Source organism: Lathyrus oleraceus, chromosome 6 (assembly GCF_024323335.1).
Source record: "Lathyrus oleraceus cultivar Zhongwan6 chromosome 6, CAAS_Psat_ZW6_1.0, whole genome shotgun sequence".
Taxonomy (NCBI): Eukaryota; Viridiplantae; Streptophyta; class Magnoliopsida; order Fabales; family Fabaceae; genus Lathyrus; species Lathyrus oleraceus.
Genome location: NC_066584.1, coordinates 374364943 through 374509121, shown reverse-complemented (window position 1 = coordinate 374509121; position 144179 = coordinate 374364943). Strand labels below are relative to the sequence as shown.

General features: G+C 36.8%; 5 protein-coding genes and 1 long non-coding RNA gene across 10 annotated transcripts; 4 read left to right on the top strand and 2 right to left on the bottom strand.

The window, feature by feature from the left end:
- The first annotated feature begins 20954 nt into the window (after nt 1–20954).
- On the top strand, nt 20955–21392 carry LOC127095727 (uncharacterized). Its single transcript, XM_051034377.1, has one exon. The coding sequence runs from the start codon at nt 20955–20957 to the stop codon at nt 21390–21392; it is 438 nt and encodes a 145-aa protein (XP_050890334.1).
- A 41344-nt stretch (nt 21393–62736) lies between these two features.
- LOC127095726 (uncharacterized) lies at nt 62737–63174 on the top strand. Its single transcript, XM_051034376.1, has one exon. The coding sequence runs from the start codon at nt 62737–62739 to the stop codon at nt 63172–63174; it is 438 nt and encodes a 145-aa protein (XP_050890333.1).
- Nucleotides 63175–65133: 1959 nt separating this feature from the next.
- LOC127095725 (uncharacterized mitochondrial protein AtMg00810) lies at nt 65134–68523 on the top strand. The gene is made up of 4 exons (XM_051034375.1): nt 65134–65308; nt 65781–66384; nt 67105–67174; nt 68338–68523. Exons 1-4 carry the CDS (start codon nt 65134–65136, stop codon nt 68521–68523), a joined length of 1035 nt encoding a protein of 344 aa, XP_050890332.1.
- On the bottom strand, nt 68168–93760 carry LOC127098431 (polycomb group protein EMBRYONIC FLOWER 2). Of its 5 annotated transcripts, none has more exons than XM_051037025.1 (23): nt 93637–93760; nt 91509–91605; nt 91219–91372; nt 90845–90900; nt 88473–88578; nt 88177–88345; nt 88021–88089; nt 87479–87618; nt 87247–87309; nt 87022–87140; nt 86587–86619; nt 86335–86366; nt 82637–82689; nt 82476–82529; nt 82327–82386; nt 74574–74620; nt 73651–74468; nt 73063–73201; nt 71580–71628; nt 70943–71026; nt 69371–69447; nt 69092–69181; nt 68168–68809 (listed from the first exon to the last, which is right to left on the bottom strand). In XM_051037025.1, exons 2-23 carry the CDS (start codon nt 91550–91552, stop codon nt 68605–68607), a joined length of 2661 nt encoding a protein of 886 aa, XP_050892982.1. In that variant the 5' UTR covers nt 91553–91605; nt 93637–93760; the 3' UTR covers nt 68168–68604. The 5 variants fall into 5 exon arrangements, with proteins under 5 accessions (XP_050892982.1, XP_050892983.1, XP_050892980.1 ...); XM_051037026.1 differs by having other exon boundaries at nt 91509–91585; nt 93637–93716; XM_051037023.1 differs by lacking the exon at nt 93637–93760 and adding an exon at nt 92617–92876.
- Nucleotides 93761–114623: 20863 nt separating this feature from the next.
- Nucleotides 114624–115093, top strand: LOC127098430 (uncharacterized). Its single transcript, XR_007793360.1, has 2 exons — nt 114624–114762; nt 114852–115093. It is a non-coding gene; the product is annotated as an uncharacterized LOC127098430 (long non-coding RNA).
- LOC127098429 (protein MAINTENANCE OF MERISTEMS) lies at nt 115028–115914 on the bottom strand. Its single transcript, XM_051037021.1, has 2 exons — nt 115836–115914; nt 115028–115739 (listed from the first exon to the last, which is right to left on the bottom strand). Exons 1-2 carry the CDS (start codon nt 115878–115880, stop codon nt 115077–115079), a joined length of 708 nt encoding a protein of 235 aa, XP_050892978.1. The 5' UTR covers nt 115881–115914; the 3' UTR covers nt 115028–115076.
- Between the last annotated feature and the right edge of the window lie 28265 nt (nt 115915–144179).

Genomic DNA, 144179 nt, shown 5'->3' with positions numbered 1-144179 from the left:
CAGGACTGGATACTGATATAGTAGTACATCGTTTGCCGATGAAGGAAGATTGTCACCCTGTTAAGCAAAAAGTTCGTCGCATGCGTCCTGAAATGTCCGAGAAAATCAAAGCTGAAGTTATGAAACAGTTTAATGCCGGTTTTCTAGCTGTTACTTCTTATCCCCAATGGGTGGCTAATGTGGTACCAGTTCCAAAGAAGGATGGTAAGGTGCGAATGTGTGTAGATTACATAGATTTGAATAAAGCGAGTCCCAAAGATGACTTTCCACTCTCGCACATTGATGTTCTGGTAGATAACACCGCTCAACACAAGGTATTCTCATTCATGGATGGATTCTCAGGTTATAACCAGATTAAGATGGCGCCTGAAGACATGGAGAAAACTACGTTTGTGACGCAATGGGGCACTTTCTGTTACAAAGTAATGCCATTCGGTTTAAAGAATGCAGGGGCAACATATCAGCGTGCTATGGTGGTTTCGTTCCATGATATGATCCATCATGAAATAGAGGTATATGTGGATGACATGATAGCCAGATCTCATACTGAAGAAGAACATCTCGATCATTTATACAAACTGTTTGAGAGGTTGAAGAAATACAAGTTGAGATTGAACCCGAACAAATGCACCTTTGGAGTAAGATCCTGTAAACTCTTGGGTTTTATTGTCAGTAGTAAAGGAATTGAGGTTGACCCGGCTAAGGTGAGAGCTATTCAAGAAATGCCAGTTCCCAGTACAGATAAAGAAGTCAGAGGTTTCTTGGGACGTTTGAATTACATTGCCCGATTTATCTCCCATTTGACCGCTACTTGCAAACCCATCTTCAAATTACTGAGGAAAAATCAAGAGATGATATGGAATGATGAATGTCAAGAAGCTTTTGACAAAATCAAGAAGTATCTCCAAGAACCTCCAATTCTGATGCCACTAGTCGAAGGAAGACCTCTAATCATGTATTTGACCGTGTTAGAAAATTCAATGGGGTGTGTGTTGGGGCAACATGACGAGTCTGGTCGAAAAGAGCATGCCATATACTACCTTAGCAAAAAGTTTAACGACTGTGAAACAAGATACTCATTGCTCGAGAAAACTTGATGTGCTTTGGCTTGGGCTGCTCGCCGACTAAGGCAGTATATGTTGAATCGTACCACCTTATTGATTTCTAAGATGGATCCTATCAAATACATATTTGAGAAACCTGCCCTCTCCGGAAGAATAGCAAGATGGCAGATGATTTTAACAGAGTATGATATCCAATACACTACTCAGAAAGCAATCAAAGGAAGCGTGTTAGCCGATCATTTGGCTCATCAAGCAGTTGATGATTACCAATCTATGAATTTTGAGTTCCCAGATGAGGATGTCATGCTTGTTACTGATTATGAAGAACCTGGACCGGATGAAGGACCCGAACTGGGATCCTGATGGACTATGGTTTTTGATGGATCTTCTAATGCATTGGGCAATGGTGTTGGTGTTGTAATCATTTCCCCCGAGGGTTGCCATACACCTTTCACTGCTAGACTATGTTTTGATTGTACCAATAATATGGCTGAGTATGAAGCATGTATTTTGGGACTCAGAGCTACTATAGACCTAAGAATCAAGTTTTTGAGTGTGTACGGAGACTCAACCTTAGTAATCAGCCAGATCAAAGGAGAATGGGACACTAAACATCCGAATCTCATCCCTTATCGAGAGCGGGTGCTGACATTAATCCCATACTTTGAAGAGATTACATTCGAACATATTCCACGAGAAGAGAATCAGTTGGCGGACGCATTGGCTACCATGTCATCTATGTTCAGAGTCAGATGGGATGATGAAGCTCCCAAGATCACTATTGAACGATTAGATGAACCAGCCTATTGTTATGAACTTAATACTGATGGAGTAGAAGAGAAACCTTGGTTCCACGAAGTAAACAGATATTTAGAAACTCAGGAATACCCGGAAGGGAGTATTATACAAACGTAATCATGATTTGACTTTGCTTCGCTGTGTGGATAAAAAGGAAGCAGAAAAGATCATGGAAGACATGCATGACGGTATCTTTGGGACTCATTCTAGTGGACATACAATGGCCAAGAAGATTCTGAGATCAGGGTATTATTGGTCTACCATGGAAGCTGATTGCCTCCATCACTCCAGAACTTGTCACAAGTGCCAGATCTATGCGGATGAAGTACATATACCTCCTGCTCCATTGAACGTGTTGACATCCCCTTGGCCCTTTGCAATGTGGGGCATTGATATGATCGGAGAGATTAAACCTACTGCTTCTAATGGACATCGTTTCATTCTTGTTGCTATTGATTACTTTACAAAGTGGGTAGAGGAAGCCTCATTTGCTTCTGTCACTAAGAATGTGGTGGCACGGTTCATCAAGAATAGTCTTATTTGTCGATATGGCATCCCTGAAAGAGTTATCACGGACAATGGCACCAATTTGAACAACAAGATGATTACTGAGCTCTGCACGCAGTTCAAAATAAAACACCATAACTCTTCTCAGTACCGGCCGAAGATGAACGGCACCGTGGAAGCTGCTAATAAGAATATCAAGAAGATCATACAAAAGATGACAGTAACATACAAAGACTGGCATGAGATGTTACCCTTTGCTCTTCATGGTTATTGCACTTTAGTGCGCACTTCGACAGGGGCAACTCCTTTCTCTTTGGTCTACTGAATGGAAGCCGTGTTACCAGTAGAAGTTCAGATTCCCTCTCTAAGAATCGTGAAAGAGGCAGGCTTCGATGAGGATGAATGGATTCAGACTCGACTCGATCAGATAAATTTGATTGATGAAAAGAGACTTGCGGCTGTTTGTCATGGGCAGATATATCAGAAGCGCATGACCCAGGCATTTAACAAAAAGGTCAAGAGACAGGTGTATCAAATTGGCGACTTGGTGATCAAACGTATCATTCTACCGCAAAGTGATCCCAGGGGCAAATGGACTCCCACATACGAAGGGCCATTTGTAGTTAAGAAGGTATTCTCTGGTGGAGCCATGATACTTACTACAATGGATGGCGAAGACTTCCCACATCCCGTGAACGCAGACATAGTCAAAAAATACTACGCATAAAAGAGACCCGCTAGGTCGACGTACCTAGGCAAAAGTAAGGGAATCCCGGCGAACCAAAAGGGTTCGGGCAAAAATTAGGGATAAACATATAAAAATGTACACCCGGCAAGTCGAAAACCTGAAAAGGCGGCTTGGGCAAAAAAAGGGTATCCTGGTGGACTGAAAACCTGAAAAGGCGGTCCAGGCAAAAATTAGGGATTAAAAGCGCATGACTATGTCCCGTTTTCAGACAGCTTCATCCAAGTTCAAGGGACTGAACAAGCCAATCACTTCTATCCGACAGTAGGAGATGAGATGCTTGAAGACATAATGACAATGGCAGAATTAAAATCAATAGGACTTTTTCTTCATAGCTTTTCTTTGTTGTCTCGACGATTTCCTCTTACTAGGATTTATGTCTCCTTGTGCTCAAATTGCCTGTTTATAGGCCCTCTTTCAAAATCAATACAATTTCATTTCCAAAAAGATGTTTTGTTTTACTTTCTCTGTTTTGCTTGCATAAACGTCCATTGATTTAATCTGAATTGATATATGCATTTGAATATGATCGATGTTTATCAAAATACATGCATAAAACGGAAATAGCAATTACTAAAAGACTTCAGGATCGAGGAGAAGGTCTAACCATGCTTTCCAACGAATTCGGTTGCTAGTTATATTCCCCAGCATAAACCAGTTACTCCCCAGAAGGAATTGGCATCGCTAGACAGACGGATCATCTCCTCCATCCCCCAGCCAGACTCTGTTGCATATCTCTACCATCAGACAGAAATCAAGTATCCCCAGGTAAGAGAGGGTCATCGATACAAATGTTCCCAACCAGAATATTGGGATTTATTTTCCCCTGGAAGAACCTTCCTCATGCATAGTTCATTCATTACATCATTTCACAGCATACGCAAGCCTACAACATTCGCATTTATTTCCGAAAGCATAAAACATCTCATGCATCATGACACAGCATGAAGCTAACTTTATTTTTCAGGTTAATTATCCTCCTGATACAGTCAAAACAAAGGTCCATTCAGACGGATATCTTTATCGATTACGTTCAAGATTCAAATACATCCCTCAGATATAGTCTATATGAACATTCATTCTGACAAGCATTCTGATATCCTCCTAATGGTGGCATCTTTAAGCACATCCCAGACATTTACTGCAAATACAACAAATATTATCAGATACAACCTAACGTACGGTTCATTCTGATTCAGCTCAACATATGACTCCTTCAATTCAGATACGATCTAACGTACGATCCATTCTGACCTTCAAATCCTCAGATGCTGCCTAGCGTGCGGTACATTCCGGGGTGTAGTCTAGCGTACGACTACTTTCTTCTTCAGATACAGCCTAACGTACGGCTCATTCTGCAACTCCAATACGGTCTAGCGTACGACCTATTTGGACCTTCAAATCCTCAGATACTGCCTAGCGTACGGTACATTCTGGGGTGTAGTCTAGCGTACGACTACTTTCTTCTTCAGATACAGCCTAACGTACGGCTCATTCTGCAACTCAGATACGATCTAACGTACGATCCATTCTGACCTTCAAATCCTCAGATACTGCCTAACGTACGGTACATTCCGGGGTGTAGTCTAGCGTACGACTACTTTCTTTTTCAGATACAGCCTAACGTACGGATCATTCTGCAACTCCAATACGGTCTAACGTACGACCCATTTGGATCTTCAACTCAGATGCGATCTAACGTACGATCCATTCTGACCCCTTTTTTCAGATACAACCTAACGTACGGCTCATTCTGCAACTCAGATACGATCTAGCGTACGATCCATTCTGATCTTTCAAGACATTCTTCAAGGCACTCCAACTCATTGTTCAAGGCATTGATCTTAAAAGAACAAAGACCCAGCACACAGGTGGCCAAATCCAGAAAATGGCCCAAACTGGCAGGCTCGCTAGGCGAGCAACTCCTTCGCCTAGCGAACCCTTCGCTACGCTACTCGCCTAGCGAAGCTTGCGAATACCAGAAAATTCTGGGCTTCATTCTGAGCCCATCAGGTCACAAAAATTATTATAAATAGCAGAGCTTCATTCAGAAAAAGGGGACAGAGACAGACAGACAGAAACCCTAGCAAGGAAACCCTAACAGAAGCAACACAGCAAACCCTGGAGGCTAACCCAGAGAATTCAGAGCAACCCTCAAGGAAACCCTGAAGGAAACTCATATGCACCAAGGTTACCTCCGCCCAACTCAATCTGGCGTCAACCCTAAGAGCGACTTGCCAATTCAAGGTTGCAATTCGGTCGCAAACAGGTTTGCATTACTATTACCGCTTTATGTTCTTAACTTGCATGTGGCATTATGATTGAATCTATAAAAATATCTTAAGTTTTTGCATGTGAATTTAAGTATGTATGAATATCTTGAACGTTTAACCATGTAATCCGTAATGGATGCCATAGGGTTTGGAGCTTTCTGGAATTGTACTGTTACCAAAACCAGAACCCGCAGCCGCTCGCTAGCACATCGCTAAGCGAGCATGTAGCGAGTATTCGCTAAGCCTTCGCTAGGCGAGGTAGGGGCGAACGTGACAGTCGCTGATTTTTCTGTTCTGTTCTATGCTTATCTGATCTGTTTTATTCTAACCATGCGTTATTTTTCCTGACATTCCTACCGCTGTGTTTCTTTTGTGGTGTAATTCTCGATTGCACCCTGATTTGGTATTCTGACCTGTTTGCTGAATTTTGTAAGGGTTCACATACTCCCGGAGAAGGTAGCTTGCTAGGTATTCCACTTTATTTGTGGGATACCCTTGTGGAGATTCACCCTAATTACCTAATTGATTATAATGTGGACCTAATTACCTAATTGATTACAACTACCTAATTGATTGTAAAATATTGCCTTTGAATATGTGATCTTGGGCCTCTCTTTGTTGCCTTACGGTATTACGGTATTATGGTCATGTCCCGCGAACGTGGGGATACATTTAGCAAAGACCCTTCGATTAAATCATCATGTCCCTATAAAATAAATCATCGTCCCTCGGATGTTGCCTACGAATATATGATTTTATCCCTCGATGACCCGTCGTTGTAGCCTACGGTTAAATGATGATTGTTCCTTCGAATGCTAAAGTATCCTTACAAATGTTGCCTTCAATGACCAATCGATGACCCTCCGATGTCCCTTTTACATCCAGAGGATAAAACTACTTACTCCTCAATAGTAAGGACAGTTTTACCCTCATAAGGATAGGAAATACCCATAAAGACCTTGGGTAGGCATAACTCTTAATTGCCGACTCACAACCTAAAACATTTTTCATATTTCACACTTTGCAAATACTAGAAAATCACCACTTGGTATACATTCGTACTAGAATCATTGCCAAGTTATATTTTTCTAACCCGCTTTCAAAATTAAACGAGATAAATACTTTGTATACATTCGTACAAGAATCATTACAAAGTTAAACTCTCTTTTCAAAACATTTTTTAAGCAATTCACAAACACTTTTTCCGACAAACATAAGTGATCCAGCAATTAAGAGCCCATGGATAACCATGGATACAAAGGGTGCTAACACCTTCCCTTTGTATAATGTACCTCCCAAACCCAAAATCTAATTAAGTCTTTCCTGTTCTTTTCCACCTTTCCTTATGGGATAAAAGAAAAGTCGGTGGCGACTCTTGCTATCCGCGACATTTGCTTTCCAAAGCAAAAACACGCCAAAGTCAGTTCACCGTATGACAGAGGCATTGAATAAAACATGGTGTATTGTTGCTTATATGTCTAATTGAACTAAACTACTAATAGTGAATTTCCTTTCTTGGGTTATGAACTCAGCCCCTTAAACGTAAGTGTAGTTTCACCTAACTGGATAAACAATTTAATTGTGTTCTTTACCACTTTTCATCTCCATCATATATTATTAGTTATTATTTTGTTTTCTAGTATATCTTGTCGCAACCGTTGCTTGAGCGTTGTATTCGACTTATGTCCCTGGGGAATAGAATTACACATATTAGAAGGATATACCGATGAGAGTTGGATATCAAGTGTTACAGATCATAAATTTATAACTAATTGGATATTTACACTAGCTGAAGGTGCAATTTCTTGGAAGAGCAAGAAACAAATATTTATTACTCTTTCTAAAGGTGATAAAAATATACAAGAAGGGGAGAGGGTTGAAATGTGTATTCTTAAAAAAATCGTTTCACTTCTGAACTAGAAAGTTCATATTCTGAACAATTTTCAGATTATGATATCAGAACAAATCACAACAGCAGAAATATAATGTTCAGAAGTAAATGTTAGCAACACACAAAGATTATCCTGGTTCCTCCCCTCAACTGAGATTAGTCTAGTCCTCTTTCCTTAACAAGAAATTTTCATTATAACCAAACAAGTTACAAATTGCTCAAGCGCACCTGCAAGAGACTTCAATGCTCAATCAACTTAGAAAGAGACTTCTGCTCAAGCAACATTTGCAAGAGACTTCTTGCTCAATCAAACTAGAAAGAGACTTCCTTTCTCAAGTACACAGACAAGATACTTCCTTGCTCAAGCACGCAGGCAAGAGATTTCATTTACCTTAAACAAATAGTTTAGTAGAAAACTAACTACTATACTTTGATATACATCAGAAGTATAACAATTGTGCAACAATCACAAAGGTTTTCAACCTTTCTAAGATTTCTAAGATAATCAAAGATAAGAAATCTTATGATCTTAAGCAATAACAATTACAGAAATAACAACTCAGAGTTATCCCAAATTTCTTGTAATGCACTATGATATTGTAACCTTCCCATGAATCTCCAGCTTCCTTTTATAGAGGTAGAGAAAGAGGCGTTGGAGAGTTTGAACATAACGATCCAACTTTATGAAGAAGTATGTAAAGAGAGAAGTTGGAGGCTAGCATATGATCTGAAGCTTTGTCCACTAAATAATGGTATAGTTCATAGCACCTTTCGAAGTACTAGGTATCTACCAAAAGGTAGAACAAACTGAAGAAGTCACATCACCATTTCTTGAGTATTGCAAAAAGAAACCCTAGTTGACTCTATCCAGAAATATGGAGTTTTAATAAGACAAGTCTACTTTGGTACAGTGTACGAATTAACTACTCTCCACGCCTTCAGAATTTGAGTTGTCATCAGAAACTAGGTCATGAGACCAGAGTCTGATTCCTTCAGCGGCGATGAACAAATTCAGATTTTGACAAACAGAATTAGACTTAAAAATACTTATCCACATATGCTTTCAATCAGGATAGATTATATGTTTGTGATCCGGCACACATGAACAACTTATTAGCAAACCATATTGTTATTTAAATACATTCCTATCATCAAAATCTTTTAAGGACATAAACAAATCTTGTTCCAACATTTTCTACCATGGAATCTAAATTTGTTGCTCTTGTAACGCCCCTATTTATTTAAATAAATTTATTTTAATTATCCGAGTCAATATGTAGTTATATGAGTAATTATGTGAAATGTATGCTTCTGTGGGATTTTTAGTGGATGGGTAGAATTAGCATTTTAGTAATATTTTATTTTATTTAAATAAGGAGAAATTGAATTAAAATAAGAGAAATAGTGAATTATGGGGTGGAATTATAATTTTAGTGAAATTAGTGTGGTAAGGAGTAAGAGCCCATAAGTTGAGGGAAAGTTGAGATTTATGAAAAATAAAATTGGGTCATTTATATAGATAGTGCAAGGGATTAGAACTTTTATCTGATACCTAGAATTTGAGAAAAATGGAATAGGAGGAAAGTGGCTAGGAACCCTAAGGAGAGCTCTAGGAATATGAAGGCATAACCAAAGTTGGAAGCTTGCAACAGGAAATTAAGGTAAAGGGATTACTTGAATATAGGTTTCAATTGCATGAAGGGTAGAGGGGGATCATCATCCTCCTCTAGGTTTTTCATCCCTTTTCACCATTGATGATGTTTATGAGTTTTTAATGAAAAAGTATGAATGTCATATGATAATTGATGCAATTAATGTGTAATTTCGTGCTCTGTGTATTACTGGAAACTATGGATATTGTATTTATATGAATCTGAATATTATTGTTGCCATTGATGTGTTTTTGGTCTCATGAACATAACCTTAGATTCAAGATTAATTGATGAAATTTGATGTTAATCCATGCATGTGATGTTTTAATTACAGTATAACATGTATATGTCATTTTCTGGTCGATTTGGGTGAACGAGGGATTAAATCGAAGCTTGGAATAAGCTCATGTGGCAGAAATCACATTCTGGTTTTCTGTACAGTGATGACGGGCATCACCGTCGTGACGAGCTTCCCATCATGCATCTGGGCGAGTTGACGATCATTAGATGTGTGATATGGAGACCTTCATGGCCCCGAGACCCAAAATTCATGTCGGTCGTCACCCTGATGACGGGTTTGTGAGGGGAGAGATGACGTGTTGGGTGACAATCGTCACCCTAGTGGAGGGTCGACCGTAACGAGTGTCAGTGGCCGGCTCTGAGTTATCAAATCAATTTTCGATATTGCTTTCGTGTGAGGCTAATGTTTTGCTGCCGTTTTGATGTATTTGACGGGTTTAATTATTATGATAACATATTTTGAGGAATTGAATAATATTTGGAATATGGATATAATTATATGATTATGTATTGTTGAATATATTTCCATATTATGCTTGTAGTGTTGAGTTGATAGACTTATTGGAGATGTACACGGTCAAAAGTGGGACGGTTGTGAATGATCATATTTGCATGTTGTTGTTGAGTTCATGCATCATGGGTACGGACTTCGGTTTGGTGGTGGGCTCTGGTTCAGAAATGGGGACCAAAAGCGAGTAACTGATTTCGATAATGAGATCAATAAAGCGTTGTTGATTCAGTAGTGGGGATCAGTGACGATTATGACAGTCTCTAGTTCAGAAGAGGGGACCAGGAGCGAGTATGGACGAAAATTAATAACATATCTCTGATTTCCAAATCGGTAACATGTGCATGTAAAGTTGAGTAATGGGTACATTTGCATACATACCTGCATGTGTGATTGAGTGATAATTATGATTGTTTATTATTGTGAATAAGCGTGTGATTGATGATTGTAATAAATATGTTACCATTGCTATATTTTTCACCTTTAATATATTTGAGCAAATTCTCACCCCTATTTGTTTGTTGTGGTGTTTGTGCTTCTCTGGTGTACAAACAATCAGGTAGAGAAGTAGTTGCTTGAGCTAGATGATGGTGTTGAGATGTCTTTAGTTATTTATTGTTCGGGTCTTTAGTATAGTTGTTCTGATATGTAGTACTTGGTATGGGTTGTTCTATATTTCATTGTTACATGTCTTATTCGATTTGGAGTTGTTGAACCACTTTATTATTCATTTGTTATTGAGATGTTATATGTTAAAATTTATTGTCTTCGTTGCTTAATTCACAAGATTATATTTTGTTGGTTTTTATATTTGTTGAAACATTCGTGACCTTCTAAGTGTTAAGTTAAAATTGAATTATCTTACTAAATGGTGAGTCGGAGAATTAGGGTGTTACATAGAGGTATCAGAGCAGATCGGTCTATTTGGGGATTTATATAGACCTTATAGAGACCTTAGGGGATTTATCTCAAATCCTCTCTTAGGGTCTCAGAGCAAACACGTACAAAACATTCTCAAACTGATCGTAAGCAAAAGGGAAAATTTACGAGAAAACATATTACCCCAAGATGTTGATATAAGGGTAAGAAACTCTCACTATCCTGTATGTCTAATTCACCCGTAAGAAGATAATTTTCTCCCCTTACCTTGTTTTTCCAACAAAGATGATGATCCATCTTCTCAAGCCTAACTCTTCTTTCGAAATTCCCTTTATTCCTCTGCCCCTTTTTCACATACTGCTAGAATTTTCTAACCTAGCTTCTAGACTTTAGAATTTATATGGGCTATATTTCTCTATTTTACACTTTTTGCCCACTTACTCTCCACTTCTCTCATATCATCTCATACTCTCCTCTATTCACAAAAATGGTCCAAAATCCTATTTATTTATTTAAATTATTATTTAAATTAAATAAATATTTATATTAAATGAATATTCAATTTTAATAATTATTTAATTAGGATTATATACATTTTCTACTAATACGCCTTATTACCAAATAATTAACTATGTCTAATTATTTTCAATAATTTCAATAATAGTATTTTAATTATCTGCTCTCAAATCTCATAACCCCACGATAATTAATAAACTACCAAATTACTCATACACTCCGAAAAAATCAAAATTCAAATATAATGAATAAATCACACGAACAATTAAATAAAATACTCTAATTATAAGTTGGTGTGTTGCACAATTCATGACTATGTATACCACAAATCATGCTATATGTCTATATATTATTCTAACTATGGTGCCCGCACAACTTAAAACAACGTCCACATTTTTTTCTTCTGGTCAGTGGCGGAACTGAGGGGGACGTGGGAAGGCCACGACCACCCCTCAACTTTTTATTTTTTTAATTCATATATATTAAATTACTAAAACATCCTTATTTTAAATTAAAATTATTTTTTATTTTTATTTTTCATTCAAAGTTAGGTTAAAATACAGATAAGATAAAAAGCTCCTACATTTCCTTTCTTTCTCATATGGGTTTGCTACTGGCACCGGAATCGGAACAGATTAAAGTGATCAGCATCTAACAGGTAAAAAACTTTATTCGTTCTTCTTTTATAAAAAGTAACAAATTAAAGTGATTGCTTGATTTGTGTTTTTGAGATTTTTAGGGTTCTTCTTTCTTGATGTGTTAAAATAATCTATATGAGGTTTATTAAGCCAATTCATAACACTGTAATTTACAAATATAGTTATACACTGTAATAAGGTTTATTTAATCATTGTTGCTGCTAATTTCTAAAAGTGAAGTTACCGGTATTTGAAAACGGATTAAAGTTGATTAATTAAGTTTATTAATTTTTTTCTCTTTTAATTTTTATGTTCTCTAAATTGATTTTTGGATCTGATATGATATTATAGGAAGAGTAAAGATGAATAATAGGAAAATTGATTCTTTTTTCAAAAGGAAAGCATGTAAAATTGAAAGAGAAAAGAGAGATGGAGAAATTATAATCCCGACATCCAAATCTGAAACAGTTCTTGAGAATCCAACAATTGAAGAGCATCATGGTTTTGAAAATTCTTTGGAACGCGATCCTGGAAAGCGTCCTTCGATTTGGCAATATCCACCAAATCAAGTGGATGCAATACAAAGAGCTTATCTAAAATGGGCTCCATGTCAAATTCATTTAGAAAACTATCCTTTGTCCGGTAACGAGGATCATCCGAGAAGGTTTCAACATACTTGGTTTAGCATATTCCCATCATGATTAGAATATTCACCATCTGAAGATGCCGCATATTGCTTACCATGTTACCTTTTTAGCAAAAAACTAAGTGGACATCCCGGATCACTTGTCTTTATTTCTATGGGTTTTAGAAATTGGAAGAAAGTTAGGAATGGAAAACATTGTTCCTTTCTTAAACACATAGGGAAGGATCCTTGCTCACCACACAACAATGCAATGAAAGCTTGTCAAGACTTGTTGAATCAAGATGGTCATATTAGAAATGATATTCAAGTGCAAAGTTCAAGTCAAAGAATGAATAATCAGTTACGACTCAAGACTTCAATTGAAAATGTTCGTTGGTTAACACTGCAAGCTTGTGCTTTTAGGGGTCACGACGAAAGTAGCAAATCAAGAAATCAAGGTAACTTTCTTGAGTTATTGCAACTTTTAGCATTCTACAATGATGAAGTTGCAAAAGTTGTGTTGGAAAATGCTCCACAAAATTGCAATTATACTTCACATCAAATTCAAAAAGAGCTCTTGCAAATTCTTTCTAGTAGAGTGAAAAAGAGTATACGTGAGGAAATTGGTGATTCCAAATTTTGTATCGTTGTTGATGAAGCTCGTGATGAGTCAAAAAAGGAACAAATGGCTCTTGTATTAAGATTTGTTGATAAAGTTGGTTTAATACAAGAGAGATTTTTTGATGTGGCGCATGTTAAAGACACCACATCTTTAACTCTTAAGGAAGCAATATGTGATATACTTTCTCGACATAACCTTGATGTTTCTAACATTCATGGCCAAGGGTATGATGGTTCTAGCAATATGAGAGGAGAATGGAATGGCTTACAAGCCCTCTTTATGAAGGATTGTCCTTATGCATACTATGTTCATTGTTTTGCTCATCGATTGCAACTTGCATTAGTTACATCATCAAGAGAAGTCAAACATGTTCATAAACTTTTTGAGAAGCTGATCTTTGTTGTGAATGTTGTTTGTTCTTCTACAAAGCGTCATGATGAGTTACAAGCTGCCCAATTAGAAGAAATTGCTTATTTTTTTAGAGATTGATGAGATTGTAACTAGTAAATGTGCAAATCAAGTTGGTACATTGAAACGAACTGGAGATACTCGTTGGGGATCATATTACGATTCAATTTCTAGCTTGATAAACATGTATGAAGCAACTTGTTTAGTTTTTAAAAAAATTGCAAAAGATAGAGGGAGTTATGCTACACGTGGGGATGCAGATAGTTGTTACAATTACTTGAAGGCATTTGATTTTATATTTATTTTACACTTGATGAAAGAAATCACGGGAATAACATATATGCTTTGTCAATCCTTAAAAAAAAAAATCAAGATGTAGTTAATGCTATGAACTTGGTTCGTTCAACAAAACATCTTATTCAAGGTTTGAGAGAAAATGGTTGGGATATATTGTTTACTAAAGCGGTATCTTTTTGTGAAAAGCATGGTATTGAGATTCCTGATCTTAATGATGTTTATTCAACAACAAGATTTGGACGCTCCTGTCTTGAAGAGAATCAAGTCACAATTCAACATTACTTTAAAGTTGAAATCTTTTTCACTACCATTGACAAACAGTTACAAGAGTTGAATAGCAGATTCAGTGAGAAGGCAATGGATTTGTTAACTCTTTCTTGTTCTTTATCTCCTAAGGATGGATATAAGCTTTTAGCATTGATACTATTTGTTCTTTAGTAGAAAAATATTATCCTATGGATTTTAGTGATCAAGAGAAGAATAATTTGCAATTTCAACTCCAACATTTTCTATTTGTTGCTCGTCAAGCATCAAACTTGAATCATTTATCAACTATTCAAGAACTATGTTCATGTTTGGTTGCATCTGGACAGGCTGAAACTTACTTCTTGATTGATAGACTACTTCGTCTTATCATGACTCTTCCCGTTTCTACGGCCACAACTGAGAGGTCTTTTTCAGCAATGAAAATTATTAAGACTAAGTTGAGAAACAAGATGGATGATGGGTTTCTTGGAGATAGCATGACAGTATATATTGAAAGGGAGATTAGTGCAAGCATTAGTTCGGAGTCAATTATTGACGATTTCAAGTCACTCGGAACGCGTAAAGTATTAGTTTAAGGTAGTTTTAAGTCATGTGATTTAAATTTTTAGTAATTAACTTTGTATTTATTTTAAATTTAATGTTTTATTTAAAATACTATTTAAATTTTATTTATAATTTTTATTTACGTTAGCGGTCATCCCAAATTTTTTTTATTTGGCTCCGCCACTGCTTCTGGTGTCATCATGTTTCAACTTCCAGATATATTCTATATAATGACCACTTATTTCGCATCCCATCATAACAAATGTTTGTATTCTATCAAAACTAGAATCCTACATCTCGATAACAATTCTAAATCCTAATTTGGCAGCTTTTATGCGAAACCATTAAATTATATGTTCATGTAATGTAAACTCTTATTTATTAGTAAAAAATTTCCAATATCAACCTCTATAACACTTTGTTGGGGATTCTGTGTCACCATCCTTAGATGCAGTAGCTTTGTTGACAGCATCAGGATGCATCATAACTACAACCAATAAAAATAAGACAATTTTAATTTACATTCAAAGGATCCATAATTCAATCTTCGAACCAATCCTTCAAGAATCATATTACAATTTACGGAGTGCGTTCATGTCACAAAAGAAAAAAACACAGATTATTTCAATGATCATCAGAGATAGAATTGTACATTACCTATAATGTCAAACTATTTTACACCTTTTAATGTAAAAATACAACAGAATTGTGTTTGTAAGCGAAAATCTTGAATAAGCGAAAATACAACAGAATTGAGTTTGTAAGCGAAAAACTTTTTGAAGGGTTTAAGGAAACATGTGTTATAATCATTGTATGGGTTTAATATCAGACTATCCAGAAATCGTGACTATTTGAATTCTAAAAGGTGTGTTGGGATTTCAATTGCTGAAGGGTGCATCATGGAATCTGGAAAAATATTTATTTTCTTTGGGTGTGTTTCTAATTAAAAGATTTGTTGGATTTTGGATTTCAATTTTTGGACTATGCAAAAGGGTATTTTTAGATTTCCATAGAATTTGAGAGAATTAGTGCGAGTACAATGAGCAACCCCTATTTGAAATAGTGTCTCGATGATTTTACGTACACTCACTTTTTTTAATATATTCCACATCCTGTTTTGCAGTAGTATTTTTCAAACAATATTGTAAAACTGACTCTTCAAAGAAAAATGGTATGGATGATTTGAAGTTGGTTAGAAATGAAAAATTAAAAATAAATTCATGAATTGGTTTTAAGAACATGTTTCAAAAATGAGAGGGGACCAGTAGCTAGGGTAATAAAAATAAAATGTGACGACCTATGACAATGGTGTAAGAGGGTATCAAGTATAATAATTGAAGGGAAATTCTCTTTCCATTCTTAGTGGTACGTTCCACACTCTTGAAAATCCAAAAATGTCATTCATACGTTCGGAGTTGCATCTCCGGACGCACCCAAAATCACACAAACCCTCGCTTTTCAGATATACAGCCTATTTTGAACAAAATATGGTCCGAAGATGAATCTCTGTATATTGTTTGGGTGTATCCTGAGATGCATCTCCAAATAACCCTTGCACTCAATTATTGTGTTTGTATTCACTGAGTTGATTAAATTAACGACTCAGTGATATTTCTAGAGATGCATATCGGAAAATGTCCAGCAGGAAATTGGATAAAATACCACCTTGCATGATCTTATTCTCCATACTCAAACAACACTCCATTTTTAAAACTCTTAAAAAAGTTTCTTTTATTCTCAATCACCTCTTCAACACCAAAATATCATTTTTATACTTTATCATATCAAAGGGAGCAAAACAAGCTGGAATTGCAGGTAAAGTTCATTCATTGCATCCATCATTCCTCCCATTAATCTTTTCTTTTAGATGAAAAATGAATATTGAATATGGATATGCATCTCCGGACGAAGTTAGGTGTGGTTTGGATGTGCATCTTCGAAATGTCATGTTAGTTTGGTTTTTAACATTGTTTTTTTGTTATTGGTGGTATTATATAGGGTACACCCAGATATGTTTCTTAAAGTTATTGTGAGTGTGGATGTTAAATCTGTAAAAGTAAATTATGATATTAAACCGCATGAAGTGAATGATGATGTTAAACCAGATGAAACGAAGGATGATGTTAAACTGGGTGCTCGACTGGTTATTATCGAGGTAGATGCTCTTGCAAAATTTACAAATAAAGAAATGTTTATTGTTCGTGAGCATATACTACAATGGATCTGTAGGGAGGCCGGAAATTTGGGTTTTGGCGTTGTAATCGAAAGGTCCGACAATGGTTTGGATAGAAGACATGCATTTTTAACAATGATATGCGAAAGAAGTGGCACGTACCAACCAAGGATTAGGAAGTTGAAATGAGATGACACTGGATCGAGGAAATGTGAGTGTCCATTTAAATTGCTCGGATACCCTATGGCGGATGAGACATGAAAATTTAATGTAATTTTCGGTATAGATAATCATGGATTGACTGACAAGCTAGCCGATCATCCCATTGTATGTTGACTTGTTCCGGAGGAGAAGGAACTTGTTTCGAACATGACATTAAACATGGTGGTGCTAAAAAACATAGTCACATCTTTGAAACGGAAAAAACCTCTAAATGTTTCAAATATCAAGCAAATATACAACGTGCGTGCTCGAAATAATAAGGTCGTAAGAGGACCAAGATCTGAGATGCAACAACTGTTGAATCTTTTGGAAGATAACGCATATGTTAAATTTATGTAATGTTTATTTTGATGTTAATTTATGTTTTTTTTCATTCTGCCATTATTTCTACTTGTGTTTGGTTTGAAATAACATAGCATATTTCGGAGATGAATCTCTGAATATCCCACTGTATAATAAACTAGGATGGATTTCGGAGATGCATCTTCGAAGTAACCTTTTGTACATACAGAGATGCATCTCCGGACTAAACTTTAATAGAATAAGAGTTTCTCACCATTTGCGTCTCAGTTGTGTGTGAGAAAGGTGCGCCCAAAGACGCATCTCTGGATGTTGGGAACATTTGAGTCTTTTCACGATTGTGGGAGAGAGCCCATGAGGATGGAAAAAGCAACTCTCATAAGTAAAATATGTATTATATTTTCTCTATCAATTCACATGCCATTTAGATTACATACTAAGCCCAATGATACTAAGTGTGAAAGAATATCAAAATTGTTTATTACACACACGTCTTACTCACACACCCCTACGAAATTTCAAATATATCCTTAAAATTTGGATTTTAAATTCCGGAAGCACCAAATACATATTTAGAGTCTAAATTACGAGTCTCTAAAATACGCCAAAGAAAATATTTAAAAAAGTCTAAATTTTGGAATTTGAATTAATAAGTTACGGAGATTGAACTCCAGGCGCGGCTCAAAACACCATATTTATGTCCAATCTCAGAACAACACAAAAACACATTTTTAAGAATCTGGATTTCAATATTCTAAATTCTTAAGGGGATTGAAATTCATATTCTTCTTATTAATTATTCGGGCCCATACCTTTTCCTCCTTCGTCCCTTTTTCATTTTAGCAAAGTTAACAAAACATAGCAAACAGAACTCATGAGCATACTATTGTTCTAGCATTTTTCAAGCTTTCTCACAACTTCTACTCCAATGCATTCAAGCTTAGCATATCTCTTAAGTTCTACTCCACTACATTCAATCAAATATCATATATCTCTCATATTTAATAAGTGAGAGGAATAGACGTGAATGGGTCTCTTGGAATACCCTGTTGAAACCCGAGTTGGAGCATGACTCGCTCATGAAGATGTGGATGCATCAGGCATGAACCATAAGCCGGTCATTCGGAGTAGAAGGTTATATCATCCAAGGGAAGCGTTTGACAGTGATCTTTGTACAATTTGAGTCGTATATCATCTATTGTGGTGCAGTCATGAAACACTCTAAACGGCTCGGTCGCCTAATTCCCTCTGAGCAAGACAAATGCACAAGCATGTTTCAAATCTTATAGTAATCATCCAGAGATGATCATCCAGATATGTGTGGAATGTGTTTGAGGATTCATGCCTGAAAATGCTACATATGCAATATTAGTAATGACATAACACAAGTGTTATGAAATATGTCTATTAAAAAAGTGTTATAAAATACTAGTAACAGTAAGAGCGCAAATATATTACCATAAACAGCGTCCAACTTTCTATTATTTGTCTAGTCTTACAAAGAAAAGTTTCACCTTACTTCGAGTATCGGTAAATCAAATAAGCCCCCAGTTGTACTTATGAATTTTCTCAAAGTCATTGAAGTACCTAAGGCAAACCACATCGACATGGTGAGCATTTTTGCCCATAAATATGGACATGTCAACCAAATACATGAGGTATGACCTCAATGCACATGCTCTATGATGAAAAACATATGCATGACCACCGTCGTACTCCAATTTTGCAGCCAGGTGGTTTCTGTACAACTCCTCCACAAATGAAAATCTAGCCTGACACCCTTGATGTCATTCATCTCCTTTTGGACCTCACATGGGTCAACTCTCAAATAGGTCAACATCATGTCTAATGCATCAAGCCTGGTGATTTTGGACTGGTCTAATAATCTTCCTCTGATAGGAAGATGTGGCAGGGATGACAATCATCAAGTGTGATGGATATCTCACCATTCAGAAGATGAAAAAATGATGTCTTTGAGTGTCATCTCTCTACAAAAGCTTAGAACGTACCATGGTTAATAAAAGTATAACCAGTGATGCATAAATTTTGCAGCCCAAATAGTTACATGACATCATGAAACCATTTCTCCTCATGTTGATGCAGCTTTGCAATTTCCTACTGTGGTCAATGCATTTTAAAGCATCATGGTACTATAAAAGAAATACATCATCGTCAAAAAGTTAAAATACTTTAATACATGTTTCAAAGAATAAATACATATTTATTTTACCTAATTTCCCCACACATGCCTAGCAACATAATTTTCATATAGAGGCAGTAGTGAAGTTTCATATGGGTCTCCTCCAAAAACCTCAAGAACGACATCATGAACAATAACATCAGCAGTAGGCTGATGAAAATGGACTTCGGGGCTACAAATGGTGACACATGCCTCCAGAAAAACGAAGTCGGGGACACCTGGACTCTAGAAATGGACGCTTCTGCGTCAAATGAACTGGCATCAACCGGTGGTCATGAGGGTCTAGCTCTCTCCCTACAATTAAATGCATGTTAAGACACTCTATTATGTCTCAATCGATCTTAGTTGTCAATAATTTTACATATTAATAAACCAGATGAAAGACATGTAAAATCAAGCATTGCAAACAAAGCAGACAAAAACAAACTCATACGATAGACATGCAAAATCAAGTAGTGTACAAAAAAAAAACGAAAGTGCACTTCCATAACTCAAAAAAATCAAATTTAGACAAAATACGATAGTGCACTTCCGTATTTTCTTCAAACACAACAATGGTAGAAAATGATAGAATGGAATATTTTGTTATAATTAGTCATAATTAGTTTCCTATAATTATGTTGTATCATAATTAGATAGTTGACCAAATGTTACACACTGATGTATATATATTCTATTCAGATCAATGAGAAGGACATGATTTCCATTATCTTACATGGTATCAATCCTAACAGATCCCTCTCTCTAAAAAAAAGCAAACACATAAACGTGTTTCTTCTTCTCCCTCATTACAGTCCGTCGCCGCATGCTTCTTCTCCCTCCTTGAAGTCTGTTGCCATAACAAGACTACCGTCCTCTATACCACCGCCGTCGAACACGAGAACCACCATATTCTCTTGCCTTCCACCTCTGTTCGCACTTTCACCGTCGCACACCACCGCACACAAGGACCCACGTGATTTTTGATCCCTGCTCTACACCTCCGTCTCACACCATAACCACACTTTCTCTCCTCCACAAATCAGTCGTTGTTGTTTGCGTGTTTGCATTTTGTACGTGTTTTCACAAGTGGTTCTGTTCTGTACGTGTTTTCACCTATCTCTATTGTTTGTGTGTTTTCACTATTCCACCTGCAGCCATGTCTGATTCAGACCGTTCAGAATACAGTGACGCCGATACCCAAAAATCCGTCGATACTGGTGATTCCGGCCAACCCAAGAACAACATGTTTCTAGGTTCCAAATCGGAGTTTCATCCCGCTCTTGCCATATATTAGGAACGACATTCCTGTTATTCTTGAGATGTAAAAAGATCAATATGGTACCTGGGTCGAGCTTTTCCGCATCCATGCTCGCTCGCATCGAGTCCTGCATCACATCGTTTCATCTATCGGAAAAGAGCCACTAGCCGTTATCGACGCCAACCATGAACAATGGTCCACTCTTGATGCCACTGTTCTTCAGTGGATTTATTCCACTATTTTTACCAATTTGCTGACCACTATTCTGGCACCCAACTCCACTGCAATGGAAGCATGGAATCGCTTGGAAGATATTTTTCAGGACAACCAAAATGCTCGAGTTGTCACTCTTGAGCAAGAGTTTTCTAACATTCGTATGGAGGATTTTCCCGATGTCTCTGCTTACTGTCAGCGTCTTAAGATGTTTTCTGATCAGTTGAAAAATGTTGGCTCCCTTGTCAACAATCATCGTTTGGTCCTTCAGTTGATCTCTAGTCTCCCAGAAGCTTACAGTAGTGTTGCTACTTTGATTCGCCAGAGCAACCCTCTTCCGGCATTCTATCAGGATCGTTCCATGCTCACTTTGGAAGAATCGGGTATGGCTAAGATGGAAAACACATGCTCTCATGCTGCTATTCACACCACTCAGTCGAAACATACTGAAGACACCTCTCAGTGTGGCAACCGCCGCCCCGACAACCGTTCTCGCTCCCATGGCAACTAGGGTCGTAGAGGGGGACGTGGTAACCGCAATTCACCTTAGTCTGTAGCTCCATGGGCTCCCTCACCTTGGTCTGCTCCTCCTTGGCAACAGAAACAACAATACCCAACCTGGAAACCATGGGGTTGGACTCCACCACCATGGACTATGCCATTGTGTCTGTATCCCACCTCTCAGTGGACATGCCCTGTCGGTCCTCCTAAGAAGCCATACATTCTAGGACAACGTCCTCAGGTGTATGCAACCTCTACCTCATCTCAGATACCGATAGACATTGAAACCGCAATGCACACCATGTCACTCCACACTCCTGACAATCGGTGGTACATGGACACGGGCGTAGCATCTCACACAGTCGTATCACAAGATAATCTCTCGTATTATTTTCCAATACGTAATTCAAATCAGAAAGTCATTATTGGTAGTGGACATGGAATTCCAATTCACGGCACCGGACACACACAAATAACCACATCTCACCAACCACTTCACCTTAATCATGTCCTGCATGCCCCGAAAATTATTAAAAATTTAATTTTTGTGAGACGACTCACCACTGAAAATAATGTTTATGTTTCCTTTGACCTTTTTGGTTTTATTGTCTCTGATTTTAAGACGAGGATCACCCTTCTCAGATGTGACAGTCGTGGAGATCTTTATCCAGTTACCACTCCTCCACTACGCCAAACAAGACCTTAGACAGCGCTTTTTTTAGCCTTAGACAGCGCTTTAAAGCGCTGTCTAAGCCTCCGCTGCTAAAGGTTTAGACAGCGCTTGTTTAAATCTTAAAAGCGCTGTCTAAGCCCCCCCCCCCCCCCCCCCCCTTAGACAGCGCTTTGGCCAAAAGCGCTTTCTAAGACCCTCCTATTTTAATTTTTTTAGGTATACCTTAGACAGCGCTTTTGGCAAAAGCGCTGTCTAAAGGGGGGGGGGCTTAGACAGCGCTTTTCAAAAAGCGCTGTCTAAGTCCCCCCTATTTTAATTTTTTTAGGTATACCTTAGACAGCGCTTTTGTAAAAAGCGTTGTCTAAGGGGGGGATTAGAAAGCGCTTTAGGCAAAAGCGCTGTCTAAGCCCCCCCCTTAGACAGCGCTTTTGCCTAAAGCGCTTTCTAATCCCCCCTTAGACAGCGCTTTTTACAAAAGCGCTGTCTAATGTATACGAAAATTTTTGAAGCTTTTGTTTTAAACCACATTTTTTCCAGGTTTATAAACCAGAATTTCTACCTGTTTTCAACCAGATTTTGACAGACAGTTATCACATTTTATACATGCCATTTTGGCCTTTTTTCTACCAATTTTTGGCTAACAATATATATATATATATATACCAATTCAAACCAATTTTGCCTTAAATGTATCAAAATATATACAAATTTATGTACACATTTACAAGTCATTACATATACTACAAATGTACACATTAATTACACAAATTTATGAAAAAACTTTGAGCTCTATCATGAATTGACACCACTCCTCTTTGATTTCGTCCACTTGATCCTTTGTATAAAATGCACACTTGAATTCCTCAAAGTACTACATAATAATATAACATATTTTGAATTAATTCCAACTATTTAATTATATGAGATATGTGTAAATATAAAAATAACTCATAAGTTAGAAATACATACATCGGTGGGAATCACTAATCGGCCCAAAGCAAGAGTATCCCGCATAAACCTCAACACGAAATACCCGCAATCTATTTGATTACGTTGTTGAGGACACTACATGAAAAAAAATATGGATTATAAATCCTAAGTTTTATCAAGTGTCATCACTAATATAATAAAAAATGTGGTAATTAAAAATATACCGCCACTTTAATCCATGTAATGCGGTTGGCGCTCCTCCTTGAGGTTTGGATATCTCGTTGGGCCCGAAAAGCTTGTAGGACGCTAATAAAATAAAAATGAAGCAGTTAGAACAATTCACATAAACTAAGAAAAATTTGAACATTCTCACTTACGTGTCAATTAGGTCCTTCATATCCGGGTATGTTGTCCAATCATTTCCTAACGAGTCAAGATAATACACAATTTCTCGGATAGGATTGATTGCGAGCAACAACCAATGTCCACTGTAATGATTAGGCAAATGTTAGATGGTAACTTGGAAAATAATTATAATAGATGAATTTAGAATGAAATGCTAACCCGGTATTAAACGGTATAAAAAACAACTTCTCCGCATCTTTATTCTCCATGAGGATCCGAAGAACATACTCCGTCACGGTATGCGGTCTACTTAAGATTAAACCTAAGTTGACGGTCGCGGGTGCTAAGAATCCGAATGACTCGTCCAAATCATTGGGGCGCATCAATTTGTCATACAAAAACCTAATATAAAAACATCATTAACACCTCTTTTGAAACATAAAGTAAACCGGATTAACATAAAGTAAACATCATTAACATAAGTTGTTTAATTAATAAAACAAAGTAGACCGGATTTACCTAATATATGTATTGACAACGTTGACGCCGATTTCTTCATGACCAAAAACTTGCATGAAGTCTTCATTACCAATCATTTGGTCGTGATCAAAGCCGAAAATCCCTTCCTCCATATGTATAGTCCGAACACCTCCGGTCGGTATATCGGTCATCTCTATAAATGTCCTGAGGCACGACCTATACTTGGTGGTAGGTTTTTTCCTAGCTACGGTCTTCTTAGCACCAGAACTTTTTACCCGTGCGGAGGCGTTCCTAACCTCCTTTATTTGTTGTGCGGAGGCATTGCTAACCTCATTTTCTTGAACCTACATGTCATATAAATAGTTAGATCAAATTAAGAATGTAACAACTTCCATGAATATATGTCATATAATTGTATATTACCTCTTTTCTTGATTTGGATTTTGTGGGAGTCTATTTAACATAATCAAGGAAAATATGTAAGTAAAATTTTAAGCATAAATTTTAAACTTTGAATATACACATTAAAGTTAACATAAGTTTTAAGCATACCTCATATCCTACGCATATGAGGTTTGTCGGCCATGCAACAAACGAACCTACTGCTTCGTGCACAGTTGTTGCATCCGAATCATCGCTAGGATATGGTAATGCTGCATTCGGGTCAACTGCAATATCAACTGATACCTTCAAACATCCAGCAGGGAGCTCTCTAGTGTGGAGTAATACTCCGCTAACGTTATGCACTTTTCCCTTGCCAACCATCCGATAGTATGGTGACGACAAATACAGCTGACAATGGGAAATGCCCTAAAACCAATAATAACAAGAAATCGTTAATGTGTATATATGTCAAATACATAATTTAAGCAAATAGTTCAATTTAAGACAATTATATGTAATTACCTCTGGAATGTTCGGTTGAAAGGTACAGTTGATACTGTTTTTGTCCGAAGCATCTCTGTATACCGTTGAGGCGCTAGCATCTCTTTCTCTCCTCAATGCATCAAGCTCAGCTTGCATGGCTTCCAATCTTGCATGAAGCTCCCGATTACTAGGAGCCTTTCCTTTTTTAACACTGAGGGAGGTCGGAGTGACTCCAAATCCCTTACCCCTCACCCGACCAGAATACTCAGGGACATCTAATGCCCGACTAAGTATGGTCTTAGTATCATCGGGAGATAGAGACTGAGATAGCTCCTCCTGAAAAATCAGATGAATACCGTATACTTGTCAAATATTTGTGTATAAAAATGTTATTCAATTAATGAAAAAATGTTATACTTACACATTTCTGGTATACGTTTAAAACGTCTTCTTGAGGAACTCCAGATTTGCCCACACGGGCTTCCTTCCACAAAACATGTGCAGGAAGAGATGTTTCTGAACTTTCCTCCTTCTGCAGCTACACATTAAGTCATACAATTTGATCAGATAAAACTAATATATGATGAACAAATTTGTTTTCGCAATTTATAAATACTTACCATGGATTGTTCTAAGCGTCCATATCCGACACGTCCTTTTCGGTACGGATATGCGGGACTTGATGCTCTTTCCCGATTTGTTGCACTTATTCTTTGAAAAGTCGGGTCTTGTCTTTTGGATTTGAAAGCTTCCCATTCTTCAGCCGATATCAAACTTTCATATTTTCTAGGAAGCTCCGCATCCACAAAATTACCATCCGCATCCTTAAGGAACTTGGATGATAAAAATGTCCGAAACCCTCTAAGAAGCTTTCCGGCCAATTTCATACAAAACCCTCTTCTTTCTTCTTCGATGTTAAAACATCGCTAAGAAAAACATACAGATTGATAGTTAGTATCGGTAATTGAAAAAACATAATTGATACCGTATAATTAAGGGCCAAATGATTGTACCTTTATCTCACTCCAAATTTTTTCTTTGGACTCTTTCAACTCTTTATTTCTCCAATCATCACATGTAATGGGAATTTCATTCCTTACTAGTGCACCGATGAAACTAGTTAAGGTATGCCCATTAGGTTCTATAAGTTGTCCCTGGTTGTTCCAAGAGACATCTAGTATGATGCCTCGAGATCTTCCTTGGACCACCCTTCGCATTACTGTGATGCCTCTTCGAATTTCTTCTTCCGCGGATACTTTACTAACTTCCTCATGTTGGTCATCAGCCATGTCTAACCTGTAATAAACCAAGGAAACCATCAAATATCAAATATAACTTATAATCAAAACAATTGAAAACAAAAAAATAAAGAAATCATGCATTATCAGATATAACTTATAATCAAAGCAATTGAATACAAAAATATAATGAAATCATGCATTACCACATATAACTTATAATCAAAACAAATGAAAACAAAAAATAAAGAAACCATGGATAATTTACCTACTAAGTCACTAACATCTCTTTCTTTTCTTTGTTGGAATATTAATCACTTGTTTCTTAGCAATGCGTACGGATGAATTGATCCAAATTCCCTCATTATGATCGTTTCTTATATATGACTCATCCAGTATAAGATCCTCAACTTCATCATTTCTATTCAACTCATTCCGTCTAATGCGTGACTCATTCTCAACATCAATATCACATTGATCGACACCGCTATCATCAGTCACTTTGTTAGAGAAAAGCACTATAGACCATTTTGTACTCTTCGGGTCATTCACATAGAACACTTGTTTAGCTTGAGATGCTAGAATAAAAGGTTCATCTTTGTACCCCACCCTAGTAAGATCAACTTGCAAAAATCCAGACTTATCCATTCGTATGCCACTACTATTCACCCACTTGCAACCAAAGATGGGAATCTGAAACTTCTCGTAATCAAACACCCAAATGTGCTCAATAACTCCAAAATATGACAAATTTGCATATTTGGGATTTAAGTCCTTCATACTTGATATATGCATTGCTTCAGCTAGCACGGTGACACCACTATTTTGCATAGTACTCTTATCATCTTGTTCTTTGGTATAAAATGTGTATCCATTAATTGAATATGCGCTATGAGAAAACACATGCAAACTTGGACCATATGCCAAACATCTCAACCTTTTTGTTACCGAAGAAGGATCTGGAGAGCGCTTCAAATAAATATGATCCTTCAACCATTGTATGAAACTTTGATTGTGCTCTATAACTATCCAATTTTCATTTCTGTTCGGATTTAACCTTCGGAGTACATCCTTGTGCATTTCAACATATGGCTCAACCTCATTATTATTGTGCAGAACATACAAATGAACTTGATCCCGTTCATCCCTTGATATTGTCACAATTTTATTCCCAATTAATTTTTTACCTTCCATTTTGTCGAAAATCTGAGCTCTGGGGAGTCCAATCGATTGAACGTTAGACAAATATTCAGTACAAAACTCAACAGCTTCTTCAACAATGTATCGTTCAACAATACAACCCTCTGGTCGACTTCGGGATTTCACGTACCCTTTTAATATTTTCATATACCGTTCAGCAGGGTACATCCATCTCATATAAGCTGGTCCACACAACTGTGTCTCTTTCACAAGATGAACAACTAAATGAACCATTATGTCAAAAAAAGACGGAGGAAAATACATTTCAAGCTCACACAAGGTAATTACAATCTCTTTTTGTAGTGTTGGTAAGATCTCGGGATCGATCACCTTACTACAAATTGACCTAAAGAAAAAACACAACTTAGTTATGGCACTTCTTACTTTTTCTGGCAAAATAGAACGTATACATATCGGTAGAAAATGTTCCATTATAACATGGCAATCATGTGTCTTCAAATTCTTCAACTTGAGGTCTTTCATAGAAACAAGTCTTCTGATATCAGATGAGTATCCTTCTGGAACCTTAACTTCACTCAGAGACTTACACAAAAAATTTTTCTCCTTTCTAGATAAAGTAAAAGCAGCAGGTGGTAGATATGTTCGTCTTCCTTTCTTCACGGGTGCTAATTCAGTTCTCATTCCCATTTTTAACATGTCCTCCCTTGCTTTAAGGCCATCCTTAGACTTGCCTTTTATATTGAGTAATGTACCGATAACACTTTCAAATACGTTTTTTTCAATATGCATAACATCGAGAAAATGTCTCACGTACAAAGACTTCCAATATGGCAATTCAAAAAATATCGACCTTTTCTTCCACCCACCTTTCACAATCTTATGTGCAAAAGGCTTGCCAAACTCAGTACGCACATCTTTCACCTTTTCAAAAACTTGTTCACCTGACAATGCGGGTGGAGCTCTACGATGTTCGGTGTCTCCATTGAATGCTTTTCTCCACCCACGGTAGTGATGTTTAGAATGTAAGAATCTACGATGACCGAGAAACACATTCTTCTGGCAAAGTTCCAATCGAATCGTATCGGTTCCGTCTTCACAAACAGGACACGCACGTTGACCTTTAATGCTATACCCAGATAGATTCCCGTATGCTGGAAAATCATTAATTGTGCCAAACAACATCGCCCTCAAATTGAAACTTTCTTTCCTATATCCATCATAAACCTCCACACCGTTCTCCCACAAAATCTTTAAATCTTCGATCAGAGGTGTCAAGTATACGTCTATGTCATTCCCTGGTTGTTTAGGCCCAGAGATTAACATAGATAACATCATGTACTTACGCTTCATACATAGCCACGGAGGTAGGTTATAAATCATAAGAATCACAGGCCATGTGGTATGTGAGATACTTTGAAGACCATGTGGGTTCATTCCATCAGTAGATAATGCCAATCGAAGGTTTCTTGCTTCTGATCCAAACTCAGGATAATCATTATCAATCTTCGACCACTGTGGTGAATCAGCCGGATGCCGATACATTCCATCAATAATTCTTTCATCTGCATGCCAAGTAAGATGTCTTGCATCGGTTTCACTACGAAACATGCGCCTAAATCTCGGAATTATCGGAAAATACCATAAGACTTTTGCGGGAGATAATCTTTTCTTATATCGAGACAAACCGCATTTAGGGAACTCAGTTAACATTGCATATTCGTTACGAAACAAAATGCAATCGTTAGGACAAGCATGTATCTTATCATAGCTCATGCCAATAGAGCACAACATTTTTTTTGCCTCATAGGTTCGATTAGGAAGAACATTATCATCCGGTAGCATTTCTCTCATAAGGGCCAACAACTCTGTGAAACTTTTATCCGACCATCCATTGCCCGCCTTTAAGTTGTACAACTTTAATACCGCAGAAAGTCTTGAGAATTTAGTGCAACCTTTGTACAACGGTTTCTCAGCATCGCTTACCATCCTCTCAAACATTTCAGGACAATCATGAAGATCTTCTTCCAGTGCTTCTACAATCTCTTCAACTCGATCACAATCGTTTGTTTCCGTGTCTTTGTCGTATGAAGCATAGGTCGTACTACTTTTTCCACTCGATTCAACATTCTCGTTAATTTTCTCACCATGAAATATCCAACACTGATAACTTTGATCAATTCCATGCCTCAGCAAATGCGATTTCAATCCATGTGCGTCAACCTTACCAATATAACAACAACGCAAGCAAGGACAATGCATTCGTCTGGGGTTTTCAGCGTGTTGAACAGCATACTTAACGAATTCCAAAACCCACTCTCGTACTCTTTGGTCATTCGATCGGCACAGATCCATGTTTTATCCATGGTTTTCCTACTTATTTAAGTAAACAATTAATCCAGACGAAAATACATAACTAAGGTAGTATCTTTGAACATTCAACTGGTCAAAACTATTATTCCATAGTAGTTTCAATGAACATTCAAATTGATTTCAAAATACATTCACCAAAATCCATTTAACATCCTAACTAGTATTCACCTGTCACCAAACTTTGTAGCTTGTTCTTTTCAGACTAGCATGAGTTACTAAATTGATACACTAACTACTACTTTAACTCCTATTAGCATTTCAATAACTGATTTCAAAATACACTAATAAACCTTGTCCATTCAATATTAACTAACTTACTAACTTTATTTGCCAATTCAAACATGACTAACCAACTTTCCTAAATAACTAACTGAATCACATTTCAAATTTCATAACAATCCTACTAACAAAACTGTTCTAATTAATCTCTAACAGTCTCTGACACATAATTAACAGTTTCATAGCTAACTATCGAATCAACTCAACTAACAATCATATTATCAATAACCAACTAACTACTTTTCACTAACTTACTAACTTAACTAACATTTCAAACTAACACTTTAATTCCCTAAACACTAACTGATTCAACTTCAAAACCAACATTCAACCCTAAGGCAACAGAATAAACTTCAAAATCTCAAAATTTGGGTCATTTTATATGATTGAGTTTTCACACATAATACAGAACCAACATTGGTGATACAGAAAAATATGACTGAGTTTTCAACAGAACCAACATTGGTGATACAGAAAAATACAGAAAAATATAAAATGGGGCAAGAGTTTTCACACATAATGTTCAACATGCATGTGGTACCAAAGTTATTTAGGGTTTGAGAAAGAGACTTACCAAGGTGTGGTTATGGTGAGAAGTACGTGAGCACCGCCGGTACAGTGAGAAGGAAGGGTTTGTTTCGCTGCCGGTATAGTGAGAAGAAATACGCGCCGCCGGTACCAAAGAAATACGCGCCGCCGGTTTGTTTCCAGAGAGAAATACGTGAGCACGGCCGCCGAGAGTGAGAAGGTAGGGCTTTTGTGGAAATGGCGTAAGTTTTGAGGTGAGTGAAGAAGAGGGAAAACAAAAGAACAGAACACGAAAGCGCTTTTGTGGTCTGAAATTTTATTTTAATAAGACCTTAGACAGCGCTTTTGTGTAAAGCGCTTTCTAAGGTATGCCTTAGACAGCGCTTTCCAAAAGCGCTTTCTAAACCCCCCTTAGACAGCGCTTTTGGTTTTAATTTTTTTTTAATTTAAAGACTTTAGACAGCGCTTTATCAAAAGCGCTGTCTAAGGTCTATATTTAAAAGCGCTTCCTAAAAGCGCTGTCTAAGGGGGGGTCTTAGACAGCGCTTTTAAAAAGCGCTGTCTAAGGCCCCCCCTTAGACAGCGCTTTTAGTATTTTCTTGGAACATTTTCAGCGTTTTATTTTAATTTTAACCTTAGACAGCGCTTTCTGTTAAAAGCGTTGTCTAAGATGCGCTGTTAAAAGCGCTTTTTGGCGTAGTGCTCCCAGTTTTTCCGGTCTCACATCCAGTCTTTGACATAGTCTTCTTGGTCATCCTGGCGTGTCTGTTTTGAATTCCCTTCGTAAAAATAAGTTCATATATTGTGAACCTTTTAATTCTTCTGTCGTTTGTGACTATTGTGTTTTAGGCAAAAAGGTTAAATTTCCATTTTTTTATTCTCAAACTATAACTTTGATGCCTTTTGATATTTTACATAGTGATTTATGGACGTCTCTAATTTTAAGTTCTGCTGGTCATAAATATTATGTCTTATTCTTAGATGATTTTACAAACTTCTTGTGGATTTTTCCTATTAGTAGAAAATCTCATGTGTTTGAAACGTTCAAGTCACTTACTCAACTCATTCAAACTCATTTTTTGTAAAAAGTCAAAACATTTCAATGTGACAATGACGGTGAATATAATAATGAGCTTTTTCAAAAATATTGCATTGATCATGGTCTAGTTTTTCGTTTCTCTTGTCCCCACACATCCTCATAAAATGGGAAAGCGGAATGCAAAATAAGAACCATTAATAATATGATACGCACTATGCTAGCTCATTCTTCTGTTTCCCCCTCGCTTTGGCATCATGCTCTCCACATGGCAACTTACATGTTAAATAATATTCCCTGTAAAACACTTCATAATCAGTCACCAACACAACTCATGTATCATTGTGATCCCACCTACACACATCTCAGAGTCTTTGGTTGTCTATGATATCCATTATTCTCGTCATTTACCATTCATAAGTTACAACTCCGCTCTACTCCGCGTGTCTTCTTGGGTTATCCGCCGAATCATAGAGGTTACAAGTGTTTTGATTTGTCTAATAGAAAATTAATAATTTCCATTCATGTTATCTTTGATGAAACTCAATTTCCCTTCACCAAGATACATTCCCCTTCACCTCACTCTTATCAATTCCTAGATGATGACCTTCACCCCTACCTTATACATCAGTGGAAAAATCAAATTTTACCACTTGTTGCACATAACCAACCAACACCGACAATCCCAATTGACCAACCACTACCCTCAATAAACCAACAATCATCATCTCCTACCTCTTCGATCAACACACTCATTACAATAAACTCTCCATCACCACCACCAATTCAACCGCATCCACCTCCACCTACACGAACCATCACCATCCGAAGCATGAAAGACATTGTCAAACCCCACACGATATTTAACTTATCAATCTCTCACTCTGACCACACCATTTCTCCCATACCTAAAAACCTCAAACTAGCCTTATCAGACCCGAATTGGAAATCCGCAATGCAATCTGAATTTGATGCTCTTATTCGAAATAAGACGTGGGATTTAGTTCATTGTCCTTGTGATTCTAATCTTATTCGATGTATGTGGATTTTTAGGCATAAGAAAAATTCTGATGGCTCCTTTGAGCGTTATAAGGCTCGTCTTGTAGGTGATGGCAGGTCACAGGTTGCAGGTGTGGATTGTGATGAGACTTTTAGCCCCATGGTGAAACCCGCTACCATTCAAACAGTGCTTACCATTGTTCTCTCCAAATCCTGGCCCATTCATCAATTGGATGTCCATAATGCCTTTTTACATGGTGATCTTCATGAGACTGTTTACATGCATCAGCCATTGGGTTTCCGCGACCTCCTTCATCTAGATTATGTGTGTCGGTTGAAGAAGTCATTGTATGGTCTCAAGATGGCGAATTCTTCGAGACTCCTTCTCAGTCATTTGAAGTGGTTCCGCCGCCCAGTCCTGTCCTTAAGCCAACTCCCCTTGTGCCCAAGGTTATTCGTGCTCCTCCTGCTATGATTTCTCTGAAAGATGCTCAAGCCGTGGTTGAAAATGGTGGTCGTACTGGTTGGGGTCAACTGATCAACGTACCGTATAAGTCTGACAAGTCTGGTCTGGGGTTTAACTCTGAAAAGATGGTCAAAGATCAAATTAATGTTGTAGAAGATGCAGATAGCGATTGCGACTTGGATAGCTGGATTTTCCCAACAATGGGTGACGGACTCAATAATTGGAAGGCTGAAGACACTATCCCGATTTCCTTTAGTCAGGAGTAATTGTTATTGCCTATTTTAGTGTTGCAATTTTTAATTTTACAATTGAACTTCTCAAAGCATTGTGTCTATGCCCGGGGCACAATAGCTAATTTGTTAAGGGTTGTGTCATTTTCATAAGCATATTCATATTCAATAAATCAATGGACCTTTTTGCATTCAAATATTGCGCTCTTTATCTTTCCTGCCATCTTTTAAACAAGCTATGCTCTCTTACACACACTCACGTAACAAACTGCAGATCCATATCCACTCTGGATCCTGTTGATAATAATTCTGCTACTGTTCATTATGACTTTGAAAATCCGATCTACCAAGCCGAGGATGGAAGTGAGGAAGATTGTGAGGTACCTGGAGAGCTTGCCAGACTGTTACTGCAAGAAGAAAGGACTATACAGCCGCATGGGGAATCAATTGAAACTATAAATCTGGGTACTGAAGTAGACAAGAAAGAAGTCAAAATAGGAGCAGGCTTGGAAAACAGTGCCAAGAAAGATTGATTCAGATGTTACATGACTATATAGAGATTTTTGCTTGGTCTTATGAAGACATGCCAGGACTGGATACTGATATAGTAGTACATCGTTTACCGATGAAGGAAGATTGTCACCCTGTTAAGCAAAAAGTTCGTCGCATGCGTCCTGAAATGTCCGAGAAAATCAAAGCTGAAGTTATGAAACAGTTTAATGCCGGTTTTCTAGCTGTTACTTCTTATCCCCAATGGGTGGCTAATGTGGTACGAGTTCCAAAGAAGGATGGTAAGGTGCGAATGTGTGTAGATTACAGAGATTTGAATAAAGCGAGTCCCAAAGATGACTTTCCACTCCCGCACATTGATGTTCTGGTAGATAACACCGCTCAACACAAGGTATTCTCATTCATGGATGGATTCTCAGGTTATAACCAGATTAAGATGGCGCCTGAAGACATGGAGAAAACTACGTTTGTGACGCAATGGGGCACTTTCTATTACAAAGTAATGCCATTCGGTTTAAAGAATGCAGGGGCAACATATCAGCGTGCTATGGTGGTTTCGTTCCATGATATGATCCATCATGAAATAGAGGTATATGTGGATGACATGATAGCCAGATCTCATACTGAAGAAGAACATCTCGATCATTTATACAAACTGTTTGAGAGGTTGAAGAAATACAAGTTGAGATTGAACCCGAACAAATGCACCTTTGGAGTAAGATCCGGTAAACTCTTGGGTTTTATTGTCAGTAGTAAAGGAATTGAGGTTGACCCGGCTAAGGTGAGAGCTATTCAAGAAATGCCAGTTCCCAGTACAGATAAAGAAGTCAGAGGTTTCTTGGGACGTTTGAATTACATTGCCCGATTTATCTCCCATTTGACCGCTACTTGCAAACCCATCTTCAAATTACTGAGGAAAAATCAAGAGATGATATGGAATGATGAATGTCAAGAAGCTTTTGACAAAATCAAGAAGTATCTCCAAGAACCTCCAATTCTGATGCCACCAGTCGAAGGAAGACCTCTAATCATGTATTTGACCGTGTTAGAAAATTCAATGGGGTGTGTGTTGGGGCAACATGACGAGTCTGGTCGAAAAGAGCATGCCATATACTACCTTAGCAAAAAGTTTACCGACTGTGAAACAAGATACTCATTGCTCGAGAAAACTTGCTGTGCTTTGGCTTGGGCTGCTCGCCGACTAAGGCAGTATATGTTGAATCGTACCACCTTATTGATTTCTAAGATGGATCCTATCAAATACATATTTGAGAAACCTGCCCTCTCCGGAAGAATAGCAAGATGGCAGATGATTTTAACAGAGTATGATATCCAATACACTACTTAGAAAGCAATCAAAGGAAGCGTGTTAGCCGATCATTTGGCTCATCAAGCAGTTGATGATTACCAATCTATGAATTTTGAGTTCCCAGATGAGGATGTCATGCTTGTTACTGATTATGAAGAACCTGGACCGGATGAAGGACCCGAACTGGGATCCCGATGGACTATGGTTTTTGATGGATCTTCTAATGCATTGGGCAATGGTGTTGGTGTTGTAATCATTTCCCCCGAGGGTTGCCATACACCTTTCACTGCTAGACTATGTTTTGATTGTACCAATAATATGGCTGAGTATGAAGCATGTATTTGGGGACTCAGAGCTACTATAGACCTAAGAATCAAGTTTTTGAGTGTGTACGGAGACTCAACCTTAGTAATCAGCCAGATCAAAGGAGAATGGGACACTAAACATCCGAATCTCATCCCTTATCGAGAGCGGGTGCTGACATTAATCCCATACTTTGAAGAGATTACATTTGAACATATTCCACGAGAAGAGAATCAGTTGGCGGACGCATTGGCTACCATGTCATCTATGTTCAGAGTCAGATGGGATGATGAAGCTCCCAAGATCACTATTGAACGATTAGATGAACCAGCCTATTGTTATGAACTTAATACTGATGGAGTAGAAGAGAAACCTTGGTTCCACGAAGTAAACAGATATTTAGAAACTCAGGAATACCCGGAAGGGAGTATTATACAAACGTAATCATGATTTGACTTTGCTTCGCTGTGTGGATAAAAAGGAAGCAGAAAAGATCATGGAAGACATGCATGACGGTATCTTTGGGACTCATTCTAGTGGACATACAATGGCCAAGAAGATTCTGAGATCAGGGTATTATTGGTCTACCATGGAAGCTGATTGCCTCCATCACTCCAGAACTTGTCACAAGTGCCAGATCTATGCGGATGAAGTACATATACCTCCTGCTCCATTGAACGTGTTGACATCCCCTTGGCCCTTTGCAATGTGGGGCATTGATATGATCGGAGAGATTAAACCTACTGCTTCTAATGGACATCGTTTCATTCTTGTTGCTATTGATTACTTTACAAAGTGGGTAGAGGCAGCCTCATTTGCTTCTGTCACTAAGAATGTGGTGGCACGGTTCATCAAGAATAGTCTTATTTGTCGATATGGCATCCCTGAAAGAGTTATCACGGACAATGGCACCAATTTGAACAACAAGATGATTACTGAGCTCTGCACGCAGTTCAAAATAAAACACCATAACTCTTCTCCGTACCGGCCGAAGATGAACGGCGCCGTGGAAGCTGCTAATAAGAATATCAAGAAGATCATACAAAAGATGACAGTAACATACAAAGACTGGCATGAGATGTTACCCTTTGCTCTTCATGGTTATCGCACTTCAGTGCGCACTTCGACAGGGGCAACTCCTTTCTCTTTGGTCTACTGAATGGAAGCCGTGTTACCAGTAGAAGTTCAGATTCCCTCTCTAAGAATCGTGAAAGAGGCAGGCTTAGATGAGGATGAATGGATTCATACTCGACTCGATCAGATAAATTTGATTGATGAAAAGAGACTTGCGGCTGTTTGTCATGGGCAGATATATCAGAAGCGCATGACCCAGGCATTTAACAAAAAGGTCAAGAGACAGGTGTATCAAATTGGCGACTTGGTGATCAAACGTATCATTCTACCGCAAAGTGATCCCAGGGGCAAATGGACTCCCACATACGAAGGGCCATTTGTAGTTAAGAAGGTATTCTCTGGTGGAGCCATGATACTTGCTACAATGGATGGCGAAGACTTCCCACATCCCGTGAACGCAGACATAGTCAAAAAATACTACGCATAAAAGAGACCCGCTAGGTCAACGTACCTAGGCAAAAGTAAGGGAATCCCGGCGAACCAAAAGGGTTCGGGCAAAAATTAGGGATAAACATATAAAAATGTACACCCGGCAAGTCGAAAACCTGAAAAGGCGGCTTGGGCAAAAAAAGGGTATCCTGGTGGACTGAAAACCTGAAAAGGCGGTCCAGGCAAAAATTAGGGATTAAAAGCGCATGACTATGTCCCGTTTTCAGACAGCTTCATCCAAGTTCAAGGGACTGAACAAGCCAATCACTTCTATCCGACAGTAGGAGATGAGATGCTTGAAGACATAATGACAGTGGCAGAATTAAAATCAATAGGACTTTTTCTTCATAGCTTTTCTTTGTTGTCTCGACGATTTCCTCTTACTAGGATTTCTGTCTCCTTGTGCTCAAATTGCCTGTTTATAGGCCCTCTTTCAAAATCAATACAATTTCATTTCCAAAAAGATGTTTTGTTTTACTTTCTCTGTTTTGCTTGCATAAACGTCCATTGATTTAATCTGAATTGATATATGCATTTGAATATGATCGATGTTTATCAAAATACATGCATAAAACGGAAATAGCAATTACTAAAAGACTTCAGGATCGAGGAGAAGGTCTAACCATGCTTTCCAACGAATTCGGTTGCTAGTTCTATTCCCCAGCATAAACCAATTACTCCCCAGAAGGAATTGGCATCGCTAGACAGACGGATCATCTCCTCCATCCCCCAGCCAGACTCTGTTGCATATCTCTACCATCAGACAGAAATCAAGTATCCCCAGCTAAGAGAGGGTCATCGATACAAATGTTCCCAACCAGAATATTGGGATTTATTTTCCCCTGGAAGAACCTTCCTCATGCATAGTTCATTCATTACATCATTTCACAGCATACGCAAGCCTACAACATTCGCATTTATTTCCGAAAGAAAAACATCTCATGCATCATGACACATCATGAAGCTAACTTTATTTTTCAGGTTAATTATCCTCCTGATACAGTCAAAACAAAGGTCCATTCAGACGGATATCTTTATCGATTACGTTCAAGATTCAAATACATCCCTCAGATATAGTCTATATGAACATTCATTCTGACAAGCATTCTGATATCCTCCTAATGGTGGCATCTTTAAGCCCATCCCATACATTTACTGCAAATACAACAAATATTATCAGATACAGCCTAACGTACGGTTCATTCTGATTCAGCTCAACATATGACTCCTTCAACTCAGATACGATCTAACGTACGATCCATTCTGACCTTCAAATCCTCAGATGTTGCCTAGCGTACGGTACATTCCGAGGTGTAGTCTAGCGTACGACTACTTTCTTCTTCAGATACAGCCTAACGTACGGCTCATTCTGCAACTCCAATACGGTCTAGCGTACGACCTAGTTGGACCTTCAAATCCTCAGATATTGCCTAGCGTACGGTACATTCCGGGGTGTAGTCTAGCGTACGACTACTTTCTTCTTCAGATACAGCCTAACGTACGGCTCATTCTGCAACTCAGATACGACCTAACGTACGATCCATTCTGACCTTCAAATCCTCAGATACTGCCTAGCGTACGGTACATTCCGGGGTGTAGTCTAGCGTACGACTACTTTCTTTTTCAGATACAGCCTAACGTACGGATCATTCTGCAACTCCAATACGGTCTAACGTACGACCCATTTGGATCTTCAACTCAGATGCGATCTAACGTACGATCCATTCTGACCCCTTTTTTCAGATACAACCTAACGTACGGCTCATTCTGCAACTCAGATACGATCTAGCGTACGATCCATTCTGATCTTTCAAGACATTCTTCAAGGCACTCCAACTCATTGTTCAAGGCATTGATCTTAAAAGAACAAAGACCCAGCACACAGGTGGCCAAATCCAGAAAATGGCCCAAACTGGCAGGCTCGCTAGGCGAGCAACTCCTTCGCCTAGCGAACCCTTCGCTACGCTACTCGCCTAGCGAAGCTTGCGAATACCAGAAAATTCTGGGCTTCATTCTGAGCCCATCAGGTCACAAAAATTATTATAAATAGCAGAGCTTCATTCAGAAAAAGGGGACAGAGACAGACAGACAGAAACCCTAGCAAGGAAACCCTAACAGAAGCAACACAGCAAACCCTGGAGGCTAACCCAGAGAATTCAGAGCAACCCTCAAGGAAACCCTGAAGGAAACTCATCTGCACCAAGGTTACCTCCGCCCAACTCAATCTGGCGTCAACCCTAAGAACGACTTGCCAATTCAAGGTTGCAATTCAGTCGCAAACAGGTTTGCATTACTATTACCGCTTTATGTTCTTAACTTGCATGTGGCATTATGATTGAATCTATAAAAATATCTTAAGTTTTTGCATGTGAGTTTAAGTATGTATGAATATCTTGAACGTTTAACCATGTAATTTCCGTAATGGATGCCATAGGGTTTGGAGCTTTCTGGAATTGTACTGTTACCAAAACCAGAACCCGCAGTCGCTCGCTAGCATATCGCTAAGCGAGCATGTAGCGAGTATTCGCTAAGCCTTCGCTAGGCGAGGCAGGGGTGAACGTGACAGTCGCTGATTTTTCTGTTCTGTTCTATGCTTATCTGATCTGTTTTATTCTAACCATGCGTTATTTTTCCTGACATTCCTACCGCTGTGTTTCTTTTGTGGTGTAATTCTCGATTGCACCCTGATTTGGTATTCTGACCTGTTTGCTGAATTTTGTAAGGGTTCACATACTCCCGGAGAAGGTAGCTTGCTAGGTATTCCACTTTATTTGTGGGATACCCTTGTGGAGATTCACCCTAATTACCTAATTGATTATAATGTGGACCTAATTACCTAATTGATTACAACTACCTAATTGATTGTAAAATATTGCCTTTGAATATGTGATCTTGGGCCTCTCTTTGTTGCCTTACGGTATTACGGTATTATGGTCATGTCCCGCGAACGTGGGGATACATTTAGCAAAGACCCTTCGATTAAATCATCATGTCCCTATAAAATAAATCATCGTCCCTCGGATGTTGCCTACGAATATATGATTTTATCCCTCGATGACCCGTCGTTGTAGCTTACGGTTAAATGATGATTGTCCCTTCGAATGCTAAAGTATCCTTACAAATGTTGCCTTCAATGACCAATCGATGACCCTACGATGTCCCTTTTACATCCAGAGGATAAAACTACTTACTCCTTAATAGTAAGGACAGTTTTACCCTCATAAGGATAGGAAATACCCATAAAGACCTTGGGTAGGCATAACTCTTAATTGCCGACTCACAACCTAAAACATTTTTCATACTTCACACTTTGCAAATACTAGAAAATCACCACTTGGTATACATTCGTACTAGAATCATTGCCAAGTTATATTTTTCTAACCCGCTTTCAAAATTAAACGAGATAAATACTTTGTATACATTCGTACAAGAATCATTATAAAGTTAAACTCTCTTTTCAAAACATTTTTTAAGCAATTCACAAACACTTTTTCCGACAAACATAAGTGATCCAGCAATTAAGAGCCCATGGATAACCATGGATACAAAGGGTGCTAACACCTTCCCTTTGTATAATGTACCTCCCAAACCCAAAATCTAATTAAGGTCTTTCCTGTTCTTTTCCACCTTTCCTTATGGGATAAAAGAAAAGTCGGTGGCGACTCTTGCTATCCGCGACATTTGCTTTCCAAAGCAAAAACACGCCAAAGTCAGTTCACCGTATGACAGAGGCATTGAATAAAACATGGTGTATTGTTGCTTATATGTCTAATTGAACTAAACTACTAATAGTGAATTTCCTTTCTTGGGTTATGAACTCAGCCCCTTAAACGTAAGTGTAGTTTCACCTAACTGGATAAACAATTTAATTGTGTTCTTTACCACTTTTCATCGCCATCATATATTATTAGTTATTATTTTGTTTTCTAGTATATCTTGTCGCAACCGTTGCTTGAGCGTTGTATTCGACTTATGTCCCTGGGGAATAGAATTACACATATTAGAAGGATATACCGATGAGAGTTGGATATCAAGTGTTACAGATCATAAATTTATAACTAATTGGATATTTACACTAGCTGAAGGTGCAATTTCTTGGAAGAGCAAGAAACAAATATTTATTACTCTTTCTAAAGGTGATAAAAATATACAAGAAGGGGAGAGGGTTGAAATGTGTATTCTTAAAAAATCGTTTCACTTCTGAACTAGAAAGTTCATATTCTGAACAATTTTCAGATTATGATATCAGAACAAATCACAACAGCAGAAATATAATGTTCAGAAGTAAATGTTAGCAACACACAAAGATTATCCTGGTTCCTCCCCTCAACTGAGATTAGTCTAGTCCTCTTTCCTTAACAAGAAATTTTCATTATAACCAAACAAGTTACAAAATGCTCAAGCGCACCTGCAAGAGACTTCAATGCTCAATCAACTTAGAAAGAGACTTCTGCTCAAGCAACATTTGCAAGAGACTTCTTGCTCAATCAAACTAGAAAGAGACTTCCTTGCTCAAGTACACAGACAAGATACTTCCTTGCTCAAGCACGCAGGCAAGAGATTTCATTTACCTTAAACAAATAGTTTAGTAGAAAACTAACTACTATACTTTGATATACATCAGAAGTATAACAATTATGCAACAATCACAAAGGTTTTCAACCTTTCTAAGATTTCTAAGATAATCAAAGATAAGAAATCTTATGATCTTAAGCAATAACAATTACAGAAATAACAACTCAGAGTTATCCCAAATTTCTTGTAATGCACTATGATATTGTAACCTTCCCATGAATCTCCAGCTTCCTTTTATAGAGGTAGAGAAAGAGGCGTTGGAGAGTTTGAACATAACGAGCCAACTTTATGAAGAAGTATGTAAAGAGAGAAGTTGGAGGCTAGCATATGATCTGAAGCTTTGTCCACTAAATAATGGTATAGTTCATAGCACCTTTCGAAGTACTAGGTATCTACCAAAAGGTAGAACAAACTGAAGAAGTCACATCACCATTTCTTGAGTATTGCAAAAAGAAACCCTAGTTGACTCTGTCCAGAAATATGGAGTTTTAATAAGACAAGTCTACTTTGGTACAGTGTACGAATTAACTACTCTCCACGCCTTCAGAATTTGAGTTGTCATCAGAAACTAGGTCATGAGACCAGAGTCTGATGCCTTCAGCGGCGATGAACAAATTCAGATTTTGACAAACAGAATTAGACTTAAAAATACTTATCCACATATGCTTTCAATCAGGATAGATTATATGTTTGTGATCCGGCACACATGAACAACTTATTAGCAAACCATATTGTTATTTAAATACATTCCTATCATCAAAATCTTTTAAGGACATAAACAAATCTTGTTCCAACATTTTCTACCATGGAATCTAAATTTGTTGCTCTTGTAACGCCCCTATTTATTTAAATAAATTTATTTTAATTATCCGAGTCAATATGTAGTTATATGAGTAATTATGTGAAATGTATGCTTCTGTGGGATTTTTAGTGGATGGGTAGAATTAGCATTTTAGTAATATTTTATTTTATTTAAATAAGGAGAAATTGAATTAAAATAAGAGAAATAGTGAATTATGGGGTGGAATTATAATTTTAGTGAAATTAGTGTGGTAAGGAGTAAGAGCCCATAAGTTGAGGGAAAGTTGAGATTTATGAAAAATAAAATTGGGTCATTTATATAGATAGTGCAAGGGATTAGAACTTTTATCTGATACCTAGAATTTGAGAAAAATGGAATAGGAGGAAAGTGGCTAGGAACCCTAAGGAGAGCTCTAGGAATATGAAGGCATAACCAAAGTTGGAAGCTTGCAACAGGAAATTAAGGTAAAGGGATTACTTGAATATAGGTTTCAATTGCATGAAGGGTAGAGGGGGATCATCATCCTCCTCTAGGTTTTTCATCCCTTTTCACCATTGATGATGTTTATGAGTTTTTAATGAAAAAGTATGAATGTCATATGATAATTGATGCAATTAATGTGTAATTTCGTGCTCTGTGTATTACTGGAAACTATGGATATTGTATTTATATGAATCTGAATATTATTGTTGCCATTGATGTGTTTTTGGTCTCATGAACATAACCTTAGATTCAAGATTAATTGATGAAATTTGATGTTAATCCATGCATGTGATGTTTTAATTACAGTATAACATGTATATGTCATTTTCTGGTCGATTTGGGTGAACGAGGGATTAAACCGAAGCTTGGAATAAGCTCATGTGGCAGAAATCACATTCTGGTTTTCTGTACAGTGATGACGGGCATCACCGTCGTGACGAGCTTCCCATCATGCATCTGGGCGAGTTGGCGATCATTAGATGTGTGATATGGAGACCTTCATGGCCCCGAGACCCAAAATTCATGTCGGTCGTCACCCTGATGACGGGTTTGTGAGGGGAGAGATGACGTGTTGGGTGACAATCGTCACCCTAGTGGAGGGTCGACCGTAACGAGTGTCAGTGGCCGGCTCTGAGTTATCAAATCAATTTTCGATATTGCTTTCGTGTGAGGCTAATGTTTTGCTGCCGTTTTGATGTATTTGACGGGTTTAATTATTATGATAACATATTTTGAGGAATTGAATAATATTTGGAATATGGATATAATTATATGATTATGTATTGTTGAATATATTTCCATATTATGCTTGTTGTGTTGAGTTGATAGACTTATTGGAGATGTACACGGTCAAAAGTGGGACGGTTGTGAATGATCATATTTGCATGTTGTTGTTGAGTTCATGCATCATGGGTACGGACTTCGGTTTGGTGGTGGGCTCTGGTTCAGAAGTGGGGACCAAAAGCGAGTAACTGATTTCGATAATGAGATCAATAAAGCGTTGTTGATTCAGTAGTGGGGATCAGTGACGATTATGACAGTCTCTAGTTCAGAAGAGGGGACCAGGAGCGAGTATGGACGAAAATTAATAACATATCTCTGATTTCCAAATCGGTAACATGTGCATGTAAAGTTGAGTAATGGGTACATTTGCATACATACCTGCATGTGTGATTGAGTGATAATTATGATTGTTTATTATTATGAATAAGCGTGTGATTGATGATTGTAATAAATATGTTACCATTGCTATATTTTTCACCTTTAATATATTTGAGCAAATTCTCACCCCTATTTGTTTGTTGTGGTGTTTGTGCTTCTCTGGTGTACAAACAATCAGGTAGAGAAGTAGTTGCTTGAGCTAGATGATGGTGTTGAGATGTCTTTAGTTATTTATTGTTCGGGTCTTTAGTATAGTTGTTCTGATATGTAGTACTTGGTATGGGTTGTTCTATATTTCATTGTTACATGTCTTATTCAATTTGGAGTTGTTGAACCACTTTATTATTCATTTGTTATTGAGATGTTATATGTTAAAATTTATTGTCTTCGTTGCTTAATTCACAAGATTATATTTTGTTGGTTTTATATTTGTTGAAACATTCGTGACCTTCTAAGTGTTAAGTTAAAATTGAATTATCTTACTAAATGGTGAGTCGGAGAATTAGGGTGTTACATAGAGGTATCAGAGCAGATCGGTCTATTTGGGGATTTATATAGACCTTATAGAGACCTTAGGGGATTTATCTCAAATCCTCTCTTAGGGTCTCAGAGCAAACACGTACAAAACATTCTCAAACTGATCGTAAGCAAAAGGGAAAATTTACGAGAAAACATATTACCCCAAGATGTTGATATAAGGGTAAGAAACTCTCACTATCCTGTATGTCTAATTCACCCGTAAGAAGATAATTTTCTCCCCTTACCTTGTTTTTCCAACAAAGATGATGATCCATCTTCTCAAGCCTAACTCTTCTTTCGAAATTCCCTTTATTCCTCTGCCCTTTTTCACATACTGCTAGAATTTTCTAACCTAGCTTCTAGACTTTAGAATTTATATGGGCTATATTTCTCTATTTTACACTTTTTGCCCACTTACTCTCCACTTCTCTCATATCATCTCATACTCTCCTCTATTCACAAAAATGGTCCAAAATCCTATTTATTTATTTAAATTATTATTTAAATTAAATAAATATTTATATTAAATTAATATTCAATTTTAATAATTATTTAATTAGGATTATATACATTTTCTACTAATACGCCTTATTACCAAATAATTAACTATGTCTAATTATTTTCAATAATTTCAATAATAGTATTTTAATTATCTGCTCTCAAATCTCATAACCCCACGATAATTAATAAACTACCAAATTACTCATACACTCCGAAAAAATCAAAATTCAAATATAATGAATAAATCACACGAACAATTAAATAAAATACTCTAATTATAAGTTGGTGTGTTGCACAATTCATGACTATGTATACCACAAATCATGCTATATGTCTATATATTATTCTAACTATGGTGCCCGCACAACTTAAAACAACGTCCACATTTTTTTCTTCTGGTCAGTGGCGGAACTGAGGGGGACGTGGGAAGGCCACGACCACCCCTCAACTTTTTATTTTTTTTAATTCATATATATTAAATTACTAAAACATCCTTATTTTAAATTAAAATTATTTTTTATTTTTTATTTTTCATTCAAAGTTAGGTTAAAATACAGATAAGATAAAAAGCTCCTACATTTCCTTTCTTTCTCATATGGGTTTGCTACTGGCACCGGAATCGGAACAGATTAAAGTGATCAGCATCTAACAGGTAAAAAACTTTATTCGTTCTTCTTTTATAAAAAGTAACAAATTAAAGTGATTGCTTGATTTGTGTTTTTGAGATTTTTAGGGTTCTTCTTTCTTGATGTGTTAAAATAATCTATATGAGGTTTATTAAGCCAATTCATAACACTGTAATTTACAAATATAGTTATACACTGTAATAAGGTTTATTTAATCATTGTTGCTGCTAATTTCTAAAAGTGAAGTTACCGGTATTTGAAAACGGATTAAAGTTGATTAATTAAGTTTATTAATTTTTTTCTCTTTTAATTTTTATGTTCTCTAAATTGATTTTTGGATCTGATATGATATTATAGGAAGAGTAAAGATGAATAATAGGAAAATTGATTCTTTTTTCAAAAGGAAAGCATGTAAAATTGAAAGAGAAAAGAGAGATGGAGAAATTATAATCCCGACATCCAAATCTGAAACAGTTCTTGAGAATCCAACAATTGAAGAGCATCATGGTTTTGAAAATTCTTTGGAACGCGATCCTGGAAAGCGTCCTTCGATTTGGCAATATCCACCAAATCAAGTGGATGCAATACAAAGAGCTTATCTAAAATGGGCTCCATGTCAAATTCATTTAGAAAACTATCCTTTGTCCGGTAACGAGGATCATCCGAGAAGGTTTCAACATACTTGGTTTAGCATATTCCCATCATGATTAGAATATTCACCATCTGAAGATACCGCATATTGCTTACCATGTTACCTTTTTAGCAAAAAACTAAGTGGACATCCCGGATCACTTGTCTTTATTTCTATGGGTTTTAGAAATTGGAAGAAAGTTAGGAATGGAAAACATTGTTCCTTTCTTAAACACATAGGGAAGGATCCTTGCTCACCACACAACAATGCAATGAAAGCTTGTCAAGACTTGTTGAATCAAGATGGTCATATTAGAAATGATATTCAAGTGCAAAGTTCAAGTCAAAGAATGAATAATCAGTTACGACTCAAGACTTCAATTGAAAATGTTCGTTGGTTAACACTGCAAGCTTGTGCTTTTAGGGGTCACGACGAAAGTAGCAAATCAAGAAATCAAGGTAACTTTCTTGAGTTATTGCAACTTTTAGCATTCTACAATGATGAAGTTGCAAAAGTTGTGTTGGAAAATGCTCCACAAAATTGCAATTATACTTCACATCAAATTCAAAAAGAGCTCTTGCAAATTCTTTCTAGTAGAGTGAAAAAGAGTATACGTGAGGAAATTGGTGATTCCAAATTTTGTATCGTTGTTGATGAAGCTCGTGATGAGTCAAAAAAGGAACAAATGGCTCTTGTATTAAGATTTGTTGATAAAGTTGGTTTAATACAAGAGAGATTTTTTGATGTGGCGCATGTTAAAGACACCACATCTTTAACTCTTAAGGAAGCAATATGTGATATACTTTCTCGACATAACCTTGATGTTTCTAACATTCATTGCCAAGGGTATGATGGTTCTAGCAATATGAGAGGAGAATGGAATGGTTTACAAGCCCTCTTTATGAAGGATTGTCCTTATGCATACTATGTTCATTGTTTTGCTCATCGATTGCAACTTGCATTAGTTACATCATCAAGAGAAGTCAAACATGTTCATAAACTTTTTGAGAAGCTGATCTTTGTTGTGAATGTTGTTTGTTCTTCTACAAAGCGTCATGATGAGTTACAAGCTGCCCAATTAGAAGAAATTGCTTATTTTTTTAGAGATTGATGAGATTGTAACTAGTAAATGTGCAAATCAAGTTGGTACATTGAAACGAACTGGAGATACTCGTTGGGGATCATATTACGATTCAATTTCTAGCTTGATAAACATGTATGAAGCAACTTGTTTAGTTTTTAAAAAAATTGCAAAAGATAGAGGGAGTTATGCTACACGTGGGGATGCAGATAGTTGTTACAATTACTTGAAGGCATTTGATTTTATATTTATTTTACACTTGATGAAAGAAATCACGGGAATAACATATATGCTTTGTCAATCCTTACAAAAAAAAAATCAAGATGTAGTTAATGCTATGAACTTGGTTCGTTCAACAAAACATCTTATTCAAGGTTTGAGAGAAAATGGTTGGGATATATTGTTTACTAAAGTGGTATCTTTTTGTGAAAAGCATGGTATTGAGATTCCTGATCTTAATGATGTTTATTCAACAACAAGATTTGGACGCTCCTGTCTTGAAGAGAATCAAGTCACAATTCAACATTACTTTAAAGTTGAAATCTTTTTCACTACCATTGACAAACAGTTACAAGAGTTGAATAGCAGATTCAGTGAGAAGGCAATGGATTTGTTAACTCTTTCTTGTTCTTTATCTCCTAAGGATGGATATAAGCTTTTAGCATTGATACTATTTGTTCTTTAGTAGAAAAATATTATCCTATGGATTTTAGTGATCAAGAGAAGAATAATTTGCAATTTCAACTCCAACATTTTCTATTTGTTGCTCGTCAAGCATCAAACTTGAATCATTTATCAACTATTCAAGAACTATGTTCATGTTTGGTTGCATCTGGACAGGCTGAAACTTACTTCTTGATTGATAGACTACTTCGTCTTATCATGACTCTTCCCGTTTCTACGGCCACAACTGAGAGGTCTTTTTCAGCAATGAAAATTATTAAGACTAAGTTGAGAAACAAGATGGATGATGGGTTTCTTGGAGATAGCATGACAGTATATATTGAAAGGGAGATTAGTGCAAGCATTAGTTCGGAGTCAATTATTGACGATTTCAAGTCACTCGGAACGCGTAAAGTATTAGTTTAAGGTAGTTTTAAGTCATGTGATTTAAATTTTTAGTAATTAACTTTGTATTTATTTTAAATTTAATGTTTTATTTAAAATACTATTTAAATTTTATTTATAATTTTTATTTACGTTAGCGGTCATCCCAAATTTTTTTTATTTGGCTCCGCCACTGCTTCTGGTGTCATCATGTTTCAACTTCCAGATATATTTTATATAATGACCACTTATTTCGCATCCCATCATAACAAATGTTTGTATTCTATCAAAACTAGAATCCTACATCTCGATAACAATTCTAAATCCTAATTTGGCAGCTTTTGTGCGAAACCATTAAATTATATGTTCATGTAATGTAAACTCTTATTTATTAGTAAAAAATTTCCAATATCAACCTCTATAACACTTTGTTGGGGATTCTGTGTCACCATCCTTAGATGCAGTAGCTTTGTTGACAGCATCAGGATGCATCATAACTACAACCAATAAAAATAAGACAATTTTAATTTACATTCAAAGGATCCATAATTCAATCTTCGAACCAATCCTTCAAGAATCATATTACAATTTACGGAGTGCGTTCATGTCACAAAAGAAAAAAACACAGATTATTTCAATGATCATCAGAGATAGAATTGTACATTACCTATAATGTCAAACTATTTTACACCTTTTAATGTAAAAATACAACAGAATTGTGTTTGTAAGCGAAAATCTTGAATAAGCGAAAATACAACAGAATTGAGTTTGTAAGCGAAAAACTTTTTGAAGGGTTTAAGGAAACATGTGTTATAATCATTGTATGGGTTTAATATCAGACTATCCAGAAATCGTGACTATTTGAATTCTAAAAGGTGTGTTGGGATTTCAATTGCTGAAGGGTGCATCATGGAATCTGGAAAAATATTTATTTTCTTTGGGTGTGTTTCTAATTAAAAGATTTGCTGGATTTTGGATTTCAATTTTTGGACTATGCAAAAGGGTATTTTTAGATTTCCATAGAATTTGAGAGAATTAGTGCGAGTACAATGAGCAACCCCTATTTGAAATAGTGTCTCGATGATTTTACGTACACTCACTTTTTTTAATATATTCCACATCCTGTTTTGCAGTAGTATTTTTCAAACAATATTGTAAAACTGACTCTTCAAAGAAAAATGGTATGGATGATTTGAAGTTGGTTAGAAATGAAAAATTAAAAATAAATTCATGAATTGGTTTTAAGAACATGTTTCAAAAATGAGAGGGGACCAGTAGCTAGGGTAATAAAAATAAAATGTGACGACCTATGACAATGGTGTAAGAGGGTATCAAGTATAATAATTGAAGGGAAATTCTCTTTCCATTCTTAGTGGTACGTTCCACACTCTTGAAAATCCAAAAATGTCATTCATACGTTCGGAGTTGCATCTCCGGACGCACCCAAAATCACACAAACCCTCGCTTTTCAGATATACAGCCTATTTTGAACAAAATATGGTCCGAAGATGAATCTCTGTATATTGTTTGGGTGTATCCTGAGATGCATCTCCAAATAACCCTTGCACTCAATTATTGTGTTTGTATTCACTGAGTTGATTAAATTAACGACTCAGTGATATTTCTAGAGATGCATATCGGAAAATGTCCAGCAGGAAATTGGATAAAATACCACCTTGCATGATCTTATTCTCCATACTCAAACAACACTCCATTTTTAAAACTCTTAAAAAAGTTTCTTTTATTCTCAATCACCTCTTCAACACCAAAATATCATTTTTATACTTTATCATATCAAAGGGAGCAAAACAAGCTGGAATTGCAGGTAAAGTTCATTCATTGCATCCATCATTCCTCCCATTAATCTTTTCTTTTAGATGAAAAATGAATATTGAATATGGATATGCATCTCCGGACGAAGTTAGGTGTGGTTTGGATGTGCATCTTCGAAATGTCATGTTAGTTTGGTTTTTAACATTGTTTTTTTGTTATTGGTGGTATTATATAGGGTACACCCAGATATGTTTCTTAAAGTTATTGTGAGTGTGGATGTTAAATCTGTAAAAGTAAATTATGATATTAAACCGCATGAAGTGAATGATGATGTTAAACCAGATGAAACGAAGGATGATGTTAAACTGGGTGCTCGACTGGTTATTATCGAGGTAAATGCTCTTGCAAAATTTACAAATAAAGAAATGTTTATTGTTCGTGAGCATATACTACAATGGATCTGTAGGGAGGCCGGAAATTTGGGTTTTGGCGTTGTAATCGAAAGGTCCGACAATGGTTTGGATAGAAGACATGCATTTTTAACAATGATATGCGAAAGAAGTGGCACGTACCAACCAAGGATTAGGAAGTTGAAATGAGATGACACTGGATCGAGGAAATGTGAGTGTCCATTTAAATTGCTCGGATACCCTATGGCGGATGAGACATGAAAATTTAATGTAATTTTCGGTATAGATAATCATGGATTGACTGACAAGCTAGCCGATCATCCCATTGTATGTTGACTTGTTCCGGAGGAGAAGGAACTTGTTTCAAACATGACATTAAACATGGTGGTGCTAAAAAACATAGTCACATCTTTGAAACGGAAAAAACCTCCAAATGTTTCAAATATCAAGCAAATATACAACGTGCGTGCTCGAAATAATAAGGTCGTAAGAGGACCAAGATATGAGATGCAACAACTGTTGAATCTTTTGGAAGATAACGCATATGTTAAATTTATGTAATGTTTATTTTGATGTTAATTTATGTTTTTTTTCATTCTGCCATTATTTCTACTTGTGTTTGGTTTGAAATAACATAGCATATTTCGGAGATGAATCTCTGAATATCCCACTGTATAATAAACTAGGATGGATTTCGGAGATGCATCTTCGAAGTAACCTTTTGTACATACAGAGATGCATCTCCGGACTAAACTTTAATAGAATAAGAGTTTCTCACCATTTGCGTCTCAGTTGTGTGTGAGAAAGGTGCGCCCAAAGACGCATCTCTGGATGTTGGGGACATTTGAGTCTTTTCACGATTGTGGGAGAGAGCCCATGAGGATGGAAAAAGCAACTCTCATAAGTAAAATATGTATTATATTTTCTCTATCAATTCACATGCCATTTAGATTACATACTAAGCCCAATGATACTAAGTGTGAAAGAATATCAAAATTGTTTATTACACACACGTCTTACTCACACACCCCTACGAAATTTCAAATATATCCTTAAAATTTGGATTTTAAATTCCGGAAGCACCAAATACATATTTAGAGTTTAAATTACGAGTCTCTAAAATACGCCAAAGAAAATATTTAAAAAAGTCTAAATTTTGGAATTTGAATTAATAAGTTACGGAGATTGAACTCCAGGCGCGGCTCAAAACACCATATTTATGTCCAATCTCAGAACAACACAAAAACACATTTTTAAGAATCTGGATTTCAATATTCTAAATTCTTAAGGGGATTGAAATTCATATTCTTCTTATTAATTATTCGGGCCCGTACCTTTTCCTCCTTCGTCCCTTTTTCATTTTAGCAAAGTTAACAAAACATAGCAAACAGAACTCATGAGCATACTACTGTTCTAGCATTTTTCAAGCTTTCTCACAACTTCTACTCCAATGCATTCAAGCTTAGCATATCTCTTAAGTTCTACTCCACTACATTCAATCAAATATCATATATCTCTCATATTTAATAAGTGAGAGGAATAGACGTGAATGGGTCTCTTGGAATACCCTGTTGAAACCCGAGTTGGAGCATGACTCGCTCATGAAGATGTGGATGCATCAGGCATGAACCATAAGCCAGTCATTCGGAGTAGAAGGTTATATCATCCAAGGGAAGCGTTTGACAGTGATCTTTGTACAATTTGAGTCGTATATCATCTATTGTGGTGCAGTCACGAAACACTCTAAATGGCTCGGTCGCCTAATTCCCTCTGAGCAAGACAAATGCACAAGCATGTTTCAAATCTTATAGTAATCATCCAGAGATGATCATCCAGATATGTGTGGAATGTGTTTGAGGATTCATGCCTGAAAATGCTACATATGCAATATTAGTAATGACATAACACAAGTGTTATGAAATATGTCTATTAAAAAAGTGTTATAAAATACTAGTAACAGTAAGAGCGCAAATATATTACCATAAACAGCGTCCAACTTTCTATTATTTGTCTAGTCTTACAAAGAAAAGTTTCACCTTACTTCGAGTATCGGTAAATCAAATAAGCCCCCAGTTGTACTTATGAATTTTCTCAAAGTCATTGAAGTACCTAAGGCAAACCACATCGACATGGTGAGCATTTTTGTCCATAAATATGGACATGTCAACCAAATACATGAGGTATGACCTCAATGCACATGCTCTATGATGAAAAACATATGCATGACCACCGTCGTACTCCAATTTTGCAGCCAGGTGGTTTCTGTACAACTCCTCCACAAATGAAAATCTAGCCTGACACCCTTGATGTCATTCATCTCCTTTTGGACCTCACATGGGTCAACTCTCAAATAGGTCAACATCATGTCTAATGCATCAAGCCTGGTGATTTTGGACTGGTCTAATAATCTTCCTCTGATAGGAAGATGTGGCAGGGATGACAATCATCAAGTGTGATGGATATCTCACCATTCAGAAGATGAAAAAATGATGTCTTTGAGTGTCATCTCTCTACAAAAGCTTAGAACGTACCATGGTTAATAAAAGTATAACCAGTGATGCATAAATTTTGCAGCCCAAATAGTTACATGACATCATGAAACCATTTCTCCTCATGTTGATGCAGCTTTGCAATTTCCTACTGTGGTCAATGCATTTTAAAGCATCATGGTACTATAAAAGAAATACATCATCGTCAAAAAGTTAAAATACTTTAATACATGTTTCAAAGAATAAATACATATTTATTTTACCTAATTTCCCCACACATGCCTAGCAACATAATTTTCATATAGAGGCAGTAGTGAAGTTTCATATGGGTCTCCTCCAAAAACCTCAAGAACGACATCATGAACAATAACATCAGCAGTAGGCTGATGAAAATGGACTTCGGGGCTACAAATGGTGACACATGCCTCCAGAAAAACGAAGTCGGGGACACCTGGACTCTAGAAATGGACGCTTCTGCGTCAAATGAACTGGCATCAACCGGTGGTCATGAGGGTCTAGCTCTCTCCCTACAATTAAATGCATGTTAAGACACTCTATTATGTCTCAATCGATCTTAGTTGTCAATAATTTTACATATTAATAAACCAGATGAAAGACATGTAAAATCAAGCATTGCAAACAAAGCAGACAAAAACAAACTCATACGATAGACATGCAAAATCAAGTAGTGTACAAAAAAAAACGAAAGTCCACTTCCATAACTCAAAAAAATCAAATTTAGACAAAATACGATAGTGCACTTCCGTATTTTCTTCAAACACAACAATGGTAGAAAATGATAGAATGGAATATTTTGTTATAATTAGTCATAATTAGTTTCCTATAATTATGTTGTATCATAATTAGATAGTTGACCAAATGTTACACACTGATGTATATATATTCTATTCAGATCAATGAGAAGGACATGATTTCCATTATCTTACATGGTATCAATCCTAACAGATCCCTCTCTCTAAAAAAAAGCAAACACATAAACGTGTTTGAAATTCTAGTTATCAGACTTTGGATGTCACACTGGTTGTTATGACATCCAATTCTGCACAGACAGGGATTATGCAGAACTTAACAGTAAGTGCAGTAAATAACACAAGTAATTGTTCACCCAGTTCAGTCCAACATGACCTACATCTAGGGGCTACCAAGCCAGGGAGGAAATCCACTATTAGTAGTATCAATTCAAAGCTAAACTCACCCGTTTACAACTTATCACTTAATCCCTACCCAATGCAATTTCAATCTTAACCTAAGATCAGAGTTCCTACTCACTCCCCCTCAATCACCTCAGTGATATTAAAGACACTTTGAAGTCACACTTCAAAAACAACTCTTGATTATGCTTCACAGCTTAAATCAAGATACACAGCACTCACGCTTAAAAGCTTTGAGTGACACAACACTTACAACTCAATGAACACCCTATGCCAAAGCAATCATCTACTTGATAATGGCTTGGCTTACAAGATACGTCTAATACTAGACTCACAAAAATACAGCAGTGAAGTATGATGGACACACAAAATCTTCACGCCTCAAAATCCCCGAAACTGAATGAAGGAACGCCTTCCTTTTTATATTGCAGCACCTGGGCTTTTGCACCTGTATTCTCCTGAATTTAAGGTCACTCAAGTTCCCATAAATTCAACATTTAGGTTACTAACAAATAGGCTATTTGTTAGGTTCATTGAATGTAGATTGGTTGTTGATTTCCTGGTTTTTCTCTAAGCTGTTGACTTCCTGAAGAATAGCCTGAGAAAAAGCTGAAACAGAAAACTGAACAACCTACAATTTAGCATATGCTGTCAGGAATGAATGTCACGACATTCAGCTTGACATCAAGGTCCATATGCTGAGTCTGTTTTTCCAGAAAACAGACTGTACAATTTTGCTGACCTGTACATGATCAAAATGACCATACTACAGTAACAGCTTACATTAATAAATGTCAAAGTGTCCAACTTAACATTTACACATTTGGCCTTAAGTTAGTTTTGTTATTCTCTTGAAGAACAAACTAAGTTACATACTGAAGTATAACAGAACACCACTCTGTCTAATCTTCAGCAGCTGCTTTCAATGAGGAATGTCATAACATCCAGTTTGACATTCAATCAGTAGGCCTTATGCCAGGTCTGGTTCTTCCTTGATAACCAGACTGCACTTAAATACTAAGTTCTAACAGAACTCCTGCTGTTCTATTCCTTAGTATCTGTTAACAGGTATGAGTGTCACAACATCCAGTTTGACATTCAATAAATCCTGTGTTAGCTAGTCCTGCAGTGACTACAATGTAGTCACACATACATGTTATGACATCAGTCAAGACATTAGTGTTTTACCATATAATGCAGCCAATTAAACACCTACAAACTCCCCCTTTGGCAAATTTTTGGCTAAAACACTTTGATCCCCATCACAGAGTTTATAGCAGCGGAATCACACACTTAGCAGGAAAAAAATACTAGCTAATACACTCAGAGTGGCAGCACACTCACACACATGGAAGTTAAATAACAACTTCACACAGCAGCACACACACAGTTGCTGCAGGGGAGGGAATCTTCAGATCTGTCATGAGAGTCTGTTGTAGAGACCCACTTTGTTTGTCAGGGGTAGTGGTGGTGGTTATTACTCCCCCTTTTTGTCAAAAATGTTGCCAAAGCCAACAACATAGCCAGAGCACAATGACAGAGTTCCAGACTTGGTTTTACTTCACAGTTTCAACCAAGTTAACATCCCATTGATCTTGCTTCACAGCTTCGATCAAGTAATCACCCACTTTTGCTTTACAGTAGGTACCACCATATCAGATGCCCTGATTTTGTTTCTGACATCCAGAACCACTCCTGCATGAACAGCATCCTTGAACTCCTGCAGGTACATTGACCTTCTCACAGTAGGGTGTCTCCTTACCCTCTTGTATCCACCCTTGTTACAAGTAGCATAGCTATGATCTGGTGCCCAATCATAACTTAGTACAAATTGTTTAATAGACAGAGATATTAAACAATTTATTCCCAACATCAGTGGTTGCTATAAGGTCTCAGAGAGACATATTCCCAGTTTGCTCCTTAAGTTTTCAAACTGAGTAGCATCCAGAGCCTTTGTAAATATGTCAGCCAGTTGAAGATCCGTGGCTACATGTTCCAAAGTGATCACTTTGTCTTCCACCAGATCTCTGATGAAGTGGTGCCTAATGTCAATATGCTTGGTCCTGTTGTGTTGGATGGGATTCTTGGAGATATTGATGGCACTGAGATTATCACAGAACAATGTCATGACATTTTGAGAGACATTGTACTCAGTGAGCATCTGTTTCATCCAAACCAGTTGGGAGCAACTGCTTCCAGCAGCTATGTATTCAGCCTCTGCAGTGGACAGAGAGACACAATTTTGCTTCTTGCTGAACCACGATATGAGGTTTTCTCCTAAGAAGAAACATTCACCTGATGTGCTTTTTCTGTCATCAGCACTTCCAGCCTAATCAGCATCACAGTACCCAGATAGGACAGGCTCAGACCCATGTGAATACAGCATCCCATAGTCACACGTCCCATTGATGTACTTGAGAATCCTTTTGACTTGATTCAAATGGCTCACCTTGGGCTCTGCTTGGTATCTGGCACACACTCCAACTGCATAAGAAATGCCAGGTCTACTTGCAGTTAGATACAGCAGACTACCTATCATGCTTCTGTACAGGCATTGATCAACACTAGGCCCTCCATCATCTTTGGTTAACTTCAGATGAGTAGGAGCAGGAGTCCTCTTGTGCCTGGCATTATCCATACCAAACTTCTTAACTATGTTCTTGGCATACTTGCTTTGGGAGAGAAACATAGAGTCCTCCATTTGGTTTACTTGCATTCCAAGGAAATAGGTCAGTTCTCCCACTAGACTCATTTCAAACTCAGACTGCATCTGGTGAACAAATTTTTTAACCATTTGTTCTGACATTCCACCAAAGACTATATCATCAACATAGATTTGAGCTATCATGATTTTGCCTTCTTCATCCTTCACAAACAAGGTTTTATCTATGCCACCCTTTCTGTATCCATTTGAGGTCAGAAATTCGGTTAACCTTTCATACCAAGCTCTGGGTGCTTGCTTCAACCCATACAAGGCTTTCTTCAACTTGTATACATGCTCAGGTTGGTTAGGATCACAGAACCCTTTGGGTTGTTCCACATAGACTTCTTCATTCAGGTAGCCATTCAAGAATGCACTTTTCACATCCATTTGGAATAGCTTAAACTTCAGGATGCAAGCTACCCCCAACAGCAATCTGATGGACTCAAGTCTAGCCACAGGAGCAAAAGTCTCATCAAAGTCTACCCCTTCAACTTGAGTGTATCCTTGAGCTACTAGTCTTGCTTTATTTCTAGTAATTACTCCTTTCTCATCAGATTTGTTTTTGTAGATCCACTTGGTACCAATGATGTTGGACCCTTCAGGTCTTGGAACTAGCTCCCATACTTCATGCCTTGTGAACTGCTCGAGTTCCTCTTGCATGGCAATGATCCAGTATTCATCAGTCAGGGCTTCTTTCACATTCTTTGGTTCAACCTTGGAAACAAAGCAGGAATTTGAAGTTATTCCTCTTGACCTAGTAGTTACACCACTGGTGGGATCCCCTATGATAAGATCCTTAGGGTGGTCTTTCTGAATTCTGATAGATGGCACTTTGGTGGTTGCATCTACTTCACATTCAGGAGGAGGTTCCTGTACTTCTTCAGACTTGACTGGAGTGTCAGTTGAACTGTCAAGGAATGTTTCAACATCCTCCATGACATCAGTTCCTTCCTCTTTGTCATCCACAATAACATTTATGGATTCCATCAGGACATTGGTCCTATAGTTGAACACTCTGTAGGCTCTACTGTTAGTGGAGTATCCCAGGAATATACCTTCATCACTTTTGGGATCTAGCTTCCTTCTCTGTTCACGATCTGTGAGAATGTAGCATTTACTTCCAAAGATATGAAAGTACTTCACAGTGGGTTTTCTGCCCTTCCATATTTCATACAGAGTGGAGGAGGTTCCTTTTCTCAAGGTGACTCTGTTGTGAACATAGCACGCGGTATTCATTGCTTCAGCCCAAAAGTGCATGGGGAGCTTCTTTGCATGAATCATTGCTCTGGCAGATTCTTGAATAGTTCTATTTTTTCTTTCAACTATTCCATTCTACTGAGGAGTTATAGGAGAGGAGAACTCATGGCTTATTCCTTCAGACGAGCAAAACTCATCAAACTTGGAATTCTTGAACTCAGTACCATGATCACTTCTAATCCGGACCACACAACTGTCCTTTTCCCTTTGAAGTCTTATGCGCAGATCTTTGAAGACATCAAATGTATCTGACTTCTCTCTGATGAAGCTTATCCACGTGTATCTGGAATGGTCATCAACCACCACGTAAGCATACTTCTTCTCACCAAGACTTTCAACCTGCATAGGTCCCATTAGGTCCATGTGCAACAGTTCCAGAACTTTGGAGGTTGTGGAATGTCCCAGCTTCGGGTGTGACATCTTGGTTTGCTTGCCCACCTGGCATTCTCCACAGACTCTTCCTTCATCAATCAGAAGCTTTGGAATTCCTCTGACTGCTTCCTTGGATATGATCTTCTTCATTCCCCGTAAGTGGAGATGTCCAAGTCTTCTATGCCACAGCTTCACCTCCTGTTCTTCCTTGGCTGATGAGCATGTTGTGGAAAAGTTAGAGAGTTCAGGTTCCCACAGGTAGCAGTTGTCTTTGGACCTGGTTCCTCTCATAACTTCCTGATTGTCACCATTTGTCACAATGCACAGCTCCTTAGTAAACTGAACATGAAAACCTTGATCACACAGCTGACTTATGCTGATGAGGTTTGCAGTTAGTCCTCTTACTAACAGCACATTGTTCAGTTTTGGCACTCCAGAATAGTCCAGTTTGCCCACACCTCTTATTTTTCCTTTGGCACCATCACCAAAGGTCACAAAGCTGGTAGTGTGAGGTTGAATATCTACCAGTAGATTTTCCATACCAGTCATATGTCTTGAGCATCCACTGTCAAAGTACCAGTCTTCTCTGGAAGAAGCCCTTAGAGCAGTGTGTGCTATCCTAGCATACCATTGTTGCTTCTTAATGGGAACACATCGCTTATGTGTTTTGTGCTTAGGTCTGACATGCGAGGCTCTGTTAGGGAAACCATGAATCTAGTAGCAGAAGGCTTTTATATGTCCAAGCCTACTACAGTGGTGACACCTCCAATTCTGGTATTTCCTCTTCTGATGATCATTCATCCTAGATCCTCGATGTTGAGACATTGGCTTTGACTTCTGCTTGTACTTATGAACTTTAGCCTTTGGGCGTTTGTGTTCGGTTGAGGATCTTTTCCCAAATCCTAGGCCAGATTTGGTTCCAGATTGTTGTCCCACCTTGAGAATCTCTTCCAAGGTGTCAGTTCCCTTATTCATCATTCTGATGGATTTAGTCATCTGGTTCAGCTTGGAGGTCAGCAGGGCTATTTCACCATTTTGACCCTCTATGACAAACAGTTGCTTTTGTCTCTCATCTTCTAGTTCCTTGATGAGTTTCTTCTGCTTTTCTCCTTGTGCACGCACCTCTGCACTGGTGGAACACAGCTTCTTATAGGCTGCAGCAAGTTCATCAAAAGACAGTTCATCTGCACTTGAGTCATCATCAGAGGCACAAACACTGGTTAGTGCGGTGACATGTTTGGCAGATTCTCCTTCAGATTCACTTTCAGAATCTCCTTCAGACCATGTGATAGCTAGCCCCTTATTTTGCAATTTGAGGTAAGTAGGGCATTCAGCTCTGACGTGTCCATACCCTTCACAACCATGACACTGGATCCCCTTGCCATGGTTGAACCTCTCATCAGAAGTTGATCTATTCTTAATGTCAGACGGGATGTTCTTGACATTAGATCTACCTCTTTGATCAGTCTTCTTCACGAACTTGTTGAACTGCCTCCCAAGCATGGCTAAGGCTTCTGATATACTTTCATCACCTCCAGTATATCCTGCTTCTGGCTCCTCTTCAGCATTAGATACAAAAGCTATGCTTTTGTTCTTCTTCTCAGCATACTCACCCAAGCCCATTTCAAAGGTTTGGAGGGAACCAATGAGCTCATCCACCTTCATGTTGCATATGTCCTGCGCCTCCTCTATGGCTGTGACCTTCATAGCAAATCTCTTAGGCAAGGACCTGAGAATCTTTCTTACAAGTTTCTCTTCAGCCATTTTCTCACCTAGTCCACCAGAGGTGTTTGCAATTTCAAGAATATTCATGTGAAAGTCATGAATAGTCTCATCCTCTTTCATCCTCAGATTTTCAAACTTGGTGGTCAGCATCTGAAGTTTGGACATCTTCACCTTGGAAGTACCTTCATGAGTTACCTTGAGGGTATCCCAAACTTCCTTAGCTAGTTCACAGTGGTGTACCAGCCTGAAGATGTTCTTGCTGATTCCATTGAACAATGCATTCAAGGCCTTGGAATTTCCAAGAGCTAACGCCTCTTGCTCCTTGTCCCACTCTTCTTCAGGAATCTGCACACTGACTCCATCTTCACCTGTCCTCATTGGATGTTCCCATCCTTTGTTGACAACTCTCCAGACTTTGCTGTCTAGAGACCTTAAGAAGGCTATCATCTGAGGCTTCCAGTCATCATAATTAGATCCATCCAACATGGGTGGTCTGTTTGAGTGTCCTAAATCCTTGTCCATGGTACTAGAAAGTAACTTCCCTAGATCTCACCCAGAAATTCACAGGCAGGGTGCCTGCTCTGATGCCAATTGAAATTCTAGTTATCAGACTTTGGATGTCACACTGGTTGTTATGACATCCAATTCTGCACAGACAGGGATTATGCAGAACTTAACAGTAAGTGCAGTAAATAACACAAGTAATTGTTCACCCAGTTCAGTCCAACATGACCTACATCTGGGGGCTACCAAGCCAGGGAGGAAATCCACTATTAGTAGTATCAATTCAAAGCTAAACTCACCCGTTTACAACTTATCACTTAATCCCTACCCAATGCAATTTCAATCTTAACCTAAGATCATAGTTCCTACTCACTCCCCCTCAATCACCTCAGTGATATTAAAGACACTTTGAAGTCACACTTCAAAAACAACTCTTGATTATGCTTCACAGCTTAAATCAAGATACACAGCACTCACGCTTAAAAGCTTTGAGTGACACAACACTTACAACTCAATGAACACCCTATGCCAAAGCAATCATCTACTTGATAATGGCTTGGCTTACAAGATACGTCTAATACTAGACTCACAAAAATACAGCAGTGAAGTATGATGGACACACAAAATCTTCACGCCTCAAAATCCCCGAAACTGAATGAAGGAACGCCTTCCTTTTTATATTGCAGCACCTGGGCTTTTGCACCTGTATTCTCCTGAATTTAAGGTCACTCAAGTTCCCATAAATTCAACATTTAGGTTACTAACAAATAGGCTATTTGTTAGGTTCATTGAATGTAGATTGGTTGTTGATTTCCTGGTTTTTCTCTAAGCTGTTGACTTCCTGAAGAATAGCCTGAGAAAAAGCTGAAACAGAAAACTGAACAACCTACAATTTAGCATATGCTGTCAGGAATGAATGTCACGACATTCAGCTTGACATCAAGGTCCATATGCTGAGTCTGTTTTTCCAGAAAACAGACTGTACAATTTTGTTGACCTGTACATGATCAAAATGACCATACTACAGTAACAGCTTACATTAATAAATGTCAAAGTGTCCAACTTAACATTTACACATTTGGCCTTAAGTTAGTTTTGTTATTCTCTTGAAGAACAAACTAAGTTACATACTGAAGTATAACAGAACACCACTCTGTCTAATCTTCAGCAGCTGCTTTCAATGAGGAATGTCATAACATCCAGTTTGACATTCAATCAGTAGGCCTTATGCCAGGTCTGGTTCTTCCTTGATAACCAGACTGCACTTAAATACTAAGTTCTAACAGAACTCTTGCTATTCTATTCCTTAGTATCTGTTAACAGGTATGAGTGTCACAACATCCAGTTTGACATTCAATAAATCCTGTGTTAGCTAGTCCTGTAGTGACTACAATGTAGTCACACATACATGTTATGACATCAGTCAAGACATTAGTGTTTTACCATATAATGCAGCCAATTAAACACCTACAGTGTTTCTTCTTCTCCCTCATTACAGTCCGTCGCCGCATGCTTCTTCTCCCTCCTTGAAGTCTGTCGCCATAACAAGACTACCGTCCTCTATACCACCGCCGTCGAACACGAGAACCACCATATTCTCTTGCCTTCCACCTCTGTTCGCACTTTCACCGTCGCACACCACCGCACACAAGGACCCACGTGATTTTTGATCCCTGCTTTACACCTCCGTCTCACACCATAACCACACTTTCTCTCCTCCACAAATCAGTCGTTGTTGTTTGCGTGTTTGCATTTTGTACGTGTTTTCACAAGTGGTTCTGTTCTGTACGTGTTTTCACCTATCTCTATTGTTTGTGTGTTTTCACTATTCCACCTGCAGCCATGTCTGATTCAGACCGTTCAGAACACAGTGACGCCGATACCCACAAATCCGTCGATACTGGTGATTCCGGCCAACCCAAGAACAATATGTTTCTAGGTTCCAAATCGGAGTTTCATCCCGCTCTTGCCATCTCTGATATTAGGAACGACATTCCTGTTATTCTTGAGATGTAAAAAGATCAATATGGTACCTGGGTCGAGCTTTTCCGCATCCATGCTCGCTCGCATCGAGTCCTGCATCACATCGTTTCATCTATCGGAAAAGAGCCACTAGCCGTTATCGACGCCAACCATGAACAATGGTCCACTCTTGATGCCACCGTTCTTCAGTGGATTTATTCCACTATTTTTACCAATTTGTTGACCACTATTCTGGAACCCAACTCCACTGCAATGGAAGCATGGAATCGCTTGGAAGATATTTTTCAGGACAACCAAAATGCTCGAGTTGTCACTCTTGAGCAAGAGTTTTCTAACACTCGTATGGAGGATTTTCCCGATGTCTCTGCTTACTGTCAGCGTCTTAAGATGTTTTCTGATCAGTTGAAAAATGTTGGCTCCCTTGTCAACAATCATCGTCTGGTCCTTCAGTTGATCTCTAGTCTCCCAGAAGCTTACAGTAGTGTTGCTACTTTGATTCGCCAGAGCAACCCTCTTCCGGCATTCTATCAGGATCGTTCCATGCTCACTTTGGAAGAATCAGGTATGGCTAAGATGGAAAACACATGCTCTCATGCTGCTATTCACACCACTCAGTCGAAACATACTGAAGACACCTCTCAGTGTGGCAACCGCCGCCCCGACAACCGTTCTCGCTCCCATGGCAACTAGGGTCGTAGAGGGGGACGTGGTAACCGCAATTCACCTTAGTCTGGAGCTCCATGGGCTCCCTCACCTTGGTCTGCTCCTCCTTGGCAACAGAAACAACAATACCCAACCTGGCAACCATGGGGTTGGACTCCACCGCCATGGACTATGCCATTGTGTCTGTATCCCACCTCTCAGTGGACATGCCCTGTCGGTCCTCCTAAGAAGCCATACATTCTAGGACAACGTCCTCAGGTGTATGCAACCTCTACCTCATCTCAGATACCGATAGACATTGAAACCGCAATGCACACCATGTCACTCCACACTCCTGACAATCGGTGGTACATGGACACGGGCGTAGCATCTCACACAATCGTATCACAAGATAATCTCTCGTATTATTTTCCAATACGTAATTAAAATCAGAAAGTCATTGTTGGTAGTGGACATGGAATTCCAATTCACGGCACCGGACACACACAAATAACCACATCTCACCAACCACTTCACCTTAATCATGTCCTGCATGCCCCGAAAATTATTAAAAATTTAATTTTTGTGAGACGACTCACCACTGAAAATAATGTTTATGTTTCCTTTGACCTTTTTGGTTTTATTGTCTCTGATTTTAAGACGAGGATCACCCTTCTCAGATGTGACAGTCGTGGAGATCTTTATCCAGTTACCACTCCTCCCAGTTTTTCCGGTCTCACATCCAGTCTTTGACATAGTCTTCTTGGTCATCCTGGCGTGTCTGTTTTGAATTCCCTTCGTAAAAATAAGTTCATATATTGTGAACCTTTTAATTCTTCTGTCGTTTGTGACTATTGTGTTTTAGGCAAAAAGGTTAAATTTCCATTTTTTTATTCTCAAACTATAACTTTGATGCCTTTTGATATTTTACATAGTGATTTATGGACGTCTCTAATTTTAAGTTCTGCTGGTCATAAATATTATGTCTTATTCTTAGATGATTTTACAAACTTCTTGTGGATTTTTCCTATTAGTAGAAAATCTCATGTGTTTGAAACGTTCAAGTCACTTACTCAACTCATTCAAACTCATTTTTTGCAAAAAGTCAAAACATTTCAATGTGACAATGACGGTGAATATAATAATGAGCTTTTTCAAAAATATTGCATTGATCATGGTCTAGTTTTTCGTTTCTCTTGTCCCCACACATCCTCATAAAATGGGAAAGCGGAATGCAAAATAAGAACCATTAATAATATGATACGCACTATGCTAGCTCATTCTTCTGTTTCCCCCTCGCTTTGGCATCATGCTCTCCACATGGCAACTTACATGTTAAATAATATTCCCTGTAAAACACTTCATAATCAGTCATCAACATAACTCATGTATCATTGTGATCCCACCTACACACATCTCAGAGTCTTTGGTTGTCTATGATATCCATTATTCTCGTCATCTACCATTCATAGGTTACAACTCCGCTCTACTCCGCGTGTCTTCTTGGGTTATCCGTCGAATCATAGAGGTTACAAGTGTTTTGATTTGTCTAATAGAAAATTAATAATTTCGATTCATGTTATCTTTGATGAAACTCAATTTCCCTTCACCAAGATACATTCCCATTCACCTCACTCTTATCAATTCCTAGATGATGACCTTCACCCCTACCTTATACATCAGTGGAAAAATCAAATTTTACCACTTGTTGCACATAACCAACCAACACCGACAATCCCAATTGACCAACCACTACCCTCAATAAACCAACAATCATCATCTCCTACCTCTTCGATCAACACACTCATTACAATAAACTCTCCATCACCACCACCAATTCAACCGCATCCACCTCCACCTACACGAACCATCACCATCCGAAGCATGAAAGACATTGTCAAACCCCACACGATATTTAACTTATCAATCTCTCACTCTGACCACACCATTTCTCCCATACCTAAAAACCTCAAACTAGCCTTATCATACCCGAATTGGAAATCCGCAATGCAATCTGAATTTGATGCTCTTATTCGAAATAAGACGTGGGATTTAGTTCATTGTCCTTGTGATTCTAATCTTATTCGATGTATGTGGATTTTTAGGCATAAGAAAAATTCTGATGGCTCCTTTGAGCGTTATAAGGCTCGTCTTGTAGGTGATGGCAGGTCACAGGTTGCAGGTGTGGATTGTGATGAGACTTTTAGCCCCATGGTGAAACCCGCTACCATTCAAACAGTGCTTACCATTGCTCTCTCCAAATCCTGGCCCATTCATCAATTGGATGTCCATAATGCCTTTTTACATGGTGATCTTCATGAGACTGTTTACTTGCATCAGCCATTGGGTTTCCGAGACCTCCTTCATCTAGATTATGTGTGTCGGTTGAAGAAGTCATTGTATGGTCTCAAGCAAGCGCCTAGGGCATGGTACCGATGTTTTGCTGACTATGTCGCCACCATTCCATAGCACATCAGACCACACTCTTTTCATATATCGACAAGGTTTAGACATGGAATACATTCTACTGTATGTAGACCACATCATCCTCATCACCTCCACTCAGGTCCTCCACCAATCAATTATGTCACTCTTAGCATCTGGGTTTGCAATGAAGGATTTGGGCCCTATGAGTTACTTTTTGGGTATTGCAGTATCTCGTCATCCTGATGGCATATTTTTCAATCAAAGCACTTATGCTTCAGAGATCATTAAACGTGTTGGCATGGCGTCCTGTAAACCATCAGCCACTCCTGTTGACACCAATCAGAAACTCAACACCTCCTCCGGCACTTCTTATGAGGATCCCTCCTTGTATCAGAGTCTTGCAGGGGCCTTACAATATCTCACCCTCACTCGACCTAATATATCATATGTTGTTCAACAAGTTTGTCTTCACATGCATGCCCCTCGCACTGAACACATGCCTGCTCTTAAGCGCATTTTGCGCTATGTTCAGGGCACCTTACATTTTGGACTACACTTATCCCCATCTCCCAATACAACACTTATCTCTTACACTGACACTGATTGGGGTGGATGTCCTGACACCAGACATTCTACATTTGGTTACTGTGTTTTTCTAGGTGACAACCTTATTTCTTGGTCTTCCAAAAGGCAGTCAACTATCTCCCGTTCCAATGCTGAAGTCGAATATAAGGGGTTGCCAATGTTGTCTCCGAATCGTGTTGGATTCGCAATCTTCTCCTGGAACTCCATTTTCCTATTCCTCAAGCCACTTTGGTGTATTGTGATAATGTTAGTGTCATCTACATATATGGTAATCCTATGCAGCATCAACGCACTAAGCATATTGAGATGGACATTCATTTTGTTCGGGAAAAGGTAGCTCGTGGTCAGGCTCACGTCCTTCATGTTCCCTCGAGACATCAGATCGCAGGCATCTTCACCAAAGGACTTCCTCGCATTCTCTTTGATGATTTTCAGATTAGTCTAAGCGTTAGTGAACCTACCGCTTCGACTGCGGGGGTGTGATAAAATATAATATTTTGTTATAATTAGTCATAATTAGTTTCCTATAATTATGTTGTATCATAATTAGATAGTTGACCAAATGTTACACATTTATGTATATATATATTATATTCATATCAATGGGAAGGATACGATTTCCATTATCTTACCGAAAATGCATAAACCCAACATGTCTTATGCTCTAAGCATAAAAAAATGTCAGTGCATACCTCAATAAACTATGTATTATGGGTTTAACTACAATCTAATATACCTTAAACAACTTATTTAGTAATGCATCGTCACAAATCAAAAAAAGGAGGAAAATGAAGGAAAAAAACTTACCAAATATGATAAGTGGAAGCTTTTGGATTGAATGGACTTGAGTAGTGATTGATAAAGCTCTTGAATTAGGCGAAATGCACTATAAAGTTTAAGAAAGTTTGAGAAAGGTTGAAAAATGGTGGATTTGAGGTTTCTTACGCACACATTTTATTTTTTTAGAATGAGCTTTGTTAAAAATGAGGAAGGAGGAAGGTTTGGCGGACTAATAACACTTAAAACCGATATAGAGGTATACTTCTATATTTTTATAGAAATACATCTTTGTACTAATTTATGGCAAAATAAATGTGATTCACCTGCGAAGTGATATAATGTGGAATGTTGGGGCATCAGAAAGTGCATCTCTTTTTTTAAAGGCATTTTGAGATTTTCACTAGAATGAACACCACTAATGCCCGTAACATATTGAAAACTCTTTACTTCAAATGAAATAAGATGTAAAATACATTTATATGTAGGTTTATCTTCACTTGACAATCTATTATTAAATTGAGATAGAGTCGCTCATAACTCAGAAATATGCCAAAATGATTTGAAAAATAAGTATGAGATTAAAATGAATAAAAGAAGAAAAAAAACTACAAATTCTTGTTTTAAATTAAAATCAATTTTATATATAAAATTAATGTCTATTTGTTTCAACTTTAAAAAATAAAATTTTCTTTATATTTTCAAAAATAATTTTTATAAAATGTATTATAAAATATTAAAAGTTTTGTTCTATTATTCAAACAAATTTTTCATTTGAAACTTTTTTTTTTAACAAAAATATGTAAAACTATAAAATCATTTTTTTTTTAAAACTGAAACAATGGGACCTAAATTATACCTTAAAAAAATCCAAACATATCAAAATTAAGTATACATCTCTTTATTCAACTTTGCTTTCTCAAAAAATGAAACCAACTATTCACTACAAATAGCATCAACGATGGTGCTGAAAGATGTAAGGCGGCCAAGGGTTTATTTTATGTCACAATAATGGTGAAGTGACACTGACATGTTACAGTAACAATACTTGAAGGAGTTAAAATCATCTCTTTTTCAAAAGAAAACTATTCATTTCTCAAAAATATTGAAATATTCATATAAAAAGATGGACACAAAAAAGGTAGGGTTGCTGAGAGTAGCAGAGAGTAACCATAAAAGGTTTTAAGTGGAAAAAATAGGTGATGGCAACAAAAGAGGGTACAAAGACAATGATAGATGATAAGCATACAAGTGAAATAAACAAAATTCATAAAGAAAATTAATATAAATCATCTATTTAAACAATCCAAATGAGTATGTCTACAATTTTATTAAATGAGTATACCGCAATCAATGTGTCTTATTCTATAACCCAAAAAAAAATGTGTAAACATAATTCATTAAATATGAGCTTTTGTATAGAGACTTGCACTTCATGCAGATCCCTTTTGGACTACTGGCAACCCAGTTCCATATAACTCTGCTGTCAACAAAAAGTATGGAACATTGAAGTTTCAAACTTCAACAGAAATGGATCAAGAACATAATACTCTGGTTGCTTCCGAGTTTCTTTCAGCTCCATGCCGCAGAAAAAGATATGTAGAATGAATTTAAATCCAATAATAGTACAACAAATGTATAAATTTAAATCCAAGGAGGTTCCACAAGAATGTGAGGGCAATTTGCACCTTATAAAGAGATCATTTTCTGTGTTATCTTCTTATTTCTTTTATTTTTAAGAGGGGACAAATGAATGGAGTTTATATTAGCTGCTGGGATCTCAGGATTTGAATTATGCTTCTCGTGTTGTTCGAGAATATTACTGCAATCATTGATGATTTTTCCATCTATAAGACCCAAATTATATAATTTGATCCTGAACATTGTCCAATACCTGCCAAAAAGTTGCAGCAATTTATATATTAAAAAATACAAGTCTGTAATAATGTGTGGCATTTTGACCAGGTAAAGCCACAAAAAAGTACTACAATAGCATAAAATATTGAATTTTGACAAGTAAATCATCTTCATAAAATTGCTTTTGAAGATTGTACGTGTTGTCATATGATTATGTTCCAAGACTGATAAATAAAAAAAGCCATTACAGAATAAGGAAAACAAGTTAGGTATAAATTTCTAAAAGGGGGCACTCTAACACAAGAGAGATAGTAGTTACCAAGTTAATTTGCGGGATTTAACAATCTCAGAGCCATGCAATACTGAGAAAGCCTTGCATGCCCAACGAAGGTGAGAATCTACCCGCACACTGCCACAAGAAGAAAATAATTAGAAATAGAAAGTAAAATTCAGAAAGGACAAGCATATCACATTTCTAAAGCTAAGATGCATTCAGTATAAAATACATGCGCTGTTACTTGTTAGTGACACCAAGAAACAAATATGAAACATGCAACAAGAAGTGAAAGTCTTTTGAACCAAAATGAAAAGAACTTACCGTTGCTTACGAATAAATGAGTTCCACATGAACATGAATCGCTTCTCTTCTTTGCTCAAAGGATGAAGATCAAGCTTCTGCAAGGTATCAGGGTGTATCAATGTTCTTCAAGAAATAAGTATGAATAACTGTAAAAAGTATGACAGCTTCAGCAACAGCCTGCAGGGAGTTGTTTGGGTGCTCATAAAACAACACCATGTGCCTTTCTTACTCTATATACTCTCTTAATTCAGTACTAGTTAGTTTCTGAGTGGCGTATTTTAAGTTTTCACTTCACAGTCTTATGCTTGTCGAATTTTAAGATCTTGTGCCAGTTTAAATGGTTTTTACATGACCTGCGGTTGTAGTTTGATATGTTGAGTATTCTCTTTTGTATGATTTGGATTTCACGACGGGTTTCTATCATGTAATTAGTTTAGTTGATAGTTGCGGTGATTTGGTAGTTTAATAAATAACTGAAGCCAAGACTGTTTTCATTGTTATTCTGACATGGTTCATTCTTGAAAGCAACACAATGAGTGGTGATGACGAAACTGAGTGGCCTGGGGAATAACCAGTTCGGACTGTTGGTGGCGTTGCTGAGAGAGCTGGTGATGAAAGATTCCTAAAAGGAGAAGCTATGGTGTAAACATGGGAACTCTGAGCTGGATTAAAATTGACCAACAGAGATGCAATCGTAAGTCTGGTCATGGCAGTTCACAAGGATAAACCAAATTGAACCAAACTGAACTCAAAAACCAGTCCTAATGAACTTGAACGGACAAATTTTCATTACACATGTTATTTCTATATTACTTCCTCCATGCAGGTTTAAGCTCACCACTTCACCATATCATGACATTTGAAACCATAAATAAATAGTGCAAAAGAAATATAAAAAGTCCAGTTCGTTAGGGGTCAGTTTCGGGATTTAGAAGGAGAGGGGAAGGTTTTGGGTAAAAACGAGGAAAGGAACATACATGGAAGCAAAGATAGTCCCCAACTTGAGTTGAGGAGTTTATTTTTCTTCATAATACAAAATTCCCCAAAATCGGATGACTCAAAAATTGTAGTTGATAGGATTTTAAAGTGCTAAGATAAATTTTTCGAGTTGAATCTATATTATTAAAAGTACTCAAAATTAAAAGTATATTAATGATAAACGTTTATTTATCATTCTCTAAAAAAATACTCTCTCAAATAAGGCGTAAATTTTTTTTCTATTTTCCTCTTTTCCCCTCCTCAAAGTCATCCCCAACCCTCCAAACTCCCAAATATAACCTTAAGGAATTTGTTTTGCTGGAGACTGTTCAGAGTCACAAAAAAGTTTAGAGAACTCGTTTAAAAACTAGTTGTTTTGTTTCTCTTCGGTTTTCTTTTTCTTTCCCCCTCTCTAATCTCTCTGTATCTCAATAATTTATACTAAGAATGGTTAAAAAAATTCCAATTGTTGAGCCTCAGGGTTAACCATAAAAATTCAATAAGGAAAACAAATATAAAGCTCCTTAAGAGTTTTGTTGCTTAATAAAAGATACAGCAAGAGAAAATAGACATATAAAATCAAAATAGAAGATCACATGTATTTGAACATACCCTCCGCTCTTCAATATCGGCAACTTCATCATCAACTTCATCCTCACTATCATAATTTGATAGAACTTCTTCAAGTGACATTGGCTTTAAGAAAAAGGTAGAGAAAAAGGAGCAGAGGATATCAGAAATATGATTATTGCAAAGGTAAGTATTCAAAATTCTCAACAAAATGAAACTAGACTTTTATTTAAAAAATAAAGAACTAATATTCGGGCGGCATAAAAGAATGTTGTTCCGATTTTGAGCAACCACATCAGAATCACAAAAACAACCACCAACTATTACTCGCAACGTGGTGTTGCCTCCATCAATCGGGCGGCACCATAATACTTCATTACTATTATTTGTTGTATTGAAACTGCACTCTTTTTTCTTTCATCAAAGTTTTAACTCACTACTTATTTCCTAGCCAACAAAGTTAAAATATTGTATTTTAGAAATTTAAAAATTGCAATTAAGACCGAAATAACAACCACTCAATTAATGTTAAATGAATGGGAAAAAATCACTCAGTTTTATGGGAAGGATTGAGTTTAGGCCTCTCAATAGAGCTTAGTTCATGGTTTTTTAAAGAAAATTTCCATTAACATTCAAAGAAAATAAAGGTGCAGGAAAACAAATGGTGGTGACTCATCACCTGAGCTTTGTGAGAATGATAAAACTGCCGCTTCTTCAACCGGGCTATGCTGAAATGGTTTGGAAAGAATTAAGTCAACTTTGTGTCCACAAAATCGTTGTACTTTTATAGCAAAAGTTATAAATTTAAATCGGAAGTAGAAAAGTATAAGTGACAGTTTATTTAAATACAGCCTATAAACAATAATCATACTAATCTAGGTATCACATGAAAAAATATTTTATAGCACAGTATGAATATATCAATAGTTGTTTCTATTAAATCTGAATATTACATATTGAGATATTGAATATACTAACACTAATCTTTTTATATTGAGTATTCTAACCTAATGGGTTTTACTAAAAGTCCAAACATGAATTACTACTGATAATACTAAAAATAACAATAGTAAAATAAACTATTTACAACAGTTTCCTTATTTAATTAGGATTAAGAGCCTAGGATCAATATAAATAAGGATTAGTGATTTTCATTTGTAAGAACAACAACCATATCATTCAATGATATATCTATATAATTTTAATACTCTGAGCATTCTTTTCCTCCCTCTACATCTAAAAGACTAAATTCTATAAATGTCAATTTTTTGTAATTTGTAATGACATAAACCATATTTACAACAGTTTCCTTATTTAATTAGGATTAAGAGCCTAGGATCAATATAAATAAGGATTAGTGATTTTCATTTGTAAGAACAACAACCATATCATTCAATGATATATCTATATAATTTTAATACTCTGAGCATTCTTTTCCTCCCTCTACATCTAAAAGACTAAATTCTATAAATGTCAATTTTTTGTAATTTGTAATGACATAAACCATATTTGACCTAGAAATATATTTGCACAACCTTTGTGAGAGACACACCACATATTCACCCAAAACCTTCAAGTGATAAGTGGGTGGGTTCTCTCACTTATAAATGCTCAAGTCTCCACATTTTCAACCAATGTGGGACTATTATCCACATAACTTTCACTTGCTACATTCTCAACAATATCAATACTGGATTTATGAATAGAATGAAAAAAGAGTAAAGCTCATCCGTGCATTGTTAAACAGACCTTTTGGTTGACATACACTTGCATTTAAAAGTTAACAAAGCCCAAATCAACACCCTATTAGCCACAAAATAATTTCCCAAATGCACATTTTGACAATCAGCTATATTCAACGGCTTTGTAAATTATTATGTCATTCCAAGATTATGCTAGGGCTGCTCAAACTGAAGATATATTTATTTTACAATCAAGGCGTCATTGATCAATCAAGTGAACAGTTTTATACTATAATAATATGCCAGTGATTTATTACATCAAACAAAGTATTGTGAGATGGAACTAATTTTGTTTGAGACTATATTTCATTTCAGCAACATTTTAGTATTGTAATTACCATTCTAGTCATGCATCTAACTTACAAGAATCTAAGAAGCTGTTTTAGTTTTCAAAGTATAGAAAAAAGATCAAGGACATACTTTTGTGGATCAAAATGCTCAACTGGTAACTTCCCTGTATTGCCAATCCGTAGCACTGCAGGAGTCCCGTGATCATGCTTAGATATTAGTGGGACACTGTCTGGATCGGGATTGGGCACAATACTTGCATTAGCATCCCCTGCAATGTCATAGAAAAATGTGACACATTCCTTACACTGCATCAATAATGCTCAAACTCTACAACTATTCCATCTGGCGTATGATCAACACATATCAACAATTAGGTGATAAGAAAAAAAGGAATTAACAAACTTTTATGAAGGGGAAGTATATTCCAACTTTCAGTTGGTGTCAGCATAGACATGTCATGATTAATTGCAGAAGTGAGTGCTGGATATTCAAGAATCAACAGAGGAAAACCATTCAAAGCCATTATTTTGTTTTGGAAAACATTCAATAGCCTTATTTTTCTTCCATATGTAGTTGACACGGTTATTAACTTTTAAATGGAGAAGAGGTCCCCAAAATGTGACATATCCCACAACTGCACTGAATTCTGTTAAATTTCGCTGGCTATATAGCACTATTCATAAAGCTTTTAAGCACATAACTCAACAACTAAAGTACCTGATATAGTTGCTGAATTTCCATCAATCTTCTTTAAAAACCCATTATCTCCTAAAGGAGTTTCAGACTCTAAGAATTGTGGGTTTGCATCCATAGCTAAGACCGATGGGTCTGCATCCATAGCTAGGAAAGGTGGGTCTGCATCCACACCTAGGACAGGCGGGTCCGCATCCACAGCTAAGACAGGAGGGTCCGCATCCACTGCTAAGACAGGCAGGTCTGCATCCCCGGCTAAGACCGGCGGGTCTGCATCCACAGCTAAGACAAGTGGGTCTGCATCCACGGCTAAGACTGACGGGTCTGCACCTGTAGCTAAGACTGGCGGATCCGGATCCGCATCCATAGCTAATACCGGGGGGTCCGCATCCATAGCTAATACCGGCGGGTCCGCATCCATAGCTAGTACCGGCGAGTCCGCATCCATAGCTAATACCTGCGGGTCCACATCCATAGCTAATACCAGCGAGTTCGCATCCATAGCTAATACCGGCGGGTTCACATCCATAGCTAATACCGGCGGGTTCGCATCCATAGCTAAGACTGGTGAGTCCGCATCCATAGCTAAGACCGGTGAGTCTGCAACCACCGGCGGGTCTGCATCCATTGCTAAAAACGGCGGGTCAGCATCATTAGCTAGGACCGGCGGGTCTGCATCCATAGCTAAGACCAGTGGGTCTGCATCCATAGCTAAGACCCGTGGGTCTTCATTATTAGCTATGGCCGGTGGGTCTGCATTATTAGCTAAGGCCGGCGAGTCTACATCCTGGACCACTTCAAAACATGCATTTTCTGGACTTATGTGTGTCATTCGCTTGCCACTGCATATAAACATTATCAATTGACCATTTTACTTCATCAACAGTTGTATTGAAATTTATGAGGACCAAAAAATTTCAGAATGGTGTAGGAAATAAATAGCTTACTGAAGGAAAAAAGTTTGCAATTTTGGATCAACACCATCTCCAACAAGCTGTAGGGAAATCAATCAATAAGTTTTTGGAGAAAACATAAATATCCAAATGCATTCATGCAAAAACTTTACAGTTTTGTCAAGCTTTTAGATGTTTCTAGGCAGATGCACAGTGCAAGATTAATATAGTGCAAATGAAATCCACTATCCTACATGATTGAGCTACTGTGTACCAAAGCAATAGTGTTGTCGCTATTGGACATCATCTCATATACAGACTACAGAACAACACCACTTTCAAGTTCAGTGGAATAGAGACCTGAAACATCAAACTGCTAACCAAGAACACAACTCAAGAATGACTTCTACAATGCACATTCCCAGACGAGAAAAGCCCACTAAACATGGACAAAGAGCATGCTTACATTAAAACTAACTACCTTACTATGTTTGTTATTTTAATCCCTATTTAAATTTTATTTTAAGAACTTAATGAATAGAATTTAAGTAAAGACTGCTACCAAAATTCCTTCATATTTTAATTGACCAAAAACATTTATAAACCAAAGAAATCTTATTAGAAATGGATTGAAATAGGAATATTAAAAGAGGAAGTTAAGAAATAACAAAGGTAACAAATAAAAAGATTAAAAACAAACATGTCTGAAACAACAATGCTCTCTCCAATGACTACTTCACATTTCAGCACGGGGAACCCCTATAAGAAACCATATTCCAAGATCCAAAGAAGGACCAATAAGATTTCCCAAATCAAAATTGGGTAGCTGAGAGGAATTCTCAATATGGAACAATTAAAACTTTTTTTTTCGAGTTGCACTTAAGATGCACCACTTCAAATGCAGTGCACCGGAGCACAACTATCTTCTTACAATTAGATATACTGCATTATAAATAAATGATTCGGGTCAACTGAAACTTGTTAATGGGATTATGCTCCACAATTTTTACAGGGTTGTGTTATTTTGACATCAATCTTTAACAACAAATTAAGTGGTTAATGCAATTTAGATATGCAACTTACTAACCATCAACTGAACACAACTAACCACAATGAAACTTGATGGGTCAGGTACCTCAGAGCTTAGAATCTGAAGGCTCGGTTCTGGCCACTAGGAACTTCAACGAAGGTAAGAAGTCGGACAAATCTTAGTACGACCACTGAAAACACACATAGCGTACGCATGAAACATGTGGGAAATTCAATGGCAAGCCTCTTAATTGAAAGAAGAAAGCTGGTAACAAAGCTCATGCATTCCAGACCAGTAACTCTGATCAAGAGCATCAATCTTCTTCAACTCAGGTTTCACTCACACCAGTAATTCTAATCAAGAGTATCAATCTTCTTCAACTCAGGTTTCACTCAGCGTGCAACAACTAGACAAACTCTTTAAACTTCTCGAAACCCGTTCCCCTTCTTGCTCTCATTCTCCTTCTCGCTCTATAGCGCAAAAAGGTAATTATGCCCTTCTTATTCTCAGTCTCCACCATACTTGGATAGTGGATTTAAGTGCAACACATGACAAATGAATCCATTGCGTTTTCTTCGTATAGTCCTTGTGTAGGCAACCAAAAAATAAAATTCGCAAATCACTCTTTTACAGTCATTGCATGTAGAAGCTGAATGTTGACACTTAAAGATGTTCAACATGTTCCAAACCTATCATGTAATCTAGTTTCTGTCAGTAAACTAACCCAGGATAGAAACTGTCTAACAAAGTGTTTTGTTCTCACTGTCTTCCAGGTTTTGAACAACGGAAAAATGATTGGCAGTACTAAGGATATAGGACTCTATTGCTTAGACAATAGACCTGAATCACAACAATCTTCCAAACTAAGAAATTCCTGCTTTGAATCTTTTTATGTTTTGAATAATATGGCGGCGTTATGGTATGCCTTTTACGATTAGGTCATCCTAATATTTGTTATTTAAAACACTTGTTTCCTAATGTATTTCTATGATAAAGATTTGTCTTTGTTTGAATGTTAAGCATGTGAATTTGCAAAACATTATCGTCGTTCCCACTTTCCAATACAACTTTATACAACAACAACAACCAAGTCTTACCCCACTAGGTGGAGTCGGCTACATGAATCAACTTTCACCATAATGTGCTATCCAATACCATACTTCTATCCAAATCGTTAATCTCGAGGTCTTTCTTATTAACTTCTCTTATAGTTTTACTAGATCTTCCTCTACATCTAGTTGTTTGACTTCTCTCCATCTGATCTACTCTCCATCTGACTTCTCTCTACATGCCCAAACCACCTGAGTCCATTTTCAACCATCTTTTAGGTGTTACCCCAATACTCTCTAATATTGTCATTTCTAATCATATCACAATATTCTTTGTTATTCACTGTGATCTTTAGGACCCTAACCAAACGAGTGCACTTTTTCACGAAAGTATGTTAGGTATTTGTTAAAGGGAAAAAATTTGTTTGATGGAACACCTTGGATCGGCGAAACACCTTAAGGTAAACTTTTGGGAGGATTTAGAAGGCTTACTTCAAGATATACCTCAGGGAGAGAAGCTCTTTCCAGGAGGGGATCTAAATTGACATGTAGGGAGTGTAGCAAGAGGTTTTGAGAGCGTGCATAGGGGTATGGCCTCGGAGAGGTAAATGCAGAGGGTAAATCCATCTTGGAGTTTCCGTCGGCATTTGATCTTACTATAGCTAATACTTGGTTTAGAAAAACAAAGGAACATATTATCACATATAAGAGTGGGTGACATGTTCTCAGATAGATTTCTTCCTTATTAGGAAGTAGGACAGAAAGATTTGCTTGGACCGTCAAGTTATTCCGGGAGAGAGTTTGACTACCCAACATAAAGTATTGGTTATGGATGTAAGAATCAAGAGGGGAGCTAAAAGAAGGAGTCACATAGGAGCGCCACGAATTATGTGGTGGCATTTGAAGGGCGAAAAACAAGCAAGTTTCCAACATGAGATCTTGGAGGGAGGATTTGAGCAACCACAAGGAAATGCAAATGATATGTGGAACAAGATGGCGCAAGAGATTACAAAACTAGCTAAAGAGACGTTGGGAGAATCAAGAGGTTTTGGACCTAGGGGTAAAGAATCGCGGTGGTGGAGTGAAAGTATTCAGAGTAAAGTTAGAGTTAAAAATGATTGTTTTAAAGAATGCTCTAGGTGTAAAAATGCCAAAACTTGAGAAAAGTATAAGAAAGTTAAGAATGAGACCAAAAAGCCAGTGAGTGAAACAAAAATCCAAGCTTTTGACGGATTATACCAATCTTTGGGAATCAAGGAGGGAGAAAAGTTGATACGTAAGCTTGCTAGGGGAAGAGAAAGAAAGACAAAAGATTTGGATCAAGTGAAGTGTGTTAAAGATAAAGAAGGCAAAGTTTTGGTTCAGGAAAAGGAAATAAAGGATAGATGGAAGGCGTATTTTTACAATTTATTTAATAAAGTATATGATATCTCTCCAGACTCTAGTAGACTCAACATTAGAGAAGAGGATTAAAACTATAATTATTACCGTCAGATTCAGAAATAAAAGGTAAAAGAAGCGTTGAAAAAGATAAGTAACAGTAAGGCGGTTGGGCCAGACAACATACCTATTGAAGTGTGGAAAGTTCTTGGAGATAGACGTAATGAATAGCTCACCAAAACTCTTTAACGAAATTATGAGGTCAAAGCAAATGCCGCATGAATGGAGAAGAAGCACTTTAGTTTCAATCTATAAGAATAAGGGTCTCATATACAAAATTATGCAAATTATAGGGGGATTAAACTTATGAGTCATACCATGAAGTTACGGGAAAGAGTGATTGAACGAAGACTAAGAAAAAAGACTCAAGTCACTGAGAATCAATTTGGTTTTATGCCTGGGAGGTCGACAATGGAAGCGATCTATCTACTATGACAGGTGATGGAGCAGTATCTAATGGACTAACAAGACTTGCACTTAATTCTTATTGACTTGGAGAAGGCGTATGATAGAGTGCCTAGAGAGATTTTATGGAAAGCCTCAGAGAATAAAGGGGTTAGGATTGCATATATTCGAGTTATCCAAGATATATAGGGGTATCGACTAGTGTGCGGACACAAGGTGGAGAAACAAATGATTTCCCCATTACAATAGGTTTGCACCAAGGTTCAACCCTAAACCTCTACCTTTTTACTTTAATTTTGGATGTACTCACAGAACACATCCAAGAGCTAGCACCGAGATGCATGTTTTTCATATATGATATAGTCATATTGGGAGAGTCGAAGGAGAATTTAAACGAGAGGTTTGAGACTTTGAGAAGAGCTTTAGAAACGCATGGCTTTCGCCTAAGCAGAAGTAAGACGGAATATATAGAAGGGGGTGTAAATCATTGAATTCACGCAGTTTAAATATTTTTGGTCCTTAATACAAAATGATAGAGAAATAGAAGGGGGTGTAAATCATTGAATTCAAGCTACGTGGTTGAAATCAAGGATGGCTTCAGGGATTTTAAGTGACAGAAAGGTACCGCTCATGTTGAAGGAAAGTTTTATTGAACTTCGGTAAGACCTGAGTTATCAATCTCAGATAGCGGAGCAGAGCGGCGGACCCTAGAAATGGGATAGCAGAATAACCGTTATTTGACTATTTTTTAGACTAATTATATGAATAATATATAAAACATATATTTAATATAAAACCAAACAAATAAGAGTGGAAGAAGAGGAATAGAGTTATTAAATTACTATTACTAAAAAAACAGAGGATAATATGAATAAAGAAGAGAAAAGAAAGAAGAAGAGAAAAGAAAGAAAGAAGAAAAGAAAACTTAAAAAAACAGAGTATCATAGAATAGAAATAATAAGAAAGAAGAGAAAAGAAAAAAAACAGAGAGAAAAGAAAGAAAGAAGAGAAAAGGAGAAAAAAGAAAATAAGAATAGAGAAGTAAATACCAACTTGAGAAGAGGGGATTGCAGGCGACGACACTAAGAAAAGAAGTAGACGGAGGCGGCAATGGGAAGAAAATCGTGAGAAGAAAACCCTGAAAACTGAAGTGAAAGCGTCAGAGAAGATGAATCATCTATTTTGTGTTGAATTAGAGAAAATTGGAAAAATTCTAGAAAACTCCTCCAAGGTTTATTTATTTTAAGGGTAAATCTGGGTTTTTACATTCAAAACAGTTCAAACCTGCTCGGACCGGGAAGCACTCTGCTCCCACTACACGCTAAAAATCAAATAGTGGTCGCTATCTAAAACTGAGACGCGAACCGCCCATCCACAGCTCTGGGCTGCTATCCCGAGATATCGCCGTTATCGGCCGCTATTGATAACTCTGGTAAGACCTGCAATGTTGTATGGGACAGAATGTTGGGTGCTTAAGAATCAACACAAGAATAAAGTAAGTGTAGCAGAGATGAGGATGTTACGTTGGATGTGTGGTAACACTAGACATGATAAGATTAGAAATGACAATATTATAGAGAGTGTTGGGGAAGCATCTCTAATAGAAAAAATGATGGAGAATAGACTTCGATGGTTTGAGCATGTAGAGAGAAGACCTTAGGATTTTGTGGTAAGGAGAGTAGATCAGATACAGAGAGGTCAAATAGTAAGAGGTAGAGGAAGACTTAGGAAAACTATAAGAGAAGTTATTAAAAAAGATCTCGAGCTTAACAATTTAGATAAAAGCATGGTCCTAAATATAACATGCAGAAGTTGATCCATGTAGCCGACCCCCACTTAGTGGGATAAGGCTTGGTTGTTGGTTGTGGAAAATCAACTTCAGACAAATATTCAAGTCTTAAAAAGTGATAAAGGAAAGAAATATTTTATCGCAATGTCGAGTTTTTTAATAGAATTGTGCATAAAAGTCCATGTCCTAATATTCTAGTAAAAAAATTGGTTGAAAAGAAGAAAATGCATGTCACTATGGTTGGAAAATATTTTATTTTCGGTTTTATTATTTCCTTTAATACTACTTTTATTTTTTTTTATTTTCCTTTATTCTCCATTAAGTGTAATAATTGTATCTTCACCATATAAACCAGCCTAAGGCTGAGGAATAATACACAACAGCTTTTACCTATTTTTTCCAATATGGTATCAGAGCACTGGGTTATGGACTACTGTAAAGCTTTCCACAACTAGTGGGGTTCGGGGCGTAGCCCTAAAAAAAAAAATTGTTCGACCCGCGTTCTTATCCCAACCGCTTCACATACCAGTTTAGCTTCCTATGTCGAATAACAACAATAGATGGTCTTCCCTAGCACAGGCCTACACCATATCCAACCATGGCGAACAACCACAACCTGAGTCGGACGGTGAGCGGAAACGGCGATGACCACGGAAACGGATGTGGTCGCGAAAGCAGCGGTGGTCGCAGAGATGGCACACGAGAGGAATCGCCGGTGGTCACAAACAATGGCAGTAATGACGGCAACAATGAAAACAGGAGCAGCATTGTTTTTGGTGATAGTTATTCCAACATAGACAGTAATGATCAAAAATGTTCCTCATACTCCCTCAAGGTCAATATCCCTAAAATGAATGGGAATAACTATAATGAATAAGCTCAAACCGTTCGGTTGGTATTTGATAGCAAAGGGAAACTTGGTTTCTTAACAGGAGCAGTAGCTGAACCGATAACAGGAAACTCTCGTTACAAACAATGGAAGTCTGAAAACTCCTTGATTATTGAGTGGCTGGTAAGCTCTATGGAAACTGGAATAGGCAAGTCTTACATGTTTTTACCTTCTGCAAAGGATGTGTGGGAAGCTGTTAAGGAAACATACTCTGATATTCAAAACTCCTCCCAAATTTTTGATTTAAAATCAAAGTTACAGCATGCGAAATAAGGTGACAGGAATGTAACTGTTTATTACAATGAGATGTTGGCATTGTGGCAAAAGTTGGATCTCTATTATGATGACAATTTGTTTGAACCTGAGGACAAATTTTTATAATAATTTTCCTACATCACAAATTTCTAAGACTTGTTTTCCTACACCAGCCAAGAATGGTCATGATTTATTATTTGAACCTACTTCTGCTATGAATAAGGACTCTTGCCATGAGTAATGAACTTAGTGAATTCATGTCTACATTTTATCATAAAGAAAATAAAGAAAACAATGAGAACCTCGAAAATGATAATAATGATGAATTAACTTAAATGCCACAAAATGATGAGTGGTGTAAAGAAAAAAGATTTGAAGTAAGAAATGGAATTTGGAAATGATAGGCTTTTATGAGGAAGAACCATAAAGAAGGTGATGATCTCAACGTTGCCATGATTTTGAACAAGAGGACAATCAACCTAGGCTTTGATACCATAATGGATCTAGAATAGGCTTTGATACCATCTCAGAATTTGGGTTGGGCCTAACTCATCCGTACAAAACCGGCTTGTAAGGTGAGGATTACCCCCACTTATAAACACAACACAAGCCATATCTCTAAGCAATGTGAGACTAAATTCACCCCTTCAAAGCTAACACAACGAAGGTGTTAGGGGCTGCAATGAGGCAAATCAAAGAGCCGCAATTAAGGCGACTAGGGACGGACCGCAATTAAGGCGGAAAGCCCAACAAGTTTAAACAGGGTGAATGGAGAAATAAAACAAGGTTGATAATCCCATAATTTAACAAGTCAAAAAACATAAACCCCTAATGAAAGAGTAAGATTAACATTTTCGAGAATAAAGCACCGGTAAACAATAAAATTGTAACCAATACAATACTGAACAATAATAGATTTACAGAAATTAAATAGGAAAAACTGTTCTGACCTCAAATTTCCATGTGTCAAAATTCAGAGACACATTAACAGCCAGACAATCTTCCGATGCCTGCAAAGTTATTTATAATTGAAACCTTTGCCATGACTTAACGCAGCTCAGTGATTAAAAAGATTGCAAGAGTTCTGAAGACTACTGACCGAAAATTCAAATTTGAAAAGATCATGTGATGCGAGCAAGTGACATCTTAGACCCTAAAAAACGTCGTGTCAGAAGCATTGAAAACTGGTATATACTTATCATAATTTAAAAAAAATTAAAATATTATAGCTCTAAATTAGCGGTCAAAAGTAGTGTTCACCTTATAGCTTCCCCATTTAATCAAACAGAATGGACAGGAGAAATTTTCAGAAACTGTTGACAAAGCTTTCAGTTAATATGTGGGCTGATTGCCAGTAAGCATTTATATATAATACATAAAGAAAGTAAAAGAACATAAAGAGCTGACTGTTTATAACAGACCCAGCAAACTAAGTACTAATCTCTAGCCTAATAATCAGTAATTGATTATTCTCATCAACAACAAAAAAACATAATTGGCTGTATATTCTGAGATTAAAGCTAATATTCTTAATATAAATGTAAAAACTCCTCATTAATTTGAAAGATGACAATTAGACTAATACTCGATGCGTCTGCAAAATTTACTCGCAGTAGGTAAGATTTTATCCGTCAAAGAGATCTGAGTCTGAGCATTGGTGAACTAGCTCCTGAACTTTCAGTTGATAAGGCTCTGTAACATCTCAAGAATTAACTGTCCCCAAAAAGCTTGAGTTATCAGGAAAAGAGACTAGAAAATAAAGATGAAATAGACAATGGTTAATTACGTCTCTTAACACTGGATAACAGACTAGGAAAATCACTAGAAAACTCGCTTAACCGCCAGAAAATAGAGCATGGTAAACAAAGGGAGCAATAATAGAGATTCCGTGTTTTGGGAACCGGGAAGCAGAATAGATTGGGTTATGGAAAGTGGTACAAGTCTGCTACAATGTTGAAAGAGGCATTAGTTGAGAGAAATTATGTGCTAGAGAAAATACATGTAGGAGCATTTATTGATTGACTTCACAATCAATTACCGGGCAATGTCACTTCCCTAGCTTATTGAACTTTGAGGTCAGGATATTAGACACATCACCTCTTTTAAATTTCTGAAAATGTAAAGTTTCTATCCTGACAGTGCTAATGTGGTCAAGAATGTTTGGCAGGAGAGACATAGGATGATTGATGGTGGTTTTATGCACCAACTTGAAAAACCTTAAGTTAGAAAACTGAAATAAAACTGTTTTTGGCAACATACATATTGGTGTGCAAAAGGCTACTGAGGTTCAGGGTCGGATTCAATATGATGGCTATTCCGATAATCTTAGAGATCAAAAAAATGTTGCTCAGGTTACCTTAGAGTATGCTTTAAAGAAGGAGGGGGAGTATTGGCATGAGAAAGCCAAGGTGAAGTGGCATGTGCAAGGAGACAGAACCACTTCCTACTTCCACAAGATTGCAAAGATTAAGACATGTTATGCACTCTATTATGCATGATGACAATTTGTGGACTGGTCCTGAGGATATTGCTAACCACTTGGCTTCTCATTTTGAGAAGATTTCCAATACCAATAATAATTGGTTGAATAATGGTCTGGTTGAGGAAACCATTCCTAGTTTTGTTGATGAGTGCAACAAGCATTCCTAGTAAAGAGTAGGTGAGGAATGTCATATTTTCCATAAACGCTGATGGAGCTCTAGGATAGGATGGGTTTGGTGCTTACTTTTTCCATTATGTCTGGGACATTGCCAAGGCAATGACATGTTTGAGGTTTGTATTTAATTTTTTCAAACTAATTGGATGTCTCCTAATTATAACAGTATCATGGTCCTTGTTCCTAAAATTGACATAAAGTGGATCATTATAAACCTAGAGCCATGACCAATTTAAAGGTTAAGGCTATCACCAAAGTGCTAGCTGACACACTGGTCACTATTTTGTTGAGAGGAATTTTACTGTTAAGAGACCCACATTGGACAATATATGGCTTGAATATATATTAGTGGGGGCAATTCTCACATTACAAGTCGGTTTTGTGAGGTTGAGTTAGGCTCAACCACAGTTCTAAGATGGTATGTTGGGCCACCGGCTATCAGGTTTTCGCTATCAGACCACCCACCATTTATTTTCGTGCATGGTGTTAGGCGTGAAGGGGGGTGCTGAGAGGCCCACATCGGACAATATATGGCCTTAATATATATTTATAAGGGGCAATCATTGCCTTACAAGCCGGTTTTTAAGGTTGACTTAGGCCCAACCACAATTCTAAGAAATACTAATTGCATTTGTGTTGTTTCTGAGGCTGCTAATATGCTTCATCATAGATCTTTTTGAGGAAATGTTGCCATGAAAATTGACTTTGCGTTTGAGACTATTGATTAGAGATTCTTGATTAAAGTTTTGCAATCTTTTAGTTTTGCCCCAAATTTTGCAATTGGATTGATGTGAGGGATGGAACCAATGGTGATGGGAATTTGGATTGGATGAAGTTGGTTGATCCGAGACAAAAACAGTTCATCGTAAGGGAATCTATACTCGTTAAAGAGAACATCTTTAGAGATGTAAAGTCTTCCCGAAGGGGAAAGACATTTATATCCTTTGTGAGATGTGGAGTACCCAAGGAAAAGGCATTCATGGGAACAAAAAAGACAACTTATGAGTATTGTAAGGGTGCAACAGTGGAAAACAGGTGCAGCCAAATGCTTTCAAGAATTTATAGTCAATTAGTTTGTTAAAAAGGGAGGTAAAAGGGATGGAGTTATTGATAGACACAACTTTAGGGGAAGATTAGCATGACTAAGTAGGGTAAGACCAAAATCCACTATATGTATATGTTTTCTTTCAATAACATCATTTTGGTGATGTGTGCGATGGAAAGCTAGCCTATGAACAATACCAGTTTCATTTGGAAAGGTAGCTAGCCTATGAACAATACCAGTTTCATTTGGAAAGGTAGCTAGCCTATGAAAACTAATTCAAGACGGGTGGTGTATGAAGTTTGAAAGGGTGGGGTATGCAATCTATAGCAACCTTGAATAAGAATATCCTTAGTATCCTAAGATTTAACAACACCATAATCAGGATGAAATTCAAAGAACACGGAGTTTTCTTTAGCAAAACGACTAACATTTATGAAATTCTTTGTAATGGAGGGCACATGCAGTAGATTATGCAAAACAAGGCTAGTGTTAGGTGCTAAAGAAGTAGTAAGAAAATTGCAAGTCCTGCATTGGTTAGAGGTAGAGCTTGGAAAGAGTTTATATAGATTGGTAACCTACACCGTATAAGCCGGTTTTGTAGGGATGAGTTAAGCCAAACTATGGATCACCCACCATTCATATCCACGCACCAAGCCCATTATATAAAGTTGGGTGTGAGGGGTGTATTAAAACGATGATTACTGCAACTGTATTCTATTTTCATTGATTATTGCAAACAGTTACAAGAGTTTGATTATATAAGATTTACTATCCTATACACCCAACAAAGGGTACACCCTTGTGACTAACTCTTAACGTTAAAATAGCAAGCTAATTAATACTCTTACACTGATAATGCTTTTTAAGTTTGCAATTGTAATAGACTTGGTTTTCCAGATTTTAGATTTAAGCAATCCCCAAACTTTTTCTTTTTTATTCTATTAGAGTTGAGCAGTTTGAGTGTGGGTGCAGGAGTGCCTACTTAGTTAGGATGTTTGTGTCATCATCGTTTGCTTCACTTTAACTTTTTTTCTTTAAAAAAAAAGGCTGACAAAAAACTTATCTCCAGCCTAATAATTCTTAGTAATTCATTACTCTGATATAATTAACATGAATATAGTTGATTATATAATCTAATATCGATGCTAAAATTCAAACAAATGCAAACTTCTATCGGTGTCTAATTTGGAAGGAAAAAATTAAAATTTGTTACTCCAAGAAAATAAACATCAAAGCAGTAAGCAACATTTAGATTACCTTCTGTTCTCTGTAATTTGTTATTGTAATACCTGAAATATTTTTTATAAAACAAGAATCATTAAAACTGTAGAATAATCCAGAGCAAAAATATCAGCATTTCATCTAACAGCAAAAGGCATAAAAGGGGGCAAGAGAGAAGTTGGAAAATATGTTTAAAAAATAGCACTCGAATCCATCTTCTATTTCATATTTCCAGTCCACAAAGAAGACATAAAAATACCCCATCACAACTAAGTTAAAATGATATACCTGTAATTAAATGTCACATTTCCTTCTTTCAACCTGAACCATATATGCAGCTAAAAGTTAAACACCAAAACTTAATGAATAGGAATTAGATTAAAGTTCAAACCCTGGCCCACCCAAAACAACAACAAAATGCTACAGCTTTAAGTTGCGGAAAGCACAAAAATGTAACAAAAATTCAGAACCAGGGGAATTAAATCAGGTGGAAACCCCATTAATTTAACGCTATACATATTAAGAGATAACCCCGAGATATAGAAAGCTTTATCAGTCACTGTTTTCTGAATTTATTAAGTGATGAGAGAGCTTGCTTAGAAAGCTTTGACAACTGTAAAAATAGTACACAGTAATAACTAAAATCACATAACAAGAACTCATAGTAACATCCCTATATATCTAACACTCCCCAACAGACACTAATGACATAATGAAATTTACCGAATGACACGAGTTAATGATCTTGATGATGATGGTAATGCAATTCTACGGTTGCGAGATTTCTCTATGGCCTCGATCTCTTCAGCAAAGATTTTTATTTCAACGCTCTTTGATGTACTCTTTGGAAAGAACAGAAACAAACAAGAAGCAGTCAAAACAAGTTCTCCATGTTTGGGTGTGGGGATTTTTGCTTAGTGGGTAAAGAAAATTGAGGCTAGAACAAACCTCAATCTCAGAATTCCATAGATCTTGGATTGTGATGGTCGTACCCTTATTTACAAAGTCATACTGCAAAGTGAAGAAATTTGTAACGAAATGCGTCTAACATAATTGCAAAGATCCGATAAAAAGCATAAATATTGTAAATAAACGCAGTGCCCACTGAGTAGCATACCATTTAACTAGCACAGGGCAAATACAATATTGATCATCAGCCACATATAGATAGATGTCATACCTTCAAAACACATGGAAGCAGATCAAGAGTAGTCTTAATCTCGGCTCGTTGTCCCCAACGGAAATTTGGAGAAGTTTTCCAAGCCAAGTAAATGGATTGAAAAGAAATTTTCCCATATAAGCAATTCTTTTCAGCTAATGCTGTCAAGTACAAAATGAAACTATATGAAAGTTTACAAACCACCTTTTTCTATAATAAAATCAACACATTTTTTGGGGAGGAAATGTCCAAGAGTGTCAAGGCAGTCAAAATATCATATTTACATTTTTTGAAAGAAGAAATTCATTAAGAAAAATAGAAGATGATGACTCTGAATGATAAGAGATCCTTCTTAAAAAGTAACAAAGAAATCAAACAACAGAGATCAAAAAACAATTTCAAAAAGTATGTAGGTGTAAAAATTATAAATATGGAGGCTGCTCAGGCAATAAAAAGGTGACAGAATAAATAATATGGTGGCTGTTCAGGCAGTAACAAGGTAACAAAATAAATTGCCAAGCCATATTTTTGCATGTGTGAAGTTATCAATTGGTATATCTCACATTCATGGGATGTCGGATCTGAAGGCCCCAGGCTTGCATTGACTCTAGATGATGAATCTGAGTTTCCCTCTGCAAGTAAATAGTTATAACAATAAATTTTGCAAAACATTATATATACACATATTTGACAATTGGATTGCACAACCATATGCATACCAGTGGTAAAAAACAAGAGAAAAAGTGAGCCAGAATTAGCTTCCGCAGCTAACTTATTAACTTCACAAAGCGTAAATTCTGCTTTGATTATATTGTTCCCATCAACGCCGGATGAACCTCGAATGGTGACTATCTGACTGAGAAGATAAACAGTAGAATACTTTTTGTTCTTTGTAGGTTAAAGCAAAAAGTATTATGCAAGAGAAAAATTATTAAATAAGATATTAATAATTATACACTAAAATAAGTTAGCATAAAGAACAAAAACCAGTTCAGCTTAAGAGCACTATTCTTACATCAGCATCTTCATTATTAGGATCACGCCTTGCCAGACTGACATAAAAAGGAAACATGTTTTGAGTTTCTTCATCACTCCATGACAGCAAAACTGTTATTTGTATCCTAAACATTCGTATGAGATATCTCATCAGCATCTCAATATTTTTATTTACACTAAAGAACAATCAGAGAAAATAAGGCGACAGACAGATTGAAATACCGGCTCAAATGAAATAACTAGAAATTATAATAGCTTCAACCTTATCTCAAAAAACATAAATAATTACAGCCTGAATAAAGATAAAAAAAAAATGGCATCATAAGGTCTACATAACATAAATTATCTTAAACGTCGCTTCATACTAAAAGAGATTATTAGCTATGCTGCTGAGGATGAATTAGGTAGGTCTGCTAGAAATAATTTGCCTATATACATTAAGTTTGCACGAAAAACCAGAAATATTTGGTGCTGAATCAACAATGGTTTCTTATTTGTATACTAGAGTAACAAGATTATGTACGGATGTTGAGTTGTAGCTGAATGGTGATAATATGCTCACACAACATGGATGTTAAGATTTACTTTAGAGGATAAATTCTATACCAAGGAAAAACACAACAAGGTTTACATATTGGAGACCAATAAACCTTATAACTGAACCAGATCCCAGTTCTTGAGCTCCACATATTATTTAATGGTAGCATAATTTTCTTCTTGGAGTCTTGGTTAAAGATGCAATGCTTGCATATGAAGTTTATTATGCCTAATGCACTCAAATAGAACTACGCAACTATGAGCCGTTAATGAATGTGTATCTGCGAGTGTGCATGAGCGCACGCGCTTGAGAGAGATAAAAAGAGACTTCATTGACGTCGGTGTCAAATTTAGCATACTTACATCTTCAATATTGTTTTTTAAAAAATAAGGCATTAACCAATCCAACCATTGAATCGTGCTATATTACCTTAGTAATCATATATGCAAAGTTTCAGATGATTTAGACATTCATAGGCCTGTAACTTAATAGTAGATAACAATGTTGTCAAATATCAGCCATGGTGACGCCGTGGCAGATTATGCTAGCAGATTTTTTGACAACCGCCATGGCCATTTTGTGAAGGATGGCGACACCATTACATTTTATGGTGGATATAGCAGCATAAAATGGCGGATTTGGCTTTCCACCGTCGATAACACTGGTAGACACTAACTTTACATATCATAGAATACATTGAAATGAAGTCGCGTTGTGAAGCACAAATGGTTCCTGATTTATTTTGTGAAATTTTGTTGACTTGATATACTAAATGAAACTTTCACTTTAATAACTGGATTGGTTAATTTCACATTTTCCAAAAGATTATTCAAGATATAACATGCTAGGTTTGATGCTCGATATCATCTAATAACAAATTCATCAAGATGAAGAAGACAAAACTGCAATGAGAAAGAAGAATAAGGAATCTTCTTACTCAAAAGAACAAAATATAAAGCAATGAAAGAAAAAAGAGAAAAATCAATAGAGTGATGCTGTCCAGTCTTTCATCATATCTGTTAGTGAAACCCAATACATCAAAAGCTGCTGAAGAGAGTCCTACATCAATATCAGTTGAAACTCCCCACTTGAATGGAAACAATATTATGATATGAACACATTAACTTGGTCAATACATACCACCACATGTACACCTCACATGATAAATCACAAGAACAATATCAACAGGTATCAAAGTTGCTTAAAGAAATTAGTGGAGAAATACAACACTTACAGAAAGAGCTAATCCTAACTTGTCTTAGACCAAGAAAAATTTACTTGTCCAAGTGCAAAACTAACAACTTAAGTTCGTTCATTCAGCTGAATATCTCTTTTTCATATCAAAATCAAAGTTGTCAATAATTTAAAATAGTGACACTCTACTTTTTTCTCAATTCCCAAACTATGAAATCAATCTCTTGCAAAGATAAGGTACTGTCTACAATCTCTTGAAATCAATCACATATGGAGATCAAAGGTTCAAATGGATGGCATTGGTTCAGGTTAGGAATCACTTTCTTGCAAAACCAAACTACTGACTACAATAAATCCACAATGGATCCAACCCTTCTTTGGACCCAACAACGATGGAAAATTTATAGCTTTAGGTTGCCCTTTGTGAAGATTAACATATAATATTAAATACACGTCAATTTAAAAAAGGAAAATTATGGTTATTTAGTAACCACCACAAAATGGCTCCCAAATTTCTGAGACATACCTATAAAATTCCTCTATTTGAACTGAATGTAGCATAAACATCCAACAAGAGGATACGGAATATAATTGACATGAATCTACTAACGAAAAGGGAGGAAATAAGGGAGGGAGGATTATATATGATAGACTTTTACCTATTGTTGTCCCTGGCCTGTATCCTGTACTCGAAACATCTCGGCAGGAAAGGTGGCTACAAAACAGACATGTATTCTGTTAGAATGCATTATGCAATAATATTTTTTAGGTAAAATCTTGAGAGACCATAAATCAAGAGGCCAGGAGATAAAATTGAAAGGGAGTTATTAAGTAACTTGAGATAAGAAGTAAATAGAAAATATAAGAAATGGTTGGAAAACAACAGGTAGAAAAAGAAAAATCAAGGGAAACAATAATTCTACCAATAACAAAACCAGCTCTGTAGCTCATGCAGTTTATCCCAAGAAATAAAACTAAAATTATAATTTACAATGATAGATAATTTTAGCCAGTTAGATGAAATACTACTTACTGAGCTTATTGTTGCACGGTGATGAAGAATGTTGTAGAACTCTACAGGCTTGCAAAAAACTGAAAGACTCTGTTCTGCAACAACTTTCTCTTCTGCAGATAATTGTGCACAAGCATCTAGAGAGCTAGGTTGTTGATCTGTACTTATAAAAGTACTGTAGGAGAAAACAGATATTAGCATTGACTATGTTGCAGTATTTTCTGAAAAGAAAACTACAGTTGTTTCCCTTCCATGGGAAACTACATCGAGAACATTTCTGAATGGAACGCCTTTTCTAAAAGAGAACATACCATAGTTCATCAGCATCGACAGCATAGCCTGGCATTCTTGTCATATAGATCTAGGATATAAGCACATTTAACGGAACCTGTGTATGTGAAAACAAACCTGCAATTTAAAATGGGGCACGAAATCACCAAACCATATATTGAAATCTACTAACGCAGATATTGGGAAGCATTGAATATTAGTGCACCATATTGCAGTTTAAACATCAACAAACGATTAAAAACCTCATTCTTTTTTTTAAGTTGAAAATCAACAAACAAAGTAACACATGTTTGTACCAGTAAATGAAATGATCCTTCAGGTTTTCAAAACTTTAAGGAAAAGGTAATCATTCCATTCGACTTCAAATTTAAGTAAAATTAAACATACAATGGAGAGAAGATTCACATTCCGATGTAAAGCAAGATGTAATAATATATTGAATTCTCTATGAGGAAGAGTAAACAATAAAGGCTCTACTTAGAATAAACAACTTAATTAGTCAAATTGTTTTCTTATAAACTTTAAGTAGTTTACTATCTTATATAGCTTGTGGAAATAAGCTGAAAACAGATTATGGACACATCATAAATTGATCCTATAAGCTCTACAAAACACTCTCGAAAGCTATGAAACACAGACACTCCAAACCGACTCCACATTGACACTGCGACATCGATAACAATTTTAAAAAATGAATAAAATAAACATAATCAAAAGTGTTTTACGTTACCAGATAACCTAACCTAATAATAGTAATATGCCTACGGTCATATTTAAGATAATATAGCCACAATGAGTGTGAAATGAATCATATAGAATAACATAGAGTGCTTGTTTCTATGCAACTCATGCAAACTTGCATAAGTCTATATATGAATACTAATACAAAAATAGTAAAGATGTTAAAACCAGAGTTTCAACACACTCCAACTTAGTCTACTACTTCTATCTTTCAACAACACAAGAATTTCAAATTTCAGAGTAATTGAATAATGCCATAATTGGTGATAAAACTAATACTGTTCTACAATGCAGAAGAAAACCTAAACTAATAAGCATTTTGTGATACACATTCAGAACAAACAAACATTAACAACAAAAAATCAAAAGGAAAAATTGAGTGAATACCAGGTCCTGAATGGGAAGAAGAAAGGGGTTAAAGGATTGGAATACGAAGAAGAGTAGCATAGCAATAGCATGACGGAAATGGGAACACGGAGAGAAAGTGAAAGCGGTGCCGAATCAAGGAGAGAAACTCAGACTAGGGATTAACGACCAACGGTGAAACCATTGCAGAAGATTAATAAAAATAAATAACCAAAAATATCAAACTTTGTTCTAAGTTTGCAACCATATGAGAATGAAATGAAAAATGAGAATAGCATGGGTTTAAGGCTTAATACTAATACACTAACTTTTTTGACTATGTCACATTAATTGATATTAGCATAACCTTAAATAATTAGTGTTTAAAAGTCAAAGTAAAAGTCAAAGGAAGACAACACCCATAATATAAGTAAATTTAAGAAGATTTATTGTTTTGTTAGGATACTTGAGAAATTGGAAGTGCTAGGGTTAGTTAATGAGTGAAATAAAATGCATTGAAATATAAATAAGAATCTCTTCAAGAAAATAAGAGTACCAAAGGAATGAAATCAATCATATAAATAAAAATATTTGTGCTTTTATAAAATGAGAAAGCATCTAGTCATCAAACTCTGTATTGAGTTGAGTTGAGTTGAGTTTCATTGATTTTATTTAATTTTTGAATTTATATGAGTTAAACCAATTATCAAATTAATATTGTTTTAAAGTTTTTAATTGTAATAATCGTTTCATTTCTGCTTTAACATGTGAAATCTAATTTCTCAAAATATTTATTAAAAAATCAAAAATTATTGCACAATCGATCTCATATCTTAATAATGAAGTTCGAAGATATATTACACCTAAGATTTGTAGGGGATACAAAATAAAATGAAAAAAAATAGAGAAATTATGTTATCTCATGATGAAGGTAGGATTAAAACATCAAATCAAATCACATCGAGGCATGTGTTTTCATCGTGTATTTTACAAAATAGTCTTATAGTGACATAGATGCAATGATAAATAGTATTTGACCTTCATTAAAAGGTTAAGAATTACCTGGCACGGCTCGATTTCCAGCGATCTCTTCAAATCTTTAGAATGGAGCTGGATCGACCGAAAAACCTAGGGTTTGTGCGGCGCAATATAAGACAAAATATGCGAGTGAATAAAAAGAACTATTTATATAAATATAATAAGTGAGACTATTTTATTCTACAATAAAGATGAGATTGATACAACAAATCACGTTAAAACATATGTTGTTATCGTGTATTTTACAATAAACAACCATAAATAATTATATATGTGTCCAATTATACAAATAAAATACTTATAAAAAAGTTATAAAAAAAGTAATTTAAAAGATAGGAAACAAAAAAAATTGAGTTGAGTAAAGTTTAGGCAAAATTAAATTAAGTTAATTTAAAGATGAATGAGGGGGGGGGGGGACATGAAAATTTTGAATTTTGGAAAAAAAAATTAAAATAAATATTGTTTGTGAAGCCTTTTAGATTACACTGCATAAGTTTGTTCGTTTTTTGTTTTTAATAAAAATATAAGGGTTAATTTGTATTTGTAAAATTGTAGTTTTTTAATTTTAGTCCCTATAAAAAAATTGAATATGACTATATGAAACTATTTGTATACATTTGAGTCTCTTTTGTTAGGTCAATCCTCATTTGATTAATGGAAGACTACGTATCACTATCATGTCAACTTTTTTATGGCATAACGCCATAAAAAAAATAAAGGAAATGGAAAAAGAATGATTGTAAAATTTACAATATTTTAATGTAATACCTACAAATAGTTTTTCAATTAAGAAGAGAAAGCGATAACAGATGTAAGATAAAGAGAGGGGGAAAGGGATTGAAATAAAAGAAATGAAAAAAGAGATAGAGGAATAGAATGGGGGAGAGAAGTGGGATAGAAAATAATTATATAAAGAGAGATAAATTATGAGAGAGAGAGAGAGAGATCGCTCATTCTATCTTTCATTCTCTCTTTTTTCTCCTCCCTTTCCTCTTTCTCATCGTCTTCCTCCTTCTCATCTATTATATTTTATTTTCCCATTCTCCTAGTCCTTTTCACTTGTTACATGTTTATTGTTTCATCAATCTCTATTTATTTATTGGTATCTCATTCTTTCTCTCTTGTTAAATTTTCATATCTCTTAACTCTTTTTTTTGTCCTCTCTCATTTTCTCACTCTCTCACTCATTTTGTACACCTTCCATTTTTTTTCATTCTTTCTTTTCATCTCATTTTTTCTATCCTCCTCACTTTTTTTCCTTTTCCCTATTTCATACTCTTTGTCTCTCTTTCTCTCCATAGCTCTCTACCTCGGACTCTTACTTTTCATATATCCTTATTCATTCTCCCTTTTTTAATTCTCTTTTTTTCCTTTCTGTTCATATATATATATATATATATATATAATATATATATATATATATATATATATATAATATATATATATATATATATATTTGTGTGTGTGTGTGTATGTATGTTTCATGTTGGAGTTAGAATTGATGTTGATTTTAGATGTTGAAGTCTGAAAACAGTGATGTTAATCTCTAATACGGTGGCACGGAGTGGACCTGAAAGGTTAGAACTCCAACACCCAAGTTAGTTAAAGAGCTCAAAATGAACATAGTAAAAGTGGAGATCAAAAAAGTGTACATCGAATCTCACATGTGGTTAATATATACATTGGATGCTTTTAATTGGACTATGCATGATTGGGACCTTGCACTGGGTCTTTGTCCGGCCCATAACAAATGCCATAAAGGCTTGTAGGGCCTTTACTATTTAGAAATCCTTTCAAAGTCGTGAAGGCACTTGTTATCATGCTCATCTATATGGAGAAGTGGGAAACTTATGGGGTAGTTATGAAAACATTAGGGAATAAGTGCATTAAATTTCCTTCCCATCATTGAAACGTTTTGCTTATTTTCCATGCAGATGGTTTCGGGTCTACAAGTTAGGGCGTTGTTTGGTTTTCTATGGTACTCGAGTGCGTCTGAGTTACTTGTATTCCTCATGAAGATCGAACCATCACCCTTGGTATCCCTTTTTACTTATGATTTGGGACGTTATTTTTTACTTACTCCATTATAAATGGTTGGACCCCTTTTTCAAGCATCCTTTTTGCTTTGTTTACCATTCGATATCTCCCTATCTCCCCTGAGTTTGTCCTATTGTTCGTGAGGTCCGGCACATCTAGACATTTGACATCTTCTTGTGGAGGGTTTTTATTTTTCCCATGTTCTCTTTCTCAAGGTACGTCTTTATCTCCCTTTAGTATGTCACTATGGCCAACCTTGAGAATGTGCCTATAAATGTGGCCCTTGGATTTAATAGTTATGAGAATTCATCATTCGTTGAAGTTAACAATCCATAACTTGTGAATATTTTCTACATAGCGGATTCTTTTATTCGTGCCCAAAATGTGCCAATCGGTAGCTCTGGATCAGGATTGGACTCTTCAGATAATGAGGATGATTTGTCGATGGGGGAAATCAACATTCGTGTCACTTCACTTTCCCATGTCGAATGGCTATTACTTTATCTAGGTTGGTGGAGCAAGAGATCAGTTGCTTTATCTAGTCTCTCGAGAAATATTATCCTCATAGGCATTATAGGGTTTGTGCTTCCTTTCAAAATTATTTTATTACCGCTGATTCGAATGAGCCGTTTTATGACGCGGAAGCGGGTATGGTTCAACTTGAGGATTTGTTGTTGTCAATTGATGCATACTAGTATCTTTGGATATACCATATGTATATGGGGTTAGTTTCCTCCTACACCCAAGAAGTTTCTTAATTGGATGTCATCGTCGAAGTGGGGACATCTTCTAATTGGTTTGTCTCTCTTATCCCAACCAACAAAAGGATTTGCAGCCAGGTTGATAGGTGCTTTATTCCCTTATATGCTTGCATTTTTTAAAAGTTAGGCATCATACTACCTTTGACTACTTTTGATAAGGAGGTTTTGGGACCACCTTCGTATTGTCGCCTCTCAACTTCATCTAATTATTTTGGCTTTCATAAGAGTGTTTTAATAATTGTATGAATATAAAGGGAAAATAGGATCTGCTTCAAAAAAAATCTTCTTCCATCTTTTTTCGGTCAACTGTACTTCAAACGAAGAAGGGGCAAGGCCATGGGTTAGTTTCCCTTCATCAAAATAGTAACAACAAAGTCTTCCTTGTCTATACCGAAAGTTGTTAAAAGTTCAAACCTCGTTACTTCTTGGAAACCCCCATCTCTCCAATGGCTCGTTCCAAATTCTATGACATCTCAACTTCTTATTCGGGTATGTTATTTTTACAAACAGAGTTCGGAGGTTCTAGTCGCTGAATCACTTTGAGTCGATAGTTGGTTTTTACTTTGTCTCTTATAGCTCTCTTACTATCGAAGAGAAGAATATGAAGGTTCTTTTACTTTCATTTTTTGATGATTTGATAAGATATTAGGACTTTGCAAATGTGGGTTTCATCGAGGAGATGAAAAAATGTTTTAGTAATTGATTCGTCTTTGCCATATTTGACTAGTGTTAGGTCATGTCACTCTTGCTTCAATAATTATTTTGTTTTTTTTTCAAATGATATGAAGGGTGATGGAGAGGATGGTTCCTCATCTACGGTTGCGGTTGTGTCTTCTCCTATTGATATGCCGATGGAGATACCTACTTTTTTAGTAGAAGATGGCATAGTTTCTCCAGTTATAGCAACGAGAGTGTCATTGGGATCAGCTCAACAGTTCTCTAAGAGGCAAAGTAAGAATTACAACTATAGGGTTGTTGATTTGGTCGGGACTATGAGGAATCGTGGCAAGGATCATGTACGGGTGGAAATTCCTCCTAAAAGAACTGAAACTTTCTGGGCAAACTCATGTCATTCAACTGGTTGGTTGATCATGACATGGTCTTTTCCCTTCAGTTACCCCATGCCTTCGACCATTGGATGCTCTGTATTGCTTCAAAAATAAAAGTGTGTATATGTGTGTTTGTTGATGATTACGCTTATGTGTGAAAGTCCTATGAAAAAGGTAAGTCAGGGTTATTGGCAGAGCCAGCCTTCCAAATGTTGTAGAAAAGTCCATCATGACTTTAGTTATAACTGGCCATGGGGAACTCTTAGTCCCAATTAATATCCCTCAAGACGTTTAATCTTTGTGGAAGCAACATGAAATTGTCATTGTAGAAGTTCTTTACTCTCGATGAGAGTTTTCTCGGCTCTCCCTCAGGCTAGACCAAATTTCTCCCTTTTAGAATGAGGTAAAACTTCATGGAACTCCCATAAAGCTGGTCGGATAACCTGGAGGCCGCACTTGAAGAGGAAAAGAAAGATTCCCAAGAGGTGGAGTTTTCTTTGGAAACTTCGTATTTATGTGTCTTGGTCACTGAAGTAGAGTTTAAAGAACAAAAAGAGATACACTCTCACGAAGTGAGGATTTTCCAGGTTGAAATGGTTGACCTAGATAAACAACTCCTAAATCTTTTGGCAAAGGGTTTGGAAGAGATGTTTTCAAGAATGTCATAGAGCAACTAGAGATGTTTGTCCCGGATGTTCAGGCTCTCCGTGATAAGTTGAGGTTGACCCCGTGAAAATTTCATTATAATTTGTAATTATCTTTCGCGTTGTAAATTAAAGGATTTTTATTGCACCGTTTTGCTTATTTTGCTAGTGTCTGTTGTTTTTAGTTAGCATTTGTTTTATTCATTGGGTATTGGCATGTCTTCCTTCCTTTCACCTTAGCATGTTCCTTCTATAGGAATTGACTTGATTTGGTATGGTGGACTTTGCGATTACCCGTCCCATTCGATGGGAGTTAGGTCTTCTTTCTTCATCATAGAGGACTATCATCGGCCAAGGGGTTAAGCCCTCGTTCCTTCCCCTAAGTTTTTCACCCGGATCAAGGGGCTGTTTCTTAGGCTCCACCACCTACGCTTTTAAAGTGGTTATATCCTAAGAAGGGGTGCGTCAAATGCACCATCTTTCATGCTTCCTAAAAATAAAAATAAATGATACATATGCAATTGATATGATAATGGAGAAAAGGTCATCATATAATTATATATCATAGGATTACATCTAATAAGGATAACAATTTGATTCTCCCCCCTTTTCAATTGAAGTATCGATTTAGCTTGCACGTCCTCGGTATTTGTTCCCCTAGTAAAGTTTCTAGAGTATATGTCCTTTTTCATGTATTGACTTTAACTTTATGCAGTCCTTCCCAATTTGTTGTTAGCTTGTTATCCTGAGTGTTTTCCCCCCGATATCAGCCATGTGTAGTACTAAGTCTCGTGTTTGGAATTCTCAATGTCAGACATGTCGGTTGTATTTGGAGATTATGGTTTGCTTTATATCAATATTGGTGAAGGCATCAAATGTCCTTTTTCTTCCAAGAGGTTGATTTCTTCCCTAATCGCATGGTTGTTTAATTATCTTGGTAGAGGATGAGATGTCCTCCAACTTAGCTCTTCGACCTCTAGTGGGATAAAAACTTTAATACCATAGGTAAGGCAAAAAGGAATTTCACTGGTTATTAATTTGGGAGTTACCCGGTGTTCCCATAAGACGTGTGGTAATTAATGAATCCAATTTCCTTTAGCTTCTTCGAGCATCCTCTTTATCCCTATTTGTAATACCCAATTAGTTGTCCCTGCTTGTCCATTTTTTTGGTAGTGTTCTACTGAGGCAAAGTGTTGTTTAATCTTCAATTCTTCGAACAAGCTTTTTAACCTTCTATCTATGAACTATGTCCTATTGTTCGTCACAATGGTTTGAGGAACTCCAAATCTAGCCAGGATGTTCAATTTGAAGAACTTCAATATTTTTACAAATGTGGTATTCATCAATGATTCTGGTTCGATCCATTTGGTGAATTAGTCCACGCTACAATTAGATACCTAAGTTGGCTTAGAGCTAGTGCAAACAGGATGAGGATGTCCAAACCATACTACAAGAAGGCCCACATTGATGCTAACATGTGCAGTTATGTTGATGAGGCATTAAAGATGTCTTCGTACCACTAGCATTGGTCATATTTCTTCACATATTATTTTGAGTCTTGAACCATGGATGGGCAGTAATACCCTGCTCTCAAAACCTTTTTGGTTATTTCTCAAACACTAAGATGTTTTTCGGCTATCTCTTCATGTACCTACAAGAGGGTGTAGGCAGGCTTTTCCTTCTCTGGGCACCTTAACAAAGGGGTAGACAAACCTCTTCTATATAAATTTCCATTAATCACGGTATACAAACTCGCTCTTCTTTTTATCATAACGACTTTATTCGGGTCGGACGCGAGAATTCCTTGTTCTATATATGTCCTAATTGGGGACATCCAATAGGGTTAGCCAACATTTTTCACGACCATCACTATGTATGTTAGGGTTTCAATACTTAGAACATTCATAGTTTCTTCGATAAAAGAATGGTTAACTCCACAATTTCTCATACTTGCTAGTCTAGAAAGTACATTTTCCCAAGTGTTTTCTTCTCGTGGGATATGTGCAAGCTCAGACGTCTTGAATTTTTCCAGCTTCTCTCTTACTAGCTTCAAGTATCTTTGTAACAAAAAGTCATTGGCTTGTGGCTCCCCTATTATTTGAGATATGAACAGTTTGGAGTATGTCCTTAGAATAATGTCTTTCGCCCATATCTCTCCAGCCAATATGACCCCTGTTGGGTGTGAATATGATGAGTAGAAAATGGTCTAGAGGGGGTGAGTAAACCCAAATAAAATTCAACCTCCATTTACAAAAATAAATAGAGTTTTTTCAAAAATCACGAGCGGAAGGTTTGATGCGAAAAATGTGAAATCATACTATTCGAAATTTCGATCATGTTAACACTAAATCGTCCATAAACACCAAAGATGAATATGATGAAACACTAGGTATTCAATTGATTCGATTGTATAATCCACGAGGTGTGTTTATACAATGATTCAATGTAGAGAATTCTAAATTCAATTGTTTCTCAAAATATTAATCACCAATTCAACTCAATAAGGTATCCAATTTCCAATCAAACCTAATGCTTACGTAATAAATCACTATCAATTGAATCAACAATAAACTACGCTAAAATTGAAATACCTAAGCATGCGAATACTACGAAATTAAATGCAAGAGTAAGGGAGAGAGAGAGAGAGAGAGAGAGAGAGAGAGAGAGAGAGAGATGTCACCAAGATTTATAATGCTTCGGAGTTCATCCTCGTTTTGTATATGTGCACTTTTCAATGGTTTCCCATTGGAACCTGGATTGTTCTTTTTATTTGACAAATATTTTCAAGAGTTCATATAATCATCAAATCCCCAATACATCTGAGAAAATTTAAAATCTCTTATATGGATCTTGACTTGCATACAACACAATGCCAAACTCTTATGCGTAATATTTACTCGATTAACGTTTTTTAATCTTCCAATATCACCAATCTGCTCCAAGCATTTGTGTGTAGCAATCAACCCTTTGATCCTACTGATTCCTTGAGTGATGAATTGTCTAAAGATTTAAGAAGAACTCCACCTTATCCGTAGATTTCCATACAGTCACTACTAAGGCAATTCTTAGAAGAACTTATTTATTTTCAATGGAATTTGTCATCACCATTGACAATCACCTCATTCTTTCAAACAACCTGAAAATTTCAACCAAATATTCAAGAACGATTAGTTTCAATAATGTGTCTCCTTCAGTCAATTACAAATCTCTCGTTATCAAGATCTAAATCAAATTGAAGTTGAAGATGCAAGAGTTTCGTTGCAAGAACTTTGAAATTTCAAAATAGAGGAAATTGATTTTTCACAGAATCACAATGTTGAATATGATGCTCGATATGATTCATTACAGGATAAATGATGAAAAAAGGTTTTATATGTGCTTGAGATTAAGCACTGAAAAATGGTTGAAAAATCCAGTTAGATTCGAATCAAAAGCATTTCATGATTTGAATCAAAAGAACCAGTGAAGTGGGATAAAAGAAAAATTGAGTTTTTATCCAATTTTCCGTTGATTCGAATCTAAGAGGAAATTGTAATTTAAATCAAACACCTAATTATTCGAATCATGTGTTAAATTTGATTCGGACCAAACAAGCTGAGCCAACTGAGAAAAATATGGAAAAATTGCATGATTCAAATCATATGTAAAGTGTGATTTGAATCAATTGAGGAACAGGTGACCCTGAGTTTGATGATTTGAATAATTTGTCAAATTTGATTCGAATTAAATGGTTTGGAAATGTCTAGTTTTCCTCTATTCAAAATGATTCAAATCAGGATTTGTGCTTGATTCGAATCAAACACCCAAAACCTCAAATTTTCAAAAAATTTGAGACTTTGAGATTTTTATTTCCATTTAACTTGAGTCAATATCACATATGACTCTTATTACACTTACTCATGCAATTGATTAAAAGCATCATGATCAAGCTCAAACAAAACCAATGGATTTTGCATGCTAAAAATGAATCTTTTCGAAACTTGATTCATAGACGGCAATCATGAAGGAGACTCAATAATCGAAAGTAAATCAAAGATGAAAGTGATAAGGCAAGCAACAAGATAATCGTATCATGGTGCTCCCCCTGAATGTATTAGGAACATGCAACTATATTCTCTCCCTTTTTATGCTTGGCAAGCTTTCTCTTGGAATTCAATCGACTTTAAGTATAACGCGAAAAAACCACTTATGCTTCCCCTTAAACATTGCATACAAACCACGACATAAAATGCATAAAACAATTATAGGCTCATTACAACTTCTCCCCCTTTGACAACATCAAAAAGAGATATATCAAAATGCGACTAAAACTAAACAAACAACCACCAACAAATAATTCCAATGAACATATGAGCTAAACAGCTAAAAAGCATATACAACAACAAAAAACGGATGCTGAACATGAAGATGAACATGTCACAAGCAACAAAATGAAAATAGACATGTAACACTAACATTCAACAGTTAATAATTAAGTGATCAAAACTTATATGTCAAGGAATGCATTAACAATCATAAATAATGCATGAACAAGTATACAAATGCTCAAATGCACGTAATTAGCAACATGATTTTAAAAATATTTAAATGCAAATAAGAACAATCAAAGACATAAGTTATAGATGAATGAGTACGATAATGAGGAAATAAATGAACCAATGCATAACTCTAGAACAAACACATAGAATGATATAAACTGGATACAAGAGTTATAAAGACATACCGTTGTAGTTCGGTAAAAGCAATGATTTGCTACAAAATAGTATTAGTGAAAATATATATATATATATAGAAAATGAAACTAAACAAAATCCTCACAAATCCAAACAAATATTGTGAAAGGGATTTGATGATAATGGTTTTGTGAAAATGTCAACAAAATGACTTTTAGTGTCAACATATTCAAAAACAAATTCCTCTTTTTCCAGATGATCTCTAACAAAATTGTGTCGGATTTCAATGTGTTTGGTATGTGAATGAAGTACCAGATTCTTAGTGAGGTTTATTGCACTAGTACTGTCGCACTTAATCAGAACGCAACCAAGTTTTAAATCATAGTCTAATAATTGTTACTTTATCCATTAGACTTATGCATAACAACTACCAGCGCCTACATATTTAGCCTTGATGGTAGAAAGAGCAACGTTATACTGCTTCTTATTGTGCTAAGAAACTAAACTACTTTCAAATAAGTGACAAGTACCACTAGTACTTTTCTTATCCGACTTGCACCCAGTGAAAATAGAATCAAAATAACATATTAACCTACAAGCACTACCTTTAGGATACCAAAGACCATTATGGGAGGTTTCTTTAAGATACCTCAAAATTTGTTTTGCGATCTTAAAGTGAGAATCCTTAGGCGATGCTTAATATCTAGCACACATACACACACTAAACATGATATATGTCCTACTTGTGGTTAAATAGAATAAGGATCTAATTATACCAATATATCTGGTTACATCGAAATCTATTCCTCTTCCATCTTTGTCAATAAACACATTTGAAGTCATTGGTGTTGAGATACTCTTTGAATCTTTCATGTCGAGCTTCTTGAAAATATATATGTAATATTTCGTTTGACTTATGAAAGTACCTTCTTTGACTTGCTTTATTTGCAATCCTAAGAAGTACGTTAGTTCTCCTATAAGTGACATCTCAAATTCTCATTGGACCAAACTTGCAAATTCTCAATAAAGAGATTCATTAGTAGATCCAAAAATAATATCATCTACGTAAATTTGAACAAAGATAATATGTTTTTCCTTATGTCTTATAAATAAAGTGGTGTCGACTTTCCCACTATTGAATTCTTATTTGATGAAAATTCCACACAATCGCTCATATCAAGCTCTCTGAGCTTGTTTGAGACCATAGATGGCTCTTTTTTCAATTTAAAGACATGATTAGGATTATCGTGATCCTCAAAACCCAGAGGTTGCGAGACATACACCTATTCATTTATATGGCCATTAAGAAAATCATATTTAACATCTATTTAGTAAAGCTTAAAGTCCAGATAGCAAGCAAATGCAAAAAGGAGTTTAATAGCTTCTAGACGGGCTACATGAGCATAAGTCTCCTCGTAGTTTATTCCTTTAGCTTGATTATATCCTTTTGCTACTAATCTTGATTTAGTTCTAGTAATTACACCATTTTCATCCATCTTGTTCCTAAATATCCATCTCGTTTCAATGACGGTTTTGTCAATCAGACGCGGAACAAGGTCCTAAATGTTGTTACGTTTAAATTGGATCAATTTTTCTTGCATGGAAAATAACCATCCATCGTTAAGTAAAACATCAGATATCGATTTAGGTTTAACTTGAGAAAAGAAAGCATAATACTTACATAAATTATTAACCTATGACCTAGTACTTACACCTCTTTTGATGTCTCCCAAGATTTGATCTAATGAATGATCCTTTGTAATTGTCCAATCTTAAGGTGGTCGGTTCGAAGTCTCTTGTTTTTCATCTTCGTGTAAGCTTTCTTCTTTATCTTATGTAATTCCCTCATCCTTTGTTAAAGGAGTATAATGAAGAAGGAGTAAAGAAAAAGAGAACGGGTAGAGAAAGAAAGAAGGGAGAACAATGACCATAAGAGAGGAAGGATCAACTATTGAGATGGCCATAAGAGAGAAACGTAGGTGGAAAATAAAAAGGTTAAGAATAGATATAGTAAGGTACAATATGAATGGATTATTGAAGGATCAAGTATTGAGATTTCCAAAAATAGTGTAATTGATGTATTGGAAAGAGAAAAGTAGTAACTAAGTAACCTATTAAATAAAATAAAAGTAAGTTAATAACTAATGGATAGATTAGGGGTCAAAAATTACCATTAGGGACATAAAATATGCTCTTAAATTAGCTTTAATTAGGGTTAATATGTAAACTTATTGGTATATTACTTTCTTATATTTATAGTAGATCAATAAAGATGCATCATGCTAAAAAATAAATGAGTGAGGTAAATTTTTTATTATAATAATTTTTATAATGTGTCAAATTAAATAAGAATTTATCCTCAATACTTTAAATAAATTTTAACTATTTTGAGGAATTATTTTTTATAAATAGCTAGAGTGATGTGATATAACATCACTAAGTACATGAAGTGTATAGGTTAATCAAGTAGAATAATGTCTATAATATTACAAGATGGATATTTTAAATTACATTAACACAATATTAACCATTAACTGTTAACCAACACATTTGTACGTTGATGTTGGTTGAAAATATACATGTTTAAGAAGTCGCATATTGGATAATATTGTAAAGAAATAAGGCCAAGACTATATATATGGACTGTAATTCTTTGTTTTGAAACGAAATAGGCAAAAGCATTTTAAGATTATATTTTATTTTTTCTCCTCTTATACTATTGCATTAGAATGTTGTGAGATGAAATTGAATATTTTCTTTTAAGCGTATGGTGTACTCGCAGACGTGGGGTGTTTAAGGTTAGTCTATGTGTTATAAATTTTTTCATATAGTACTATATCTAGTTGTCATTTTGGATCTATGTGCTTGCTCATATCGAGAAAATGATCTTGATATTGTTAATTATCCTAATGTTTTAATGACGATAATGTTGATGCTTATAAAAGTTAGAGGTGGTGTCTTTCCAACTCCTTAATGGTAGTGATTAACTTTAAGATATCTAAAGTCTCATAAAGTATAAGGTTAAAGTTTATAGAGAAGTGCTTATATGATCGGTATATCTAGTAAAGGAACTTGGAAGCTTTTGAGTTGTAAAATATATGAAGTGTGAAAGCTCAGCTAGTCATGTTTGTCTGAGTGACCACTGTCTTGTGAGAGTAGGAGAGTAACTTCTAAGATACTAAGTCTCTTAATGACTGGTAATGACTAAATTTCCAAACCTTCTATTTATTGCCTGAACAATCGATTATTGAAGGTCAGTAATCGATTAGCCTAATTGATTATGACATTGATTCAGCCGATGTATTATTTCTTTTTCGAGCTTCATTTTATCTTATATAAAGGAGGCATATCTTCATTTAGAAACACATTGAAATTCAGAGTTTCCCTATTTCTTGGTATTTTATTACTCTCCTATTCTATCTTTTATATTTTCTCTTCACCAAAATTACCTTAGTGTCTCGTGAGTGAAAAATACTTATGACGAAAGTATTGTACTAGTGTCATACAATTGTTTAGTTCAATAGTACAATTATCTTGAAGGTACGTGTTTTATTCTTGAGATAAATTAGTGAAAATCTTTTTTTGGTTCTAGAACTTAGCCTATAAAAGTTATGTTTGGCTATTGAGATTAGCCGGTAAAATTTTTACTTGGTTCATGAGTTTAGCCCATGGAAAAAACTCTTGTTTGGTTTGAGGCATAAGCTAGTGTAAAATATCTCGATTAGCTTGTAACGAAGGTTCATGGGCATAAACTTTAATAGCTAAATATTATTATTAAAACTCTTAATAAGATCTCTTGGGGAAGGAGTAGGCCAATATTCAGCCGAACCTGTATAAATCTCGGTTCCATCACTTTAACCCTATCTCTTTAATTTCTGTCATTTACTTTATTATTCTAAATCATTTTAGTTGATTCTCTCTCTATATCTATTTAATAACACAAATGGTGTTTTTAAGTAAGAAAATGTTTATATTAATCATGAATTTTGAAAACCATAATTAACCCCCTCTTGTGCTTGAAGTCACTTGTCCAATAAGTGGTATCCAGAGTTTAACTCTTGTTAAAGACTAATCGTCAATGTAGAAAACATATTTAAGCTATTCACTAAATAAACCCCCATCCTCTAATGGAGGAAGGTATAATTTATGGAAATAGAAGATAAAGTTATTCATCGAAGGGATATATTTTGGTATTTGGAAGGTTGTGAAGGAAGGTCAATTTGTTCCTACACACGAAGTTGATGGTGTTTTAGTAAACAAACCTGAAAAAGATTGGACCAAAGATGATAAAGAAATCATGCAACGCAGTTTGAAGGAGAAAACTATCATCGCTATCGCTCTTGGTCTTAATGAGTTTTTATGAGTTTCTCACTACAATACTACAAAAGAAATATGGGACATCCTTCAAATTATACATGAAGGAACTACTGAGGAAAAGATGGAAAGATTGGGCAAATTAGCTCACGAGTATAATTTGTTCATATTGAAACCTCGAGAGAACATGAATCAAATACAAACATGATTCATCCATATCGTGATTCATATGATAACTTTAGGAAAAACATTTTCAACACACACGCACATACGCACACACATGCATACACACACACATGCACATACACACACACACACATGTCTCGATAAACTACAAGAATATGAGATGAAGCTTAAAAGACTTGACATGAATGAGGGAGGAGAAAAGAAGAACAAAAGTACATCTCTTAAAGTTGAGGATTCTTATTCTGATGATGACATGTTAGTCATGGTACAAAACTTTATAAAATTCTTGAAGCATGAGAACCAACAAAAGAAGAGCAAGATAAAAGTGAAGAAAAAACTTCATCCATTTCCACATGCTACCAATATGGAAAGAAGTGACATATCATACCAAACTTCCCTATAGAGAAAAGGCAAATTGGAATCAAAAGAAATCTAATAAACCTCATAAAAAGGGCAAGAAAGCTTACATCGCGTGGGATGACAATGACATGAAGTCCTCAGATTATGAATAAGTAAACATTTATCTCATGAAAAATCATAAATATGATAAGGTAGCCTCTTATTTATGGTACTAACAGTAGAGGACCCAAAATGGTATGGGTACCCTAAAGTTAAGACGTGAGTTTTTATTTCCCAAATACTTTACAATTTCGAATGCTAAATGGTACCAATATAACGGCTATTCAAATCATATGACCGGTGATGAAACTTTATTCTTATACTTCACTCCTAAGAAAGATAGTTTTGTCTCTTATGGTGATAATAATAAGGGAACGATTTTAGATTTTTGTACTGTCGGTAAGTCCCTCAGTCCAACAATTGGGTAATTTCTTTTGGTTGAAGAGTTAAAGCATACTTTACTTAGTATAAGTCAATTATGAGACAAAGGTAACAATATAACCTTTAATTCTCGTGGATGCAGGGTCATAAGTAAAATTCCTTCAAATGATGTATGTCTCATGAGTAATAAGGATTAATCTTGGCAATGGCATGGAAGAATAACTCACTTCCATATGAACCACTTAAACAAGTTGGTCTGCGAGGATCTCGTAATTGGTTTTCCAGACTTACAATTTAAAAAGAACAAAATTATGTAATATGTCCCAAAAGGATAAGCAAGTAAGGGCCTCTTTTAAAGCAAAAATATTACCTCCACAGTTTGGCTCTTACAACTGCTCCACATGGATCTCTTTGGGCCATCTAAAACTATAAGTCTCAGTGGTATCAACTACACTCTTCTAGTTGTGCATGACTACTCTCTCTACACCAGAACATTATTCTTATCGCAAAAAAGAGACATGTTTGATGCCTTTCAAATACTAGTCAAGGTTATTTAGAATAAGAAAGGAGTAAGTGTTGCATCCATTAGAAGTGATCACGACGGGGAATTCCAAAATGAGGAATTTGAAATATTTTTTAACGAGAAAAGTATTCATCATACTTTTTCCACTCCATATACTCCCCAACAAAACGAGATGGTAGAGAAGGAAATAGATATCTAAAAAATCTTGCAAGGACGATTCTTAATGAGGAAAGTCTTCCAAAATACTTCTTCGCTGATGCAGTAAGCACTTCTTTCTTTATTATGAATCGTGTCTTAAAAAAACCAATTCAAAAGTGGACACCTTATGAGTTATATAAAGGAAGAAAACACAATATCTCTCATTTACATTTTTTTTGTGAAAATGCTTTTCCTTAACAATGGGAAAGATAACCTCGAAAATTTTGGCGCAAAAGCTTATGAAGGCATATTCATAGGATATTCCCCTTTGAACAAAGATTTTAGAGTTTTTAAGAGAAGAACCATAATTACAGTAAAACCTGTTCATGTTACTTTTGATGAAACTAACCCTAAACTATTAGAAGTAGAGGTTATTGATTGTGCATGTACTCTAAAAAAGACAAACCTAGAAGCAAATGATCAAGAAGTGGAACAAAGTATTTCCTTCGGGAGGAGATAAAACTATCTCCCCTACCTAAACCTCTGGCTATGCCGTTTGTATTGAAGCGTAGAATTTTGTCGACCATCTTTGGAGGGAAGACGGAAGGAATGAGAATGAAAGAGGTGTAACCCAGGTTAGTTTCATCAGGGCTCTACGATGGACGCCAATGTACTGGTCAAAAAGTACAGGTGTGCATGATATTCCTACAAATGTAGGGGATACTTAGAGACCTTAATAGGTTTATAACAGTTAGGGTGGTAGGGAGTTATCCACAGCGACGAGAAGTCCTGTACGATAATGTTACTCTGGTTTTAGAAGTCTTGCTCATGTGGGTGATAAACTGTCTCTTAGTGTGTTGCTTTAAGTATTATGTGTAAGTTATGAGACCTCCCCTTCTATGTTAGGAGAGAAGTATTTATAGATACATTATGCCTAGGGTTACTTGCGAAGGATTACCGTCCATTAAGTCAATGGTGGTATGCTGAATTCCTTTTTCCTAGGGAGACATGGACCAAATATTGACCCTGACTTATTCTTTCCAAGGAACGTCTCCTTGCCACGTTTTCTCATACCTCCTTGGAGGCGACATATGGCCGTCGCCCTTCTTTGGGGTTGCAGAGCTCTCACCCTCGTCAGATCTTTTACAAATATAATACTACAAAATTGTTATACATATTGCCAAATTTGTTGGACAAACTTTTCATAATATGTGCTTAAACTAATCTAAGTACTTCATATGTCTCATAAAAAGTATCTTATTTGAGTTATGTGTGGTTCTTAAAAAAATGATTAGATGTATTAATTTTAATGACATAATTAGTATCATTCACTAAAAGTTCTTATTAGTTATAGTCGGTGGATTAGTTAAATATGATCTTTTTACCAAAATAACCCATATTTTCAAGGAAATTCCCAAAATACCCCGGGTTTCAAAAAAAATCTCAAACTACCCCACTTTTAGGAGGAGGCGCCAATTCAATTGGCGACTCCTCTTAAAAATTTAATGGAGACGCCAATTGGATTGGCTAGGGTAGCCAGGTGCCCTAGCCAATCCAATTGGCGCCCATGTGTATTACTTGAGAGGAGGCGCCAATTGGATTGACACCTCAGTGTAAAATGCATTTTTTTTGCTAAATGGTCTACGTGATACATAAATTTGAAATAGGACCAATTGATATTAATAAAATTTTCCATTTACACAAAAAAGCCTAATGGTGATGACCGAGATCACCTAACCGACCTCTGGTCCCACATCCCCTAGCTACCCTAACCCGTGGCCCTAACCCGCGTTGATGATTCACTACTGGTGTTTGAGCATTTGAGGGGCCAAGAGCGTCACTACCAACTACAAGAGATTGCCTGTTTAGGTAGTCAGGCAATTCGGCATAGTCTTCAGTATGCATCGTGAGTGTACCGCCGTAACTGAGTTCATGACCCATGCCAGAGTAGTTGGGTTGTGGTTGACTTATTGGTGGGCGACCGAGACAGTTGAAGGGAGACATGGGTGTGAATGATGCGTCGAGGAAAAGTTGGAAAGGTTGTTGGGGTGTTTGGTGGAGATATGGTTGTTTGATGTTTTTGTGATATAGTTTGACACAACAACGAGATGCGTAGAAAGAAAAAAGGAAGGCCAAACCGCACACGTATCAGGATAGAAATGGATTCCACAGATAAAACGATAAGATTATGTAGTATCTATCGTCAACCATGACACAACAAGAACAACTGTCCCAATCGAGGAGCATCATCTGGGTCTTAAGCTTTTTGTAACATTGTATTTCTGTAACCTTCAATCATTATATATCATTAAGTTTTTGTTACAACGAGGTTCACAACAAACATCAGTACAAAATAAGCTAACTGAGAACATAAATATTTCTAACTGATTACAACAATCAAATTGATGTCATCTCGACGGAACATCATTTCCCTAGCATCCTTATCAGTCTTCATTCGCACCCAACCAAAGATACTGTTGAATCTCTCAATACTTCTAATTTTTCCCCTTCTGGTATTTTTCCATCTAACCAACGAACCAACTCCCTCTTTAGTTGATCGAACGTAGTGATGTTCCAGAACAACATCAACATCTAAGGTTTGTCTCTCGCATAAATCACATTTCCGTATCGGGGACGAACATCAAACATGATTGCCAAATGATTAATTGAGATGTGGAACAATGACTCACACAACACATCTATTTATAACAAAAAAAATTGCATTTTACACTGAGGTGCCAAACCAATTGGCGTCACCTCTCAAGTAATACACATGGACGCCAATTGGATTGGCTATGACACATGCCCTAGCCAATCCAATTGGCGCCTCCATTCAATTTTTAAGAGGAGTCGCCAATTGAATTGGCGCCTCCTCCTAAAAGTGGGGTAGTTTGGGAATTTTTTGAAATCAGGGGTATTTTGGGAATTTCCTTGAAAAAATGGATTATTTTTGTAAAAAATTCGTTAAATATAGTTAAAATTAATAAATAAAGATAGTAGTGAAAAAAATAATAAATGTTGTATTGGTATTATAAATAAATATTTATTTATTTAATTTAATTTTCATTCTCTGATTACAAGAAACTGGGAAATGGGCCTAGTAATTCAGTGTTTGGCCTGACCAAGCATTGTTAGAAAATTTTACCTTGTACCCCTACAATTAACCCCATACCCCTACAAAAATTTAAAAATTCTCATTTTACCCTTAATTGGTTTTAACCAATTTACCATTTCATTTTTACCATTCAGTTGAAAATTGCAAAAATTACACTTTCACACCCCTCGCACCGGAACTCTTGCAAAAAGACTTTCGGTATGTATTTTTCCAAACCGGAAGACTTTAGGAAAGACTTCCGGACACAAAAAAAAGCAAACCGGAACACTTAAGGAAAGAGTTCCGGTTCAGATAAAAAAAAAATTCAAAAAAATTTGCATACCGGAACTCTTTGGAGAAGTGTTCCGGTATGCATTATGTGTGTTCCGGAAGTCTTTCCTAGAGTCTTCCGGTACGTTTTTTTTTAAAATTTTTTTTTTTTTTACAGAAATGGAAAATCTTCCCAAAATATGTGTAGATACTACTGATGCGTTTATGACGACGGAAAGATTTGGTACACGAGAAGAGGTTATCAGATGGATTAAAAAGGTTGGAATCGACAATAAAGTAATTGTTATTATCAGTCGTTCAGATACTGAAACGGGGAAGAGAGGGAGAAGTAACAAAATAATATTTGGTTGTGATAAAGGTGGGAAACACAAGATTAGCGATAGTGGTACCCAAAGTGCGTCCAAGAAATGTGGATGTCCATTTAAAATCAGGTCGACTCCGGCGAAAGATGGATCTGGTTGGAAGATTGATGTAAAATGTGGGTTACATAATCATGGTTTACCTGATAGATTAGAAGGTCATTCGTTTATTGGTAGGTTGACCACAGATGAGAAGCAACATGTCGCTGATTTGGTAAAGAGACATGTAGCACCTAGAAACATTTTGCTTTCCTTGCAAGACAAGTTTCCTGAGAATGTCACTCGGATTACGCAAGTATACAAGCATAAGAGTGTGATAGAAAAAGAGATAAGAGGTCTAAGGAGTGAGATACAACATTTGTTTAAGCTTATTGAGGATGCAGGATATGTGTATTGGAGTAGAAAACAGGATGACTCGGAAGTGGTGAGAGAGATATTTTGGGCACATCCTGATTCAGTTAAGTTGTTGAATATATTTCCGATTGTGTTAGTTATGGATAGCACCTACAAGACAAACAAATATAGACAACCTTTGTTTGAAATTGTTGGCATGACATCGACTGAGTTGACTTTTGCTGTTGGATTTGCGTATATGGAGTCTGAGCAAACAGAGAATTTTTGCTGGGTATTGGAGAAATTAAAAGAGTTGTTTGTGAAGAAAGACATGTGTCCACAAGTGATTTTGACAGATAGAGATCTTGCTTTGATGAAAGCAATTGAAGTTGTGTTTCCCAACTCGATTAATTTGCTATGTAGATTTCACATTAACAAAAACGTTGGTGCCAAATGCAAACAACATGTGGTGAATGACCTGCAAAAGACGATAGACACATTATGGATGAAAGTTGTCTGGGCTAGTGATGAGGTTGAGTATGGTCAGCGGTTGCATCAACTTGAGCAAGCATGTGTTGATTATAGTGGATTTATTAATTATGTGAAAGACACACGGTTGACTCCACATAGGCATAAATTTGTTGGAGCATGGATTAATCGAGTCCTACATTTGGGTAACACAACGACTAATCGGTACGTCTTATAATTTTGTATGTGTTATTTTTATATATGATATTATTTTTATGTTTTTTTATGTGTTATTTTCAATATCTAATGGTATTTTTTATATCTGATATTTTTAGGGTTGAATCTGCTCATTGGAAGTTAAAGCAGATGTTAGGAAACAGTATAGGTGACATGGTCAAATATTGGGAAGCCATGAATAACAACTTGAGGTTACAAGTGGGAAACATTAGAGCTTCATTTCAAAAGAGTTTTTACGAAGTTGAGCACGCGCACGTAAGTCCCTTTTATGGTTATTTGCGTGGTTCCGTATCTCGAGCTGCTTTGAGACGTATTGCTGAAGAGTTATTGAGAGTTGATTATGTTGGAACTAACAGGCAAATATGTGGTTGTACTCTTAGAACATCTTATGGGTTACCTTGTGCTTGTGAGTTAGGAATATACAGAGTAGGTGGTATACCGATACCCATTGATGTTGTTCATGTTCATTGGAGGAAACTAACTATGGAAGTTGAGTTAGAGATAGGTGAAGATGATGGATCAGTGGTGGATATGACGGCTGCAATGGATGAGTTGTGGAGACGATTTAGGTCATTAGATGTTATTGGGAAAAGGGCATTAAGGAGTAGGGTATGTGAACTAGCATACCCAACAATGACAACATTGTGTCCACCACCTGAGAAAATAAAAACCAAAGGAGGAGTGAAGAAGAAAGGGAAAAAACCAGCAGATTATGATGTTTATAGGGACCCTTCGTATCATGAGTATGTTGATAAGGCATCTCAATCTTCACAAAGGCAATCTCAACCATCACAGACTTCGAAGAAGATCAAATTATCAAAGAAGCAACCACAATTCATTGTTCAATTTCCTAATCATATTAGGTCATACATTGAAGATGTAGTTAATGTTGAATCAGATGGTAATTGTGGATTTAGAGTCATTGCATCATTGCATGGATATGGTGAGGATGGTTGGCCAATGGTTCGCAGAGAGTTGGGGTTGGAATTAATAGACAAGGATATGTCAACTTTGTATGACAAGTTATTTTCTAATCGGTTGTCAGCTGTGAGAGAATCTTTGATGATATAATCGTTTGGTTCACAGCCATCTGAGAAATGGATGAGTCTACCAGATATGAGTTACTTGATAGCGAATCGTTATAATGTTGTACTTGTCTGTTTAGGCAATCCGTGCATCACTTTCTTTCCGATGACAAGTTCACATTCACCAAATGTCTCTATTTATTGCATTGGTTTTGTTAACCAGAATCATTGGGTTCAGGTACGTATTTATATGTCTAAATATTTTAATTATTTCAGTTAATATTTTATGTTATATGACTTAATCTTTTAATTATTTTACTTTATCAGGTTAACATGAAAGAGGGGTTTCCATTGCCACCGGTCACATTAGATTGGAAGAAATTTCGTTCTCATATAGCAACTACTTGGATGCTAGGATTTGCAGGACGTATGCAACATTGGCAATTACTTACACCTGTATTAGCATGATTATGTAATCAAAACATAAATATGTAATCAAAACATGAAATCTATATTATTATGTCTATTATATTCAAAGCTTAATACATATAATCAATGTGAACGAGAAATATGCAAAGCTTCAAATAAATCAGAAAACTGTGGATCTTCCTCTTCAGCATTAACCTGTCTCAGATAGCGACGAATCAATGTAGATACACGAGCCCAATCAGGATCAGATGGCCCGGCGTCATATACAGGAACGGGTACGTCTCTAGGAGCGTCACGATGGGGAGGGACCAACCGTGGATGGGAAACACGATAATACCACTCCAGATAACCGTCTTCTACCTCAGATGGAGTGGTGGCCACGGTAGATGAACCGATCACAGCGACAACACTCTGATGGTAACTGATCCAATCAACATCAATATCTGTCGCCATCATACAATCCAGAGGTGGGGATGGAACATACTGCCTATACCCGAACTGACGTAAACATCTATCAGGCAAGTATGGAACAACTGTTTCACCCCACTTCAAACAGCCCCTGTAAAGACATATCTCATCAAATACACGCCATGCTCTATGATCCTCAAATGGTCGCCAGATGACGTCGGTAGGTGTCAGCTCGTCCAAAATAGGTCGTAAATCATGGACCTTCAGGACTCCCTGTCTATACGACCATCTCATCGCTCGGGGAAGACCACAGTTTCCAGCAGGATTCCAATTCTCCCCTCTTTTTCCAACAGTTGGAAAATACTCGTGAATCCAACACTGTTACAAAATAAAAACATAATAAATAAAACAAATTAAGTTACAATATTTTATAAAATGAATCCAACACTTAATTAACAAAATTAAATTATATACCTGTAGGAGAGTAGGATATCCACCGAGCTGTTTGCAACTGTACATGGACGCATCTCCAAGATATCGGTAGAGGGTAACTAGTGCAACTGCTCCCCAACTATATCTTGAACATCCATCCAAGTCCCTAAACAGGAGGAGGTATCGTGCCTCTACAAGTGTAAAGGTCTTATCAGCAAATATGGTGGAACCCACCAACATCAATAGATATGCTCTAGTCGCATATGCCCAGCTGGAAGCAGCCCTATGATGTACGAATATATCATATAACCACTCCAACTTGTAATACGACCCCCTGCAGCTCCGAACATGTGACTGTGCCTGACCCTGTGACACTCCTAGGTAGTCAACAGCAAGTTCAACAGCTAGCTCTTCAGTCACATCCTGAGGACTCCAAAAGATACCCCTAATGGGCAAGTGAAGTAGACATGCGACATCATCTAAAGTAATGCTCATTTCACCAAACGGCATGTGAAATGAAGATGTCTCTAGATGCCATCTTTCCACAAATGCAGAGACAAGATTTGTGTCTATCTTGTTCAGACTCGTTCTCTGCAGTGAAGCTAAACCGGATCTAGATACCCTACTCTCCATCTGTGGTGGAAGAGCCAATGGAACCCTAGAAGTCAACTTCAGTCCATGTCCGGCAACCTTCAACTCTTTCTTTGGTCCTCTTTCCTAAAAACAATCAAAACACATATTAGAAAACAAATTATAAAATATTCAACTATTATTCATTTTCAAATATAGCCCGTTTACTTACCTCACCGAACCATATATGTCGAGCAACATGATGCCCGTACTTCACCGAAAGAGACGTATCGTACGGCCCTCCTGGATATCCAGTCGGCTCAGCTACAACTGCAGATGAAGATGCACCCCGGTCTAACGTGCGGACTAGAATCCGGCCATCTGCACCTCTTCTTCGAACCACTGCAAAAATAATGTTAAAAAAAATAATTAAAATTAAAAAAAAAAAAAAATTACGTACCGGAACACTTCAAAGAAGAGTTCCGGTTAGCAAAAAAAAACAAAAAGCCTTCCGGAACACTTTCTTAAAGAGTTCCGGTATACATCATCCAAACCGGAAGTCTTGAAGAAAGTGTTCCGGTATACAAGTATACAAACCGGAAGACTTTCTAAAAGACTTCCGGTTCAGTGTTCCTTAAAGACAACAAACCGGAACTCTTTAGAGAAGTGTTCCGGTATACAATTATCCAAACCGGAAGACTTACTCTTAAGTGTTCCGGTATACAATGCAAAAACGCCAAATATTTGTCTTCTCCGGAAGTCTTCAACGAAAATGGTAAAAAAAATTTGAAAGGCAAAATATACCCTATTTATATGAGGGTATTTTGGTCAAAAAAAATTTAATGTAGGGGTATGGGTACAATTGTAGGGGTATAGGGTAAAATTTTCGCATTGTTATTGTCAAAAATCGAACTTAATATTCCTCAAATCTTTATTCTTTAGAAGGGGCTGTTTACCACCCGATTCTAAGTTTTTAGTTAAAACATATATTTATTTTTAGACAAAAAAAATAGAAATAAAACATCTTTTATAATTTATAACCTTAAAAGATACATAATTCAAATTAGTGAAATACAGCATCGACCACAAATTATTAACCAACATACTTGCATACTCCTATAACGAAGAAAAGTGAATATGAAGATCCATCCAAATGGATGAGTCCATCGTGTGGATTCACATCATAAGTAAAAATGTTATCATTATATTTTATTCATATTATCATATTTCAATAGAGAACTTTTTTTAATAAAGATTCGAATGAAAAACTTTTTTTAAAAAAGGTTTCTAAAAAAAGTATTATTTTAAGGAAGATATCTTGTTGTTAAGATTTTTTTGGATGGCAATTTTTTTAAAATATATTTAAAATAAAAAATTATTTTGAATAACATCTCATAAAAAAAAAATTTAAATTTTTTTTGATTTTATTATATTGAAATATTTAACGACGATTATATTAGCTATTGAATAATTCTTATTCTTTTAAAACAATTAAATTCTAAATAAATTAATTGCTATGAAGTAACTAACTAATCTTATTCTTTCTGATAACTAACTAATCTCTAACCTGATTTTTAAAACAAATAAATTCTAAAGGACTTATATTATTCTTAAATGGGTTTAAAAATAATTTTTAAAATATCATGTAAAAATTGTTATTTATTAAAATTCGAAACAAACCGCGCATGTTTACACGTATAAAAGACTTAGACTTAAATAGTCTTTGATCCATGTAACTTGACGTGTTTTTAGTTTTGTCTCTGTATTATTTATTTTTTCGGATAAAATCCTTAAATGTTGAATTTTATTTGGTTTTAGTCCATAAAGTTAAAATGCGCAAGTTTCTTATAGATTTTAAATGTAGGGATTAAAATCAAAATGATTTTAATATTTAGAGATTACTTCCAAAAAAAATATACATGGACGAAAATAAAAAACACATCAACTTACACGGATCAAAAGACTATTTAAGTCAAAAACTTAAGTATATAAATTTATTCAAAGATAAACTTTCAAGATATTGTCACGCTTTTTTGTTGGCTTAAAGGTCATTTGATTTATGGGGATTTCTCATCACATTTTTAATGATTTTCCCACGTCTTATGAATTTCTGAAAAATGCTAATCTCACAATGTTTAAAATTTAAAATCCAAACACATCCACAATACAACATACCAAAACATATATGATTCACAAATAAATGTGTTAGGATATTGTTCTCCATATATTCCATGTTATAAAATAAATTTAAATCGAATGTATCGAGGCTAGAATCGTGAACAGATCATTTTCCTTATAGTATTTCATGCACTCTCAAATTGTCTTAGAGTTTCTATGCAGGAATACCCATGATAATTCAGCCTATGCTCGAGTTTGTACAAGACCGATGAAAACTCGAATGTAGGGAAGATGAAATCCAAAATTTTGTGTAAAGAAGATAAGCTTTTCTAATGTGCTTTTTTGAATCCAGAATGCTCAATTTATAGGTCAAACTGGTGTTATTTCATAAGGTTATGACTCTTGATGAAACAACACTTGTAAGAACAAGATTTGGTTCTGCATCTGACCTTTAGTTTTGATGATAGCAATGCATTATTTGTTAGATAATAATTTTGTGCACTAATAATTTTTATCTAGTGTGTAGCTTTTTCTAAACAGGTTATGACTCTGAAGATTTGATGTGTGATGTCAACAGACTCTAGAATCATCACACTCTAACTCTGAAGAGATACAAGTGCTTTACAAGATGTTGTCAAGTTCTAGAAAGCTCTTAGACAGCGATTCTGAAGAATGTTTATGCTCAAGCTTCTGACTGTGACTTTGATTGAGGAGTCTCTGAAGGATTGTTAAGCCTTCAAGATTCTACGCTCAAGTTCTGAATACTCTGAAGAACAAGATCTGAAGACTCTGAAGACCATGTTTTGAGGAACTGTGTCAATACTTTAAAGACCTAGATCCTGAAGATTCTCACAACTAGTCTCTTGATCCTTCTAAGCATGCTTCAACATTATTTTATCAAAAGCCCATGAAGATCACAATATAAGATCAAAAGGTTTTGTGTCACGTAAATAGGTTTTGCGTTAGGAAAATAGTACATAGTCGAGATCGCCCTTTCCGCCACTACCCTGATTTTGTGGGCTAAGGACATTACCATTGTACTATTTTGCCTCATATATGAAAACTGTTATGGAAGGAGATAACTGCAATTTGCTACTCCAATTCTACCCTTCAACGAATCTTTTAACCGCCTATATAAAGGAGACTTGGAAGATTGGAAGAAATTGCTAATGCTTGCTAACGCTCAGATTATTGAACATACACACACTCTTGCTGAAGTAAATATTTTATGTGTATATTCTTTGTAAACACACAAGAGTTTTTTCTCGTTGTTGTGTGAGATATCATTTGTATTAATCTTGTATTAATTTTCTTTCTTAGAAGCATTCTTTGTAAACACGCACTTGTAAATCTCAAAGTTATTTGAGTGGTTTCCTTGAGTGAATAGGTTTTAGTCAAATAGACTCAAGAAGACAAAGACGATTTGTCTTTATGGTGTCTATAATTAGTTTCCGCTATAGTGGATTAAGTCCTTGAGAAAGAAAAATCGCCTTGCTAGGGTAGACTGGAGGTAGCTTCGTTAACAACGAACCAATATAAAAATAACTTTGTTATCTTTCTTGTTCGTGTTATTGCTTGGTTGAAAAGCTTTTAATTTTAGAAACCCAATCCAAACCTCCATTTTTTGTGTTTCTTTTCACCTTCAATTGGCATCAGAGCTTCGGTTTTGGTCTTGATAAGCTTATCAAACACTTAACAATGTCAGATAAAGATCCAGTGTGAAACATAATGGTTGTCCCTCTACCACCAGTTACTCAAACAAATGATAAAGATAATTACAATGCTAAACCTCATGTTTTTATGGAGATAGATTTGACTATTGAAAGGATAAAATATAAAGCTTCTTTCTAGGTCACGATGTTGATCTATGGGATATGGTAGTTGATGGATACATACACTTAGTAGATGCAAGTGACAATAAAGTTGAAAGAAGAATGATGACTGATCAATAGAAGAAAGACTGTAAGAATTATCACAAAGCAAGAACCAACTTGCTAAATGTTATTTCATACAATGAGTATGAAAAGATCACCAACAGAGATACTACTAAATCTATATTTTATTCTCTGAGGATGACGCATGAAGGGAACACACAAGTTAAAGAAACCAAGGCTCTTGTCTTGATTCAAAAATATGAAGCGTTCAAAATGGAAGACGAGAAAACTGTTGAGAACATTTTCTCAAGGTTTCAAACTTTTGTTGTAGGACTTAAGGTTATAGACAAAGGGTATTCTATTGTTGATCATGTTAAGAAGATCTTCAGGAGTCTACCTAAGTGTTGGAGACCAATGATAATTATTCTGAAGTTATTAAAGGAGTTCAACAACACTTCTCTTGAAGAATTTGTTAGTTCTTTAAGAAGTAATGAGATTGAGCACGAGGAGGATGAGCCAAAGAGAAAGAGAAAGTATGTTACTATGAAGTCTTCAGGAAGATCTGAGAAAACAAAAGCTCTTCAAGTAAAAACTGATGAAGATTCTGAAGAGGAATCAGAAGAAGATGAATTGTCTCTTCTTTCTAGACGCGTTAATCAACTCTAGAAGAAAAGGCAAAGAAAAATCAGAGGATAAAGAAGGACAGGCGATCATTCTGAGTTCATTCTTGGATCTAAGAAGGCTGGAGTTGGCAAAGAACTTAAGTGTTTTGAGTGCAGGGAGACTGACCACTTCAATAATGAATGTCCCAAGTTAAAGAAAGGCCTAGAAATAACTTCAGAGGAAATAAGAAGGTTTTAATGGCTACATGGGACGATTCAGAGTCCTTAAAAGATGACTCTGAGGAAGAGGAGGCTAATGTGGCACCGATGGCTTGCATAGAAGCTCCTGCAGAAACGATTCAAGCAGAATCAGAATCATAGTCAGATTCTGAAGAGATATTATCTGAACTTTCTCGTTCTGAGCTTGAATCTAGTTTTTCAGAAGTTCTGGAAAAATATCAGAATCTTCTAGACAAATACAAGGATCTGAAGAAGATTCATGTATCTGAATTAGAAGTTTATTGTAAGCTTCAGAAAGAGTTTTCAAGTTTGAGTGAAGAAAAAATTATTTTGAAAAACAACTTTGTGCTTCAAAGAAAGAGTCTCAAACCTGAGAAAAAATCCTTTCTAAAGCCTCTACAAGTTCTGGTGATATCATAAAGAAATATGATAAGTCTTTCCAGAAATTTATTTCTAGAAGCCTGAATATAAGCTTAATGGCTTCCATGATTATGGTGTTAGCAGAAATGGTACAAAGGGTATTGGCTATGATACTGATGACGAATTTGATTTTGAAAAAGATGAAAAGCCCAATACTCCTCAGTCACATTTATTTCCTTATGGGAAACAAGATGATATTAGGACAAGATTAGATAATATATGTTGTAGATATCCTTAGCAGCGGAGTTAAGACACCAATCATAGTACCTAGACTCTGGATTCTTGTGACACATGACGAGAATAAGGCATATGTTTCAAAGCCTGGAACTTAAGCCTGGAGGCGTCGTTGGTTTCAGAGGTGATAGGAAAGGGAAAATTATTGGCTCCAGAACAATAGGTAATGGTAATCTCCCTTCCATTACTAATGTTCTTTTAATTGAAGGACTAATGCATAATATTTTGTCCATAAGCCAATTAAGTGACAATGGTTATGACACTATTTTCAACCAAAAGTCCTGCAAAGCTGTTAGTCAGAAGGATGACTCAGTTCTTTTCAATGGAAATAAGAAGAACAACGTTTATAAGATTAGACTTTCTGATTTGAAAAATCAGAATGTGAAATGTATTATGTCTACTAATGAAGAGCAATGGACATGACATAGACGATTGGGCCATGTTAGCATGATGAGGATTTCTCAGCTTAACAAGGTTAATTTAGTCAAAGGCCTGCCAAATCTGAAGGTTGCTTCAGATGCTTATTGTGATGCATGTCAGAAAGGAAAGTTTTCTAAAACTTCTTTCAAGGCTAAAAATGTTGTTTCAACCTCCAGACCATTGGAACTTCTGAACATTGACTTTTTTGGACTAGTGAAAACTGCTTCCGGTAATGGTAAGAAGTATGGACTAGTCATTGTTGATGATTAAAACAGATGGACATGGGTGAAATTTCTTAGACACAAGGATGAGTCACATTTTATGTTTTCTACCTTTTTCTCTCAAGTGCAAAATGAGAAGGATCTCAGAATTATAAAAGTCAGAAGTGATCATGGTGCAGAATTAAAAAAAATAAAGATTTTGAAAAACTCTTTGATGCTAATGGAATTTCTCATGCCCTAGAACTCCACAACAAAATAAGTTGTAAAGAGTAACAATAGGACTCTGCAAGAGATGGCTAGAACCATGATCAACGAGACTAATGTGGCTAAGCACTTTTGGGCAGAGGCATTCAACACATCATGTTATATTCAAAATATGATCTCTATAATACCTATTTTGGGTAAGACTACTTATGAATTGTAAAAGAACATGAAGCCCAACATTTCTTATTTTCATCATTTTTGATGTTCTTGTTTTATGCTAAACACTAAAGAGAATCTGAGCAAGTTTGATTCTAAGGCATAGAAGTGCATCATGTTAGGATACTCTAAACTCTTAAAAGGTTATAAAGTATATAACACTGAGACACAGATTGTTGAAGAATCAATCCATGTCAGATTCAATGATAAGCTTGACTCTAAAAAGTCAAAGTTAGTTGAGAAATTTGCATATCTGAAGAATCAATCCATGTCAAGTTCTGAAGGAAAGACTTCAGAAGCCAAAGAAGCTAAAGACAAAGACTCTAAAGCTCATCAACTAGAAGTTGTTTAAGCTCAGACTCCTCTGAGAAGGCACAAACAGAGATCTTCACATTCTAAAGAATTGATTTTGGGAGACAAGTTTGAACCTGTTAGAACCAAATATCTTTCAAACCTTCTGAAGAGACTTTTTTAGGCTTGGTGTCTCTGATAGAGCCTACATCAATTGATGAAGCACTTCTGGACACATAATGGATTATGGGTATGCAAGAGAAACTCAATCAATTATCCATAAATGACATATGTGATCTGGTGCTAAGACCCAAAGGAACTCTCATTATTGGAACTAAGCGGGTCTTCAGAAACAAGTTGAATGAACAAGGAGAGGTAGTAAGAAACAAGGCTCAACTGGTAGCACACAGTTATAGTTAGTAATAAGGGATTGACTATATAGAAACCTTTCCACCAGTTGCTAGGTTAAAGTATATTTGTATCTTGATTTCCTTTGTTGTTAATCATAACATCATTTTATACCAGATGGATGTTAAGAGTGCATTTTAGAATGGTTACATTACTGAAGAAGTGTATGTACACCAATCCCATGGTTTTAAAAATCCTAAAAATTCAAATTTCATTTTCAAACTTAAGAAATCATTGTATGGTCTGAAAAAAAAACTCATAGAGCATGGTATGAAAGACTAAGAAATTTTCTGTTAGAAAATGATTTCACCAGAGAGAAGGTTGATACAACTCTTTTATGTAAGTTATTCAAAAATGATATCCTCGTTGTTCAAATTTATGTTGATGATATCATATTTGGTTTTGCTAATGCTACTTTATGCAAGGAATTTGCTAAGTCATTGTAGGCAGAGTTTGAGATGAGTCTGATGGGAGAACTCAAGTTCTTTATGGGGATTCAAATTAATCAAAGTCCAGAAGGAACATACATTCATTAGAGCAAGTACACCAAGGAACTTCTGAAGAAGTTTGACATGTCAGAATGCAAGATGTCTAAGACTCCTATGCATCCTACATGTATCCTTGAAAAGGATAAGGTAAGTGCTAAGGTAGAACATAAGGTATACATAGGTATATGGCTCTCTCCTATACTTGTCTGCTTATAGACCTGGTATTTTGTTTAGTGTTTGTTTGTGTGCTCACTTCTAATAAGATCCGAGAGAGTCCAACTTAACAGATGTTAAGAGGATCTCCAAGTATCTGAAAGGCACAATTAACCTTGGCTTGTACTATAGAAAATCTAAATATTACAAGCAAGTGGGTTATTGTAATGCTGATTACGCTTGAGATATACTTGAGAGGAAAAGTGCTTCTGGAAGCTGTCAATTTCTGGAAGATAATTTGATCTCATTGTCGCGGTTGGAAAAATTACAGAGTCGCCATCATCCTTTATTTGTTCCTAAGGAACAAGGAAATGATGATAAAACTTAATGATTAAGGGTGAGAGACTAGATCCAGGAGTCAATTAAGTGAGAGGAAGATACTAGGCACCTCTCACCTTCATTGTACTAAATGGAATCCTCCTCTAAATCTAGGGTTATTGTATTCTAAAGGGTGTTTGCTTTATTGATCATTAATTGCTAATTATTTATTTATTTACAAAAAATACATTTTATTATTTAAGAGAAAAAGACTGAAATTACAAAAGAACCTAAAAGGTTTTTTTATAATTGTACTCGCTATAATGTTATGACTTTATGCCTACGTATCCTCATGTTAGATGAAGGATCAGAGTATCGTAGTTCTTGTAAAAAATATTGGTTTGTTTGTTGTTCTTATCCCTTGAAAAGTTCTCACGCATCAGGGGCGGAAAAATATTTGATTTTTAAAAAAAATGCCTCAATATACAAGGACATTGAAATTATGATTTGAGGTGTGCTAAATTGATTTTATCCCTTGATTATTTGCAAAGATATAATGATTATACTATTTAAGAAAATAAATTAATAATAATATTATATGTATTTCTTTTAATAAAATATTAAAAGGTTAACTATATAAACTCAAATATTATATCTCTTATCCCAAACTTTTATCCCTACAATCCTAGAAATTTTTCTAGAATTTTATCACACAATTATCCCCAAAATTATCTCAAAGGTTAGTCTTAATTCCTTAATTAATTATATCCCCTCATTTATTTTATTTTGTTTTGTTCATTGATATCATTTTTATTAGAGATTAATTACTATACACTGTCAGTGTAAAAAGTTTTACACCATCGATTCATCACCATCATCCGTTTGTATTACTTTATAGATTTTTAAAATAAAAGTCAAACTTCTTTTAATATCCGACGTCTATGATTAACTGATGGTGTAAAATCCTTTTACACTGTTAGTGTATTTCAATTAAACTCTTTTTATTAAGAGGAAATACTAATTGTTATAACTAATTATTAATCCAATTATGCTTGATTATAAATAACTATAATCCCAATTTAAATCCCTAATTAAATATTATTTAAATAATTATCTAATTATTTTTGTATTAATCTCATTATTATATAAAATCCTAAATTAATTTAATTAACTTTAAGTTATAACCCTAATTAATAATTATTGTACAAATATTAATTAACCTAATTATTTTAATTTTATTCTAAATTATTAAATGATCTAATAATGCAATATCTATAACCAATATAATTGTTTATAAAGTAATGAAAGTATTATAAATCAAGAAGAAGAAATATTAATTAACTAATTTTAATAAAAAAAGAAACTAAAATAGGCAAGGAGTGTATTATATATTGAGTTTTTTTACTTAAAAAATATGGAAGGTTCAATGTTAACCATTTGACTTTTTTTTAAGATGTGTTTGGAATTGTGTTAGTGTGAGACTATTACTTTTCTAATTGTTGGTGTTAATGTTGTCAATTAGTTGAATTATATCAGTTGGTAATTACATTAATGATTTACTAGCGGTTTAATGTTAGATTTTTCGAGGTTTATTTGTGATAGAAAATTAGAATGTAATAAATGTAGTTTATGTTGAATCGTAACAAAGTTTGTAAACGGTGAAATAAAAAAAAATACAGGTTTGTTTTATTAGACTTCGTGAGATTTTATTTTAGGTTATTAGAATTATGTTTATGAATTTTGGCAAGATAATAGGTTAATTAGGTATAAAAGAAAATTGTGAAAATTGTATAAATAAATATTTATGGGGAATAGAATTTTGTAAAGTTAGATTATTTTATTTTATGATGATAATTGAACTTTATTATATAAAAGCTTAATTAAAGTTAATCATACACAAAATAAAATAAAATTAAATATATACAACACCAAATTAATTATATACACAAATACACTATTATTTAAGAATAAAACAAAAAAAATTGATTCCAACCCTAATTCGCAATCGAAACAAGAATTCAAGAGTAAATATATATAATCAATAATCAATAATTTGAAGATAACAATCTGGAGTGTCTACCCACGTAAGTTGCTGCTTCCTCCCTCCTATTCCTCGCGTTCTTCCCTTTTCTTTTGGTATTTCCTAATCAGCTTGATGTTGGAGTCTAAGGTTTATTTGTTGTTGTTCTTCGATGTGAAGAGCAACAACTTTAGGGTAAGAATATGTAAATTGTAGATGAATGAAAAGTGTAAACATATATACTATTTATAGATAAAATTAGGTTAAAAAATTAAATAAAATTGAATTGTTTAGAATTTTTTTTATTTAACCTGATTCTACCAATTTTTTAGAGTTCGAGTGAATGAATCTAGATGGATCCATGACTTTGTGAATAAAAAATTATTTTAGATAACAATGAAACTAAACTTAATAATAATAAGAAGAAAGATTTTGATTTTTTTTATTTTTATGATTTTTTTGACTATTTTATGCATAAAACCATGATTTTAATGAAAAAATAATATTTTAAAAAATGTATTAATAAAAAATACAAAAATTAATAATAAAATGATAAAAAAATGTTATTTTTGTGCTTTTAAAAATAATGCAAAAATTTAGAAATAAATAAAAGAGAAAAAAACACTAAAAGTGAGAAAGATGAGATTCAAACTCATGACCTCCCCCCCTTTGTAACTCCTTAAACATGTTATTCTACCAATTATGTCATTTTATTTATTCGAAATAAAGTGGCACTAGAAAGCATATGAAATATGGTCAAAATTTGGGGTACGACAATTGTCCCTATTTTATCAGCTTCCAACTGAGATGATGATGACGATGAGTCTTTATCTTCTCGGAGAGGAGATGAATAAATATAAAGAGGACCCCTTATTTTGACTGCGGAGTTAGCAAATCCTGGGAATGAGTAAGGACTGAACAATCTTTGGCTCTGTTGGTATCCAAATCAGCCTATGGTGGAACCCCGAGGATACCTTGTTAACTAAATTCAACCCGTTTGGGCAAAATCTGCGTACAATTTCCTTGATCATATTACAGGAATCGGGTAGGACTCTGATGATCCTTCGGTCGTTGTTTGATGAAACCTTGGTAGCATCCCTTTGATAAAAAATCCCAGTGAAACCCTTTGATAAATCCCTGATGAAACCCCTTGATAGAACCCCTTTGATAAAATCCCTTGATTAAATCCCTTGATATAATTCTTTGATAAAATCCTGGTGTATTTGATGGAATGTATCCCATGCGTGAGATAGGTTAATAAGCTAAGGATGTGAGAGGTGAAGACCTGCTCACTAGCTGATAACGATCCTTTAGGATGACCTACTACTAGAGAAATTCCTTTGAAGACTCACTGTGAACAAACTTGCTAGGGAAGTCCTTTGGTGAAAAGGTGCTTACGGGAGTGTTACTTATTGGGGAAGGCCAATAAGTGTTCCTTCTTTGGGAAATGTATTGGTATAGTTGGGGATTAAACCTCTAAGAATGGTCACAAATCCTATGCCATGTATTATGTATGCATGTTCATGTGTATGCATATTTTGAGTTGATGTATGTTTTATGGATGATGTAGTATTTGGGCTAACACCTCTTTTATGATGTGCGTATGAAATGTTTTGTGAGATATGGTGTTTTAGAGATATTCCAACTCTCTGACCCCTTGAGATCTTGATATGTCCATGGACCAAGCTATGGTACTCTTGTTGTTTGGGACTATGTCAAATGATTTGAATGGAAGAGATTTTTGTGTTGGTTAAGTTGTGATTATTGATTTATGGACCTTATGCTTTGCTCGAGATATAATACTGAAAGACTACGATCCCTTCGATACTTCGAGATCAAAGCAAAATACATTTTTGAAAGCTTTTTATAATACCCATGTTTCAATGTATTATCCAAAAATAATCGACATTGTGTAATAAAGCAGAAAGAATTAACAGAAGTAAGATTTGAAGAAACAAAAGCTTTATTTATTGAAATTGTCCCGTAAACGGGCGATAGTACATAAGTAAATAATTCCTGTAAGAGGAGATTATTGAAAACTGTTAAAGTAAAAAATGAAAATGACAATGAAAACAGATTTATTTATGTTTCTATTGATCCTAACACATGCTACTATCCCTATGTCTTTGATGTCATAATACTTTGCTTCTGACGATAATGATTGGATTGATTGCTCCCATATGAGTTCATGTTGTAGTATAGCCCAAGTGTTGCAATCATATGCCTTTTGAATATCCCTAATTGTTTCCTGGACTGCTCTTTTCAAGTTATAGTCCACCAAGACGGTATACCCTCTTTTGCCTAAGCCGCCCTTTTGAGTTTTCGAGTTACCGGGTTTTATTTTTTTTATACAAGTCCCTAATTTTTTCCAGGATTGCTCTTTCAAGTCTTCAATCCATCAGGACGCCCTACTTTTTGCCTAAGTCGCCCTTTAGGTTTTTCGACTTAACGGGCTTTTATCCTCTTTTTATAGGCATAATACTTCTTGACTGGGTAGGAGTTTATAGATCGAGGCAACTCCTCTCCATCCATGGTTGTGAGAATTAAGGCTCTGTCAGAGAAGGCCTTCTTCACGATGTATGACCCTTCGTAATTCAGGGTCCATTTTTCGTGGGGATCTTTATGGATGAGTACAATTATTCTGATCACTAGATCACCTTCTTCAAAATTTTGAGGACGAACTTTCTTGTCGAATGCTTTCTTGAGCCTTCGCTTATATAGTTGCCCGTGACATACCGCAACCATGCGCTTCTCTTATATGAGGTTTAATTAATTTAACCTTGTTTGTATCCATTTTGGTTCGTCTATTTTAGTCTCCATAAGGACTCTTAAAGAGGGGATCTCGACTTCGATAGAGAGTACGACTTCGGTACCATATACCAGAGAAAAAGAAGTGGCTCCTACTGAAGTGCGAACTGAATTTTTATAGTCATGTAGTGCGAATGGGAGCATCCCATGCCAATCTTTATAGGTTTTCACCATCTTCTGGATAATCTTCTTAATATTCTGTTAGTTACCTCTATTGTTTTGTTCATCATTGTCCGGTAGGGTGACGAGTTATGGTGTTCAATTTTGAAACTCTCGCATAACTCATCCATTACTTTGTTGTTTAGATTCAACCAATTATCCGTGATGTCATACCCCAAAATTTGCCCATTTATATTTCAAGACATTTTTCAAGGCATTCCGACTCATTTTCATGACACTGATCTTAAGGGAACGAAGGCCCAGCTCGCGAATGACCCAAACTGACCTATTCGCTACACGCTCGCCTAGTGATAACATGAAAGTGGTTTATTTGGAAGCACAAGTAAAAATGGAGGAAAAGAGGTGCAAAAAGGAGAGAAAACGAACCAAATAGCAAAGCCCAGCCCAAAGCGCAAACCACAAATGCTGTGCTTGTGACGGACGTCACGGAGGGCGTGACGAGCGTCACGCAAAGCAGCCTTGTGACGGACGTCACACATGGTGTGACGAGCGTCACACCACTACCCTACTTTTTGGGCGCAAGTAACGCCTCAGAGACTTGAAGAGACGTTGAGGAGTGTTGGGCCCTATATCCACGCCATGAAATTAGCCACGTTGAAGAGCTCTTGGCAGCAAGTAGTTACTTAATGGTACCAATATAAATAGCCACGAAGAAAACCTAGAAGGGGGGGGGGGGCTTTTTCCACATTTTTCCTTTGCCGTTTTCACTTTTGCATATTTTCTTTTCCAGCAGCTTAGGCATTGTTTTTCCTACGAGTTCTACACTATTTTCCTTGCAATTTCCTATTTCTTTTTCGGCATTTAATTAGTTCTATTCACACAATAGTTTCTACAAAGGAAACTATTGTGTACCTTTTTACCGGATCCAACCTTACGTTAGGATCTAGTTTATTTTCTTCGCTTTAATTTGTTGTTTATTTGACGAATCCAAGGACAAATCCTGCCGGCTTGTGGCGGAGTGTTCAGGACTACTGTTTAACTTATTCCGAGTAACCCTAAAGGAAACCCGGAAGGAAAAGCCTACGGCAGCAAGGTCACTTCCGCTCAATTCGATCCGATCGGCCAATTCGAGGTTGCAATTCAATTGCCAACAGGTTTGCGTTACTATCACCGCTTTTTCCTAATGCACATGTGATATCATAATTGAATTCATAAATATATTTGAGGTTTTGCATGTGGACTTAAGTATGCCTGGATACCTTGAATTGTTGTAATGGAGGCCGCTGTTTCGCTCTGTTTTGACCTTTACCCATCCGACTTGTTTTATTATAACCAGGCTTTGTTTACCTGATACTATTACTGCTTTGGTGCAACTCTTGATTGCACCCTGATTTGGTACTCTAATCCGTTTGCTGAATTTTGTAAAGGTTCACCTGTCCCAGGAAAGGATTGCTGTCTAGGTCTTCCACTTTATTTGTGGGATACCCTTGTGGAGATTCGCCCTAAATTACTTGATTAATTTTAATGTGTTAATTTTAATGTATTAATTTTAATGTATTAATTTTAATGTGGAGATTCATCATAATCACCTAATTAACTTTAAAATGTGGCCTTTAAATATGTGATCTTGGACCTCTCTTTTGCCCTACGGTATTACAGTATAATGGTCATGTCCCGCGAATATGGGGATACACTTAGCAATGGCCCTTCGATTAAATCATCATAAAATAAATCATAGTCCCTCGGATGTTGCCTTCGAAAATACGATTTTGTCCCTCGATGACCCTTCGGTGTAGCCTACGGTTAAATGATGATCGTCCCTTCGAATGCTAAGGTATCCTTACAACTGTTGCCTTCAATGACCTATCGATGACCCTACGGTGACCCTTAAACATCCAAAGGGTAAAATTACTTACTTCTCAATAGTAAGGATAGTTTTACCCTCATAAGGATAGGAAACGTTCATAACGACCTCAGGAAGGTATAACTCTCAATTACTGGATCATAACCTAAAACATTTTCCACCCCTCACACTTTGCAAATCCTAGAAAATCACCACTTGGTATACATTCATGCTAGAATCATTACCAAGTTACATTTTTCTAAACCGTTTTCAAAATCAAACGAGATAAACACTTTGTATACATTCATACGAGAATCATTACAAAGTTAAACTCTCTTTTCGAAACATTTTTTAAACAATTCACGAACACTTTTCAGACAAAAATATAAGTGATCCAGCAATTAAGAGCCCATGGATAACCATGGATACAAAGGGTGCTAACACCTTCCCTTTGTATAATGTACCTCCCGAACCCAAAATCTATTGAGGTCTTTCCTGTTCTTTTCCACCTTTCCTTATTGGATAAAAGAAAAGTCGGTGGCGACTCTTGCTATCCGCGACATTGCGATAAAGAGCAAAATATCCCAAGTCAGTTCACCGTATGACAGAACTGGCGACTCTGCTGGGGACACTTAAAAAGAGAGGTTACCTTAAAGAACAAGATCACTTATTTGAATTGTTTGATTTACTTTTAAGGGATTGCTTGGGTATCCTATGCTTGAGTGAAAGATCCTACACCCGGATCTAGTGTACCTTAGGTAAGTAGCAATAGATCATCGCGACTATCCGGCGTATACTGGAATGGTTAAAATGATGGCTACGGTTAATGTGACACTTTGGTGGTCCTGATGTTCCTCATGTTACTTGAGGAAAAATTTGGCTTTCGCGTGGTGTCATCAAAGCATTAACCAGACCTCTAGAACCCTAATTGACTCATCCTGGCCATTAGAAAGTAGTGAGCTAACTGACTTCGGTTCCGACTGGGGCTTGGTTGAGACTCGATACTACACTCCTTGAGATTGGACTTTAGGGAAGCTTCGGTCAACCACTTGGCGTTGCACTGAAGTGGACTTAAAGGAAAGTCAATGATTGGAGATCCTTTTAGAACCCGGTTACTATTCTAGGACAGGTTGAACCAACCAAACTTCAGTGGGGAGGGTACTTACCTATGGCACTCATGCAAGCTTAAAACCTAGGAATGATGGTTGTGTGACTTGTTTGTGCTTGTTGTTTACTTAACATCATAACATCATAACATCATAACATCATGGCATTGTACTAACCATTTCGAGGACTTAGGGATTTAACTTTGCTCTGTTTTGTAAAAAAAAAAAAAAAAAGGGTTTCCTTTTTGTTGGCTTACGCAAAGTTAAATTCCAAAAGTCCTTGAAAACATTTCATACATTGCATAGCATAACATAACATTGCATGACAGGTGTTCCAAAGGACCATATTCTCACGGTCTGCCTCTTAAACAGAAAAATGGATCTCGAACAAACTGTCAAAGATCTCCAGACTCAAAATGCTCAGTTCAAGGAGATGATGCTAAGCCTATCCAAGGGGCAGGAGGAACTGAAGGCTCTTTTGGTCGAAAAGAAGAAAGACAAGAAGGCTGTGAGTTTCATTAACCCAGGAAGAAGGCGTAAAAGACAGGCTACGGGAATCAAGTTTGGAATCCCGAACGGTCCAGAGGATGAGGCGGAGAATGATTCAGAGGAAGAGGATGCTGATTTCTCCAACCCTGAGGATGATGATGAGAAGTATGAAAATGAACAGTACTCTCCGAGAGATGATAAGTACAAGTTGTTGGAAGAACGTATGCTAGCTATGGAGGGTCAGAAGGCGCCTGGTCTGGATTTCGAAAGTTTGGGTCTGGTCTCCGATGTGACCATTCCTCGCAAATTCAAAATCCCCACTTTCACTAAGTACGATGGTGCATCCTGCCCTCAGATGCATTTAAGGGCTTATGTGAGAAAGATTCAGCCGCATACCACTGATAAGAAACTGTGGATCCACTTCTTCCAAGAAAGTCTGTCTGGCACTCAGTTGGAATGGTATTATCAGCTCGAGAGCTCTGACATCCGCACCTGGACTGATTTAGCAACAGCTTTCTATAAGCAGTACCAGTATAATTCTGAGCTAGCGCCTACACGGTTACAGTTGCAGAATATGGCTATGGGATCTAAAGAAAGCTTCAAAGAATATGCTCAGAAATGGAGAGATTTGGCCGGCAGGGTCAAACCCCCTATGACTGACCGAGAATTAGTAGACCTGTTCATGGGTACCCTGACTGGCCCATTCTACAGCCACCTACTGGGGAGTTCTTCATCCGGTTTCACTGAACTTATATTGACAGGTGAACGGGTAGAGAGCGGCATTCGAAGTGGAAAGTTACAGGCAGCTACTTCTACAAGCAGTAAAAAGTCCTATCATGGGAAGAATGAGTCAAATGCTGTGTACGGTCAAAAGAATCATAATAAGAAAAATGGTGACCATGCCGTGGGAGCAGTGACAATCGCAGCCCCGCCAGCTCAAAACTTCCAGCAAAGACAAGACAGACCAAGAAGGCAGTTTACCAAGCTTAATATGACTTTAGCACAAGCACTGCAAAGTATGCTAAAGGCGAACTTAATCACTCTCAGAGGTCCTCCTGCAAATGTCAACACTGCTTCGCCCCTCGTTATAATCCCAATGCCAGGTGTGCATATCACTCCGATAGCCCCGGGCACGATACAAACGATTGCTGGCTGTTAAAGAATAAAATTCAGGATATGGTCGACGCTGGGGAAATTGAGTTCGAGCCCTCCGGAGACTCCTAATGTCATCACTGCTCCTATGCCTAATCATGACAAGGCTGTTAATGCTCTCGATGGCGATTCTCTCATCACTACTGTAGCGGACTTAACATCTCCTCTCCCGATCATAAAGAGGAATTTATTGCAAGCTGGTTTATTTCCAGGTTGTACTGAAGATTGCAATCTCTGCATACTCTGGCCCGAGGACTGTTTGAAATTGAAGAATGGTATTCAACAGCTGATGGACGATCGTACAATTCTCTTTGAAAGGGCCCCTAAGGCGGAAAACCCTATTGAAGAAGTATCTGTGATTGCAAGGTCCAAAGTTCCAGTGAAGATTACTGCTCCCAGAGTACCTGTGAAGATTACTGCTAAGCCCAGGGTTGCTCCCCTAATCGTCACTGCACCCGGCCCGATCCCGTATTCCTCAAGCAAAGCTATTCCGTGGAATTATGGCGGTGATGCTTACGTCTATGGCGTGAAGCAAGTGGATAATGCTGCTAATACTAGGGGCATTGTTGGGACTAGTAAAATTACTCGAAGCGGAAGGATCTTCTCTCCAGAAATCTCACCTCCTGTCCTTGAAACTCGAGGAAAGGAACCAGTCAATCCTTCTCAGTCAGAGACACCGGTCGAAGTTACTCCCGAAGATGTTGCCAAACAAGAAATGGAAGAAGTGCTGAAAATCATTCGCAAGAGTGATTTTGATGTGGTAGAACAGTTGGGGCATACGCCGTCTAAGATCTCGATGTTATCCTTGCTGTTATCTTCTGAATCTCATGCCCATGCCTTGATAAAAGTCTTGAAAACCGCTCATGTACCTCAGGAGACATCTGTCGATCAATTTGAAAATTATGTTGCCAACCTGACTGTTGACAACGGCTTAGGCTTTTCCGACGCTGATCTGACACCAGCAGGAAAGAATCACAATAAAGCCCTGCATATCTCCATTGAGTGTAGGGGAATCACTTTGTCTCATGTGTTGATCGATAATGGCTCTTCCCTGAATGTGCTGCCGACAGCTGTGCTGGATAAGCTGGGTTGTAAAAGCATTGAACTGAAACCTAGTGACATTGTGGTACGTGCTTACGATGGTGCGAAGAGTGTTGTCCATGGCGAAGTAGTCCTTCCTATCAAGATAGGACCTCAAGTCTTCAATACTACCTTTTATGTAATGAACATTCGTCCTGCCTACTCCTGCTTACTGGGACGCCCTTGGATTCATGAGGCAGGTGCTGTAGCTTCGTCTCTCCATCAAAAGCTGAGATATCCAATAGAGGGTAAGATTGTCACTGTGTGTGGGGAAGAGGAGTATATTGTCAGTAGTGTGCATACCTTCAGATACATTGAGATGGATGGTGAATTCTTCGAGACTCCGTCTCAGTCATTTGAAGTGGTTCCTCCGCCCCGTCCTGTCCTTAAGCCAACTCCCCTTGTGCCCGAGGTTATTCGAGCTTCTCCTGCCATGGTTTCCCTGAAGGACGCTCAAGCTGTGGTTGAAGATGGCGGCCGTACCGGCTGGGGTCAACTGATCAACATACCCTACAAGTCTGATAAATCTGGTCTGGGATTTAGCTCTGAAAAGATGGTCAAAGATCAAATCAATGCTGTAGAAGATGCTGACAGTGATTGCGACCTGGATAGCTGGATTTTCCCAACGATTGGTGACGGACTCAATAATTGGAAGGCTGAAGACACTATCCCGATCTCCTTTAGTCAGGAGTAATTGTTATTGTCCATTTAGTATTGCAAATTTTTAATTTTTCAATTGAACTTCTTAAAGCATTGTGTCTACGCCCGGGGCACAATAGCTAATTTGTTAAGGGTTTTGTCATTTCATAAGCATAATCATATTCAGTAAATCAATGGACTTTTTCGCATTCAAATATGGCGCTCTTTATTTTTCCTGTCGTCTTTCAAACAAGCTATGCTTTCTTACACACACTCACGTAACAAATTGCAGATCCGTATCCACTCTGGATCCTATTGATAATAATTTCGCTACTGTTCATTATGACTTTGAAAATCCAATCTACCAAGCCGAAGATGGAAGTAAGGAAGATTGTGAAGTCCCTGGAGAACTTGCCAGACTGCTACTGCAAGAGGGAAAGACTATACAGCCGCATGAAGAGCCACTCGAAATCGTAAATCTAGGTACTGAAGTGGACAGAAAAGAAGTCAAAATAGGAGCAGGTTTGGAAAACAGTGTCAAGGAAAGATTGGTTCAGATGTTACGCGACTATGTAGAGATTTTCGCTTGGTCTTATGAAGACATGCCGGGATTGGATACTGACATAGTAGTGCATCGACTGCCAACGAGGGAAGACTGCCGTCCTGTCAAGCAAAAGGTTCGTCGCATGCGTCCTGAAATGTCTGAGAAAATCAAAGCCGAGGTTATGAAACAATTCAATGCCGGTTTCCTAGCCGTTACTTCTTATCCTCAATGGGTTGCCAATGTGGTGTCAGTGCCAAAGAAGGATGGTAAGGTGCGAATGTGCGTAGATTACAGAGATTTGAATAAAGCGAGTCCCAAAGATGACTTTCCACTCCCGCACATCGATGTCCTGGTAGATAACACCGCTCAACACAAAGTATTCTCATTCATGGATGGATTCTCGGGTTATAATCAGATTAAGATGGCACCTGAGGACATGGAGAAAACTACGTTTGTGACACAATGGGGCACTTTCTGTTACAAAGTAATGCCATTCGGCTTAAAGAACGCCGGGGCAACGTACCAGCGTGCTATGGTGGTTTTGTTCCATGATATGATCCATCATGAAATAGAAGTATATGTGGATGACATGATAGCTAGATCTCATACTGAAGAAAAACATCTCGATCATTTATGCAAACTGTTCGAGAGGTTGAAGAAATACAAGCTAAGATTGAATCCGAGCAAATGCACTTTTGGAGTAAGATCTGGTAAACTCCTGGGCTTTGTTGTCAGTGGTAAAGGAATTGAGGTTGACCCAGCTAAAGTGAGGGCTATTCAAGAAATGCCGGTTCCCCGTACGGAGAAAGAGATCCGAGGCTTCTTGGGACGCTTGAACTACATTGCTCGATTTATCTCCCACTTGACCGCTACCTGCAAACCCATCTTCAAATTACTGAGGAAAAATCAAGAAATGATATGGAATGACGAATGCCAAGAAGCTTTTGACAAAATCAAGAAGTACCTCCAGGAACCTCCGATTCTGATACCACCAGTTGAAGGAAGACCTCTAATCATGTATTTGACCGTATTAGAAAATTCAATGGGGTGCGTATTGGGGCAACATGACGAGTCTGGTCGAAAAGAGCATGCCATATACTACCTGAGCAAAAAGTTTACCGACTGTGAAACAAGATACTCACTGCTCGAGAGAACTTGATGTGCTTTGGCTTGGGCTGCTCGCCGACTAAGACAGTATATGTTGAATCATACCACTTTATTGATTTCTAAGATGGATCCTATCAAATACATATTTGAGAAGCCTGCCCTCTCCGGAAGAATAGCGAGATGGCAGATGATATTAACAGAGTACGATATCCAGTATACTACCCAGAAAGCAATAAAAGGAAGCGTGCTCGCTGAGCATTTGGCTCATCAAGCGGTGAACGATTATCAATCTATGAATTTTGAGTTCCCGGATGAGGATGTCATGCTTGTTACTGATGATGAAAAACCTAAACCGTATGAAGGACCCGAACTGGGATCCCGATGGACTATGGTTTTCGATGGATCTTCTAATGCATTGGGCCATGGTGTTGGGGTTGTACTCATTTCTCCCGAGGGTTACCATACGCCTCTCACAGCTAGACTATGTTTTCATTGTACCAATAATATGGCTGAGTATGAAGCATGTATTTTTGGACTCAAAGCTGCTATAGATTGGCGAATCAAGTTTTTGAGCGTGTACGGAGACTCAGCATTAGTAATCAGTCAGATCAAAGGAGAATGGGACACTAAGCACCCGAATCTCATCCCTTACCGAGAACGGGTGATGACGTTGATCCCATACTTTGAAGAGATTACATTCGAACATATCCCACGAGAAGAGAATCAGTTGGCAGACGCATTAGCTACCATGTCATCTATGTTCAGAGTCAGATGGGGCAGCGAAGCTCCCATGATTACCATTGGACGGTTAGATGAACCGGCATACTGTTATGAACTTAACACTGAGAGGGTACAGGAGAAACCTTGGTTCCACGACGTAAAAAGATACTTAGAAGATCAGGAATACCCTGAAGGGGCATCCATCAATGACAAAAAATTCCTGAGGAAATTCTCCGCTAAGTTCTTTCTGAGTAATGGAGTATTATACAAACGTAATCATGACTCAACTTTGCTTCGCTGTGTGGATAAAAAGGAAGCGGAAAAGATTATGGAAGACATGCATGATGGTATTTTCGGGACTCATTCTAGTGGGCATACGATGGCCAAGAAGATTCTGAGAGCAGGGTATTATTGGTCTACCATGGAAGCTGATTGCCATCATCACTCCAGAACCTGTCACAAATGCCAGATCTATGCGGATAAAGTACATGTGCCTCCTGCTCCATTAAACGTGTTGACAGCACCTTGGCCTTTTGCAATGTGGGGCATCGATATGATTGGAGAGATTAAACCCACTGCTTCTAATGGACATCGCTTCATCCTTGTTGCTATTGATTACTTTACAAAATGGGTAGAGGCCGCCTCATTTGCTTTTGTCACCAAGAATGTGGTGGCACGGTTCATCAAGAATAGTCTTATTTGTCGGTATGGTATCCCTGAAAGAATTATCACTGACAATGGTACTAATTTGAACAACAAGATGATTGCTGAACTCTGCGCGCAGTTCAAAATTAAACACCATAACTCTTCTCCGTACCGGCCAAAGATGAATGGCGCCGTGGAGGCCGCTAATAAGAATATCAAGAGGATTGTACAGAAGATGACAGTAACGTACAAAGACTGGCATGAGATGTTACCGTTTGCTCTCCATGGTTATCGCACTTCAATACGCACTTCGACAGGGGCAACTCCTTTCTCTTTAGTCTATGGAACGGAAGCCGTTTTACCAGTGGAAGTCCAGATTCCCTCTCTAAGAGTCATGAAAGAGGCGGGCTTAGATGAAGATGAATGGATCCAGACTCGACTCGATCAGATAAACTTGATTGACGAGAAGAGACTTGCGGCTGTTTGTCACGGGCAGATATATCAGAAGCGCATGACCCAAGCATTTAACAAAAGAGTCAAGAGACGAGTGTACCAAATCGGCGACTTAGTTATCAAGCGTATCATTCTACCACAAGGTGATCCCAGGGGCAAATGGACTCCCACATACGAAGGGCCATTTGTGGTTAAAAGGTATTCTCCGGTGGAGCCATGATACTTGCTACAATGGATGGCGAAGACTTCCCACATCCTGTGAACGCGGACATAGTTAAAAAATACTACGCCTAACAGAGACCCGCTAGGTCGACGTACCTAGGCAAAAGTAAGGGCATCCCGGCGAACCAAAAGGGTTCGGGCAAAAATTAGGGATAAATATATAAAGACGTATACCCGGCAAGTCGAAAACCTGAAAGGGCGGCTTGGGCAAGAAGGGGTATCCCGGTGGACTGAAAACCCGAAAAGGCGGTCCAGGCAAAAATTAGGGATTAAAGCGTACGACTATGTCCCGTTTTCTGTCAGCTTCAACCACGTTCCAAGGGACCGAACAAGCCAACCACCTCTATCCGACAGCAAGGGATGAGATGCTTGAAGACATAATGGCAGTAGTGGAATTAAAGTCAATAGGACGTTTCCGGCATAGCTTTCTCTTTGTTTCTTGACAATTTCCTCTTACTAGGATTTCTGTCTCCTTGTACACAGATTGCCTGTTCATAGGCCCTCTTTCAAAATCAATGCAATTTTATTTTTACTTTCCCGTTTTGTTTGCACGAACGTCCATTGATTTAATTTGAATTGATATATGCGTTTGAATATGATCAATGTTTATCAAAAATACATGCATAAAATAACAATGACAATTACTACACGACTTCAGGATCGAAGAGAAGGTCTAACCAGGCTTTCCAATGAATCCGTTGCTAATTCGATTCCCCGGCAACACCAATTATTCCCCAGAAGAGGTTGGCGTCACCAGACAGACTAGTCATCTCTTCCACTCCCAGCCAGGCTCTGTCGAATATTTCTACCATCAGACAAGGATCAAGTATCCCCAGTTGAGAAGGGGTCATCAATGCAAATATCTCCGACCAGAAGACCGAGATTCATTTCCCCAGTTGAGCCCCCTGGAAGAACGTTTCAAACGCATAGGACCTTCATTACATCATTCCATGCATACAATGTTCATTCCGCATCATATACATGCATACAATGTTCTTATTTATTCCAGACGCATAAGTCCCTCATTACATCATTTCACAGCACCCGCATACATACGACATTTGCATCTCATGCATCATGACATGGCATGAAGCTAACTTTATTTTTCAGGTTAATTATCCTCCTGATACAATCAAAACAAAGATCCATTCAGACAGACATCTCTATCAATTACATTCAGGATTCGACTACATCTTTCAGATATACTCCATGGCAACATTCATTCTGACATCCTCCTAACGATGGCATCTATAAGCCCATCCCCAGTAAATTGTTGCAAATACAACAGATACCAATACTATCAGATACAGCCTAACGTACGGTTCACTCTGATTCAGCTCAACATATGACCTTCAACAACTCAGATACGATCTAGCGTACGATCCATTCTGATCTTCTTCAACTCGAATACAGTCTAATGTACGACCAAGTTAGACCAGAGGCTGCTCAAATACAGTCTAATGTACGACCAAGTTAGACCCTCATCCCTTGCTCAGGTGCTACCTTCGGACAGGTACATTCCTGAATGGTAGTCTGGTATATGGCTACTTCCCTTGCTCAGGTGCTACCTTCGGACAGGTACATTCCTGAATGGTAGTCTGGTATATGGCTACTTCCCTTGCTCAGGTGCTACCTTCGGACAGGTACATTCCTGAATGGTAGTCTGGTATATGGCTACTTCCCTTGCTCAGGTGCTACCTTCGGACAGGTACATTCCTGAATGGTAGTCTGGTATACGGCTACTCCCCTTGCTCAGGTGCTACCTTCGGACAGGTACATTCCTGAATGGTAGTCTGGTATACGGCTACTCCCCTTGCTCAGGTGCTACCTTCGGACAGGTACATTCCTGAATGGTAGTCTGGTATACGGCTACCCCCTTTACTCAGATGCTACCTTCGGACAGGTACATTTCTGAATGGTAGTCTGGTATACGACTACTCCCTCTTCAAGCAGATTCAGCCTAACGGACGGCTCATTCTGCAACTCAGAACCGATCTAGCGTACGATCCGTTCTGATCTTTCATCCCCATCAAAGTCATCCGCCTAACGAACAGCTCACTCTGATACCCAGATATGGTCCAGTGTATGATCCATTCTGATCCCTTATCCCCAACAGCATATAGCATACTCTGACTCCCCAGCGAAGTCAACAACATGATGGATGATTCACTATACGGTCTAGCGTATGACCCGGTATGACGTCCATGTCTTCAGACATTGTCTAACGTACGACAAAATCTGGAAATCTCCTCATCAAACTACCTGGATGGCATCTTTAAGCCCATCTCCACCAAGACTAATTGGCAAGTGCAAATTTTTGGGGCATTCTAGTGTTCAATAATCTTTCACCTCCAGACCACGAACGGTACACACCATTCTAACTCTCTCGGTTCAAGAATATTGAACAGGGGCAGCTGTCATACCCCAAAATTTGCCCATTTATATTTCAAGACATTTTTCAAGGCATTCCGACTCATTTTCATGACACTGATCTTAAGGGAACGAAGGCCCAGCTCGCGAATGACCCAAACTGACCTATTCGCTACACGCTCGCCTAGTGATAACATGAAAGTGGTTTATTTGGAAGCACAAGTAAAAATGGAGGAAAAGAGGTGCAAAAAGGAGAGAAAACGAACCAAATAGCAAAGCCCAGCCCAAAGCGCAAGCCACAAATGCTGTGCTTGTGACGGACGTCACGGAGGGCGTGACGAGCGTCACGCAAAGCAGCCTTGTGACGGACGTCACACATGGTGTGACGAGCGTCACACCACTACCCTACTTTTTGGGCGCAAGTAACGCCTCAGAGACTTGAAGAGACGTTGAGGAGTGTTGGGCCCTATATCCACGCCATGAAATTAGCCACGTTGAAGAGCTCTTGGCAGCAAGTAGTTACTTAATGGTACCAATATAAATAGCCACGAAGAAAACCTAGAAGGGGGGGGGGGGGAGGGCTTTTTCCACATTTTTCCTTTGCCGTTTTCACTTTTGCATATTTTCTTTTCCAGCAGCTTAGGCATTGTTTTTCCTACGAGTTCTACACTATTTTCCTTGCAATTTCCTATTTCTTTTTCGGCATTTAATTAGTTCTATTCACACAATAGTTTCTACAAAGGAAACTATTGTGTACCTTTTTACCGGATCCAACCTTACGTTAGGATCTAGTTTATTTTCTTCGCTTTAATTTGTTGTTTATTTGACGAATCCAAGGACAAATCCTGCCGGCTTGTGGCGGAGTGTTCAGGACTACTGTTTAACTTATTCCGAGTAACCCTAAAGGAAACCCGGAAGGAAAAGCCTACGGCAGCAAGGTCACTTCCGCTCAATTCGATCCGATCGGCCAATTCGAGGTTGCAATTCAATTGCCAACAGGTTTGCGTTACTATCACCGCTTTTTCCTAATGCACATGTGATATCATAATTGAATTCATAAATATATTTGAGGTTTTGCATGTGGACTTAAGTATGCCTGGATACCTTGAATTATTGTAATGGAGGCCGCTGTTTCGCTCTGTTTTGACCTTTACCCATCCGACTTGTTTTATTATAACCAGGCTTTGTTTACCTGATACTATTACTGCTTTGGTGCAACTCTTGATTGCACCCTGATTTGGTACTCTAATCCGTTTGCTGAATTTTATAAAGGTTCACCTGTCCCAGGAAAGGATTGCTGTCTAGGTCTTCCACTTTATTTGTGGGATACCCTTGTGGAGATTCGCCCTAAATTACTTGATTAATTTTAATGTGTTAATTTTAATGTATTAATTTTAATGTATTAATTTTAATGTGGAGATTCATCATAATCACCTAATTAACTTTAAAATGTGGCCTTTAAATATGTGATCTTGGACCTCTCTTTTGCCCTACGGTATTACAGTATAATGGTCATGTCCCGCGAATATGGGGATACACTTAGCAATGGCCCTTCGATTAAATCATCATAAAATAAATCATAGTCCCTCGGATGTTGCCTTCGAAAATACGATTTTGTCCCTCGATGACCCTTCGGTGTAGCCTACGGTTAAATGATGATCGTCCCTTCGAATGCTAAGGTATCCTTACAACTGTTGCCTTCAATGACCTATCGATGACCCTACGGTGACCCTTAAACATCCAAAGGGTAAAATTACTTACTTCTCAATAGTAAGGATAGTTTTACCCTCATAAGGATAGGAAACGTTCATAACGACCTCAGGAAGGTATAACTCTCAATTACTGGATCATAACCTAAAACATTTTCCACCCCTCACACTTTGCAAATCCTAGAAAATCACCACTTGGTATACATTCATGCTAGAATCATTACCAAGTTACATTTTTCTAAACCGTTTTCAAAATCAAACGAGATAAACACTTTGTATACATTCATACGAGAATCATTACAAAGTTAAACTCTCTTTTCGAAACATTTTTTAAACAATTCACGAACATTTTTCAGACAAAAATATAAGTGATCCAGCAATTAAGAGCCCATGGATAACCATGGATACAAAGGGTGCTAACACCTTCCCTTTGTATAATGTACCTCCCGAACCCAAAATCTATTGAGGTCTTTCCTGTTCTTTTCCACCTTTCCTTATTGGATAAAAGAAAAGTCGGTGGCGACTCTTGCTATCCGCGACATTGCGATAAAGAGCAAAATATCCCAAGTCAGTTCACCGTAT

Excerpts from the sequence above, each read along its gene's own strand:
- LOC127095727 (XM_051034377.1), top strand. The coding sequence starts at position 20,955 with ATGGAAGCATGGAATCGCTTGGAAGATATTTTTCAGGACAACCAAAAT.
- LOC127095726 (XM_051034376.1), top strand. The coding sequence starts at position 62,737 with ATGGAAGCATGGAATCGCTTGGAAGATATTTTTCAGGACAACCAAAAT.
- LOC127095725 (XM_051034375.1), top strand. The coding sequence starts at position 65,134 with ATGCAATCTGAATTTGATGCTCTTATTCGAAATAAGACGTGGGATTTA. Across the intron at positions 65,309-65,780 it reads TGGCAGGTCACAGGTTGCAG|TATCTCGTCATCCTGATGGC; the intron begins GTGTGGATTGTG and ends TGGGTATTGCAG. Across the intron at positions 67,175-68,337 it reads CACTTAAAACCGATATAGAG|AGACTTGCACTTCATGCAGA; the intron begins GTATACTTCTAT and ends GCTTTTGTATAG.
- LOC127098431 (XM_051037025.1), bottom strand. The coding sequence starts at position 91,552 with ATGACAAGAATGCCAGGCTATGCTGTCGATGCTGATGAACTATG. Across the intron at positions 86,367-86,586 it reads AATGTGACATTTAATTACAG|GTATTACAATAACAAATTAC; the intron begins GTATATCATTTT and ends AAAATATTTCAG. Across the intron at positions 82,690-86,334 it reads CAAATTACAGAGAACAGAAG|TTTCTGAAAATTTCTCCTGT; the intron begins GTAATCTAAATG and ends CTTTGTCAACAG.
- LOC127098429 (XM_051037021.1), bottom strand. The coding sequence starts at position 115,880 with ATGTACAGTTGCAAACAGCTCGGTGGATATCCTACTCTCCTACAG. Across the intron at positions 115,740-115,835 it reads GATATCCTACTCTCCTACAG|TGTTGGATTCACGAGTATTT; the intron begins GTATATAATTTA and ends ATTTTGTAACAG.